Source organism: Aythya fuligula, chromosome 1 (assembly GCF_009819795.1).
Source record: "Aythya fuligula isolate bAytFul2 chromosome 1, bAytFul2.pri, whole genome shotgun sequence".
NCBI lineage: Eukaryota > Metazoa > Chordata > Aves > Anseriformes > Anatidae > Aythya > Aythya fuligula.
The window spans coordinates 42,773,179-42,910,332 of record NC_045559.1 but is presented as its reverse complement, the minus strand read 5'-3'; the positions used below and the strand labels follow the sequence as shown (position 1 = coordinate 42,910,332).

At 48.9% G+C, this 137,154-nt stretch overlaps 5 protein-coding genes across 12 annotated transcripts; 3 read left to right on the top strand and 2 right to left on the bottom strand.

Annotated features, from left to right (window-relative positions):
* The first annotated feature begins 3,807 nt into the window (after positions 1-3,807).
* Positions 3,808-7,795, top strand: TOB2 (transducer of ERBB2, 2). The gene is made up of 2 exons (XM_032208165.1): positions 3,808-4,038; positions 6,620-7,795. The coding sequence occupies exon 2, from the start codon at positions 6,708-6,710 to the stop codon at positions 7,722-7,724; it is 1,017 nt and encodes a 338-aa protein (XP_032064056.1). The 5' UTR covers positions 3,808-4,038; positions 6,620-6,707; the 3' UTR covers positions 7,725-7,795.
* A 17,590-nt stretch (positions 7,796-25,385) lies between these two features.
* On the bottom strand, positions 25,386-42,162 carry TEF (TEF transcription factor, PAR bZIP family member). 2 transcript variants are annotated; one of them, XM_032203410.1, is made up of 5 exons: positions 41,624-42,156; positions 31,652-31,975; positions 29,978-30,198; positions 29,198-29,409; positions 25,386-27,240 (listed from the first exon to the last, which is right to left on the bottom strand). In XM_032203410.1, exons 1-5 carry the CDS (start codon positions 41,724-41,726, stop codon positions 27,219-27,221), a joined length of 882 nt encoding a protein of 293 aa, XP_032059301.1. In that variant the 5' UTR covers positions 41,727-42,156; the 3' UTR covers positions 25,386-27,218. The 2 variants fall into 2 exon arrangements, with proteins under 2 accessions (XP_032059301.1, XP_032059310.1); XM_032203419.1 differs by lacking the exon at positions 25,386-27,240 and having other exon boundaries at positions 29,194-29,409; positions 41,624-42,162.
* An 8,424-nt stretch (positions 42,163-50,586) lies between these two features.
* ZC3H7B (zinc finger CCCH-type containing 7B) lies at positions 50,587-92,767 on the bottom strand. Of its 5 annotated transcripts, none has more exons than XM_032183810.1 (23): positions 92,268-92,767; positions 86,496-86,556; positions 84,870-84,903; positions 84,298-84,495; positions 83,284-83,442; positions 80,182-80,262; positions 78,732-78,791; positions 77,268-77,310; positions 73,303-73,562; positions 72,626-72,974; positions 71,583-71,692; positions 70,624-70,786; positions 70,376-70,537; positions 69,421-69,626; positions 68,580-68,680; positions 67,657-67,838; positions 64,015-64,100; positions 59,173-59,306; positions 57,806-57,911; positions 56,578-56,686; positions 54,909-55,042; positions 54,064-54,227; positions 50,587-53,306 (listed from the first exon to the last, which is right to left on the bottom strand). In XM_032183810.1, exons 2-23 carry the CDS (start codon positions 86,546-86,548, stop codon positions 53,114-53,116), a joined length of 3,087 nt encoding a protein of 1,028 aa, XP_032039701.1. In that variant the 5' UTR covers positions 86,549-86,556; positions 92,268-92,767; the 3' UTR covers positions 50,587-53,113. The 5 variants fall into 5 exon arrangements, with proteins under 5 accessions (XP_032039701.1, XP_032039726.1, XP_032039716.1 ...); XM_032183835.1 differs by having other exon boundaries at positions 71,634-71,692; XM_032183825.1 differs by having other exon boundaries at positions 71,583-71,689.
* A 2,249-nt stretch (positions 92,768-95,016) lies between these two features.
* Positions 95,017-113,721, top strand: RANGAP1 (Ran GTPase activating protein 1). 3 transcript variants are annotated; one of them, XM_032207262.1, is made up of 17 exons: positions 95,017-95,122; positions 95,262-95,300; positions 96,796-96,932; positions 98,160-98,287; positions 99,211-99,270; positions 99,945-100,124; positions 101,138-101,272; positions 102,116-102,274; positions 102,439-102,552; positions 104,028-104,127; positions 104,843-104,927; positions 105,356-105,509; positions 105,977-106,090; positions 106,443-106,545; positions 108,082-108,170; positions 110,001-110,122; positions 113,518-113,721. In XM_032207262.1, the coding sequence occupies exons 3-17, from the start codon at positions 96,821-96,823 to the stop codon at positions 113,585-113,587; spliced, it is 1,725 nt and encodes a 574-aa protein (XP_032063153.1). In that variant the 5' UTR covers positions 95,017-95,122; positions 95,262-95,300; positions 96,796-96,820; the 3' UTR covers positions 113,588-113,721. The 3 variants fall into 3 exon arrangements, with proteins under 3 accessions (XP_032063153.1, XP_032063166.1, XP_032063158.1); XM_032207275.1 differs by lacking the exon at positions 95,262-95,300; XM_032207267.1 differs by lacking the exons at positions 95,017-95,122; positions 95,262-95,300 and adding an exon at positions 95,560-95,666.
* A 3,701-nt stretch (positions 113,722-117,422) lies between these two features.
* CHADL (chondroadherin like) lies at positions 117,423-120,174 on the top strand. The gene is made up of 4 exons (XM_032207569.1): positions 117,423-117,569; positions 117,652-119,316; positions 119,528-119,694; positions 119,964-120,174. Exons 1-4 carry the CDS (start codon positions 117,423-117,425, stop codon positions 120,172-120,174), a joined length of 2,190 nt encoding a protein of 729 aa, XP_032063460.1.
* Positions 120,175-137,154: the final 16,980 nt, after the last annotated feature.

The window sequence follows — 137,154 nt, the reverse complement described above, 5'->3', positions numbered from 1 at the left end:
TTCAGCCAGGAGTGAAAACAAGCAGGCAAGTTGTAATCCTTCCCTTAAAAGCCATTTCTTGCTGCAGCTGGCTGTAGCCATGACAGGTCCTACAGCTATCTCAGCTGCTCCTCTCTCCCCACAGCTATTCAGTGTCAGTTTTTCTCTTTCAAGCTTTTTGCAGTCCTGAGAGCGTCTGTGTGTTTCCTTCTCCACACCTTGGTTCCCTTACACGGTTTCTGGTTAATTTTTACTAACATGGGTGCCATTTGCCAAGATACTCAGTTCTTGGTTCTGTGGTTCCTGGTTCTGTGGTTCCTGCAGACCCCTCCTCTCAAGCTGTTTCAGCCAGAATAAGCGGCAAGCTCTTGCTCCTGGCTTGGAAGCTCGTGTCACGGCCATTCCCAGCTGTGGTAAGTCCCCTGTTTCTTTAAAACCGGCGCATGACATGCAGATTTTGTTGTACCTGGAACTTTATCACTTTGAGCAGGAGTTATCACTCGCCCTCAGTCAGGCCACCCAGATTACCACAGGAGTAACGCAGATGGCTTGTACGTATCTTTTCTGCTTTCTTCTCTTTCCCCGGAGTTTCTAAGCTGAGCGAAGTCATTCGGCAAAGGCGGAGGGCAATGAAGCTTGAATTACTTCTTCTGTCTGTTATCGCCCCTGGTGCAGGGACCCCGAGAAGATCTAATTTTGGAGCAGCCCTTGTTCCTGATCACTTTGCAGGATCAGGCAGCCCGGGGTTGCTATAGAGATCCGCGATTCCCCGTCCCTTCCCCCAGCCCCAGAATGGCTGAGCACACTTTATTTTCTTGGCACTGGCGGTGCCCTCACGCTGCCGGGTGTATCGGCCCGCGTCCTGGCAGCGATGGGAGCGAAGCTGCCATGTCTCGTTGTTCTGAGTCACTGGGCAGGTGGGGAGAGGGAGGGACAGGCTCTTTTCCCTTTGCCTTGTTTGCTCAGACAGCCCTGGGGAGAACGCCAAATGTTGCTCAGCTCAGTGCAGCGCCGCTGCCTTTCTGGGACTTTCAGGGCACGGCCAGGACGTTGCCCTAAAGCTGCTCCTGCAGACGAGGGCAATGGATGCAGTTGGGTAGCTGGAAAAACTCGAGTCTTGCTTGCGTGGTAACGTTTCTGGTCTCCAGTAAATGAAACCGAGGCACGGCCACCAGGAAAGTGCAGTATTTGTTACCTAAACAGATAAACAAAGTGAAACTCGTTGAAACAGCTCTTGCCCGGTACAAGATTTCCTGGTGGTACTGAGGACCAGAGCACGTGCTAAAGGGGAAGCCTCCGTGCTGGGGTGGGGAATGGGGAGCGGGACATGAAATATGGTGGTGGCTCAGCTCCCGCGGTGCTGGCTGCAAATCCTGGATGTGGGGAGCTAAATGCTTTCCCGCTGTTACTTTTCTAGGTAGAGTTACTGCGTTTTTTTTCCTTTTTTTTTTTTCTTTTCTTTTCTTTTAATTCCAAGGATGTTATGTAATAAGTAAAAAATCCTTTTATTTCAGCTGTTTACACTGGGGGGGAGGAGAAACGTGGGAACTCTTGGCCTATTAAGAAATTGGCCTCTGTTGCCAGTACTAACAAGGCATCGCTGCCTTTTGCAATCGGGATGTTCCCTGTGCCGTGCCTCCTCTGACCAAAGACCAGCTATGGTGTCACAACTTCCAGCTGAGCTCAGCAAATAACTCTCGTAACACACCTCCAGCCCATTGAATCACCTAGACCTTGTCTTGACAAAGCCCTTGAGCCTGAAGCACCGCCTTTAATAAAAAAAAAATAAAAAAATTAAAAATGAAGGTAAGCAAATGCCCGGGGTACACTTCGAGCTTTCCCTGGGGGAGCTGCAGAGGTGAGATCCTGCTTCAGAACCCTTATCTGCGCAGGAGCTGTTGTTTTCTCATTACGGGGATCAGCTGGAGTTGTCGTTTTGCCTATGTTGATAGCAGGGGAACAAAAAAAACCCTCAATTTCCTTGGGGTTGTCATGTGAGTCGAATGTGAAGAGGATTCGGGAGCTGTTAATTATGGCTCGAACCCTTCCCAGTGCTCAGCCACCCGGCAGGCCTGGCTCTGCCCCGGCGGCTTGGCGATTCCTGCCCTGTCCCTGTGTGCGTGTGAGCGGGGAGCTTTGCCTTGACGTAACAGCCAAATGGCCGGGAATGCGGCAGCGGATACGGTGACAGGGCTCCTCCGGTGACAGGATTCCTCCGGTGACAGGGCTCCTCCGGTGACAGGGCTCCTCCACCTGCGTGCCTACCAGCGAACAGATAATTAAAGCAGTGTGGTCAAGGCACAGGTATTTTAAAGAGCCCCAACGTGCAACGCCCTCTTAGTAACACCTTAGTAAAACAACAATAGCATTTTAGCAACGTAATTGCCTTTTTTTTTTCCCCTTAATGGTGCTAAAAATAGCGCCGTCATCTTAATTTCCTGGTCGCTGCCTGACGGCAGGATTTGGTTTCCAGCTGAGCGAGGGAGCGTTAGAAAAAATGTGCTCTTTCGCAGCTAAATTCCCCTTAAACCAGAAGCGATGAAAATAAGGCTGCTCGTAATAGCTCTTATAAATCTTCCCCTTCCCCTACAGAAGAAAAATGGTCCAAAGTTGCCTTTTATTTATTTTTTTATCAGTGAGAAAATGAGCGATGGTGGCCGCTGTTGCAGCCTAGAAAGGACGGTGTTGAGAGATTTCTTAACAAATTTCTGAACGTGTGGCGTTGAGCGGCTTCAAAAGCCCTCTTCGGTGGCAAATCACCAAAAATCCCAAAGGCGGGACCCAAAACCCCTCAGGTAAAGGGGTCCTGAGCGAGGGAGGCGAAGCAAATCCCTGAAGGGTGCTGAAGGTTTTGGTGGAAGTGGGGCAGGCGAGGAGCTCGGTATTTGGCGTAATTTGGTGTAATTTGGTATTTCAGCGTTTGGGGGACAGGTGCTGGGGGAATTGCTTAACCAGGGGGACAGGCGCGGCTTTGGGGCGCTCTGCTCGGCCCTTCTGGAAACGGGGAGCTCAGGGCCGAGGCACGGCACGGGCGGGCTTCAGGGGCTCAGCCCCGGGCCCGGCCGCCCCCTGACAGGGACCCGCCATGGGGCGGGAGCAGCCCCCGCGCCCCTCACCCCGCCCGCGCCCGGGAACTACAACTCCCGGCGGCCCCCGCGCCGCGCGCACACCCCCGGCGGCTCATTGGCTGAGGCGGCGCACCAATCCGGAGGCGCGGCCGGGCCGGGCCGGCCAATGGGGACGCTGTTGCTAACACGCCGCAGTTATTTTTAGCACGGGGGCCGCTCGCGCACCTTGCGGCCCCTTCGCCGCCTCCGCCGCGGCCGGGCCGGCCCTACGCTGGGGGGCGGAGGCGCACGGGTGTGAAGAGACAATATAGTCCGCGGCGGGGGGCGGGGGGGGGGGTGTGGGGGCGGTGTGGGGGCACGGGGGCGGCTCCAGCGGCTCGGATGCGTCCCCTGAGGGGGGCTCCGGGAAGGGCAGGGGCCGGGATAAGCTGAGGATCAATCCACCCCCAGGAGAAATAATAAAGAAATGGATAAATAAATGGATAAATGGATAAATAAATAAATAAATAAATGGATAAATAAATGGATAAAGGGATAAATAAATAAATAAACCGATAAATAAATAAATAAGTGGTGGAGGAAAGGGGTAAAAAAAAAAAAAGAGGCAGACGCACAGCCCCCCCCATCCCCAGCCCCCCCTCCGGCCGCTGAGGGGCGGAGGCAGGGCGAAGTAGTCCCGGCCGGTCCCGCCCCGCCCCCCGGGGCCGCATCACGCGGGGCGCAGCGCGGATCCGTGCGCGGGGTTGCTAAGGGTGAAAGTTTGCCGTGAGTTGGCTCACTCGGGGCCAGGGCGCGGGCGGCTCCGGGCCGAGGCGAGGCCAGGCCAGGCCGGCGGCGGCGGCGGCGCAGGGCAGCGGTACCCGCACCTCACCCCCGGGCCTCGGCCCCGCTGCAGGGAGGACCCCGCCCCGCAGAGGAGAAGCACCGCGCGGCGAGGAGGCGAGGGACGGGGCAGGGACCCGCGCGCAGCCCCCCCAGAGCCGAGGACGAAGTGAGTGGGGGCCGGGAGCCCCTCCGCGGGCTGGGCTGGGCTGGGCCGGGCGCTGCTCCCCTCACCACGGGGCTGGGGGGGGGTTGCGAGCTCCTGCTGCTGGGGCTCCCCCCGGCCCCGCGCCCCCTCAGCAACAAAAGCGCCTCAAAGGGGGGGGGGGGGGAGGGACAGCGGCTGGCGCCGTCCTTGGGCTGTGCCCGGCCGGGGGCTCCGGGCCCTGGTGAAGGGAAGGGAGGAGGAGGAGGAGGGGAGCGGGGGGCGGCGGCGGCTGCGGGCGGGGCGCATGTGCCGTGGAAAATTTTGCGCCCTGCCCCGCCGAGGCAGAGCCGGGCCGGCGGGCCGGGCCCCCCGCGCGGGGCACGCCGGGAGCTGTAGTCCGCAGGGGAAGTAGGTCACGGGCGGCGGGGCGGGGCGGGGGCGCCGCGCGGACTACGGGTCCCGGCGTGCCCCGCGGCCGGCGGGGAGGCGCCGCGGCTGGGTCACCGTTAATGGCCGCCGGGCGGCCCCCCTGAGGGGAGGGGAGGGGAGGGGAGGGGAGGGGAGGGGGGGGGGGGGGGCGCGGGGGGTAATTAACCCGCCCTCATCAGCGCTAATTGCACAGCGGGACCCTCCTGGGCGAAAAGGGAAGGGGAGGGGGCAGCCAGCAGGGCGCTCGTCTCCTTGCTGCCTCCCCCAGAAGGTCGTCCCTTAAGGGGCACGGGGTCAGGGTGAGGGTTCGCCACAGAAACGCCCCGCTCGTTACCGCGCAGCCCCCCCCAGGCAGCCCGGGCCCTACAGGCGCCCTCTGACCCCACGGATGGGCTCCTCGGGGTTCGCCCGCTGCCATTTTCTGCAGGAGGGGCTTTGTCTCAGCGCTGACGCTCCTGGAGGCGGCACCTCCCTGCTGCTGGGCCCTGCAGAAAGCCAGGTTGAGCGTTTCTTCTTTAGGGTTCACCCGCTCTCGGTCAGGCCCCAGCGCCCTGGCACAGCTCATTGCACCTCAGGAGATCCTGGGTGCAGGTGTTAAAGGCAAAGCTTCGCTCCCGTGCTTCCATTCTCTCATTCCTGTGTCTTTCCTTGCTGCTGAGTTAAACCCGAGGGGGATTCCTTCCAGACCTGACCTCGTTGGCAGACTCGAGGTGTGGGATCTGCTTTTGGTGGCCGTAGTCCTTACACTAAGCCTCCTTGGACTCAGATTAGTACTGAAAAAAAATCCCACCACACCGTAGAATCCACGCCCTGATTTTTTTTATTTTTTAGTAATAAGGCCTAAAAATACTTGAGGGTTTCCTTAAAATGTGCTGATTTCATTCTTTTCGCCCACTAACCCCGACCAAGCAAACAAGTCTGGTCGGTCCTTCCGCCTCCTGACCGAGGTTGGCCTGGGTACGTGGCCGTGCTGCCGGGGTTCCCAGTCCCTCGGGGACTGCTGACATCCGATGTTTGTGCCCCGTCCCCACCCCCAAATAGTTGGCCCAGGACGTAAACACCGCCGTGCTGCGTGAGAGCCTCCCCGAAGCCCATTTTAGGCAGGCGGTTGAGCGCGGCGTTGTCTGTTTGAGCAAGGTGAGGGCAGCTGAAGGCTGAGCAGCCTCTGACTAAGCCGCCAATTAAAAACTGGATGTGCTGCTCGCCCGTGGAGAGGCGTGTGGGCCGCTGGAAGCGCGCTTCCTCGTAACATAGCTGTGGGATTCGTCTGCTTTGGCTGGGCGGCGGAGCGCGGTGCTGACCTACCTGGGGGCTTCGTGCCCGGGCACACGCTCACAAATCGGTGTGTGATGGGAGAGCTGAGCCGGTTGGCTTCACACCTGGCTCCTGCGGGTTCTCCCAGCTCCAGGGACTTCCTCGGGAGGGAGGGAAGGAAGGAAGGCTTCAGTCATCAGCGAGCAATTTGGGGTTTCATTAAGCAGGTCCCGGGTCCTGGCACAGCTCCTCCTGCTCGGGGATGAGGGATGTGAGCTGTGAGCAGGCTGGCGGCATACAGCCCTGCCCCCATCCGCGTTAAGCTGGGATTTGAGGCTCGTAGGTGGGCAGAGCCTCCACCGGGCACACTTAATCAGATCCCTCTGCGCTTGCCAGCCAAGGGGGAGTAAAGGCAGCCTGGCAGCTGGCGCCTCAGCGCTCCCCTTGCTCCTTCTCCTCCCCTCCCTGCCTGTGCCAGCAGGGCGCAGAGCTCCCTGAGGAGGGGCTGGCCCCGCTGTCACAGTGCCCAGCGAGTCACGAGGCTTTTTGGGGGGTGCTCGTGGGCTCTGGCTGGGCACAGGTGAGCCCTGCTGGGAGCCGCCGCGGCCCTGCCAGAGCAGCCAGGTGGCCGGCCCGGTGTCAGCAGCGCTTGGCAGCGAGGTGAGCGTAACCCACTGCCGAGAGCAGCTCCACCCCTGCCCCTTCTGTGCAGGACCGGCGAGGCTCTTCCCCACCAGCATCTCCGTCTGGGGGCTGGTGGGTTCGGGCAGATCCCCGGCGAGCAGCAGGGCTCGTTGTGCAGCCTTCCCGTCCCGCTTTTGGTGGTGGAACAGCGCGGCCGTTCATCTCGGCAGGTGGAGGACTGGGGAACCGTTCTGTTTTCTCATCTCCATCCTTCTTTTCTCCTCTCTTCTCCTAGGTCTGCTCGGAGCCAAGCCCCGTCTATGTGTGTGTGTCACCCCGGCTCTTTCCATACGCTGCCCTGACTTGCTTGCTGCGAAGGGAGTATGCATCTGGAGATTAAAGTTGCTCTGAACTTCATCATCTCATACCTGTACAACAAGCTGCCTCGGCGGCGGGCGGACCTGTTCGGCGAGGAGCTCGAGCGCCTGCTGAAGAAGAAATATGAGGGGCACTGGTACCCGGAGAAGCCTCTGAAGGGCTCGGGCTATCGCTGCGTCCACATCGGGGAGACGGTGGACCCGGTGGTGGAGCTGGCGGCCAAGCGCAGCGGGCTGGCAGTGGAGGACGTGCGCGCCAACGTGCCCGAGGAGCTGAGCGTCTGGATCGACCCCTTCGAGGTGTCCTACCAGATCGGCGAGAAGGGCTCCGTCAAGGTGCTCTACCTGGACGACAGCGAGGGCTGCCAAGCCGCCGAGCTGGACAAAGAGATCAAGAGCAGCTTCAACCCCGACGCCCAGGTCTTCGTCCCCATCGGCAGCCAGGACAACTCGCTGTCCAACTCCCCGTCCCCGTCCTTCGGCCAGTCGCCCAGCCCCACCTTCATCCCGCGCTCCGCCCAGCCCATCACCTTCACCACCGCCACCTTCGCCGCCACCAAATTCGGCTCCACCAAGATGAAGAAGGGCGGAGGGGCCGGCGGCGGAGGGGGCGGCGCGGCGGGGCCCGCGCCGCAGCCCAGGCTGCTCCGCTCGCCCACCACCAACCTGCTGAAGCACAAGGGCCTCTCCCTCTCCATGCACTCTCTGAACTTCGCCGGCAGCGCGGGGGGCCAGGCCCCGCAGTCGCAGCTCTCCCCCAACGCCAAGGAGTTCGTTTACAGCGGCGGCTCGCCCGGGGCCGCCGGCCTCTTCTTCGAGGGCGAGAGCCAGCCCAGCAGCGTCCCCCCGGCCTCGCAGTTCGGCGCCGGCACGGGCGGCGCCTTCGATGTGGCTCAGGTCTTCGGCGGCAGCAGCAACAGCCTCTTCCTGGAGAAGTCGCCCTTCGTGGAAGGACTCAGCTACAACCTGAACGCCATGCAGTACCCCAGCCAGTCCTTCCAGCCCGTCGTCCTGGCCAACTGAACCCCAGGAAGGAGGAGAGTATTCGGGGCGGGGGGCGGGAGGGGGGAAACAACGACAACACACACACACACACACACACAATAAAAAGAGGGAGAGCAAACTAGAAATATACAGAAAATACTCAAACCTTATAAATATAGCTTCTTGGAAAATGAGAGAGCCCAGTGTTGTTGCGCTGTGCTGGCAACGCTCCTGAAGCACCGACTTGTTTTTTAACTCGGTCCCCGTGCTTTTTTCCTACTCCACTTTTTTTTTTACTCCTCGAAGGAGCCCAGGGTTGTTGGGTCCCCGTTCCCCGGTGCCGCTGGCGGGGCGGGCCCTGCCCTGCTGGTGGGGCGCTGCGGCTGTGCCCGCGGGCTCAGGGCATCGCGTTGCTCCGGGCGAGCAGCCCCGTGGGGCACAAACCCCGGGGCGGTGCTGAGCCTTCGCTCCGAGTTCTCGTTGCAGGCTGTGAATTTTGTCTCTTTTTATCTTGGAGAGGGGGCTCCTTTCTTTTTTAGGTCGGGAGGCGGCACTTGGAGGAGAGGAAGGGCTGCGTTGTGGCTGCCGCTGTCTCGAGCGGTGCTGTAGGAGCCTGTAGGGTCCCGCAGCCCCCGGCACGGGGTGCGCGGTGGGGTCGGGGTCCTGCAGGACGGAGCCCTCCTCGGAGGCTGTGGTGGGAGTATGGAGAGGGCGAAGTGGAGAGAGATGGTGATGAGACTCCAGTCTTTGAGGTTCTGTGTTTTAAAAGAGAAATAAGCTCTCTGCTGCCTCCCAAATCTTGGGTTCGGTTTTCTTTGACCTGTGTCCTTGGAGCACCCTCTGAAACCCACCCCTGTGGCTGCCGAGCTGGCGTGCTCTCCCAGGACGCCCCTGCTCGGGGCAGAGGGGCTCCACCTCGTGCTTCCCCCTCTCCTCGAGCCTCCCCGGAGCCGTGCTGCCAGTGAGCCTCCGCGGAGGCAGCGGGGCTGTCCCGGGGGGGCTGCTGCTCCCCGGGCCCCTTCCAGGAGAGCTTCACCTCGTGGGGTGCCTCGGAGCTATGACCGGCACGGCGGCCTCCCCAAAACGGCCTCCAGAGCTAGGGCAAGGGGCTCGGGGCAGCCGTGCTGTCGGGTTTTCCCTTCTTATTTCCTTTTCCGTCGGGTTTTAACCCCCCGCTTGCGGATGTTACCACTGCCACCCCTCCCTCTCCCCGGGGGCCGCAGCCCCGTGGGACTTGGCTGCCCCCACGTCCCCCCCCCAGCGTCCCCAAAACGGCGAGCCCCTCGCTGGCAGAGGGCGAGAGGGGAGAGGCGAGCTTCCCCGCCTCCTGCTCGCGCGCGTGAAGCTTCGATGCCGCTGCCCCGCCTCTCACACCCACGTTCAAATCCTAAAAACCGTGCTGCGAGTGGAAGGAGGGAGCAGCCCAACCCCTCCGACCCCGAAAGGAAAAAAGCGTGCTTCAGAAACGTTCCTCCAGCCTCAGGCAGCAAGGGAAACTAACGGCCTTTTCGGGTCTTTTCTAGTCTTGGATGTAGGCGTTCAGCTTCAATTTTATTTTTTAAAACCTGCACTAATTTACCTGGTTTCTTAGGAAGAGAAGAGAGAAATTTTTTTTTTTTTTAACTTTTATTTTTTATGGGTTTGTGTTCTTTTTGTTGATGTCCGTTTGTATTGAATAATTTGCTACATTTGTAAAATGTAAGAGGTATATATAATATATGTATATTTCTAACGTAAAAAAAAAAAAAAAATTGTAATTTTTTTCTTTTCGAGATTTTTTCTTAAAAAGAGGAGAGAAAAATATTTTTTCAGGAAAAAAAACTTTAGAAAAAAGCGGTGAAGAGCCCTGTCTCCCCGCTCAGCCTCCCTCCTTTCCCTCCCGCCCCTCTCCCAGGAGCGAGCCGCCGGTTGCCTCGTGGAGAGAGCGGGTGAGGGAGGACCACGGGCCCTGCGCAGGGTTTCCGTGCGCCTGGGTGTCTTTCCGAGAAGGGGGCTACTGAGAGGAGGAGCCAGGGGGTTGTTGTCTTTATTTTTTTTTTTCCTTTTTCTTTTTTTTTTTTTTCCTTTAGCGAAGGAGGAATACAATCAGAGTTTTGTATTCAGAATGTTGTGCAATATTTTGGAACGGGACATTGGTGTGTCTATAGAGATTTAGTTAAAAACAAACAAAAAAAAAACTAAAACAAAAAAAAAAACACAAAAAGGTTGATCAAATCTGTACAGTTTCTATTGTTCCAGATTTTTTTAAGTTTGTATTAAAAGCATGATATAATAACTCTGTGTCGGCTGGTGCTGCTCGGGGGGGTCTGCTGTGCCTGGGGGGTGTGGGCAGGGGGGTGTGGGGTTTCCTCGCAGGCACTGGGTTTGGGGGAGCTCGGTGGGGGCTTTGCTGTGGTAGGAGCAGCCCGGGAGCTGCAGATCGCTTCGGGTTTGCCTCTGGGGTAGGTGCAGAGCGAAGGAAGCCTCCAGCTGCGGGCAGAGCCTGTCCCCTGTTCCAAACATTCATCCGAAGTGACTTAGAGCAGGGTGGGCTCAGATCTGGAACTGAGAACAGTGTTGACTGTATTTTTTTTTTCATTTTTGTTTTTAACCCCTCATTGCTCAGCTTTAATGGGAATTCCTGCACCGGGAACTCCTCCTTTTTAGCAGGAGGACGTGGGACGGCTGCTCCGTGCTGAGGATGATGCCAAAATGCCTTTTTCTCCCCACTTAGCCTGCAGCCACCTTCTGCTGGGGGATGGGGCTCCTCAAAAAACAGCTGAACGTGCCTGAGGAAATGTGGTGCTGGTCCTGGCAGCGGGCGTCCTGCCCTCAGCCCCTCTACCCTGCATTTCTTCCAGGAAGAGCTTTGCCCTGGGATTTGTGAGCCTGAAGAGCTGGGTTCCTGCTCCCGCAGGCTGCGCCCCATGGGACTGCCACACTCTGCTGAGCGACAAAACTCTTTCTCCCTGTTGTGTCTCAACCCCCCTGCAATCATTTACCTGAAGCCTGCAGCACCTCTTGCCCTTGGACACGTTTCTGGAAAGAGGAACCTGCGGCTGTGCCCGCCCCATCCCTGCCCCGTGTTTGCTTGGCTGGGCCGTGGCTCTGGCCGGGAGCTTGACACCGGCCAAAGTCGATTCCCCCTTTCCCCTCGTGGCTTCTCCTGGTCCCGTTTGCCCCTCGTGCCCTCTCTGGCTGCCCACGGCACCTGGTGCAGGAGCCCAATTAGGCACTCAGGTGTTGCCACAGCCACTGGCAGTGGCCCAGGGGCTAATGACAGAGCAGGCGGCAGAGGCGAGGGTTGCAGAAGCGTGGCTGGAGCCGAGGGGAGCTGGCTCCAACGGCTTGTTCAGGCCAGTCCCCGCTGGCCACCTGGGACCGTGGGTTTTGCAAGGTGGATTCCTGCTTCATTGGAAGTCTCCAGAACACCCTGCTGCCTTTGAAGGGTGCCTGCAGCTGCGTTCGGCTCTGCCGCCCCTCCCAGGACGCCCCAAATTACCCCGGGATTCCCGGGGTGACCGTACCCGTGACCACTGGTTTAGAGAAGGAGGAAAACCCATTACGCTCCTGAAGGGTTTAATCAGAAGCAAGGCGGCAATGGGGCATCGCCACATGGCGGGTGCTGATGCAATGTGATGACAGAGGGGCACAAATGGCCTGGCCTGATGAAAGCTGGGTTTGTCCTGCTCAATTCCTGCGCTGCGACTGCTGCAAACGGCCTGAGGCACTTGGAAGCCGCTGACCAGAGGCGAAGCTATGCAGGGGAGCTGGCAGGGAGGAGAGGAGAGGCTGCAGGGTGGCAGCAGAAGCTGCAGAAGCACAGGAAGAGCTCAGCAAGAGGCCTGGAAGATGCCAAGCAGGAAAAGCTTGGCCAGACTCCTGAGCGGGCTGCAGAACTGGTTAAAAAGAGGCGCAGGGCTCCGAGCAGAGCTGCTGGTGCAGCCTGACTCCGGCTGTGCTTACAGAAGCGGGAGGTTGCGTGCTCTTTGTAGGCAAACAGGATTATCTCGAGCCAGCTAACGCCAGCAGTGGGTTCGCTTGCCGATGGAAACGTTGGGCACAGGCGAATTGCTCAAGCCGAAGGGGAGGCAGGTTTCTGGGATCAGCAGGCTGCGTTGGCTGCAGGCACTCAGAGCTCCTGCCGCGCGCTGGGTAAAGCAGGGGCCGGGTGCAGCTCAGTTTGCTTATGCTCAGAGCAGCCGGGATGCTTGAAGCCTCCGAATCTTCTCTGTCCCGAGCTCTTGTCCTTGCTGCCCTTCACCAGGCCTGCGTCTCCCCTTGCACTCAACCTCCACCTGAGTTGCCTTCGGTGGGAGCACCACAGGCCCTCGGGCGCCAGCCCCCACGCAGGCTGCGAAGAAAAGGGGCGAAAGCTCTGCTCCCGGGTCTGTTTCACCACCTGGATGCCTCTTCCTCCAGCGGCTCCAAAAATGTCTTCAGGAGCGCCCCTTGTCACGGCAGTACAGCCCCGGCCTGAAGAAGCTGCGTGGCTGGGGGCGTGAGGGCCGCGGCGCTGCGCTAATAACCATAATTCTGCGCTAATGCCGTGCCGCGGGAGGGAAGGCAGAAATGAGTAATTAACGTGGTGGGGAGATAGGCAAGTCAGGAGAGGATTACTCAGGCGCAATTGAGCCGGGAAGCTGCGATTCACGGCTCCGCTATGACAAAAATACCTCGGGACTGAGCTCACCCGGCTTCGCCGCCGAGGTGCCAGGCTGTCGGCCCACCTGGACACGGGCTGCCCACCACCGGGCTTCGTCTCACGGCCAGGAAACAGCTTCAGGGTGGAGAGGACTTTGGGGTGCTTGTTAGCTTTTTAGTATTTTTTTACTGACAGCTCCGGCACTGCTCTGGCCAGCGGCCGCCACGAGTGGTGAGTGCAGGGCAGAGAGATGAGGCAACGTGGGGAGAGGGGAAAGGACAAGGACAGAGCAAAAGAAATGCTAAGAGCAAAGTCTACCCAGGAGAAAAACTGCACGGAGAAAGCAAAGGAGATGGAAGGAGGGGAAATCCCATAGAGGGAGAGCTGGAGGAGCAACAGCAGCCCTCTGGCACAGTGGGGCAGAAAAGGGGTGCAGGAAGGAGCAGGGCCCGGGAGGGGAACAGCTCCCACACCAGGCACACCTCCCTCCTGCTGTTACTGTCACGTCTTGGAAAAGATGAGCCTGGCTTTTTCTGGAAATGCTTATTGAGCAATTAGCACAGGTATTTTCTCTGGCACCTTTGTGACACTTTCAAATGAGATATTTTATGTTACCAATGAGAAAGGCGGTCCTGTGAGGGCTCGAGGAGGGAGAAAACTCTCCTGGTGGCCTCAAGGGACGAGAAGATCCCCCTGAAGGGGCGAGTGGACCAGGGGAAACCCCTTTTACAGGGAGACACAGCTGAGATCATCCATCTCGCTGCTCCGCAGGTGATCCCCGTGCAAAGCCCTGCTCCTTCAGCTCCTCTCCGCTCCCTGCCGGGCAGGACACCACACTCACCGGTGAGCTGCCTTCTCCATACCCTGGCAATGCCTGCTCTCCCCTCAGCAGGGCAGGACGGTGGTGACGCTCAGCCTAACCCCGGCGCGTCCCCGGGACCTCGAGTACCTGAGGCTTGTGCGGCGCAGCCCTGCCACTGTCAGTGCCAGGGGGAGAGGAATTTCCCCAAGCCTGTGCTCATTCACAGGCCAGGCCCCTTGGCAGGCCGGGCTGAGTGATGCTGAGCCAGGAAGGGCATTCGCTGGGGCTTACTCATTGCTCTGGGATGTCGGTCCTAATGGAAAACATCAGGGAGTAGTTAGAATATGCCATAAATATTTACTAGTGAAGACATCCATTTCCTAACAGTTGCTGGAAGCCTGCAGCTGCCTGAGGTTTCAGGAGGAGGTTCTGGCTCCCGCTCCGGCACCGGGAGAAGCTGAGCACACCCCGGTGCCAGCAGCGGCTGCAGGTGATGCCTCCCCCGCTCTGCCTGACAGACCACGGGGAGCAACACGGGCACCTCCTGGGCAGCACGGTGGGCTCGTGGTTTCGGAAACCATTCGGGTGGCTCGGCCCTCCAGGTGTCAACTCCAGGCCCCGACGGCGCTTTCCGCCTCAGCCCGCGGCGCGCAGGCACGTGGCTGGCACTCGGGAGACACGCTTTAAGCAACCGGCCCGCAGTGACTCACGCGCTACCCAAGGCGGCCTGGCTGCCGGCTCGTGCAGCGTGAAAGCCGGCGATCCTTGGAAGCAGAAGAGGATCCCGCAGCGAGCAGACATACGGCTCAGTTCCTGGCCAGAAGGTGGGAGGGGTGGAGGTGTTTCTGCAGGAGATAGGCTGGGAGGCTGAGGCGCTGCCCTCCTGACCTGCCACCGCACGCACGCACAGCCCTGTTTGCTCTGGAATTGCCCCAAGTCAGCAGTATTCGTGGCTCTGGGCTGCCCCAGAGCTAGGGACAAGGCACGTGGAGCAGCGCCAAGCCCAGACAGGGCCAGCCTGGGGACAAGGCGTGCTATTTTGCCCTCTGACACCCTGGCCCTTCCCACAGCCCACTCCCCTCAAGCAGCACAGCCAGCTCGGCGGCTCCGATCTGCTCCTGGCTTTGGCAGGGCTGGGGGCTGGGATGCTCCAGGTAAATGTCACGTCGCTCCCAGCCTGCAGACATGCCTGCGTGTCTCCTGTTACGTACCTTGCAGTGCAAACAGGAGCTGGGAGGCCTCGGGTCATGTACACATGGAGTATGACAGCTGAAAAATGAGAAGGGGGCTGTTTTTACGTCTCCTCTCCATCCTTTCCCAGCTCTTCCTGCAGCCCCAGCCTCAGTCTAGGCTAGCCACATGGGGGCAACTGGTGCTGGTGGCTCTGCTAAGCCACTCCTGAGCAAGGCCTCCCGCTGCCACAAAGGAATGAGCAGAGGGTTGGTGGTACCTGGCAGAAGCATCCTCCCCCAGCCCTTCTGTACTGCACCCTTCCACCTCCCTCATGCTATGTCCCTTCCTCTCCAGCCCCTCTCCTCACCCATAAATATTCCCCTGCCTTCCCACCTCTCCTTCAGCCCCCATGCTCCTTCTTGCCTCCCCTGCCTTGTTCTCTCCCTGTAACTTTAGAAAGGTCACTCCCTCCTCCTCCAGCTGCCAGGTTATCGCAATCCCTCCAAGCAAAGTGGAGGGGATCTCAAGGGGAAAAAAAAAATTTTGTCATGTGGAAATGTGAGACCCCAGTGCCACCCTTTCCATCAGAGAGAGGGCAAGAGACAGACAGCCTGGAGCAGGGGCGTACGGCGCCTGACACAGCCTTGTGGGTTGTCTCCTGCCGACTGTGGTAGGCAATATTAGTGGGCAATATTGGTGGGAGGTGGATGGTTGGACCAGATGGACAAGAGGTAGAAGCTACTGTGTATGCAACTTGGGCTCCGCATGGAGGTACTAAGTTCAAGGACGTGCCTAGCAAAGAATTTTCTGGTGAGACAAACCACTTCAGACAGTATTGCAGAGGCTGGGCTAACCATCCGTCTTCAGGAAGGGTGGATTTAACCCGTGACAGGTACCGAGCCCAGCCATTAGGGGAAGGGGAATTTGGCAAGCAGCCATTGTGAGTGCGTGGCTTGCTTAGTCTAAAACAGGAAAGGCTGAGATGGGATATGCTCTGTGCATCATAAATACATGCTAGGACAACAGTCTCACCCATACTCCTAGAAGCTCATGTGGATCATAAATACATTGAGACTTAAAATTAGAAAGAAGTTCCTAGCCAGCCACGGTATAAAATCCTGTGACAGCCTGGCAGGCTGGAAGGTGGGCAGAAGCCTAGTTAAGAAACGCGGCTGGCTGGTAGTGACTGCATGGCAGGAGGAGAGAGATTCCTCTTGAGGAATGAGCCATCCACGTCTGAAATTCTGAAATAAAGCCTGCAGTTGTGTCCCCAGGCAGGTCCCCAGAGGGCCAGGTACAGAGCTGAAACCTCGGTGTGTAACATCCTCTTCAGGTGATGTGTCACTCTGCTTCCGTGTCCGCCCGGATCCTCGAGGAGGCAAAGAGGAGGTCACCTCTCTGCCTTTTGGGTTTTTAGGAAACTGTTTCATTTCCTTCACCTCTGTAACCTCCCCGGCCAGGGCTAGCCACAGCGGTTGGGTGAGGCACGGGGAAGGAGCAGGGCTGCTGCCGAGGGCTCTTAGTCACACGCTGGGTGTGTTGGTTTGTTTTGCCCACGGGCTCAAGACAAAGCCAGCTGGAGGGCCAGGAAGGCATTTCCCTCGGGCTTGATGTGCTGGGGCTGCCTGGGGAGCTTGGGCAGTTGCTCACTGCGGGGAGCAGAGCCCTTCTGTGAGCCCTTGGCTGCCTCGTCCCCGCTGCGGGACCAGGGTTGCTGCAGACACCTTTGGTCTCCCCTGCGCCACGTTCGCACCCTGCAGCGCGAAGCGTGACGGTGGGCAGCAAGGGCTGCGTTCAGGACAAGGTGGCCAAGCGTGCCCTGTGCCCGGACACGGGCAGCGAGCCCACAGATGAGGGCAGGGCTCCCAGCAGAGCCGCCCCGAGCTGCGAGCCCCGGCGCTGCCCGCAGCCGCCCGGCTCCCCTCGGCTCCTGACGGGGCCCTGCGCGCTGCCCCATCGCCACCTGCCGGCGGGCCGCCATCATGGCGCCGCCCCGCCGCCATTTGGCAGCGCCCGCTCCCTCACGGCCGGGGTGCTCTAGGGGATCTCTTGCCACCTCTTGTCATGGGAAGGGACACCAGGGGGATGTTAAAATGCGTTAACCTATGGCTCAGGCCTGGCCTTGCTGGATAACAACGCAGGAGATGCCCTGAAAACACGTCTAAGCTCTGGTTCTTCCTCGCTGCCAGTGAAGACGTGGACAGGGGTGAAAACACCACACCTGGGCACATCTCAGGATAGCTGTATTTGACAGCGGAGCTCTGGAAGGGCTGAAGATACCAATTCCCCCTGTCATCAAACAGATGGGCACAGGCAGAGGAAGCGGCTCTGCTTTTTTTGAGCAATTCTGCACTGTCAATGAAGGTGGCAAGCCCACAGCGTGCAGTGGCTGCTGCAGACCATGCTGTGTCCCAGCCCACAGGGCACTCAGAGGCCCTCACCAGGTCTGGCACCCCCACGCCAGGCTCTGATGGACACTTTCTGCCCCCCCAAATGGTGGCACACCACAACAATGTGATATTCATCCATTCCCAGGAACCATTTTGGGTCAGCAGGCCTCAGGAGTACTAAAAGTAGTGAGCTCTCCGTGTGGTGAAGCTACTTGTAGGGCACACGTCCTTGGCTCTGCAAGTTGTCCTGATCTCACAGATTTTGGGGGGACTTGTGCTATGTGAGGCAGCAAGCACATAAGACAGGTCCTAGCCACCTGGAAGGCACATGCAGCAAGGCCAAAAACCTCATGTCCCACAGGAGGCCTGTAGGCTTGTACTTTGACCGAGTCAAGCTTAGCTTCAGCGCGAGATGGCTTTGCAAGTGGTACCTTTTCCTGGGCTGTAGCAGTGTCCCAAAGAGGAGTGTTGCACTGGAGCACCCACTGCTTGCTTAATTGAGGCCGCATATCAGTCTATGAGAATGCCAGGGAAGCTACTTCTCCTCAGTTTAAGCATTTCACATATATATAGATAACATATAATGCTTTAGGAGCAAACAAGCAGCCAGCAGGATAAAATTAACGCGCTGACTACAAAGACTGAAGCTGGCTGAAGCAGCTGCTCCTTGGGAGGAAGCAGCTTTTCACAGGCAGCTTTCTCAAGCACAAGCTGGCTGAGAAGCATAGTGGCATGGGCGTGCACAAAAGTCTGGAGTGGGGCAGTGCAGACATCTGGCCCCTCACTATTGCTGGCTACAAGGCTTCCTGCCACAGCACGCTGCTTCTGTGGGGCTCACTCAAAGGCTTGCTGCTCCAGGGCTCAAGCAGGACTGGGTTGCTGAGCCTGTTTTCTCACAGGCTGGAAGCAAATTTCAGGATTAAGGCATTCAAGAGTCAGCTTTGACCTTATTAAACTTGTGAGCAAGCACAAGAGGGAAAAGGTACATGAACTCACTTCTTGCCACATCTGGAATACCGCCAGTGTGTTTCCTTATACTCTGCATAACAACCCATGTTGCCTTTTTGCTATTATTTCCTGGGACAGCCCTGCTCCACACACCAACATAAACGGCCAACTTCTGGCTTGAATCTCTCCTGACTGGTTCACTCCATTTCCTTCCATTGCCTTTTCATTCCTCAGCCCTGTTCGGGTCTCCCACGCAGCACTGATCTCCCTCCCCACCTCTCTCAACTGCCTTCTCCTCCTGGCATCTTGGGCAGGGCAAACAACAGCCTCCTGCTCTGAGGCCTCTTTCCACAACCGTGTCACCATCCCCTCTGTTTCCCCTTCCAGGACAGGTAGGTGGCTGCACTGTCATACTGCAGGTAGCGCTGGCTGGGGAGCCTGGTATATACACAGGGTCTCCAACAATGTTCCACCTAGCAGCTGGGATGCCCACCCTGCTGCAGGTCCTGCTACTTCTCTGCACAGTGGGCTGCCTCCCAGCTTTGGATATCAGCAGGGAAGGTCTTGGTCAAGCCTGGTCTTGGTTGATTCCATTCTTCTTGTTTGAACAGGGCTACAATGCCATAAAATGACTGAAGGGGAATTCAGGGGCAAGTGGAAGTTGAAATCACTTTTGCCGCCTAGGCACTTTTGCCTCTCACAGCCCAACAGGCATCCCAGCTTTAAGAGTTTTATTATTTGAAAGCCACAGAAGATACTTAAAATGTTTTCTTCGCTGGACACATCTAACCATGTGCCACAACCAAGAGCAAATAGGAGCAGAGCAGGACAGAAGGAACAAAAAGGAACACGGTTTGAGGCCTGAGGTCTGCAGCTCCCCCTCAGCACAGGACAGGAAGGAGGCTAAGTAAGATGTTGCCTTTTTTCCATCTTTCAGATCACTAACAGCTACAAACAAGAGAAAGCACTTTCATTTCCTGAAGGGAACTAGCAATACAATGTGCAGAGTTGGCACATTCATCAACTCACCCCCCACCCACCCTAGAGAACATACAATCTCCCTGAAAAGAAGGCACTGCATAATGCACAACATTCATGCTGCTGCCAGCTGTCCTCATAACAGGGAACAAACACTGAATATCTTCCACTGATTCTAGTATTAAGGCCAAGAAACGCCAGGATACATCCAACACACCCTTGTATCCACTCAGTTTCTGCTGCAATTCCTTGATTTGGCCAGGTCACGTCCTTGACCTTCGGTACACGGTACAGGTCAGGCTCCTCCCTCTAAACAGCTTTTAGCTTTTATGCACAAATGGCCTGAGTCACTAATCATTCCGTGGCTCTGGAAAATAGCCAGAGAGCAGCAACTCATTTACACTTTCTTCCCACTCTGAAATTATATGAACTTATTTGCTGATCCACCACGGTAGGTTGCAGGTAGTCATCTTCACGTATACATTTCAAGATTATCCTGACGAACAAGAGGCCGAACCAGTCTTCATGGACCTTACACAATGCCTTGACTAGATACCTCTTCCCTCCCTCAAATGTCAGAAAATTATCAGTGATGAACATCCATGTGGATTAAATCCCTGCCTGCACGGTTGGATCAGAAATCCCATCTCCCCCTTTTGTCCTTCCTGTTTGAAATACGACTGCCTTCTTACCTGTGCCCCCCATCACTAATCATAAAAAAATACTTTTAACAAAAGCAAAGAACCAAACTATCTTGCTGTATTTTCTCGATACGCTAAAACACTCCAGATGCACTACAATGCCACTGATCTCATCTTCCCTGAGTGCATAAATCTCAGGTAGAATTATTACAGACCATAAGAGGCCAAGGAAACTGAATACATCTTTCTCTGGAAGCTGCCCTTTCCAGTCAGACACCGAGCGTATAGAAGGCATTTCTTACCCCTCCTTTCCACTAGGTTAAAAAGGGAAGGAATGAAAAAAAACTGTCCTCATATTCAAGACTTATTTACTCTAAACTCCGCTTCTTCCCATAAAAGAAAGAAAACTAAGCTCTGATTATTTCAAGGCTGTAGTCAGCCCCAAAGTAACAGACAACACAAGGACAAAGTTTCTGCAGCTAACTACTAGTTGGGATTTCTCCCCCTACCTGTAAGAACTCAACATAGAGTCACTACAGGAGGACAGAAAATGGGGTGGGGGGGGGATAATAATAAACATTGCAGTGTTTTTGAAATCAATTCATTCGGGAAAAAAAAAAAAAAAAAAAAAAAAAAAAAGAGGTGGAATGGTATACCTGTTACTTGTTACTTTCACATCTACTAGTTAACACATGGGAAATAGCAAGAGACTAAACACAGAAAGTGGTAGATATGACACAGCTGATCAATTTTAATGTGAATTGCAGGTGTAATGCTGGCAGGTTGAGGTGTACAGCACACAGTACGCTATCTAGAGAACAAAACTACTGAATCTCAGTGTAGTGGAATATACATTTTATTTCTTAAAAAGGAAGGGTACTAACAGAATTTAATACAGTCAAAATTTTACAATTTTAAACAAAAGCTTTTCTTTTTCTTAAAAACCAGTTATGAGCAGAGAGGTGAGAGGATTTAAACTACTCACAAAATCCAAGCTGAAGACTTTGAGAATTCAAATCTGTGGTTTATACATTTAAAAAAGTGTAATAAATGGAAATATAAAATAATATCAACTCTGCAACAGTGAAATGCCCTTTCCTCATTAGACTGCTGTTTAAGCACCTTTATTTTCACCTATCAGCTGCCAGGAGTGCGTAGGTTTATGTACAAAATAAGCAGTTTGGGACAAGAGATTCATATATAAATTAAAATCACTTACGGCAATACAGTTTTACCCAGCCACTACACAATCTTTATTATCTCTTTCATTCCTATAGAATCTTTCAGTCAGAATGATCTCAAATGCACTTTATGGACTGCTTTGAAGAGCAGCTACATTTGTAGGAATTATTTAGACAACCTCAAGGAGTAAATACCCAAGAGATTAAGCAACTTAACACGCAGTAAAATTAAGATTAGATTTATTATCTTTATATAAATACTGTGCACATTTATCATCCCACTGAATGACTGGGACAGATCAGTGTCACGTCCGAAGCCAAATGCAATATTTCTATCCAAGAGGAAACAGAATTTCAGGCCAAATCTAGCAGGTAGGAGTTCCCTCAGACTATTGAGTTCAAAACTGAATGCCTCTGAAAAAGCTTTACAGGAACAGAATTTTCTGAATAACCTGCATATACGTTTAGCTATTTTATAGCCTAGAAACATGGGTGGGTGGGGGGAAGGAAGATGTCATCATCTGTGCCCACTACAAAAGGTGCTGTAGCTTTGTCATTTATGGAATGCTGCAGAAGCAGCTGACACCAGGTAGGAGACTGCTCCAGTGCAGCATTAGAGACAAAGAAGTTATGTTACGGCTGGAGAAGGCGTTACCACAGGCTGATCTCCTAGCTGAAGGCCATCGGACCAGTCTCCTCGCCACCTCCTCCACAACCAAGCGTTCATACTTCCTAGCAGACTGCTCACGATTCTCACTCCACTGTTGTTTTTTTCTTTTAACACAAGATAGAACAGGTCATGAAAGCTGATGAAAGTTCCAGCTGTGCAGCACCCAGTGAACATGCACTCAGCAAAACCTCAGGTCATTAATCACTTTCTCTCTCCAAACCAAGACAGGATACCTGTGTCAGCTGTGCACATAATACAACTAATGTATGTAAGATGTAGACCATCTAGGCTACAAATGAGCTCCAGTAACAGTCACTCTCACTGTTTCACTGCAACTTGCTGCAGTCTGAAGGATGGAGACAGAGCTGTTTAAGCCAAAAGAGAAAATACTTTAAAAAAAACTTTACTTTTCCTCAATCACTAAGTGTTATGAGTCACTTAATATTGCCACTTTCCAAACGCTACTCACAAACAACAAAATTAATTGGTCAGCTAATGGGGTGGGAAGAATAGTTATCAGTGTCATCAGTGACTACCATTAAAGAAAGACTGGACGAGAATCAGTTCCCTCAAATTCTCAGTTTCTCTGCTTAAGTAGCTCATTTTTTAAAACATGTTTTTCTCAATAGAAAGAATCACAACTAGACTAGAATTCCACAACATCAATCTTGGTTTTGATTTCTGTAGTTCTCTAGGAAAAAAAAGTAATCCCAAATCAAGCTACATGAAGCATTAACAATATTCAGGTATTACAATGGAAGCACTTATTTATTACTTCATAGAACAGATCAGTTTTAAAAGTGTATTTACATGTTCTAAGTTATACAAAATACAGTATTTCAATAATCATGTTAATCACCATATTTTAGACAACTTCACATAAAAGTGCAAGAGGATGCATCCTTCCATGATCCTGGCCAGTAGCAAGCAGCCACCTGCAGTGTTACAGATGAGAGCTGCTCTTGTGCTCCCTCGGGAAAACAAATCCCAGCATACCTTCTCACTGAGACATAGCTGCAGATCTAAGGAAACATTCAGGCAGGTACACAAGCAAAGTTTGTTGAGACCCACAGACCAAAATCACATGCCTTAATTTACTAGATGTATGTGAAGTACATTTTTTTTTTTTTTTTTTTACAGATGTTGTACAGCAAAGGGCTTCTGCTCATGCCTTAGTTGGGAAAATGAAGTAACAAGGGTTTTGGCTATGTAACAGGCACCCAACTTACATTTAATATGAACAGCCTTATAACTACAACTGACAGTGTGTTAAGGACACAATTCTGCAGCTGACTGCCTGGGCAGAGCTTCACGTTCAAGAACAGATCCTGTGAAATCCACATGGCTCTCTACTGATATCGGGCTCATCCCATGCAGAACTGATACCAGAATTGAGGCCTTAAAATATTGGGGCCTCAGATAGCAACTCCCTCATGACACAGCACTATCAGTTCACATGGGCAGCTCAAGTCCCAGTGCAACAGCACACTTTGCTCAAGCAACAGCAATTTTTTTCATGCCTTTCTGCAGTAACTCTCCTCCCTATCTGTATATTCCTTTCACTTTCTTCTGAACTGTGGAAATGAGATCAAGAAAAGGAGATTCCAAAACCTCAGCAAGTACTTCTCTCCTCTATGATGCTAAACTCAGGGGACCCAAATTGCTATAGAACTGTAAACAGCAAGGCTTCCATTTTAGCAATCTGATTCAGGTCAGTATCTTGCAGTACTCTTATTTTCCTGCTTTCATTCTTTGCTGCACTTGCCAGGTATACTTATGGTTATCTCTATGTGTATCTTCCTCAAATGATTCCATTTCCCCTGTGGCTGCTTCAATGTTAAGAAGTCTGCATTCCAAAAGGGACTTACTAGGGGACAGTATACTACCAAACTAAAAATAACATTCTGTATGACAAATCTGCATTATCAAAAATTAAAATATAATTTCTCAGTTAGCATTATATTAGCATCTCCACAGAAGCTTAGTTAAGCTTATTCTTTCTACCCTTTTCCTAGTCTTTTGTTGCACGTTTATCCATCTTCACTGTGTTACAGTGGCAGATATACACGTCAGAGTAATTACCTGAAAATCTAGAAAGCTGGCCAGTATCTTGTAGTAATGCAAAGGCATTAATTACTAGCATTAATTATTTTGCTGCTTATGGATTTAGATGCAATTTACTAAAAAAAGATTTATACATTAAGATTTGCACTTCTCATCTTGTGCTTATTAGCAGAAACAGTAAGGATGAACAAAATCCTATCTGGGTTTTTATAAAGGTCCAAGATGCCTTCACTCTCACTAAAAATGAAGGCATCTGATCACAAGGAAGAAAGCCATGTTATGCTGAAGAGGTTTGCAAGGCTAAGCAGCAATATTGTCTTCTGTGCAAGTCCATTATTTCTACTGTCTTAAAAAAATATATATAGTCCACTATTTCTGCTGTCTTAAAAATATATATATTTCCCCTCCACACACATAAGTAGGCTTTTTTTTTTTTTTTTTTTTTTTTTTACAGTATTCCCAAAGCTGTTGCTGTTAGCCTTCCACTATACCTCGCGACTTGAAATAAATTTGGTAAGATTAGTAGCAAACCTGCAGGTAACACTGGAAGTGATTTCTACAGCTATGATACCTTGGGCTTTCAAAAAGCACAGCAGGTAAGTGGAAAATTGTCCAGAATTACAGAAAGTGTTACCCAAAAAACCTGCAAAAAGCCATACAACGTTCTTAAAAAAATAACAAGCATTCCTTCTCCCAGCACAAGCTTATAATACATTTTTTTTTCCACCCAGTCCACGCAGGAGTGAGGAAACAGATTTCAGATTGTCTGAACACCAAAAACTCTATGAATGAACAAGTGACAGGATCAGTTTACCAACATTACACCTGCAATCTGACGTACATCCATCTGATCCCAGCACAGAATGCTCCAGAGTAAAGCAAAGATATCCATAACTCCAGTGCTTGCTACAACTTCATGTTCACCACAATGGAATAAAGCTTTTTTTTTCCCCCCAGTAGGAGTTAATGAGATCTTTGTTACTAGCTTAAGTAGGAGCAGATCGTGGCAACAGGTAAAAGATTTAACTTTTTGGGAATTTTTAAGTACAAAAATGCATTATTACAAGGAAATCTAACTGTGTAGATTAGAAGACTGTGTATGAAAACAATACTGCATCAAGTGTATTCATCACTTATTCATAGTCAATTTCTTCTGTAAAATAAGACAACACATTGCCAACATCTCATCAATGGTTTATGAATTTTGAAAGCTAGTGCTGTGCAATGGCTGCTTGGTTTGAATGTACACGTGTGAAAACTGCTCCCTTTAATGGCAATCCCTGCAGTGATGCCAAAAGGTGCATTCCCTTTATTCCCTGCCCTTGGAGATGGTCCCTTTGATGGATGGAATGGGGTACACTGGCATCAGGCACACTTGCAGCCTCTACAGAGCACGTCCCAAGGTTAGAGAACTTCAGACTAACGGTGCCAATTCAGCATCTTTTAACACAAACTGAGCTAAAAGAATATTGGTCTTACGATCACTGTGAGAAATGCATCCCAGTTATCACTTACAAACAGGATAGCCATCGTAGTCAAAGAAACATGATTATTAGATAATAATTCTGAAAGGAGCAGCATGCTCTGAAGCAGTAAGCTTGACTTCCTGAGACTGCAAAAACTGAGAAAGGAAATCAGCACTGCACATTATTATTTTTTGTCTGGAAATACCTACACTCCTTTTGTAGTTACTATCTTCTCATCTACCATTGGAGATCCTTCTTAAAAAAATCTCCCACTATAGGAGTTAAACCACACACTGAAGTGTTATTTTCCAGTTTTGCAACTTGTAGAGACAATCACAGAATGTGCAGATTTGTACTGTTCTACAGGGAAGTACAGTAATTTGCTAACAGTCTTCTGTGAAAGAAAAAAAACATCTAATGAACATCCACTGGTGGTTTCCATTGTATAAACTTTTGATACAACAGGAAAAAAACAATAGAATTGCACATACTACTCTCACCAAATATTTTGCTGTTAAAATAGCATAGTATGCTGCAAAGCCAAATCCCGTATACAATATATGTGTTTAAAAGATGTTCCTAAAGCAGTAAGACAGCAAGACCCAACTGAAGGACTAGCAACTCCTTGCCCAGTTACAATATACCTTAACTTTGATTTAAGCAGGAAGCATGACTTTTAAGAATAGCCAAAGCCAACTGAAAATTTAGAAGTGATAAATGGAAAAAGAGTTGCTATATTTACATGCTGTCAGTATTTTTAAAAAAGATTCATGGCATGGCCTTTACCACCAAAATAAAAAAAAACAAAAAAAGTACTACCAGAAGTATCAGTTCAAATTTGCAATATTTGCTACAGGTAGTAATATATGCTGACATTTCAGCAACATGGAGTTAACTATTCACCTGTCTGAGGATGATACTCAAAGATCACCTCAGAACTTTAGAATTGCATGTTATGACTGTACACTTAATATAATTTTGTAACTAACAAAAAAGTTAAAAATACTTTCTTGACGTCAGAACATGGTCCATTAAAAATAATAAGTCAGTAAGTACATTTAACGTACATGCCTTTTACAAAGGTTATACCTTCAAAAAACTAGTTATGAATTCTGGATTTTGATTTTTTTTTTTTCAAATGAAGTTCACAACATTATTTGCTGTTTTCCATCTTTTTCTCGTTGCCTTTCTGCTCTGAAAAGGGTGGAATCTCTTGGGTAAATGCTAATTCAGAATACTTGTTCAATTCGATAGTGTCAAGCTTTGCTGGTAACTAGCTGTGCCTCAGTAGCTTGGGCACTTGTGCTTCTGAAAGCTTTTAGGATTCTTCTTCATGAGATGTATTCTGTTTATCGATCTCCAGGCATAAATACACTGTACTTTCACTCCCATCTTACAAGCTTCATCTTAGCTACGAGCAGGGCCCCATACCATCCCAGAAATGCAAAGTTATTGCTCTTAACCTTCCTAGATATAAATGTAGGTTGTTGTTAGGCTGATGAAGCTCTTAAAAAGGAACTTCCACCTACTTTCTCCATCTTCTACACACAGCAAACATCCCCATCAGCTGCTCAAGCTTTCGTCTACTCCTGCACACCAGCACAAGGGCCCTGATACTTCAGCTGGGCATTGTAACGCTGTGAAATCAGTGGCTGTTTTGGATTTATCAAACAGATGAAGTAGTCTTTCACCATCGCAGTTCTCATGTAGTCAGGAGACGGAAAACTGTAGCATGGCAGCTAATAGCCACTGTTTTGCTGGAGCTAATACTCATTTGGTAGTCTCAGACTGCCAAAAGACATGGGGATCAGCAGCTCAGACTAGCACCTTTTCCGTGATTGCTAAATCATTACAGAGAAATAGATTTTCTTTTAGCAAGAGACTATTAAAGAAATTGAGCCTTGAAAAAAGGGAAAGGCGGGTTACAGCAGTGTTTTTACTGTTACACAGGTCATTAGATATAGGTTAATTACCCCTCTTTGTATGGCACACTGGGGTGCTTTCTGGATTGTTTCAGTACATCTGCTGTATTTTTCTGCACTGGAAGTCTTACACATCACAGACTGCTGTTTTCTTGGTGTCTTTGATTCTGCACTCACAGTACTCCACAAGATGCTACGCTGTACCAGAAGTGAGCTGCAGTATTAGGTACAACTTACTCTACTGCAGAGGAAAAAAAAAAGTCTTAAAATATAGCAGTTCTTAATATATACAGACACTTCCATTTAAAACTCTCTATTTTCTTCCACTCAAGTGCCAAAACAGAGTCACTATTCACATAGGCTGTCAACAGACTTTGAGACATGAACTTTGAGCATCTTGACAAAACCCCAGTAAGCTAGCTTATTGTTGTAGTTCATAGTTACAGTGAGAAAGACAGATAAGAAAGCCATATACAGAATTAAAGAGACTTTGCACTTTTCATCATGCCCAGCCCTGGGTAGTTCAGATGGGGTACTTGCAGGAAAGCAGGCAGGCAGGGTCATCGTCAGTTGTTTGTGTTGGGACACCTCATAGATTTCACTGCTCACTCTGAAGACTGGCGATTCATGTGTGCTTTTTAGTTTCTTTGTTTTTAAAAGTCTTTAAAGTTGCATCACTCGGAATCAGATAAGTCACTTTAAACAAAGCAAAGTGTTAAGTGTGACAATTTATTTATAACATACTTCCCACCATCACCACCACACACCACCCTGTGAAAGAAAAACCCCTGCTGAAAGGGTGACAATTTTTCATATGTTTCAAAGAAATTAGACCAACGCTGCATGAAGAGCCACTCTGGTCAAATTAGAACATAACAGAGGGGGAGACAGATCAAAGCATACATTTACTTTAAGTGTTCTGGATTAGCCTGCTTCTCCACTTCTTTAAGAAGTCAACACACAATTGGTCTAAATTCATAACAATTTCCCCATTACGTTTAAAAGACAAGCTAGGCAAAAAGTCTTTAGAACCAAAAAAACGACCCTCTTTTTTTTTTTCTTAGTATTCTTTTCAGATTTCAAGAAGGGAACTGGAAAACTACCCTCAACATCTTCTACCCCATGTTTACTCCCTAATGCAAGCATCAGCCCAGGAAGCATAGCCTAAAAGTTCTGACACAGCCACTATCTTAAATCTTAAGATAGCTTTCCTTATTAAGAGGACTTCTAGACAAATACTTCTTTTTAAGGCTTCTGGTTCTTGCAGTTGGAGGTCATGGAGAAGGTCTCACCATCACACAACATATTTTTCTTTTAACACCACATACTGTTGAAGCAGCGCTTGGTGCTGAGAATGGATTACTTCCAAGAGGGCAAGTCTTGTATGCTAATTTTGTAACAAGAAGCATGCTGGAGAGAGAACCAGCAGGCATGGAGAGTCCAGATATGTTGCTACACAGGAGATAGTGAGGTAAATTGTTCCTGTTTAGAGTGGGCGTAGCTTGTTCCATAGTGTATTCATGAGGCAAAGGACCAAAACAACAAAAAAACAAAAGCCTTTGTACAACAGGTAAGGTGCAGTAAAGTAACAGTGGCTGGTTTCTGTTTCTTATGCTTTGGAAAAAGATGGTTTAGTCCCTTTTTTAATTTAAAAAGGTACTAGCAATTCCTTAACAGATAGGCCTCAAGGTTCACACCAATGAGCTAGACCTCTTTTTCTAAATGGCATCATCTCTGTTACTCCTCAGCCAGGATGCACATGCTGCTTCATCAGCAGTTCAAGAACGAAGTCCCTCTTCAGGGGAAAAAGAAGGGGTGATGTAGGAACACAGCCTAAAACCTACAGCAAATTATTTTGTCCATATCTGTCAAGTGAGAGATGCCCTACTGTTCTCTATCCTAGGTTTCTGGAATTTATCAAGAATTAGAACCTACAAAGAGGTTTGAGCAGTATTTTATCAACACTGCACTAACTCTGGTCTACATAACACATTCATTACGGTAGAGATATCTCAATTTCCACAAGAGATCAAATATTTCCCTGTCCTAAAGACTCCTCCATCCCTCTTCAACAGGGACGGAGTTCTACACAACAGGTGCTTTCTAGTGCCTCTAAATGGGAGAGGAAACAATTTCATGATGCTGCCCAGCAACATCTATTTGTATCTTAAAATTATATTTTACAATTTGACTGGGGAGAGGGGCACACAGGTAGAAAAGAGCAGGAGGTGTTTTTTTTTTTGATTAAAAAAAAAAAGAAAAAAAAAAAAAGAAGCAAGGACCAGAATCCCTTAGGCTCTTTCTCCATTTAAGAAAAGGAGATTAGAACAGAAAGCAAAAGCCCTGTCCCGTCAGGAGGGATCCACATATATTCCTCCAGACAGGTGAATCTGTTCTCTTGTACGACATCAGAAAGTGCTCTATCAGTGTTAAAAAAAAAAAAAAAAAAAGTTGTAACTATGGACACTAAGATTTTGGGCAACATGATCAGGAAAGGGCCTGAACAAGTTGTGCCAACAGATTTTTTTTTTTTTTTTTTTGTATATATGCAAAATGGCAAAGCCTCCAAAACTTTATTTGAGTCTCTACAGAAAGCAGAGAAGTCTAAGAGGCTAAAACAAGGAGCCCTAACAATGAAAAGGGGTGTGCTTACAAGGGTCCGTATCTGGTCTCGTATTTAGAAACAATGTTCTTGCATCGCCCCACTTCCTTGCGCAGCTCTGCAACCTCCGTCCTCAGGGCTGTATTTTCTTTCTCAAGAAAGGCTGCACGGATTGTTATCTGATTCTCCTTTAATCGCCGAGCATCACGGGAACGCTTTGCTGCCACATTGTTCTTCTTTCGCCTTGTCCAGTATTTTTCATCCTGTAACAAAAATAAAAAAAGGAAAAAGATGCCAACCTGACATTTTATATCAGTTATAAAACCTGACATTACGTATCCGTTTATGTAAGATTTCATCCCCACACAAGTCTTGCTTTAGGACAAACAAAATTAACTCTTAGAACTAGGGAGATTAAGACTTGGCTACTGAGCTGTCCAACTGAAACGCACCCTTTACTTAGTTTCAATTCAGGAATGAGCTTCCATGCAAAGCATATCCTGTTGTCTGGGCTGCTTACAGCTGGATCACGCATAATGCTGGTCAGATACATGCACTGGCCTTCAAAAGTGCAGCTGATGAGTTTGCGACTTGATAGTTCTTCTAACTCCTGTGTACAGCACTTTAAGTTGCTCCTGCCCAGTAATTATCTCACGATATTAAGCCAGCAAAACAGCAAGAACAGCAGCTGACTTGCCAGTTCTATTCTTGGCAATGCTTTTGTCCAATCAGGTAGGTATAGCACATTACCTTTGTATGTCAAAGTGTTTGGTCAAAGAGTGAAAAACTTTGATCAAGCCCTAGAGAAGTCTGCAGTAATAAATCTGTTACCTTTTGCTCATCTGGGACAAAAACCTTCTTTGCTTTTTTAATCATCGGTTGTGGTTTCAGGTCCTCTTCAGTGAACTTGTGCTTGCGAGGATTGAAGAGCTCACCACCAGGCACACTGGACAGCACTAAATCAGCAGGGTCAGGGTTAAAATTCACCTCAACTTCTACACAGTCAGGATCAATGGGGCTGGGTGTATTTCGCTCATTCTGCAGTGGGGATTCTGGCAAAAACAGGAGAAGTTACAACACGTTCAGCAGGGTGAAGAGAATTAACTCAGAAACCAAGTTGGGCATCTACTATTTGCTAGTGTGTAGTGGCATTTAGTAGTATTATTACTCAGTATTTCTCTAACAGGTGCTCTCTTACAGAGAGAAATTACACGGTCCACGTAAGAATAAGCTCCAGGAACATCTGCCAGACTAACAGACATGAGTAGACAGATGTGGGACAAGATCTAAGATTTCCTCAGCATGCTTTGTGTACTTGAGCACACATTAACATTGCTGTGGCAAGCTTTAAGTAAGAAATTTGTATCAGCCCGAGTTTAGTGCCTTAGAAAACATCATGGAAACAAGCTCGCCCGAAACCTGCAGTCCCTCGGACCTTCAAAGGTCAGATAACTGCATTTCTAAAGGACTAAACAAACGTAGGTTTGCTAAAAATGCCATAGTATGCTATTTCCTTGCCGCATGGAAACAGAAACATCCCCAACAAGTTGCCTGACACAGCATTCATATGAACTTTATCATATTTATATATCACTTACAAACTTCGTAAATGTGAACTGCAATTGTCAGTGCAATTTGAAGTAGGGATCAATGAATAAGTCTTTTCATACACCACCTGGAAAAAACCCACACCTTACGTCTTACTGAAGGAGTACCACAGTTTGCTCTTCTCACAGGTTCTGAAGAAGGGGCCCTCAGCAAAATGCTTTCTGTAAACCCTGCTCATGAAGTAGCACTGTGCACATTTACAGGCTATGATGTTTAAACTCCAGGTCTGGAGCAAACTGAGCCGTTAAATTCTTTAATAGGAAAGATCTCCATACTGCTCATGAAAAGTAGAAGTTTCCTAGTACCATTTAAGTACATAGTTTTGTTTCTCCATTCCCTCTTCAAAGCAACACAGAACACCAAACTGCATCATTAACAAACCTTTTCCAAAAGTCAGTTCTCCTGTTTCACAGGCTAGCAAAGAAGAACTGCTTTGTTATTTTTTCTAAGCATTGTTATTTGAAATACATTGTTAGCACAAGTTTACTCAAGCAGACCAAGCCAAAGCAGTACAAATGACCTGTCACAAACTCTCAAGTCTGTTACAACATAACCTGAGCAACTACATTCACCACAGACCCAGCTTCCCACCAAATGAGCAACACCAAAAAAAGTAAATTCCTTATGCTGGCATTCCAGTTCTTCTGATTTCAAAAAGAGAATGAGACTGCAGAATCACAGACACTAATTCACTTTTCCAGGAGGGAGACTGAGGAAGAAGAGAGGCAGCATCTTCATGAATTGACAGACGGACTGAGCTCTAAATTGAGCACATTTTGAGCTACATAACCTGCTACAGCTAACACCGATGGGTTAGCACATCTCTTTGATCCAATGAGGTACCTTTCGATAGCAGAACAACAAATATCCCTCAAAGCCCCATATTATTCCATCTACCTGTGCTGGAGGCTGCTTCAGATTGCTGGTAAACTGCAGTGGAAGAGGATGATGCAGGAGAACCAGTGGAAGCACTGGCAGACTCCTTTCCTTCCAGCTCAGCCACAGGCAAGAGTGGATTCTGGTTCAAATCCAGGTGAGTAGGGCTGGAAGGAATTCCGTTCTCCAGGAGGAACTCATCCAGATCCATGTACTCCAGGTGGAAAGACTCTCCATCATAAGGAATAGTTTTGTCCCAAATGGGCGGCATTAGGGAAGCCGAGACTGCCATAGTGCTGGCAGCTGCTGCCTCATCTTCCTCAAGCTTTATCTTCTTCTCTTTATCTGAAAGATACAAGTAGGTCACTGTACAAGCTGCAACACAGGACAGACCCAAGGTTTAAGAGTCAAACAAAAATCCCAGGAAAGGAAATTCAGTAAACTGTGGGTCACGAGGCAGAAATAATCTGAAAATGCAGATGTTGAAAGGCAACACTCCTTTCTGCTCAGTATGCAGCGCTCTGGCTCCCTGCGATGGCTGGACCACAGATATTTGAGTAGCCTTGCAGATCGATTATCATTGCTGTGATAACTTACCCAAGTGTGATATAACGCTGCATCTAGCTTATTATTCACTAGTCACTGCAAAATAGCTTTTGTTTTTAGAAACAGACTTGTCCTGGAAGATGGGGAAGTGAATGTCTGTAAGTAGGATTACAGTGGAAGCCATTAAGAGGACTCCGAGGAAGCAGAACAGTTTATTCTATACACAAGAGAAAGAAGATGCAGAAGAATAATTTAGATACAAAAAAGAGCAAAATATGGATTTTCAAATTACATTTGAAAATTAGTTCAAATGCCCACAGCACAGCAGAGACCCGGACCACTATTGTTCAGGATTTTAGATGCATTTCTTTCCCAAATGACTCAGCATGTCCACACAAAGTAATAGCTCCAAACGCTGTTCGCTATAGATAGCTCAGAGTACACACAATTTTTACTCTTTGGGGAGATGTCTAATAAGGCATACTCCCACACCCCACCCCCAAGCCACAAAAGACTGATGAAATTCTCCATTTACTATGCTACAGGGCACAAAACACAGAAAAATGGCTGTTTCTACGTTCCCCATAGCTACTGAATCTTAACAATCGTCTGGGACAGCCTCCAAGCAGAAAACTCAAGTTATAGAATAATTACATAATTTAAGAGACAAAAATAAGCTGGCAAAAAAAAAATCCAAGTCGTTTTCCTGATCCAGTTCTTCGTGTAGCCATGCAGTTCTACCAGCACTGCAAGGAGGCACTGCAGCAGCAGCGCCAGGGCTGGGACTACTCGAGCCAGCACTGCCATCAAAAGGAGTGGCCACCAGTTGCACCCATAGCAGCTGGGAATGGTGCCTTATCCCAGAAATGGACAGCTATCCGGTTTGAGGGATCAAGGGCTGCAGGGATGCACAGCGGACCAGTTGGGATCTCCAGTTTTCCTGACAAAACGCATAATCCTTTGGCAATAGGGCAGCGTATTGCAGCCAGCCTAGACCAAAGGAGTATTCTACTTTATCGGGGGTGGGAGAGAGGTGAAACTCTGCTCTAAATCAGAAAATCCTATTTATATAAAACCTGTTCTGATGGAATTGGCATTCCCTCTGCTGTTGCCTTAGCTGGTATAGAACTGAAACTGAAAGAGCTTTTTATGGCTTAAAGAACAGCACTGCCACACAAAGTAAATTATCATGTTAATCTACCATACTCTGAACATTTTATACAATAGAAGATTCATAAATTAAACTAAAGCATCTGAGAAAATACTTACCAGCCACAGGCTTGGGACTAACAGCAAGTGCCTAAAGAGCACGTTAAATTCAGACCAGCAGCTTCTGGATCTGAGCTCTGTTAACATCATGTCCTTGCAGCTGTGGGTCTTCCCCCTTGTAATTCCACACTGCTGCCTCCCAACTTTTACCTCCCAAAGCCTATCCCTGCCATAAACCTCTTTTTATTAACCCTCCTACCTTTTGCTTGTGCACAGCAAATGTGTAGGTTAACGGTCACAATCCAAATCAACTAAATGCTTCTAAATAGCTTCTACTTGAAGCTAGCAAGGAAATGGTGTCTGCTCTGCTTCACGCACAAAGATGATGTCACTTACTAGTGAAGCACACCCCACCAGATCACAATAGCCATTTTACATCAAGCTTCTCATTCTGGGATTGTGCATTTCCATAAGGTTTGCATACTGCCCATCAGAACAACTGAGATTTGCACTGGGAATTGTGGACAGTATCCTAATAAGGGCATCACCAAAAGAAATGCAAGTGACAGTAACTTCTTTGTAAATCACTTTATTTTTTAATCAACGTGATAAACAACTTGTGAATGTTGAGTCAAAATGTCAACTAAAAAAAAAAATCGCTGCTTAGTCTTAAAAACAACAGTACTCCATTATAAACTATGCAAGTTTTAATACAAGCCAGCAGTGCTTTTGTTTTGCAACATCTCTGTTTGAGGCATTGCATTAGAAAAGAAACTTTTGGTAATTAGTAGACACAACATAAAGCTGGTAAGTGTTTTTCGGAAGATGGATGCCCATAGACTATACCGCTGGCATGTGTGGCTCTTAGATCTTTTGGCACGTTTTAGATGTGCACCATCATCCTGCTGTACTTCAGTACCCTGAAAAAAACCCCTGTGGTCCTTCCAACTTCCTCCTGCTATTGTCCCTAGCTCACACCAAATTAGATCCTTTCTTCACATGAGACCATCATTTTTTTTCCCCCTTTTGCTACACATTGAGAACTGGGCAAATACCAGGTCCCCAGTGCTGTCTTTGTTTAGTTGTGCTGACTCTCTCTCCCCCCTCACTTCTAACAGCAATATCTGAAACAAAATTAAAATAGCAGCTGTTAGCAGGTGTATCAAGTGCCCATGTATTTCAAACACAACACACAAAAAGATAAAACTGTCACATCATCTTTTTTACAGTAACATTTTCCCACTGGCTTTCTTTCAATTCATTTAATTTTTATTTCTGCTGCACACCATCCTGCTGGGTACACAATATCTAATGAAACGCTAATTAACTTCTTGCATCTTGAGGGGGAAGTCCCCACCTGCCCCAGCGCAGGGACCTGAAACATTAATTCTCTGAAGATATTTATAGGGTAAACAGGTATTACCTGACAGCAGAGCTGCAGTATCCTAAGAGGCTCCATTTGCAGTGATTCAAGGTCACCCTGGTAAATCTGGACTGTAGTTCTACAGCTGGTAGCTCATGTCCAATTTAGCCCCCTCATTCTGCTACCGTGACCTATTAACTAGCCCATATGTCTGCTGTTAAAAGAGAGGTTACTAGTTTATGTGAAGTCATTTCAGCAACGAAAACTGAAGGTTGCGAACGGTTGGAAATGCTGGTATTTTGGCCAAAAGCAGCAACCTGCAAAGAGCTTTTTTTCCTACATCCTCGATTCTCCTCAAGGAAAGGCATGGCGTTTTGGCCACTACTATCAAGTGCCACCCAGCCACAAACAATACACAAGCTTTTTTGACAAACTTCCCCTTCCTTGACAATATATCGTCCAATTATCCTGCAAACACTGTACAGAGTAAGGCTGCTGCTTCCATAGACCTTCAGCCCCACTTGTGACAGTGCAACAAGCTGGGTTATAGGGTCACGTATTCCTGATGCCCATTATGTGACGGTTGTTGAGGCACTCCTGCCACAGCAGCAGGCAACTGGTGATTAAGGCATCCTTTGGACTGGAGAGCATTCAGCAGCTCGTTATTAACAGGAAAGACCTACACTCCTCCTCCAGAGCATTAATTTCTTCCCTTACCCCACAGATTTTTGTTTTTATTGTTATTACTTTTATTTAACTCGTGCACTACACATGAGAACAATCTGCAGCAAGCACCGTCAGATATACTCGGTGCATGGCAGAGTATTCAAGACGATGGCATTCATTTGGAACTGGATGCCCTCCTCTGTTGCTCAGAAGGATTAGAAAGCCTGCTTGCTTACTGGGTAGTCAAATTACCCAAGGCAGTTGGAAAACCCATAGGTAGCTTGTGCAGACTATAAATGGACACAACTGCAGCTAGTTGATACCGTTTCTCTCAAAATAATATAGAAAAATTGGATTTTGTCAACAGGCATGTCAGGTAAGTGGCACAGGGCCCTTTCTCAGAAAGCCTGCTGAAAACACACCGCTTTTAAGCAAATCATTAAGCCTTTAAAATGTATTGCAAAGGAGCAAAAAACACAAGGAGGATCCTCTGAAGTCAGTAATCCCAGTTCTATTTACAAGGCTCTTATAAAATTAAGAGTGTCTTCCTGCTAACACAGGTGTTTCCCCCTAAGTCTTGCAAATACACAAACAAGAAAAGCACCAAGAGATCAAAAAACCAGAAGGCAACGAGTCTTAAGCGTGAAATGTTATAGTACAAGCTGGACTTAAAGAAGTCCACAGAGAAGTTTTAAGAATGAGCACAGTCTGAACTTCACCACAGCGTGAATGGAAAGGGGTAATCAAAATGCAACAGACCCACTAGCGAACTTGAGAGAGTCACGCTGTGCACCTCCCCAAGCTGGAATGGGGTCATCTGGTAAAAGGAAAAGTATCAGATGTTTCTAACTTCAAAACAATGCAAGACATGAAACTTGTGTTAACATTTTACACCTGCATACGCTAGATGACATGATGCTGGACAAGTCCCCCTGTCCCAGCCAGCTATCGCCACAGCTTCCAGACACTAACTTCAGTTGTTCCTGCTAGCGCTGTCACCTCTGAAAAGGACTGGGTGAAGCCAATAACCTCGGCACCCCCATAATATTGTAGATTCAAGGTTCTGTGCACTGCAGCATCCCATGCCATAGCAACAGGGCCAAGCCTTTACCAGCTGCTGACTATATATATATATGTATATATTAGGCAGAAATGAGAAAAATATTTGATGGAGCCAGAAGATGAGCACATTTACATGGTGCTGGGTAATGTTAGGCATACAGTCAATGGATCTTGGTTGGGATCCTGACTAGGAAAGATCTCACCAACCTTGCTGGCACTAGGGTCTGTGCTGGATGTGATGTGCTGAGGCTCCCCCAAACTACTGCCAGCCCTAAAGCTCCTCACTGCAAGGCCTCATTTTTACGAGACGCCAGCACGCTGGGCCTGACAGCCACGGAGACAGCCCCGACCCCCCCCTCGGGACCGAACCGAGGCTCGGAAAGGCCCCGCCGCTGCCGGGCGAGAAACCACACGGCACCGAGACACGCAGGGCAGCCCCGGGCCCCGCGGCCGGCACTTCCACGGCGGCCGCCCCGGTACCGGCGGGGCCCGCCCCTGAGGCGCGGGGCGGGAAGGGAAGGGAAGGGGGGGGGGGAACCGGGGGGGGGAGGAGGAGGAGGAGGAGGAGGAGGGGAAGGGGGGCGCCGCGCGCTCCCGCCGCCCCCGCGCGCTCACCCAGGCGCGCGTCCCGCGGCGGGTTCTCCATCAGCTTCTTCAGCACCAGCGGGAAGGCCCCGGGCAGGCCCCGCTGCTCCTGCCGCCCGCCGGCCCCCGCGCTGCCCCCGGCTGCCGTGGGCTCCGCTCCCCCCCCAGCCGCCGCCGCCGCCGCCGCCGCTGCCTCCTGGTGCGGGGCGCGGCCGGGCATACTCCCCGTGAGGCGGCGGGCGCCTGCCGGGCTGCCAACGGCTGCCAACGGTCGCCAACGGTCGCGGCGCGCGGCGGCTCCCCGGGCCCCGACGACGAGCGCCGAGCGCCGAGCCGGAGCGGAGACGGCGCGCGAGCCGCGCACTGCGCACGCGCGCCGCCCGCCCGCTTCAATATTCATGAGCGCCGCCACCTCGCCCCGCCGGGATTGGTCCCCCGGCGGCAGGCCCCGCCCACCCCGCCCCTCCGAGGCCGGCGCGGGCACGCGCCCCCCGCCCGCCGGGGCACGTGCGAGGGCAGGCTCCGCGCGGCTCATTTGCATGCGGGGCCCCGCCCCTCGCACCGCCTCCCGGGGCGCTGCGTCACCGCCAGCTGCTCCTCGGGGCGGGGGGGGGAGCGGGGCGGGGGGTGCGCGCGTGGGCGGGGAGCGACGGGGCCGGTGGCGCATGCGCATGAAGCGATCGTGCCCCCCCCGAGGCGACCGTTAACGGCCGGGGGCTGAGGGGAGGGAGGCGGCGGCTCCTCAGCGCTCCCCTCAGCGGCTCCGGGGGCCCTGTCACGGCAGCCGCCCCGCTGCTCCCGGCCGGGGTTTAATCTCCCGCTGCCCTACATAGCGGTGAGAGGCGAGGAGGGGCCGGGCGGGCTCCCAGCTCTCGTGATCCGCCGGTTCTCCTCAGCACCTCAGCGCTGGGCGTTCAACCCCCCCCCCCCAGCCGCGCTGGGATTTAAGCTGCACACACGCAGTAAATTTGGCCGAGTCCAGCCCCGAGAGCTCAGGCAGATGCAGAGGAGCTCCTGCAGAAGGAACGAGCTGACAGAAGTGGCTGGCACCGCAGCTGCAAGGCTTCTCCCGGTGGCAGCCGCTGCCTCTTGCCGCAGCAGGGCTGGCCACAGCAAGCCTGCTGCAGAGCGGTGCGTGAGGCCAGAGGAAAGGGTGCGCAGCCTCCCTCTGAAAGCCCAGCAGGGCCACGCATGCCAAGGCAGGGACGTGCTCCTCATGCGGTGGCAGAAAGGGGCCCGCTTCCTCCCGCGAGACGCTCCGATGTTGGCTTGGTTCAGCTGCCCCTCCGCAAACCTCCCTGGCAAAGGCTCCAGAAATAACTCGGGACATTTTGTTTCAGTTGCACGGTACAATGTGATCTGCCCCTTGCTAATAAACCCCACTGGTCGCTGAGCCACAAAATCAGGACTGAATTCCTCTTCGCGTGCCCCAGAGAAAGAAACCGCTTGGAAGTTGCGTGTGGTAGGTGCTTCCCCCGTCACCTTTTTGCAGCGAGGATCAGGGGATGCCTCCATCCAACCTGGGCAGACAAGGAGCCCGTGCTATTTGTGTGGACGAGGCAGAATTTGCTGCCTCCTTGGCAGGGAATGGGTGACGCAATGCCTGGGCACATGCTGCTTGGAAAGAGCCACCTTGCCAATGTAGGAGGCTGGAACAGCACAGGTTAACGCATCATTGCAAGGGGGTTTGGATGATAAATCCAGCTGCAAGCAGCACGCCAAACAGGTCATGCTCCACTGCCCGGTGTGCTCCGGGGCTGCCACGTGCCTTCAACAAGCTCCTTCTGCCTTGCCAAGCTCAGCTGGCAGAAGGAACGAGCACATGCGTGGGGGAGAGATGCCACTTCACACGGGGCAATGAAAGGCAGATGTCAGACCACACATAGAGGCAGCGCACACAGCTCGGCGAGGGGCTCGCAGCGAAGCTTTTATCCAGCGAGCAGCTAAATGGTAGGTGGTAACGAGGACGCGACCTAGCCAGGCTGGGAGGGAGCAGCTTCTAGGAACAGGGTGAGGGGACTTGGCCAGAGCAGGGCGGGCTGTGGGCTCCCCACTCAGCTGCAGCTCTCTTGGTTGCTTTGTTCCATTGTTGTTGATGCTGGAGGCCCCCGGGGGTGGTTGGGGCTGTGCCTCAGTGCTTTACAGAGCTCCTTCAAGGAACAGGCTCCGTGTGCATCCCCCTTGCACATGGCAATGGCTTTGCTGGGTAATGTCCATGTGAATGGAGGTTGTTACCACGCTCAGCGGCCTCTCCTCCAGGGCTTTTCCCTTCAGACCGACCGTGTTCTTTCTCCAGCCTGTTTCCACCCCGTCTCAGTAGGTGCTGAACGCTGAGTTCACGCCACACCGCCCCTGCCTTGTGACTCTGCCTGGCGAGGGTTTGGCCTGCAGAGTGTTAGCTGCTCGGCCTGAAGGCAGGAGTTCCTGGGGTGCATTCCTGTGGGTTTCCTCTCACAGCACCCTGCCCGGGCACCATCTGCCCCGCCAGCAAGGAGGGAGGCTGCTCGAAGAGCTTTTCCTCGCTGCCTCAGGCTGGGACTAGGGATTTGAGTCACTGCCAGCACAAAGTGGACGTTGCACCATCAGCTAATACCTTCTTGAGTTGGGATCTGCCTGGGTTTTTACACTTTTTATTGTGCTCTGCAGCTGAGAAGGAAGAGAGGAGGACAATGTGAGGAGAGGAATGCAGCAGCCGTGGCTGTTGCTGCTGTTTTTGTTTTCTTTTTGGGAGGGTTGGGACAGATGATGCAGAACAGCCCAGCTTTGATGCAGCAGGGAGGCAAGCAAGAAGCAGCCCAGCACTAGGCATGAGGGGAGGGGGGAGGGACACGTACAGCAAGCCCCGCTGGGAGGTTTGAATAGCAGAACGCATTTCTGGGAGCCAGCAAGCCCAGAAGAGGGGTGTGTAGGTACGGAGACCCAGGAGGTGAGCGCTCAGCTCTGCGGGAGGAGGGCCACAACGGGAACACCGGCCTCGGCAGGGAGGCGGCATCATAAGGACAATGCCGAGGGTTACGGGAGGTGATGCTAAGAGGCAGGGTGGTCCTGGAACCGAGGAAGAAAGCTGCCACAAAACAGCAGCCTCAGCTGCCAAACAAGCCACATTCAGCTAAAACTAAATCATTCCTTCTGCAAATCATTGATCCCCCCAGCCCCCACGCCAGCTCGCCAGACAGATCAATCTCGCCAGCGCTCCTCCCTTGGATTAATTCAAGCCACTTGGCTGTGGAGACCAGAGGTCCCGGAGAGCCAGCCAAACTTCAGCTCAGCCACAGCAAGGCTCTGCGCCACGTGAGCCTCCCTTGGCCATCACCACCTCCTCCCCGCCAGGTCCGCTTTCCACCTGGGCACCAGTGAGCCCTGAAATCATGCCCTGGTCCCAACACCGGTCACAATGAGCGATCCGCAAGCACGGCGGGTAACGGGCAAATTCTCGGCGAAGGGGGGAGCCAGCTCGCAGGTGGCAGCAGCAGAGCGACGGGACAAAATAAGCCTCTGGGAGGCGTGGGTATTTCCCCTTCCCCTTTCCCACTGGGAGCCGTGTGGGCACCACGGGGCTTGCTGTGTTCCAGCAGGTGTTGGCAGCTCCTTCACCACCACAGCAGCATCCTCCTCTCCCATTGGCGCCCCGGGGGAAAAGCAGGGCTCCCCTCCGCACCGCGGGTCTGGCTCTCTGCTCCCACCCTGGGTCACGCTGTGCCTCGAGACTGCCGAGCTGGCCACGTGTCCTGCCGGCACTTCCCTACCCACCAGCCAGCTCGGCGCGTGTTCGTTTCTCTGAGTCCGACTCGCTCATGCCTAGACATGAGCTTGTTGTGCCAAGGTGTTCCCACACACCGCACGACAGCCAAAAAGCAGCTTGCCAAGGGCATGTGGCATCCTATCCAAAACCGGCGAGTTACGTGATGGGCGCCTGGAGCGCGCCCAGCAAGAGAGAATCGGTCAGCCCAGCCTGAAAAACCTCCTGGGTCATTTCCACTTGTTTTCTCAGCGGCTGCACGGAGAGCGGGAGTGCCTAGGAGCACAGAAGTGCTCCTGCAAAGCAAACACAACATTCACTTTGTTTTGTTCCCCAGCTTCCCACGGAGAACCAACTGCAGCATCGAGCACAAGGTCTGCACGCAATCAGCCTGCTCCACGCCAGCCGGGCTCCCTGGGCAGCCCACGTCTGGGGAGCTGCAGCGTCTGCGGGCTGAGCCATTGGGCAGCGTGGATGGAAATCCTGGAAGTTGCTCCTAGGCGAGCGCAGAGGTCTGTGCCCAAGCCTGCTCTGCACACAACGCTCTGAGGGTTTCCAAGAAGTAGCTGAGCGGAGAGATTTAGAGGATCAGGAGCTCAGCACTCCCGCCTGATCTGTAATCAATCCATCGCTGCTGCTTTTCCTCCTAGCTGCACCACACGCTCCGTGCCAGCGCTCCCCGACTCACTCGGGCTCTCGGAGGAAACACACCCTTGAAAAACTTGCAGCAAACGAGCTCTTCTGCCCCCTCCTCGCCCCGCAACTTGACGAGGGGAAGCAGAAAGCAAAGCAGACACGCGAGCACGTGTTCCTTCCATCCTACCTGTCATTTTGTTGGTCCAGGGTAAGGAGTACTCCAGCAGGGACTTCAGGACTTCCAGAAAGTCCAGGGCAGCGGGGCCCCCAGCGCTGTTGCAGCTTGACATGTCCTGTCCCGGGACTGATTTGCGCGGGTGAGGGAGGGCCGGGAGCGGGGCCGCCAACGCCGCAACCCGCTCGCCTGGGCGTTGCAAGAGGGGTTCGGAGGCGCCCGGAGCGGGCTTGCCAAACAACTCCTCCTGAGAAAACCCAAGGAGGAAGGGAAGCAGCCTGGCAGAGATGCAGTTTGCCCAGCTGTCTTCACCTCCCCCACTCCCGCTCTGAAGTGGCCAATTGTGGAAATAGCTTGCAGCCTAGCAGGGCTGGGCCGGGCTGCTGGCCAGCATGGTTTTACAGGGCCCCTCGCAGCCAATCCGACTGCGAAGAACTGGGCCAGTTATCTAACTTTGCAAAGGCAGCACCCTTTTCCTTCCCAAGGTGTTATAACAAATACACACGTTGTGGAAAGGGGAAAAAAAAAGAAGCGAGCGCACAGTCAGGGGTATGCACATCGGCTGCGAATGCAGCAGCGAACCGATCCTCTCCCCCAAAAGGGCTCTCGGGAGGCTCCGAGGAGCTCCGAGCTGTGCAGACCGCCTCCCAGAGACGCACACGCAGTGCCTGCATCTGCCTGCTAACTTTCCAGCTCTCTGAGAGGCAGCCAGCGAGCGTGTTTGTATGATGTAGCACTTACTGCGTGCCCCCGCTAAGTCCCTGCTGATTAGTAGCTTAACGCATCTTTCTTAAGCCTGCGGCAGCCCCAAAATGCAGGATTTCTCCTCAGAAGCGACAGGGTCTTTTTCAGAAATCCAGCAGCCTCCTCTCGGAGCGGTGATGTAACGCCGGCGAGTTCATGCACCCCGCAAACACTCCGATAACAGCTGGTTAAGTAAGATCTTGAGCGTGGAAAGCCCCTCCTCTTAGCGAGGGGTTTTAGCGGGGAGGGATGGACTGAAGACAGGATAACAAAGGTCTGCTCTTCCTTCTAGGGGTCTGCCTTGGGAAAGAGCATTTTACGCGTGCTGGGGTTTTCTCTTTTCCCGATAATTAGAACAGAAGTGCCTTCATTTCTCGCCTCGCAGTGGTCTGAGTCGCAGCCATCGGGCACAGTCCAGCAAAACGCTGCAAAGCTAAGCATGGAGGTAGCCTGAGCGAAGTCACTGGGCTTTTTCTCAGTGCTTAAAATGAAGCATTTCACTGGTCCAACATTTGGAGTGCTAAAAAGCGATAGGGTTTTCAAACTCTCAACAGCCCAGTGTTTCTGTTTTGTCCCATAGTGAAGTGCGTTTGATTTAACTCAATAGAAACCAAAAAGAATCGCCTAGCCAGGCCGGGTGGCTGGGAATTTCAAATTAGCTGGGGAGGTTTCATGATCCAGATCCCAATCTAACCAGGCTCAGAAATTACAAGGTAGACTCTTTGCTAGAATTCTTAATTACGATACAATTACATTATAACCTCTTGGGATTTTCTCCGTGGTCTGCTCTTCCCACTTCCACAAAAGAATGGAAGAAACCAGCCAGACAGCGATAACCACTGGTGATGAAGCCAGGGAGCATATTCCCCTTCCAGCCCACACCCATCACAGTGTCCTCTACCCACCCAAAGCAGGAGCCAGCAGACAGCCCCTGCAGATGTTTTCGAAGGTCAGTGGATTCTGGCTGCAGGGAGCAAGAGAAATGATCGCAGCTCTTCCTCCTGGAGCACAGCCTGGCAGTCAGGAGGTCTGTGTCCTGTCCTGGAGCCTTCTGGCTCATTCTGGCTGCTCCAGGCAAAGTGAGAGGGGTCACTTGATACCGCCAGGCATTGCTAACATTTAGGAGAGCTACTGCCATATCTGCCTGGGCCTGCTCCTCATCACAAGGTGGCAAGGTCACGTAGCTGCCCAGTGCCAGGGGCAGCTGGACCTCCTCGTTTTGCCCCAGGCTCAGGCTTGTCTTTAAAGCTGGACAGACGTCTGACCATGTGTCTGGAGGCACCCGTAAACTTCACATCAGCTGCGACTGACTGACGGTTATTGCTTCGGCAAATGAGGTTTGTTGGGAGGAAATTGTCACTTAGGATTTTGAGTTATTAGTGGCTATTTACAAGTTATTGTGCGCAGAGCTGCGAACATACATCTCATATATCTTGTGTTTGCCATATCCACAAACTCTTCTTGATTCATAGTCTCCAGAAACTGAGCTCTCACCCGGGAGAAGAACTGGGGCAGCATCACCAGCAGGATGCATCAACACTGCCCTGCCCTCCAGCCTTGGGGAAGCAGAAACTACGCTGGGGAGCAGAGGCAGAGGAGGGGAGCATCCATCTGCCCTTGTGTCCCCACCACGGAGAGTCCTTGGGCTGCGTTAGTGAATGGAGTTGGAATGTTGGCTCTGTGTCACCACGGAAAGCTGCAGGCACGGCCATAGATTGCATCATTTGTGCTGGCTGCACTGTTATCAGATCACCGAGTTATTTATTTTCATCGTAATGCCATGTCAGCAAAAGTCTCAGCAGCTCTGCTCCATCACTCAGAAGCCCGGGCAGCCCCTAACAGCACATTTTTCTCACAGACTTGACCAGCCACTGTCAGCTTGCTTTGGCCCTAAATGGGTGGCACACAGAAGGGTACACTGAGGTGGGCCAAACTCCAGGAACACCTATTTAAATTGTGGTCCTTCAGAGCCACCTGCAGCCCCAAAACACGAGACGGTGACACACCTGGGTGCTTTCTTGGGCAGAAACTCCTGCAAATTGTCACTGTGGGTCTTTTACTAGGTGGTGGCACCTGGCTGCAGACTGATTTCTGGGGCTGATGCTTCCTAAGGAAGCTTAGCTGTGTGTTACACGTAGCTGAAAGCACAGCTCGTGGGGAGCCCACCCGCAGTGGGGACGCTCAACCGAAGAAAGGCATTTGAGGTTATTACTACTAATTGCTATCTCAGCTTCTTCAGATGAGATGAAAGCGTGGCTCAATAATCCAGTGGAACGTTTCCTTTTAGAAAGTAAAAAAAAAAACACATTTTTGTCTGATTTTCCAAGGACACAAAGCTTACACAACAGTATTATCTACCCATCCATCTATCCACCCCTCCCTTACCCAGAACACACTACCCACTTTGACAAAGGGATAAATAGGTTTAAATATATTTTTCTACCTGGCAGCTAAGCTAGGAAGAAGAGAGAGTCAAATTAATGGCTCCTCAGTGAGAAAAACCTGCTGGTTTTTGTTCTGTTTGATCTGGGGCACGTGCATTGGTAGCTGAGACCCCAAAGCACGTGCTGCTCCTGGCAGGCAATAGTGAGGAGAAGCCAGCAGAACTGAGGGGACTTTGAAGGGACAGACAAGGTAGGCTACTCCCCTGAGGAAATAAGGACAAAAATTGGTGGAAACCTTTAGAAGCTTTACAAACCACACTGCTCTCAAAACAGCTTTCTTTCTTTTTTTATTTCAGTCACCTGAGACCATTCACTTCAGCAGCACAGCCATTGTTTGGAAATTTCCTTACAACCTCACATGGGGATGTCTTCTGCTGGAGGTCCTACAGATCAAACCTGCCCCTCACGGTCTGGGTGGTCCCAGTTCTTGCACCAACCATAGCTTGGTGGGTGGGTTCCTCTTTCTTCTTTTGTCCAAGCAAAACCTTTGCCAGAGGTCACATGATTTTATTTTTTCTTTTCCTAGCTCCTAGGACAAATAAACACCACACTCCAGTGACAGCTTCCACTGTGGGAACCTACCTATTTATTTGCATAATGTGTAGGGCTTAGTAGCATTTTTCTTTTCACCTTGGCAGAGGCTGGCAGGTTGAATTTCACCAGGACCTTTCCGAAAGAACACCTGGCCACTTCCTGGCACCTCTTCTATGGGGTTGAGATGCTGCTGGAGGTGACGGGCATCTGCGGAGCTGCGAGGACACCCAGAATGCCAGCAGCAAGGAAGGCTGCGGCCAAACCAGGTGGGGCTGCATCCACAACAGAATACTTTGAAAGGAAAGGAGGTGGGAAAAGGCATGAAGAAGCCAGCACAGGAAACAGGATAGCTGAGGGTGGTAAAAGCAGCACTGGGGCTCTGCATTGGCCAAGGTGCTAAAGACAACCTGGTGCCTGAAATATGGCCGTGACCCTTTGTCATGGCAGCACTGAGGCACGGACACGCTGTTACGCTGAGCCCCCTTCCCACCTCCAGACGGGCTGCCTCCTCCCCAGGCAGGGCATCACACGCGAACACACCTAGGCATACGTGCACATGATGCCTCTGTCCCTGCGTGGAGGAGGGCAGCGAGCTCCTCCGTCCTCACTCCTCACTGCTGGCCCTGGCGTGGCCTTTGGCACCCACATCTCCCCGTTGCAGGGATACGGCCCTTGGAGAGAGGCAGTCAGTGGCTTTGCTTGCTCTGTGGGCCAGGGCTGGCAGCAGGACAGGTGCCTCCCGCAGCCCCGTTGGCACTGCTGGGATCCCCCAAGTGACTGGCACGGCTCAGCAGAAGGACCCACCTGCACCTCCTGCCTGAGGCGAAAGGATTTCTAAAAACTAATTCCCCCCCCCAAACGAGTGCCAAAAGCTAATGAGCTTTTCCTTCCCACCTCGCTGCCAAGACATGCCTCCCTCCTGGCGTGCTCACATGGCAGCCAGCTTCATGGCAGCTCTGCTGTTCGGCACGTGGCCTTCCCTGTGAGGTGTCTTTTTGCCAGAAAATGAGGTGTTTAGGCAGGCAGATAACGTGAGAAAGATGGGATCACCAGAAGTTGTGCCGCCCTGGGCAGGAAGGAAACCTACAGCTCTTTCTGCATTTCCCTGCTCCGGAAATGCTCTGGGAGCCTGGGCAGAGCCGGCTTTGGGAGCTCTCCGTGCAAGCCTTTGCTTTATCAGACCCTTGGCAGCAGGCAGAGCCCCCGAGATGCCAAGAGCAGCAATAAACCGAGGTGTTTAAAGCAGGCTGGGGAAACCCAAGGACAGCAATTGCTGGCCCTCTGCCAGGGAAAAGGGCTGTGTGGAGCAGCAAGAAGATGGCTCCTGCAGCCATTTCCTTCTCAAAACGAAGAGACTGCCACCAAAATGAGCTCAGCCAGCCCTCAGCGAGCCCTTCCCAGGCTCACTCACCTGCCCCAGGAACAATGTGGCCCCTGGGCAGGAGCAGGGACCTTGCAGCACTGAGGTCGAAGAGGTCAGAGCCCCATGGACTGACAGAAGAATCAACAGCATGGGGAAAGGATGGGAGCTGAAAGAAAACAAGCGAGAAGCCTGGGCAGGCTGGCTGCAGCCGATCCCCAAAAGCCAAGATAGGAATGTTGGGGTTTTAAACAGGAGACAGTCCAGGCTGCTGAAAGTCTCTTTCAAAGAGGCTGCTTCTGTATTGAAAATCCAGCTCAGCTCTCCAGGGCAGTGTCCAGTGCAGTTATCCTCAAGCCGTTTGGCTGAGGAAAATTGAGGCCATCTCCCTCCCGTGGAACCAGGACTCTCCCTCTCTGTTGCTGAACTTTGCTGGGGTACAAACAGGGGAGCGTGCCTTGGTGTTCATTTAGAGAAACTATGCAGCTTTTTTCATCCTTCCTGAGCGTCTGCCTCGAGGGCCCCAGCACTACTGAAGGCCCACAACTAAAGCAGACAGAAGAAATCCACAGAGAAATGCACTAAAAAGCACCTCCAGCGCTGAGTATTTTTCCGGTTCCCAGCAAGCCAAATCCACTCTGGCATCTGGGTTTAGAGATTTCCATCTCAGCCCTGGGTAAATGTCGTTTTTGGGAGGATTAAGCCAGATGGTAACAAATAACCCGCTTTCCTGGGACTCTCAGCTATGTCCGTACTTCCCAAGGCTCTCGGGGGAAAAGAAAGAAAAAAAAAAAAGTTTTCTGGGACGCTGCCATCCCTAAGCTAAACTGCAGAGAGGAGCATCCGTGAAAGGGGCAGTCTCAGGAGCTGCTGCAGTGGAGAACGAGTCAATCAGAGCTGTCTGTTCCCTGCTCTCGTCCTTGCTGCACCTGGATCTGCTTTCAGGAAACAACACCCCTGCCCTGGGGGCACCAGGACCTGCTGCTCCTGCCTCCAGCGGGCTGCAGAGAAGCAGGGGGTGGGCCCTGGCCCTTCCCCTGCCATCCTGGGGAGAAAGAGGTGAGGCTGGACAAGACAGGACAGAGCTGCTGAGCAGCATCCACAGCTTTTCAGGAAGCCCCAAGAAGCCCCATGCCCAGAGCCACCCCATAGGTGCCCTGCCGTCTGTTCAGCACCTTCCTCTGCTCTGCACGAACTGTTCGCTGCTCTCCTCGCACACAGCATGATGCAACACAGCCCTGCTCTGAGCGCAACGGCTGCAGCAAACAATTAGCAGCGATGACCACGCTTGCCTCACCTGCTGTCACTGCCCAGAAATGTTTCTCTGCGGTGTGGGAAGGCAGACTCAGCCACAAAACTGCTTAGGAATCCCAGCTGCAGCTTACAGGCTTGGCGAGGCAAACTGCCTCCACTGAGCTGCTGCAGGGTGGCATTAAAGGCCTTCAGTGTGCAGCCTTCCTCCTGCCTTGCAGCCTTCCTCCCATCTCTCAGGGGGCTCTTCCTCTGCTCCTTTCATTCTTCCCCAGGACCCGAATCCTTCCTGGCTGACCTTGTGCTCTGCCCCTTGCCTTAATGTCTGCCTGGGTTCCCAGGAGGGTGTGAATACTGAGCTCACCACTCCTCTCCCTCTCTCTTCAAAATATGAGATTCTTTTCTTCAGTGGAGAAACAGTGGTGAGTGTGCCAGGAAACCACTGCCACGTTCGTGTTGTTTTTCTCCCCATGCTTTGTCTGCCCTGCAGTTTGACAGTTTTGGTCTCCATTGGACGGGGAAAGCTACACTTGCTCTTGTCAGCAGGGTCTCAATAACCCGTGGAGGGTAAAACTGATGCCTCTTGTGTTGCACGTACTCAGTTTAGCACCTTAGAAGTGCACCCATCTCATTCCCTCTGCACTACAAGCTCGTGTTCAGGCCTCTCCTCCTTTGACCAGAAGGACACGAGTTGTGTTTGCATCCAGGCGCATCGGGAAGATACCCATCAAGCCTCCCCAAATCAGATCTCACTGGGTATGACCTTCTGGTCTGATTGTACAGCAGTACTGGGGTGTCTCCATGGCACCCCCCTGTCTTTGCCACATCTTCAGCTTTGGCTTGATCAAGAATCCCAGACTGAATCTGCATCGTGATGGATTGGCAAAGGAAGACAAACAGAAAGGTTTTTATTAGTAACTGTTTTCACACTGACATCGTCCCCCAGGTGCGATCTTCACCGCACGGCACCGTGCCAGGGGGAATCTGCGCAGATGCTTCTCATGGCTCGAGCTGCACGCGACTCGGGGGTGGGAGTAAGGGCATTTTCCCTGGCAGGGCGCTCACTGGCAGGCAAGAGAACTGGCTGACCCAGTTGAACAGAGCAGTCTACAGAGCAGAACAACTTCCAGATTATTGAGGCGATTAGGAGACCTGGATACTGGAGGTTTCAAAACACAGGTTATCCCAAACATCTGAAAGTACGTGGCAATGCAGAGCATGTACATTCTTGGGGCTTAGGGGAAAGGACAAAAACACAACAACAACAACAAAGCATTTTAAACACATCTAAAGTTCACAAGAACTGAGTGTCTGATGAAAAACTGCAGAATCTGTTAATATGTATGTATGTTAATATGTATATGTGCAATTTTCCACTCAGCAAGAAGAGCAGCAGATTATACTGAAGGATGGCAGAAAGCACAAACAACCCAGTGCCTGAAGTCCTCCCTTTGCTTCCCCCGATACGGTAAGGAAAAAAGGCTTTGTGGGCTATTTGAAAAAACGCACACACACACTGTGTCAGGAGAGGGTTTAAAGTGCACACTTTTATTTTCTATTACAAAGGCTAAAAGAAGCAAGTTTGTTTGTTTGTTTTTTTATTTAAGAACAAAACCAAAAATGTTGTTAAAACATCTACATTATTATCCTGATACTATACCTTATGAAAGATACTAAGTTCTTTTTTAATAGTAAAGCGTGGTATTCTTAAATTATATTAATACAAAGACATATTAAAGGACTCGAAATCATTACTACCCAGCTCAGAACTGCAGCATCCCCTTGCTATCTTTTCCTTTCACTTGCTAAAACCCATCCGTTTTTGACATACAGTTTCATACAAGCTAAGTAGGGTATTTTATTTGTTTTATTTTTCTTCCCCCTGCAAAGGTCAGGTTCACTCCAACAGCAGCGTGACTTAAATCCCTGCCCTTACCAAAGGATTTGGGCAAAGATTTTCACCAAGTCCTTCAGCATTTAACAAGCTGATCTAAATGAAAGCCTCTGCTCTGTGCGTATGTGTGGTTATTGTACAGGATATGAGATTTTCTTCTAATGTTATGAAGTTAAAGCATCACTTCTGTTAATAACCCTTGGACTTGGTTCTGTGCTTCAAAATTTTCTTCTTCCCTCACGTGGATTATTGAACAAAAGAGGGAGCTATCAAAAGGTCTTGTGAATGCACCACTAAAGCAGCCCTACAACTTGTGGTTTAACTGCTGCAGAGCCATGAGCGCTGAGCATTTCTGCTGAGAGTACGTAACATGCTGAAGAAAACCCTCTTGATGTGATAAAGTGAGCCTGGGAAGCCAAGTGTGAAGCTTCCTGCCTTTTACAATGTCCCCTTAAATAATATAAGCAAAGCCTTATTATTAAAACTTTACTCGCTAGTTAGCACTATAATACTCTTTCACTGAGATGGGACTGCAAGGACATCATAGGGGGTTTTAAAAGCATCACCAGGGAAACCTGTCCCATCTCAGAATTTATACCTATCTATATAAAACCCTCCCCTCTGCTATTTCCCTTTCCCAAACCCAAATAAAAGTCTTCATATTTAAAACTGGAGATGCTGCGTTTCCTGGCCCGAGTCCTTTTTCCTTTACCCTCATTAAAAAGATTCTTTCGATACCACACACATATAATATTATATAGAGCGATATATTTAATACCTGTGTATATATGCTTCATGGGAGGGGTCACATATATACACACTAAAACAAGTCTGGTGACAAAGTACTGCAACACCACAGACCAGGTTATCATATCAGGGAAAACAAAAAGAGATACTCAACGCAACACCCGTGACCGTGGGCCTCCCTCCCCTCACGCATGCTTGCCCTCTCCCCGCCTCGGCCCTGCCAAGTAGCTCAGCTCTCCTCGCAGAGGCAGGGAGAGGGGACAGCGACCCACTCTGTAACCTAAAACAAGTTATTGTATGAGAAATCATGGCGCAGCGAACACTTGAGTCACACAGAGATGCAGGTTTGCTTTAAAAACAAAAACATTTGCCAACATTCCCCAATCCAGATTCGCTCCTTGGCATCTCAGCCCAGGAACAGCAGAACGAGATAACCCAGGAGCCTGTGCCTACCTCCTCCCCGGGCTCTGTTTATCAGGTTGACCAGTTTGACACAAGGAGCACCAGCAGCAAGTACGATCCGGACAGCTACAGCAAAGAGCAGAGGAGAAAACACAGCACCTGACCACTCAAACACGGCCGTGCGTGACATTGCATAGGCCACTCTTCTTCTCCATAGCACAGATCCTTCTGCCTCTCCTTCTCCCCTCACAGGGGCAGAGCTGGAAATTATCACTTCCCTCTTCTCCCAGATCTACCATAAGCCACCCGGCTGTCCTCAGGTGCTACAATCCTGGCCCCTTCCAGGCCAGATCTCAAGGTGCTGTACGGCCAGGAAGGGAAGCTCATATGAAACCGCTGATCGCCATCCCCATTTTACAGGCAAGGAAAGAAGCTCAGAGGCACGTTTGGCTTATTTGGGGCACATCATACCACCGGGAAGACCCAAGGCCAGCATGCAGCACATGCTCCTGGGCCACAACTGCCTCAGTGTTGCTGACGCAGCTACCTGGAGGCTGGTTTGGAAAGGTGCCAGCTGTCCCTACAGCATCTCCTGCATATTTCCATCTCTCCTGAAGCTGGGAGCCCCAAGGATATGGGAACAGGCAGGGAAAAGAGGGACCCTACAGTGCCAAAGCACCCTGTGGTACATGGCTAGATTGTATTTACCGGGGATACCGTGCTGCCTGCCAGCCCTGAGGGCCCTGAGCCTGCTGTCCTGGGAGATTCTGTACAAAAAAGACCTCGCCCTTAAAGGCAGGGAGGGAGATGCATTGGTGTTTGAGAGGATGGTGCATATAAAACTGCAGAGTGCAGCTGGACTGTGAGAGGAGCAGGGAGCTCCAGGCAGGATGTGTTTACTGCTTGCAGGATGAGACCTGTGCTCGTAGCGTGCTTCCAGCTGGATTCCCAGCAGCAACACGCCACCAGAACCAGGCCTGCTGCATTGGACCCACGCTGCACGATAATGTCCTCTGAATTCAGTCCCCACCCGATTCCTCTGGTGGTGCAGGAATAAACAGCTCTAAGTAACGACTGACATACATCAGTTAAAGAGCAAGAAGGGAACCCCATTACCTCTCTCTCTTCAGGACACAAGTGGACAGAGGAATCCAGGCTCCTTTTGGTTACAGCCTTCTGGCCACCTGACCCTGCTGCGTGGAGTGCAGTGATAGATGGTGTGTCACCGTCCCCACTACACCTTCTAGATAGCTTCAGTCCTACCTGTACCAGTTGCACCAGCCAAAAAAAAAAAAAAAAAACAAACCAAAACTTCCCACCCCAAAAACCTGTTGCACACTTGAGAAAGATGTCTAATGAGGCGTCACCAAGTTGCTTCCTGGGTGCTGTCAGTCAAAACAGTCTAAAGTCACACAGTTCAGTTCCCAATACTGCAAGCAGTTTTGTTACATTGCTGCTTTCAGCTACGCTGTTAATACCAAAGGGCTGTTCTCCTCTTCAACTCCAGCTGATGCCTCAGGGGCATACACTCACCAGGGGTCTAAGCCCGGATGTTTAAGTCAGATCTAGTGGTTTTCCTTCTTTGCATCTCAGTTCCCAATTCTTCTGGTACTGAACTCCCAGAAAAGCAGGCCAACTGCAGCAGTGTAAGCCGGGCTTGCTCTTGCAGCACTGAGAAAAGGAGCACGTGAACTTCACGGTCCCCTTTTCACCAGACGTCTAGCTCTTTCTCTCAGCTTCGTCTTCCTGATCTCTGCAACCACACTCCCAACTGAAGGGCAAGGGAATGACAAGGGGAAATTCTCCGATTTGCCTCCCGGTACAGACTAGGTTCGTTCATTTAAACAATGGACAGCAAAAACAAGAAGATGGAGAGGAAGGAGAATTTGGGGGAAAGAACAGAGAGAAGACAGATCACAAACTTAGTGAGCATGGCGTTCGCTGGCCAAGGAGAATCAAATTCACGTTTTCATTCACCACTAATAAATCATCGTCTCAAAATCTTAAAACGAAAAGAAAAGAAAGAGTTCTCTTTGCGAGACACGGATCTCGCTTGCCCTGCTACTGCCGCTCTCGGAAAACCCACCCCGCGTTTCTCCAGCCGACAGGCTCCCCCCGGCCCCTTACTATACGCCGTCCCGCAATAGGAAGTTGTATTTCCCGAAGTCGTCGTCCCGGGGGCAGAGCAGCATGTCCTTGCGGGCTTTGGCCAGTTTCTGTTTCAGCACCTCCCTCCGGTCTAGCCACTCCGTCAGCTCGTCCTGGCCGTGGGCATAGCGACACTCCTCTCCTTCGGGGCAGGCCTTGTTCTTCTGGAACCTGCCAGCGCAAGGAGCACCATCAGCGGGGTCCCCCCACCGGGGCAGGGTTTTGAGCTCCCCACCTGCGAGACTCCATGGGGGCCCAGCAAAACTTGCCGCAAGCTCTCCCTTCTGAGGGCGAGATGATTCCCCTACAAGCCGCGTGCAGCCAAGGGGAGGCAACACGCAGGCTGGGCACAGACATGGAGCAGAGCCTGTGAGGGGGTTTAGGCCACAGAATGAAACGGTTTGAGCTAGAACTGGACCAGGGGTGAGCAGAAATAACCACATGAGAGAGGAAATGCCAGGTACCTCTGGACAGCCACAGAGGCACAGCCTTCTCTCTACCCAAAACAGCATTTCTAACCATCACAGGCCTTCTGAAGACACCTCAAGGCGCTGATTCAGAGGGCGTGAGACATTCAAACCATTTAATAAAGCACCTGGGATTCCCCCCAGAACTGGGCCAAGCAGCCTGAGAGCTGAGCACAGCCTGGCCACACAGGGCACGGGTGCAGACACGAAGCTCGCTCTCGTTTTCTGAAGTCACATGCCCGGGAATGTGTTTTTACCACTAAATTGTGTGGTTGAACACCCCTGGGATCCAACACAGCCCCACCATCACCCAGAACTGTCAGCTCCTTCCACTTCCCCTCCAAGTGGAAGCCCTTGGGGACTCCGGGCGAGGAAGAGGAGGAGGAGGATGGATGACGGGGTCCCTGGACCCATCCCCACTGCAGCGGGGCACGAGGGAGACGAGGCCGTGCGCACGGTACCTTTCGCAGAGCTGGAACTCGCCCATGGGGAAGCGGTAGCTCCAGCAGCTGGAGTCGCTGTCCGAGGTGAAGACCTTCTCCTTGTGCTTCTCCGACTGGATGTGCTGCTGCCACTGCTTCTTGCTGTTGCTGTTCTTCCCGCAGAGCCAGCAGTGGTAGCCCATCTAATCGGTGCAGAGAGAGGGCAAAGGGCCGGTCAGGGCGTGAATATCCACAGCCACCGGCCTTCCCTGCACCGGCAGTGCTTCTCCCCATGTCACTGCACAACCTCCCACACTTCCCTGCCACGTCATCTTCAGGGCACCACACTGCCACGACGGGGGAGCAGAGGAGATGCTCTGCCTGGGTGTCAACCTACAGCTCAAAGTCGGGCTCAAAGTGAGGCACTCAGGCAGTGCAGGACCCCTCAGGACACGAATCCTTCCTCTAGATGCCATCCCTGGGCTAAGGTGGCACATCTGCCTCTGTTTTTTTTTCTGTGCCTTTGTGCTCCAGACCCAGCTCCTCTCCAAGCTTCTCCCTCTTCTCCTCCAGGCCAGCAGCAGCTTGCCCAGGAGCAGGCAGGAACCCTGGGGAGAGGCTGAGCCCACGTGAGCGGCAGCCTGAGGCAGACTCCTACTGACTTGGCGATTAACAGAAAAGCCCTCGCTGACCCTGGGTCGATCCCCTCCCACCTGATCTGTGCTGCTCTTGCTGCGCTGCTCCAAGCCGTCCACTTAACCTACATCAGCACGGCTCTTTCCAACGAGAGCAATTCAGCCCCTGCTAGCTCACACCCGGAGCAGAGGAGAGGCTGCCAGTGCTGAGGAGGGAGAGGGACGAAGAACAAGAGGGTGGCTGCTTACCATGATGTCAGCGTAGTCAGTGGGCATCTGGATCTGTTTCTCCCCTTCTCGCGAGGTGAGCGGTGTCCCCTCTCCAGGCTTCCCAGGATTGTGTTTCTTTAGCCACATGTCGTAGGTCTGCTGCATATCTAGTACTGCACAAAGGCCACCCGGGAAGTCACTCAGACAACCTCCCGCACCCTGCACAGACTACGAGAAAAGGACGAGCGCTGGGGCAGCCCTTCCCTCCCCTCCCCACTGCAGCACCTGCCGTCAGCGTGAAGGCCAGCGCTCGGCCAGGCCCGAGGTCACCTCCCTGGGTGAGAGACAGCCCTGGGGAGAGCAGCCAAATCCACCTCCCCCCTGCCTGGCAAGGGGCACACCACCACCGACTGTCCTGCTGTTGAGGGACAACCGGGACAGCAGCTCCAGGAAGTATTCAGGAAGGAGGGAAGCTGCCCTGAGATCTCCACGGACTTCACCCCACAAGGAGATTCTTCTCCCACCAGGAGGGGAGGAAGACCTAATGATGGCCTGTCCCGAGTTCAAAACCTGCCCAGAGGAGTGCAGTTACTGTCTCTTGGTGCTTTTGGTTTAAAACCCAGTTGGGACGCTAGTGGGAAGGGAAATTTTGGCTGGAAGCTTTGACGGCACCCCTGCCTTTCCAAGATCAACTCGGGAGAGAGGAAACATAAACGTTGCACGCAGCAACGTGACGCTCCACGTGCGGTGCGTTAGTGATTTACTGCTCGCTAAGTGGGTAATTGAGGAGTTCGAGGCAGTGGGGGATAATTAATGTAAATTCCCCCAAACTGAAACAACACTGTCATTTGAAGATTTACCTTCATGCTTGAGCAAACACACCCAGACTGGTCTGATGCGCTTTCAAAGGCCCCAGCAACAAAAGGACCTGAGCTGTAGCAAACAGCAGTGCGCGGCACGGCACAGAAAGACCCTCCATCCAAGCACAAAGACTGAACGACCTCCAAGCTTTCCAGCATCTCCCACCAGAGCTAGGTGAGCACCTGGACAACTGGGCATTGCAAAGACAGCCTGAGTAAGCAATGATTGCTGCCAGAGGGCTGGTGGTCCCTCCGGCAGCCCCATCACTGTCCCCGTGGGCACAGAACCGTGCAGGGCTCAGCTGGTGTCGGCCCAGCTGAAGCAATTTCAGGGAGCTGCCAGGGGAACAGCTTGCAGCCCTGCTGATGCTGAGGAGGGTGACTGCTGAAGGACTGACGGGTGAGCTGTGCATCCCTCCAAGGTTTCCCCCAGAAAGTAAACTGGGAGCCCATGTAATTAATTCCAGACCGGCTCCTCTGCAAAGGCACCACCCGGTGATGTTCTCATTCGGGAGCTCAGTTCCACTCCTTTGCGTACAATGCTATGAACAGGGAGTGCCGCAGCCCAGGAGCACGGGGGATGAGCAGAACCGGGCAAGAAAGCCAAGGCAGATGCAAGACAGACAAGAAAGATACGGGAGCAGCTACAGGTCAGGACTGGTGCTCTGGCAGAGCTCCATACAGGGCCAGGCCTGGGACAGCACAGGCACCTGGAGGGACACCGTAGGTAAATCTACCCCATAACCCCAGCTAGGCTCGTGGTACCAGGAGCTTTGTCTGCTCCACCTCTGGTGCCAGGAGCGTGCCTTAACAGACCTGCATCCACTGCCCGCATTTCCCCCACTCACTTTTATTTTCCTTCATGAAGGTCCACATGTCTCTCTCCTCAGGGCTGTGGGCGAAGGAGCAGTTGCCCACATACTGGCATTTCCTGCCGTTTTGTGCATGGATACACAACTGTTAAGAGACAGAGAGCAAAATGTAGCATCTGCACAAACACTCCTTGCTAGAGGGGAAAGCGGGTTCAAAAAAACCGACAAGGGCATTAAATCGCACACGGGAAAGGTCACAGAACAGGACACATCACACATGGTTAACTCACGCTCCTTTTCCTCAAGCCCTTGATGACACGAAAGGTAAGATTTCCCTACAAACACACAGGCAGCTCAGCTCAGCACCTGCCTTCTCTCTCCCATTCCCATATGCAACTGGTCAAGGGGTAAGGCAGCAGGGAGCGGCCCGGACTGACCCGACAGTGTCTCCTGCTGGTCACACTGCTGGGCCCCAAAGGTGATGCATTCTCCAGCCAAAGAGTGGCGTTAGGGGCAACCTGCCTCTATTCCATGACCCCCGACTCACCTGCTGGCCTCATCTCCTACTGGCACAGCCATAAATAACTTATCCCCCACAGCTTCTAGCAACAGGCCTGCAACTGGAAAGCGCCCAAGACCTCACAGATGGCCTTGCACCTGCCCATGGATTAAGGGGCAGCAGATCCCATGAGGCAGGAGGGAGAGGAGCTTTCTAATTCGGGGATAAGAGAGGGAGAGAGAGATTATCAATTGCCATATTCAGGGCTGGAGATGGAGGCTGGGTATCTGTAGTTTTCCTCACAACACATGGCTTTCTAGCCGAGTTCCTAGTTTTGCTTCCAAAACACATCTTGGGCAAGTTTCACAACAGACAGCAGTCCAGCCACAGCAAAGACAGGGACAGGCTTCTCCCAAATACTCCTTCTCACCCACATTGAGAAACCCTGACCTAAGGGGAGACTTAAATCTCATCTCCAAACCCCATGCCAGCCAGTCCTTGAGACGCTGACTGCATTAAGAGCAGCGTTAGAGCCTTGCATACGTGTGTAATAGCGTGGTTTAAATGAGTGCCTCTCCTTTTTCTGCTCCACCCTTCTGCTGGACGTGTCTGAGATCTCTCCGCTCTCAGTTTGTGCCGCCCTCCCACCTCATCCAACACGTGACTGCTTCCCTGCCAGCTCTGCAACGGGCCAGGCCTCAAAGCACTGCACAAACCGGGAGGGAAGGGGAAGGGGCACCTGGCTGAGCCAGCTGTGGGGCTTACATCGTATTGCTGTGGGAAGTTGCGGATGGAAGGCAGTGGTCGGACAGACACCCACTTCTTCTTTGCTTTGGACATCACCAGCAGAACACGACGTTCCTTTGTCCAACTAAGGAAGAGAGAATAAATCAACAGAGGCAAAAGGAAGAACAGAACAAGGTTTTGTTTTCCTCAGAAATCCTCGAATATTGACAGATGACCAGACCCTACAGTCCAGCTCATCCCTGCCACTATCTGGCTGCTCCTAGATATGCGCATCTGTGGCAGAGAAGGCAGAAGAAGGGTGTTTAGGATTTCTCCCTGTATTTCTTACATGTTTTCTGGCATGTATCCTTTCGTAAAGCCACAAAAGTCTCCCCCAAGTCTTGCGTGGCATCACCATGGATTACTAAACATCTGCGTTCCACCCTTTGACACAGCCAATTCTTGTGCAATCAGATCCATGAAAAACATTTGGGAATATTTTCTGCTTGAAAGGTGCAGCGTAAATGCAAGTCATTACAAGCACTCTCTTACAAACAGGTGCCAGTAGGTACTAAGTCTCCTGCAGCACCAGGAGGTACCCTGAGCAAAAGCCCCCGCTCTGTTCAGCAGCTGCACAGAGGTGTTATCCTCCCATGCCAGGGAGCGATCCTCTCCTGCTCACTTCCTCCAGCAATGCTGCTTCTGTGTCTTCTTCATCTAAGGTCTTATATTTATAATAGGATGCTGGACTGTGCCTTCGTGGTTTGTGTTTGGGGAACTGATGTGCTATAAACCGCTCCATCCTATGCTGCTAGGTTGCCTGGGTGAGAGAGGCCACAATTTCCATGTCCCAGTGGCTCCCTCCCTGCTGATACTCGCTTTCTATCAAAACAAACATCCTTATGGGCCCCGAGGAACTTGGAGGTGCAAACAGACAAGACATGCATCGGAGGAGAGCAACAAAAACAATGAAAGGGCCAAGGAAACTAATTTAAAAGGAAGTAGAACTCCTTGAATCATTGCTAACAGTGACCTGGCAGGCATCTTCAAACAGCACAGAGCACAAACAAGTGCAGAGGAGAACTGTCTTAGTGACCTCATTAAGGGGAAATAATAACAACTGGAGAAGGGAATTGCAAAAACTGGACTGCAAGCACCAGGATTATGAGCCTGGCTGTGATGCACCAAGCACAGTGCTGGCTGCAAGTCCTAACAGTAGCGAAGAGAGCTGGAAACTGGGAAACAGTTACCTGCAAAGCTCACTATAAAACACCCCGAGGAGCAAGAGGCTGCTAGGAAGCCTCGTAGGCTCTTCCAGCAAAGCCAAATGAAGCCCTTGAGGAGGTAAGGGGAGAAATTCTTGCCCTTCAGGAGGGGTGGGGGAAAGAGAAGGTTGCATTGCTCACCAGTGGCGGGCTTTGGCACTACAGTACTTGAGGTCTTTATCTGGCTCCACCAGCTGCCCGTTCCTCCAGCACTGGCCACACACAAATTTCATCTGGAGGTCAAAGGTGCTCGACGTGGGAGCCCGGGGAGAAGCCTGGGGAAGAGAACCAGCACCTCAGGCAAACAGAGCCGGACGCACCCCCCTTGCAATGCCGCAGAGGCGCTGGCAGCTCCCTGCACGCCTGCGTGCCAGTGACAAGCTGGATTAAATCAGAGACAGCCCAACTCTCCTTTGCCAGTGCTAGCTGGTGGCCTGTCGAGATACCAGACAGGAGCAAAACCGCTGCTTGCTTCAGCACGATTCCCTGGGTTTTGACGTCTGGCCAAGAGCGCAGCCAGCCTGGCAGCCTCCAGCGCTGACCAGGCCTGGCTGCCAAAGCCCCGCGGCGTATCGCCGTGTACAGACAAGCTCTGCAGGACCTGCCCCAGCGCTTAATCCCCGCTTCCCCGCAGGGAAGGCAATCCGTGTGTCCCTTGCTATCCACGGAGGGAGCTCGGTCATGCAGCTGGAGGAGCCCCTGGGGGGAAGCCAGAGCGTGACACAAGACAGGACCTGCTTTTGGACCAAGAGGCTCGTGTTACATCCAGCATTCGGCACACTGAAGTCAGAACTGGATCCTCTTGTTAATACCCTTCAAAGCCATTTCTGGGCAGGTTTCCATCCCTCACAGTTCCTTTGCTCTGGGCTTCGCAGGCAGTGAAGCGCGATCTCTGGTCAGAGGTACAGCGGTTAACACACGTACTTACATCCTCTCAGCCACTTCACTTCGTTGGCCTCCTACCTGCGAGGCAGCTGCTTTGGCATTATGACCAACAGGTTGTGTGTGTGGGGGAGAAATGGAGCGAATCCCATATCACCATTGCCTCGTATTTTCTGAGCAAATCTCTAAAAAGTCATTTAAATTGTATACCACCACTGGAAGACTTGAGGCTGGTGTCTCCAGCTCACTTGCAAACCAAAGAGCAAACCTGACTGCACGCCAGGAGCTCTGGGCACGGGCACGTGTGAGGGTACAAGCAAGAACCTCCAAGAACAGCCCGGCGATGGAGCCGCCCGTGAAGCACAAAGGTCACGTAGCAGTGAGCAGCTCACTGCCTGCCCACCGCAGCCCTGACTTCTAACTCTGAGCATCTCACAAGGAGCAGACAGGCAGGCCATGTCCCTGAGGAGCCAGCAAGAGCAGGAGCGTGGATCCGATCTGCATCACCTCTCAAAGGGAAAATAGCAAGCACAGGATGGTGCGGAATCAAAGCATCTCCCAGGAACACTACATCAGCTATTGACTACTGCTCTGCACCCTCCAGACCCAGTCTTTTGAAGCAGATCTGACAGACAAAGATCCTCCAGCACCGTGACAAGCTAACGAGAGAGCTGACCTTTGCCTGTGCTGACTACAAGAGGCTCTCACTGCTGCCGACGTCCCAGAAAATGGACTCTTCTGGAGAACCCCCATCTCTCTTGAAAAGCGGCGGTGTTTCTGGCCTGCTTGCCTGCAAGGCAGCCTTCCTGGCGGCACTGGGCACGAGGCCTTTTCATCTGTCAGCCCTCACAAACGCTGCTGACCATCAAATCACGTCAAAGTGGCCTGCTGTGGAATGCCCAGGGCTGAGACCCAGGCTATCACAGAAGGCAGTGTTGTACCTCTCTCTCAAACGAGGCCTTTGATCAGTAGTTTTTATCTCCACCTGGTGTCCAAAGAGAATCACTTTACGGCTTGCCGATGACCCACCAAAACTACAGAGCTGAAATAACAAATTAGCCCCGAGGGGATGCTCCCTTTTACCAGCCCAGCGCTGCCTGCCATGTAACCCAACAGGAGACAGATTCCACAGCGCAGTCAGGAAGCTTGGCTCAAATCCACTGACCCAACAAAAAGAAAAACCTGAGTGGTTCCAGAAGGCACGAAACATCAGAAATAGAGAACACGTTTCTCAGGTAATTCCGGTGCTCTGGGCTGCTTTTTCAGAAATTCTTGACCAAAAGAAGTCCCACGCCTTTCTTCTCGAGAATCACACAAGCTGCTGGTCAATGCAGCGGGCATGTGTGCTCCCGGGGGATTAGGAGGAAAGCGAAAATCAAAGCTGCTGGTGCTGTTGCTACATGACTGTGTTTGTAAAGGCAAGACACATACCTGGCAGGCTGCTGATAACCAACAGTGTGGAAATTAGTATCACATGAGGCTCCAGCAGACCAAGCCAGGCAAAAGTGCCTTCGGCTGTGGCACCACCCCTTGTTACGAAGCCAGACAATATAGTGTTAGCTCTGCACCATGGCAACCAAATAAATAAAAGTCTTTGGCACGACAGCTCCCCTCTTCAGGCTCTGCAGAAAGCAAAGGCCCAGCACGGCCACTCATGTCTCCCAGCTCCAGGAACTCCTTTTGGCCATCCTGAAATGCTCCCTGGAGGATCCGTGTGCCCCTTGGGGGATTATTCAGGGGGTCTGGGTTACTCAGCCACCTGAATGAGCTGTACTTAGGTGCAAGTACTCCTTCTGAGACAGGGAAGGATGTTCCTTTCCTCTCCCTAAGCTGCTAATTTATGGTGGTTCTGCAGCTGGCTGGTGGGGTAAAACAGAAAAGCCCCCAAGAAACAGAAGAACTGAGGGCTAAACCCCTTAGTTCCCAAGGATGCCGTGGGAGTTGAGGGCACCCAGCTACCTACAGCTCTCACTCCCGTCGACTGCCTCTTCCATCTGCAGCCCCAGGGTTTACTCCTACGTCAGCCTGTGTGGGATCGAACACGTGGGCCCACGTACCAGATCCCTGGCAGGTGTTGAGCAAGTGGTGTATCGTCATCTTCCATTTCTTGCTAAGTCTCCTGACCTGTGTCACCACGGCTGCCAGGTGTCTGCGTGCTGCCTGCTTCTCTTCTCCGCAACTGCATGGCCCCAGCTGCTAACGTCAGCCCAGCTGGCAGCTGGGACCAAACTGCAGCAAAATCCCTGGGAACAACTTTGCTTCCGCTGACCAGAGGGCGCCGGGGCAAGCACAGATCACGCTGGGCGGTGAGATGGACGGTTCTGCTTTTACAGCACTCCTGGGAAGTTGTCTTTGCCAGGCAGCCAACTTTGAAAGCTGGGAGGAAGCTGAGCAAACTCTGAGTCACGATAGGCTGCTTGGACTGAGGAGCATAATGGCAAAAGTAAACAGCTCTCAACAGATACATTAGTCCTGCCCCCAGGGTCTTCAGCAGCAAGCCCACATCTCATCACAGACACTTTCTGACTGTACCAACAAGGCTCCTGCTTTGCCGCTGCACAAACCGAGGCCCTGGGAGGGCTGAGCTGCAAACCAGCTTTGTGCCAGGCATTTCTGGGGTGCAAACAGACTTTGCCATTGGCCATCAGCCACGAACATTGCCCAGCGGACCCTGAAATTATAGCTCTCTGCCCATCTCCTGATGGCTGATGTAGCAGGCACTGGCATTTTTCATCCTCATCCTCTGTCCCCTGCAAGCTGTAACAGCTGGAAATGAAACCCCTGCTCAGCATCCAGATCCCACGTGCTTCCACGGACATCTCTGACCGTGCCTGACAAGCAGCTCAGTCTTCTAACAGCAGCACCTCCAGGCAAGGCGAACTCGAAGCTGCAAGGCTCACAAGAACACAGCCATCCATCTATCTTGTTTTATCCCCACGTTATGCACAGAGAACAAGACAGAGCTTTCTGGAAAACGCAGGCAGATCTATCGCAGGCAGGACAGAACCAGTCACGACTTCAGTCTCCGTGGGGCAGGGACTGTTGGTATAAATCCAACCACTGTCACAAACTGCTGCAGATTCACAGTTAGTTTCCTCCCCTGCGGAGATGCAGGTAGCTGTCTCTGCCCCCGTGGCAGGCTAGAAGGAGAGCCTAGCCAGCTCTGTCTGAAGGGACCATCCAGATCATCTGGGCTCACTTCTTGTGCAATACAGGCTATAAAAACTTGTCCCATACCTTCGGGACCAAACCTATAGCTTCCTGAGAGGTTAAAACAAATTGCTGAGACAACTCAGACAGCTTTGGGAACTAGAGACCTCGGTTACTCTGGACCTTTCCTTCCCATTCCTCAGCCAGCACCCTCTCCCCAACCACTTCTTCCCACCACAGCAGAACACGCGCATACACGTATGTTGCTGAGCATTTCCTCCAAGATGACTCCACCTCATGCACCATAACCAGCAAACTGCTGGGCACAGCCCACTGAGAGCATCAGTGAAAGTCACCTGAGCCTGTCCTGGTGGGCTAACCCATGGTGATCACACCTGCTTTTCCCAGCAGCAGCACCCTACTGCCTCCAGAATATTGCCTTACTGCTGGAGCAAGGGCACTTCACCTTCGTTTGGGAGCTCTCATCCAGGAGACCTCAACCTCAGCAACACCTGAGCTGCCAGTTCCACCCACTCTGGTGTTCAGAGTAGTCCCACGGGTCATGAGTCGTTTCTTGAGTCCTTCCAACTTGCCATATCATCCGTCGGCCACTAAAGGGCAGCAGGACCCCTTTGATCCCTACCCCGTGTGGCCAGGATCCTCCAGGTCTCCTGGTTTCACCAGCAAGGTGTTGCTGGAAGCACCAGCAGGATTGCCCTCCCTGCTATGAAGGCTTCTCCCCACCACTGAACTGAGCAGATACAACGCTGCAAAACAAGGTGCAAACATCATCACTGGCACTGCAAACAGGAAAGCTCTCAGTTGCCCTCCTCCTCAGTGGCCAGCCTGGTCTGCCTGGGACCTGTGAGGCACAGCAGGGGGGAGGAGAAGAGAAAATGTGCTGGAGCAGCCAGAGGCAAACCCAGGCTGTGAGCCCGAGATGCACCTTACCATGCTGTTGGCTGGTTTGCTGGCATGTGCCTCCATCTGTTGCCAGTACTTCTTGGATTCCTGCACGATATCTTCGTGGGTCATTCCTGGGAACAAGAAGGAGGAGATGGGACTGAGCTACCCCTCTATGACCAACAGAAGAGAGGGAGGGAGGGTTTGCAGCTCTTCCCACACTGTGGCTTAGGAATCCCCGTGTGACTGATGTCCCACCAGGAACATCAGAACATGGGCTGTGAGGGGACCCAACGCCACCCCAGAACTTGTTCAGGCGCAGGCTAAGGAGGTAACTCTCCAGTGCTCCTGCTCAAGCCAGATGAAAGGGGAAGAGTTTGGTCTCCTGGGCTCATTCAGACCTGGTGTTCTGCTGAGGGTGTGCGCAGAGGACCCTGATGCTGACTCCAAGACTGACCCTGATTCCTGACCAGGCATTGAGACCTTGACCAAGGCTCTCCCCCAACACCTTATCAACAGATCCTACTCAAGGCCCCGAAGACAATGTTTCGTTATTGGAGTTTTTCCGCTAGCCTGGAAGATTTGAGCTATCTCACTGTCTCAGACATCTAGCATCTCCAAAAACCCAGAAGTCTCATCTAATCCCTGCTGTTACACTCCTCAAGTTGTTGGAGGTGCTCATCAATCAACAGATGAAAAAGAAAGTTGAATTTCAACACAAACACAAAGTCCACCCGAGGCAGCAAGACCAGAAGTGCTGTACCAACCAAGGAACAGCTGCTTCTATGTAACCAGCAAAGAAAGATCTGCAAGGTTTCAGGAATCAGAAACACATCAGTCAGCGAGAAAAAAAGGTTGGTCAGAGCTTATCTAAGGAATTATCTCCTGACCAACTCAAGTGGTGAAGGAACAGCCGCTGCCAGCACCAAGCAGCCAGATGGGTGCTGCAATTCTGAGTACTAGGTGTCAAGAGAAAGGTATGTAAGAGTAGGAATTGGTCAGTGTGAGGACTGACTCTGTTAGAGACAAGCCAAAGTTTTTTTTTTTAAGTCCTATAAAGACCTGAGATACTTGCCAAAACAAGCAAAAGAAGCATCTTACAACTGCCAGTTGACAGGAGAAAGTGGGGTGCTGAGGATGGCCTTGGTGCAGCATGCCCAGCACAAAGAGGTCACAACATTCCTTGTTTTGCTTTTGCCAGTGGTCTTTATCATTGAAGTGTGGTGTTCCCCAGGCATGCCGCCTCTCTGGTCTGGGAGCCAGCACGTTCCTGAACATGAGGGCCAGCAAACACAAGTTTTCCTCTCAGTTTAGGCTGCGTGCAACTTCAGTAAGCCACAGCATTCCTGACCTCAGTTTCCCCATTTGTGATTTCAGCTGTCCAAGTGCCTGCCAGACAACAATACTGCTGTTTGTACGGGGCTTGGACAGGATGAAAAGAATTTCTTCAAGAAGTTTTGCTTAGGTTTCCAAAATGGCAGCTGCTGCCTAGCCAGTACTCCCAAATCAGAGCTCTTTGCAGATTTTCTTCTTCTTGACAATTAATCCCAGAGGACACTGTGCAGAGTTAGGAAAACTGCAATTCCCTCTCCCAGGTTCAAGTATTCCAGGGCTGGACACAGCCCTGATCCATTCTTTGGGGGCAAGTCCTAAAAAGCTGGGAAAATCGCAGCAGAGAGTTAATGCACTGCACTGGATCTGGCAGAACAAATGCAAAATGACCAAAAATGACCAAAGCAATCTCCATCTTCACCATTCTGCACACCTGCACTGTGAGGCTGGGCATGCAAGGCTCTTGTCAGAAGACTGAATTTCAAATGAAGTCCTTAGCAAGCGACTGCCTTCTCCCACTCCCAGAAATCTGAACTAACTCAATAATATGCTCTAGAAATGTAGTGGTCAGAAAAAAACCCTCCCAGATATGAAAGGATGTTTTCCGATATGCCAGCTCTACAAAGCAGGAACTGTCCCAAACACACTCTGGGAAGCAAAAGGCCGATATGCTGGTCACTTTGTAACACTTCAGCATCTTTTGCAACATCACTAGTGAGGACAAAGACCCTGCGATTTCCACCCATGGAAGAAGGTAGCAAGATGTCTGTGAATAGCCACGGTGAGGAAGGAAACAGTCCTGCCCGCACTGGTTTCACATGCAAGCTACTATGAATGATGGATGCCCCCTTCCTATTTTTGCAGAGCAAACGGTACCTAAATCAAGCTCTCTGCTCCAAAGCTAAAGCCTTCCCAGAGACTGGCGACAGCTACCTTTCATCTCTGTTTCCTTAACAAGGGCTACACCTAAGAGAGGTGATAATCTACCACTCCAGAAAAGAAAGCTCAAAAGGAGACCAGGCTCATATATACAACAGCCTTGCAGAAAAATCAAAAAGATGATGGCTCTCCCATTGTTGGAAAAGACGGGAATAAGCAGAAGATGTACCGACCACTTTTGCAGCTAAATTCATGGCTTGTTTCAGCTCCTGGTTTTCCCTTTGGAAGACACTCCTTCAGGGAAAGAAGCCATGAAGCAAAAATCAGTTTACCCATTTCATCTACAGGCAGAAAAGGAAGGAAGAAGGAGAGAAAAGAAACTTTTCCTAAAAATAAAAAAACAAACAAACATGGAGTGGGGAAAAGAACAAGCTGCCTGAATACTAGAGTGCCCAGAGTACTACAGGCAGTATTGTTAACATTTAGGGCAGCAATCGTTGCCCTAAATGTTGCCCTCACAAGCAACATGTTATCTAAGAAGCTCCAGTGCTGTAATTTTTTGATTTCCTGTGGCCGCAAGTGAGTGAGGCCAACTGAGAAGAATACAAATGGCATCTGCCATCTTGTTCATCGCTGTCCCTTGTCAGCCGAGCCAAGCCAAGGCTCAGGACTGCATGAGCTACACTGACAGGCACTTGAATAGTAAATTAAATTTGTTGCTCCCAATTACATCAAAGAATGGTAAGAAAAATCTAAACCATATTTTCTCTCTGAAGTACTCCCATTAACCAGGCTGGGTCCTGCGCTAAACAAGACCCCGTGGTGAAAAACCATCCTGGCAACGTTTTGGGGGGACCACCATCCATGCAGTTAACAGGAGAGCAGCAAGACAAACCCTCCAGTGCTGTCAGAGGGAGAAAGGAGTGCAAGGCCAGATGTGGCAGTGTTGTTGTATGAGTGACCCGAATGTAATTCCTGTAATAGCCTCTTCAGCTGCACGCCATCAAAGCCTTTTTGGAAAACACCAAGTATCTTGTCATTTCCCACTGTTGCTGAATTTGTTCGGAGAAAATGAAGACACACGGTCTTTCTTTTTATAACTGCTTTGTCACCTGCGTGTGCTGCTATTCTCACTGCATCAGCTGTTCATTCAGGGACCCAATTGCTATTTAGGGTCTTCCACAGGATTTAAGCATCAAAACACGTCCGGGGATTCAGCCCTACCTAACAATTATTTCAGCTTATGCAGCTGCTCCCAAAGGAAAAGCTTCCTGGTCTGCAATTTACAGTAGCACCTGTAAAGGGACAAGATCCGAATCACCTCACAGAACACCTTGGCGCTATTTTCTGTGTCTCCAAGGAGAGAGATCAAGTGAGCAACAACTTCTCAGCTCTCCCAGATCACCCCCTTTCCCTCCCAGCTGGCCCCAGGCATGTGCTGGAGGAAACTTGGGTGCATGCATTGCCAGCCACGCTCACCTGAATATTGCTGCAGCAGCCAGACCTTGAGCTCGATGAAACTGTGAGCGAAGTGGCAGCTGTCCTCGCGCAGGCAGCCGTAGCGCACCTCGTGCCGGCACACGTCAAACTGAAAGTGCTCCTGGAACTGGCGGATCTTGGAGTACTTCAGGGAGGTGGAACGCACGATGTGGACCAGACACCTGCAGCCAGGCCAGGGACATTTTAATCACCGGAGGACCAAATCTTCAGCCCTCCTCCTTACATCTTTGATTGATTTTCATACAATTGACTGGGAAGGCAGATGATTAGCTTTGAGAGAGGCAAACTCCCACTGGGAAAACCAACCACCCGTCCTCCCACTCTGCATAAACTCTAGGTGGGTGTTTGCAGTCTCTTCAGCCCATGGGTGATGCCCTGCTCAAGATCAGAGGTCAGACACATTTTAAAACATGCAGCAAATACAACAACTCCTCTGGCTCAGCAAGTCTCTAAGTCTCAGGCTGCCAAGAGCCAGAAGGGGTTGTATTACCGTGTACTTGACATGTTTCTTACACTTGTTTTCCTAAACATTCATTATCAGCCAGTCAGAGGCAGGATCCCGAGCTAAAGGATCTTTGGATTGACCTTTACATAAAGGCCAAACTCAAAGGCAAATTAAGTCAATGGAAAACTTAAGGTGATTCCAAAAGGGCTTTGCTTATGCCTGAAATCCCTCAGCACCAGAAGCAAACACGCAGAGAGAAGCATACAGCACTACTGATCATGTCTTTAAGCTACCCTATGATTGGAACCCACGGGAGGGAGAGAGGAAAAGAGAGAGGGAGAGGGAGAAAGAGACGGAGAAAGAGAGAGAGAGGGAAAGAGAGAGACCAGGGGCTTGGAGTTAAACTGGCTGGACGTGTGAGAGACTGCTCCTATCAGCACAACCAACATTCACTCACTTGTTGTCATGGAAACTGTGTTTGGCAGAAAGGTTGGAGCAGACAGCTGGTGTGTCCTTGGTCCCTTTGCTGATAATACGGGGTTTGCTGTCAAAGCAAATCTGAGAAGAGAAGAATTAGCATGCTGGGAAAATCTTAGACAGAAGTGAACCAGAGCCATTTCGCTTGGAAAGAGAAGAAGAAGCTGAGCCAGCCTATTCTAATGTTCAAAGTTAGAACAAGCTTGGTGAAAACTTTGTGGTAGGGCTTTAAAATAAAGTAAGTGAACTTTTGGAAAGGCTTCAGGACAACATTTTTGGCTCATTCTCAACAGTATTTTCCACTGCGGTTGGAAAAATTTTGGTCAGAGCCACATATTCTTTCCCAGTTGGGCAACAGAGCAAGAACAAGGGGGAAACGATGGGGAAAAATAAAAAGAAAAGCCAGTTCACAGCTAAGAACATCTCTCTTCGCTTGTAACACTGCCAACCTGGGGAACTCTCTGCTGCAGTGCGTCAAGAGGGTAGGAGCTAATCCTTAAGTGGCTGAGTCAGTGGTTCAGCACGGGCAGCAGGCGGGAAGCTGCTTCCTTACGGGATTGTGATTTTTAAAGCAGCTGGAGCCAAATTACACTTCAAAACAACACCTCAAGGCAGAAGAAGAGGAGGGTGGTCCCCTGTGGCTGTGTGCACCTCATGCAGCTGGAGGAGCGAGGAGAACTACCTCGCCTTCCTCCTGCGTGGCTGCATCCATCGCTCGCTGTCCTTCTGGGCACAGGGCACTGGCTGGGGCACAACGTCCCAGCAGAGGCACGCGGAGGAGATGCTGAAGGCTCCCACTCCCCCCCCCACAAGTCCTGTACCTCACAGAGGAAGGTGAAGATGCCCTGATGTTCCTTCAGGAGCTTGGCAATGGTGAGGCTGCTCTGCTTGATGCCACCTAACGGGTCAAAGAGGAGGTCGCGGTTGAGGGTCCCCTTCCTCTCCTCAGTCCACACGTCGATCTCTTCCTGGTGGTACGCGAAGGTGCAGTTATCCCCGTACTTACAGTCCTGCTTGTTAAGCATATCTACAAAGCAACAAACAGCACACACCACCACACAGGGAGGGCGGCCCAGTCAGAAACTAAGCTCTCTTTCGTCTCCTCCCACTGCCCACACCTCACAAGGAGCTGAAAGCAAGAAAACACAGAGTCAAAGAAAAAGAAGAGACATCTCCCCCCCAGGTTTGAGTACGCCAGGGCATTCAGCGAGGTTAATGCAAACCACTAAGTGGTGACAACCTGATGTAGATGCCATCTGTTGGGGAAACTGCTTCACTACGGAGGCCTGCTTTAATGCAGTGCTCAGCCAGGGACAGGCTGCCACTTAACCACCCCCTTTTAAAGCCAATCTGGATTAAGTTCTCCTGGCAGCTCAGCACTAAGCTGGGACCGTTACCTTGGCTATTCCTCCCTCCCCACCTCAGCAGGAGCTTTGCAGTGACACTGCCTCAGGGACCTGTCTGGTCACGTTGCACGTACGAGCAAAGGAGCAGGCCTTGAGAGGTTTACCCCAGACAGAGCCACAGACCTGCTGCGTGGCTGCTGGGTGGAGCAGGGCTAACGCAGGCATGTGTACAGCAGGCAGATGCTCAGCAAAGCATTTATCAACTGCCTTGGCTATAATTGCACCAGGCGTCACAGCCCACAGGCTGTTGTTGGGACAGGAAGACCCCAAAGACAGGAAGCAAGACCAACAGAAGACCTCTCCCAGCCGCCCCGGCACACAACTTACAACCCCTTCCCAGCCACCCGCAGCCCTATCCCCTCCAGATCACCTTTGCACAGGTAATACGATCCTACAAAGTTGGTTTTCGTTGGGCGAGGACGGATCCTCTTCCAGGTCTTGTCTTCCGAGTTCTTCAGCCTGCCCAGCAGGATATCTCGCTTGCATTTGTGCTCCAAGCCTTCCCGATAGGTGTAATCACCAGCCTTGGGCCCTGCAGCAGGGAAGAACCCCATCAGCCAGGGGAGAGGCAAACCCTAGCGCGAGCCAACGCTCCAGGTGGCAGAACAAATGCATCACCTGTTTTGGGGTAGCAGATGTGACAGGCTTGTTTGAAGACATGAGTGGACGCCAGGGGGTTCTTCACCAGCAGGGCTGTGTTGGGCATTACTGGTTCCGGCTGGGACAGCAGGTGCTCGGTGACTTTGGGCACAGCTGGGTGACTCACTCCGCCGAGGCTGACCTGCGCAAAACCCCACGGACATCACTTCTGAGCTCTGCAACCGCGCGGGGAAGAAAACTCCGCAACCCCACATCCCGCTCCAGTCTCCCCCAAAACTTCCTCATTTTCTCCCTCATGGAAGCATTCAAATCTGCAATGACATTGCCAAAAAAGCTGCATGCATCTTTTAAAAAAATAACCAAGTGTTGTAGGTTCACTTCAAGGACAGGTCTCCTTCACTCGTGGTAAGGAGACGCCAATTTTCTATCATGAGACACAGAACAAAACGCCCCCCTCACTCCTTCCCGTTCCTTCCATCACAACCAACTCTCAAATCAACCCCACTGCTACCCGGGAGGACAAACAACCGCTTATCAGTCTTCAGGCAGCAGATTAATCTGAGGATAGAGACTTTCCGCTGCAGTGACGTAACAGGGACAGCGGGACAACAGGAACTTGAGAAGAACAATTTGTGTTCCAGACTTGCTGGCCAGAGACAACCCTACCCCGTTCCCCCACCACTGGAGACACGGGACAGGAGCAGAACACTTCATCTGGAAAAGCCTCCTGAGAGGGGCAGGGAGGAGCAAAGAACTTCACTAGTCTTAAGACAAACCCGGCTTACTCTGCCCCACCCTTCAGTGTTATGTGGCTGCTAGATACAGTGGCCACCTTGGATAAAAATGATGGAACAAATGTCTTCCTGCTGACTCTGGGGAAACCTTTACCTGCCTCACCAAAAGGCTGGGGAGAGCGCTGACCGGGGCAGGTTAAGAAGAGGGGCCCAAATTACCTACAGCACCCAAGTCACCACTACCTTGGCTCCAGAGCACCTTGGGGCATCAGCATGGGGGAGCGGCTCACTCACCACGGGGGATGGTTTTTGGCTGCCAGGTGGGTGTCGCAGTTCCTGAGGGCTGGTTTCTTCTGGGCAAAAGAAAGGGGAAAAACACAAAACAAAACGATCATCTCACATTCAGAAGTGGTTCTGCTCACAAAAAGACAAATAAGTGCTTGTGAAATCCATTTGCTTTATTTATTTCATACCATTTTAGTACTTTTTACTTAAACCACCCATCTAAGTCTTGGGAAGACTCTAGGAAAGGCCTTCTTGTCCCCAAAATCACACTGAACCCATGTATGCCACTGAGTTCTGGCATTCCCAAGGTGGCAGCGCTGAGGCAGCCCAATGCTGAGGTGAATCTGAGTGCTGATGTGCTGACTGGTCAGCCTCTGTTCTTCTCAAAATATTTTTGCTGCCTACATACTGCAATCCAGGGGACAACCTATCCCAGAAGAAGCCTGCCTTCACTCATGGGACAGGTGGGAACCAGCTTTTTGCACACCAACCTCCACAATCTGGCTCCCTGTGACATAAGAGCTCAGTGCCCATGCCCCAGGATGCTTACTGCCCTGAATTCAGACGGGAGGGACCCACCTTGGCCTTTACCATGCAATGACGTCCTATTTCATTTAAAACAGCCACCAAGATTTTACTCATTTGGTCTAAAACATCAGACACTGGGGAAGGTGAAGGAATTACTTCATGGTCTAGTAGATTGTGCCAAATGAGGCGTCTTGGATACGAAGCCATGATCAGGCCTCACTGCTCCTCATCACACACCTTGGTGTTCCTTTCTCCTGAGATTTCACACCATGCACATACTGGTTATCTGGGATTGCTCACCTACAGCCCTTCGTATTACTCATGAGCAAGACATATTCATCTGCTCAGCCCTCTCCAACATTTGTATTCCTGTTCTGAGCGGGGAGAGCTATTGGACAGACCTCTTCAGCCCTGAAGGAAACAGCCTTGGGTTTCCCAGGTAAAAGCACAAAACCCCGTCACCCCACACCTACCAATGGCAAAGGAATCCAAGGCATCCAGTGACCCTCTGCTTGTCCCGAAGGAGTCCAGGGCATCGAGCCGTGAGTCTGTGTAGGGGAGCAGATCCAGGGAATCCAACGAATCCAAGGTGGAGCCACCACTTCCCCCCGGCGGGGGCTCGAAGGCGTCCAGCACGGAGGAGGAGGAGAGCTGCTTGGTGGGATCCATCACCAGGCCAAAGGAGGCAGGCGGCAGCGGGGTGGAGACGGGGATGCTGGCCGTCACGACCGGGGGCAGCAGCGGAGTTCCCCCCGGGAACACGGGGATCAGCTGGGGCATCTCCGTCGGCAGGTTGGTGGGAATGGTGCCCTGGACCAGAGACTTTGGGGAGTTGGGCAAGAGGAAGAGAAGCAGCACGTTAGAAACAAGGAGCAGGGAGCGAGTGAAGGCAAAGAGAGCCACAGGCTTCCAGCCAGGTGTGTGCTGAATTATCTGAACGGAAGGGACACCTGGCAGCCCCATACACCGGCAGGCTTCCCCCAGACCTTCCCATCCCATCCGTCTGCACCACACACAGCCCGGAATGAATGAGTTCTGCCAGAGGAAGAGCTAGGACGAAAGACTGACAGAAGGAGAGAGGCAGCACGCATACCCTTCAGCTCCAAAAACCGATTTGGAACAAGAAGCAGGGGACCCGTGCAGCTCTTACTAGAGGGTAGGGTGACCCCTCAGCGAGGGAGTCCAGGAGGGAGTCCAGTTCTTCCCCGATGATGTCCCCATCTGTGAAGTCCTCCACGCTCTCAGGCACTAGCAGGGGCACGCAGTCCGGAGACGGGAGCAAGCTGGCAGCAGGGAGCGAGGTAGGCAGGCCCTTTGCATCCGAGTCTGAGGGCAAAGGGGCCAGCCCCTCGCTCCCAGGGATGGAGGTGGCCACGGGAGCCGGGAGGCACTGCAGGTCCATAGAGCAGTCTGTGACGGGGGAGAAACAGAGCCAGTCACCCAGGAGAGCCTCTTGCAAGGGGCAAGCAGAGCACAGCCTGGAAGAAAACAGCACTGTACAGCTCCATCAAATCACAAACACCGAGTACATCGAGTTTCCAGAGGAGGGCTCTGGTCTGAAGAGTTCTTGCCCTTTGATATTTGTTCCCGATCTCCAGTGGCTCACTGATAGCTGAAGCATGCTCTAAAGGCCAGCGCACAGACCGACTGTCCGGATCTGGCAAGCAGGAACCAGAACAATACCAAGCCTGTGGCTGATCCCTTACTGAATTTGCTGCGGCCAGGACTGAGGGCCAGGGGCACGTAATCCCATTTCTATACAACCCACTGCCTGGTGTTTTCTTTAATGTTTCTCATTAATGCACTTGGCAGAGATCGCTGCCTCCTCTGCTCCTTGGAGCTTCGATATCCCAGCTGAAAGCTTGCTTACTCGCACCCCCTCTCTAAGCCCTCAGGCATTCTGGATGGCAAAAGATAAAAACACATGGCCCTGCTGGGAAGAGTCAGAGATGAGGGGCTCAGACCAGGCTGTGCTAACAACGTGTCCCCAAAAAACCCCATCAGACTCACTCAGCTGTTTTTACCCAAGAAAATTTCCTGCTCGAGCGCTTCCTGATGTCTGCAGGTGGGAGGATGCTCCCCATGTTCCCCCTCAACACTTCAGCACCAAACATCCCCTTAGAAACTTCTGTGAGCAAGGGTTGGGGCATGAGAGGAGCAGGGATTTTTCCTAAGGCTTCCTTACCCTTCCGGTACACTACAGAAAAGCTAAGATGTTCCCATCATGCAAAATAAACCTCTGTTAAGTGAAGTTAAGGTTACAAGCACAGATTCCTCACAAAAGAGCATTTTATTCTCAAAAAAAAAATTAAAGGTTAAAAAAAAAGTTAGAAATTCAGGAAATGCAGCATTACATTTGCAGTTCTCAAACCAAGCACCCAAACTACCTTAATTCTGCCCCTGTGAAGATGTCCTGGAATGAAAGAAAAGAAATCAGAAAAAAAGGTGCTACTTTCTCCGTCCACACAGCAGTGGCTGCACTGTACCTGTGGCAGGCTAAGGCTGTAAGCAAGGCTCAGTTTGGAGGGAGAGGCAACAGCTTTTATTAGAAGGACTGATAATGGAAAGAGACTAGACAAGCTTCTGAGATGCAAATCTTCACCCAAGGAGAGAAACTGCTTCTTGTCTGTACGAGCCCTGTGCACCCAGCCTCCACGAGACCTCAGCCGTCCCTTTCTGTGTGGGGCTGTAACGCCACGTCGCTGCCCGGGGACCGTGTGGACGCCTTCCTCACAGCCAGCTCAGCAAACCAGCAATTCCTGCAACCCCCCGAGTCCCGAACAGAACAACAGCAGAGCTGACACACACACACACAGGCCCCTTTATCTCCGGCCACCGCCCCCTGCAACCTTTCCTCCTGCATTTTTGTCGGGAGCAGGACGGCCGCCGAGGTCGCTGTGCAAAGTGCTGGAGGCCAAGCCATGGCAGAAGGCAAGGGAAAGAAGGGAAACAGCAAGGAACAGACACCGCTTCCCCTTCACAACCTTACACATCCTTCCAAAGCCGTCCCTCAGATCAGGCCCAGCCCTAACCCCATGTCCCCTTTGCACGGGCTTCTCTCAGCTCACCTCCCTCCGTCGCGGACCCTCCAGCCAGCCATTCAGCTTCCCCTCGGTGCTGGCCTCACCACTGGTAGCTCAGCCAGATTTCCCTCAGTACAAAGGGACTGCTTGTCCCTTCCCATTTTTTCAGATGTTTAAATCTGGAGTACTGTCAAGATCCCTCTGAGGGCCAACGAGGAGTTCAGGACACGCTGGAGGGGCCGGGGACACGTGCAGGGGGGAGCAGAAGGGTTCCCAACGATACGGCCTCGAGGGATCCAGAAGCACAAACCTCTGAGGAATGAGTGAGGCCTCCCGTTCCCAGTCGGACTGTGAAGCAGGGAAATGTCCTCAAATGCCCTAAGAGGCCCAAACCCCTGCAAAGCTGAAGGCAGAGAAAGAGAAGGGATGCCCCACAGCTCAGTGCAAGAGAAGGGCGAGGAGAAGACAAGGGAACCATGAGATCCCGCTGCCTGCACACAGAAGAAACCCTGCTCCCCTCCCCCTGGCCCCCCAAACCTTGCCCTCCTTCCAGCCACCCGCTCCCCTTCCCCTCTATCCTTTCTCCTCCCCTACCTCTACTTTCCCAATCCTGCTTTCCCCAGGATGCCCCCGTCTGCTGAGCCTGACCATCAGCCACCGTGCCCAGCGAGGTGAATGCAGTGCCCTTAAAAGCCCCGCTTCTCGCTCCGAGTCCCCAAAAAACGGTTGTTCCCCCTGTGTGTTTGCTGGCCAAAGGCCATACTGAGCCCTGTCTGAGCCATGATCTGTGCGGGGCAGGGTTGAATTAATCAGATGACTTCAAGCAAAGCATGAAGGAAGCGGCTGCAGGAGTTTGCATCTCAAAACAAAACCAAAAACCACCACCAAAAGCCCACAACAACCTTACTGAAAAAGCTTTTAAGCTGAAATGCTCAAGGTAGCTGGCACCCAGAGCTCGCCTCACGGCGTGCCAGTCTCAGGGCAAGGGGTAACTTATCATTTCAGGGGCTTTGAAAAGGGCTAGCAGAAAATGTTCTCTCTGCCTGAACTGCAGCAAAGCTGGCGTGCTGCTCTGACAACAAATCCTGACTAGACAAAGAGCCTCCTGGATGCAGGCGCTCTTCGCGCTGCAGTCAGAGTCCGGTTCATCTCAGCGCAGCAAGGTAAGAAGAAAAACTCTCTTTGTTTTGTGGAAGTGGGTCTCATGATTGCATGCAGCATTCGGTTATCCCACTGGCATTCAACGGAGAATGAACATGTTTTCCAAAGCAGACACCAAATTATCATCACAGATCATGAAATTAGTGTCTTTCTATAAAAAGAGCAATGGCCAACTGCAGCAGCAAGCCATCACGCTTAGCACTGCAGCTACCTATCGAAGGAGCAGAGACTGACACACTCAGAGGCATGACTTCAATGCTCCAGCACACGACGGAGGGCAAAGCACCCAGCTAGCCTTTCCACAGGGGCAGAGTTAAGGTCACTTGATTCCCAGCATGAGAAAAGCAACCCTGTGGCCCTCACTCTGCTCCTCCCAGGTGCCTAACACAGAGCGAGGCTCTCCTGGGGCCCTCCCAGCTCCTTTTGTTTTCAACTCCTCCATCTCAGCGGCCTGGAGGACCACACATGCTCAAGGCACAGACAGTTGCCTACAACCTTAACTTCACTTTATCTAGGCTGTTTTGTCTGGGAGCTTACAGAAGAATTTCAGCAGCTTTGCCAAGCCCAACTTTAAGAAAGCACAACTGGAGGAGGTTGTGAACCTCAGCAGATCCTTTTAATTCCCAGAGATGTCCCTCACTGGGCCCGGACAAAAAGCTTTTCTGTAGGAGGTACTAGCAGGTAAGCACCTGCTCTGCCTCATTTTCCCCTCAGCCAGTGCCTCAGTAGCTGACTGCAAATCTCAAGGTGCAAGGAGAAACCAGTTAAGGTAATAATCTCACACACTCCTGCTTCCCACCATCTTTTCCTCCTCCTAGTCATCAAAGTACGCAGAAGAGCCACAAATGAAGATGATGAACCTCTCAGGCCCACCAGCCTGGTCAGATACCTTGCTGACAACACAAAAATCAGAGAAGAGAAATGTCTTTACCTGTGTCAATGTCATCAATCGAACCCAAACCATTGGAAGTGGTCTGCGAAGAGGGCATAGGAAAGAGGAGAGAAATTATCACCACAAATTCATCTCTAAAAAGATATTCACACTTCACAGATGAGACCCTTTACTACTCCTAAGTGTATGTGGCCCTTTCTTTTCCTTTATTGCCTCTTTCAGTGCCAGAGCAGTAAAACCACTGAACTTTAAGAGGCCATTCATCCAAAGAGCCTCTTCATTTTCACCTTCAGCACTGGACTAATCCTGTTTCTGCAGAGGGTACCAGCTCTGCATCACGCCCAACCATGTGAGCGAATCTGTACACAGACAGGGCTTTTTCCTGTGTGGATGAGAATGCCGTGTCCCACGTCTCAGTCGGTCAGCCCCGTGCAGCACGAGATCTGATTAGCCCGATCTTACACAACTTTCCTTTTCGGAGTTCACATATTTTGCAATCTAATAACCGCAAACTTTTACAGCAAACTCAAAACAGGAAAAGGTTTCCGCCAAGACAACTGCTGACTTGGAGCTTCAGGCAAGGAATAAAAAAAGCCCATATTTTACAGAAACATAAACAGAGGCAAGTATGTGCGCTCTCAGCTTAAACTTATAAAGGTACTAGGAGAGCATTACATTGGAGATACTGCATCTACTGCAATAGTTTTTGCAACTTCTACTGTTTGCAGTACTATAATTTCTTGCAAAATGGAAGATTTTCAAATCAAAAACTAGATACCACTATAAAAGACAGCTGACTTGCCCCCCTAGAAAGATGTGAAGGCAAGTCACTGAGCAGTGGCAGGTAAACTGATTCTTTAGTAACCCCTCTTGCCACACCAAATGTCAATTTTCATGGTTTTACGGTTTGCTTGCTTTAAGGAGTCGTGTGAAGTACCAAACAGCCTGTAAAAGCATCAGGGCTTTTTTTTCTTTTTTCTTCCCCTTGGTAGCCAGTGGTGGCACACAGAAATTGGCAATTTCAGATGTTTTGCTTTATTATTTGTACAGAGCCCTGCCTGAGATGGACCTTCCAGTTCAAAGAACAACACAAAGAATACGTAAACCGTGTATGTACCTTGCTCAATTCTGGACAATGAAACTACGTTGCATGATTTAATTTCTAATGTTTTTTCAGCAGTTGCATTTTCCGATTTTCACTTACTGTTGTCCTAACCACGTAAAAACTTGAAAACTGAAACATCTTTAAAATGCACAGGAAAACAAACATTCACAGTAACCACAAAAAGCAATCACCTTCAGTGGTCTGTTGATAGCAAAAGTGCTTTCACCAGAAATATTTTCAAAGAAATGAATTTCCTTGACAATATTTCTTAAAAGGGGAACACGCTAATTAGAACATTTAAATCCTAGGAGACAGCTATAATTGTGCATGTAAATAAAGCTCATAAGCATTCCAGTTGCAATCCACGAACAGTAACAACCACAGGGTGCAAACTATACCTGATTTGACAAATTGATTGATGTGCCATTACTGAGTAGAGAGAACGTTTCCAATTCCTGCTGCAAGGAAGAGAGATGTCTTAGAACAAAGGCAACTCATGAATGCTTATAAAGAAGGTAGGTAAAGCTGGGTACAATACAGTTTTCCTTTCAGGCACTGTCCATAAATAAAAGGTACCCCAAAAGGCATACCTCTGTGTACGAGGGTACAGTTTTCTGAACGCTGGCAGTGCCAGGTATTTATCATGGACACCTTACTGCAGAACACCCAACAACCCAATGCACAATCAAGAAGTGAAAATGGTCCCTAAGTAACAGAAGATTTTGCCTTTTCTTTAAAACATTACTGCTCTGGGAGGGCTTTACAACACTGGAATGAAAGCTGGAAGTCAACACGAGAGACAGCAAGGCATTACCAAAATATCGATCAACACATTTCAAGTAGTAAAATCATTTTGGATTTTCTGATCTTTGTTTTTCTAACTTTTCTAAAAAAAAAAAAAAAATCAGAGTAAAACTTCCCTTCGAGACAGAACTGTCTCAGAGTGCTGAGAGTTGCTACAACATCAGGGGCTTTTGGGGAGGGCCTATCACACGTGAGGCTTGTTGCGGAGAGGAATATGATGCCTGAGCAACATTTTCCCAAAAAGCTCTCTGCAGACAGACTGGATGCCCAGGGATCACATCACCAAATACTGCAAAGGTGCTCCCCTGGCGGTGCTCCACACACTACTGTGCACGGGGCTGAGGCTGCAGCTGGGCAGAGCTGGCTCAGAGAGGCGCTGTCAGTCGTTCAGTGAACACGCAGTGAACACTGGCTGATGCTGCTTACTCCTGAAAACGCACCCTGGGATTTTACACGAGCGAGGCAGGTTTATCCACGAGGGCCAGCAGTGGCTTAACGCCCTCTAGCTCCATCCCGGAGTATAGATTTCCATACCAACAGAGCACGCCAGTTACTGCAGCACTTTCTTTTAGAGACAGGTTATGGATACAGCCACTGGGGTCAATTAACTGGACCCACGGCTTGCTTTTGGCTGCCTTCTTACCTAGCATCTGCCCAGCTGTGCACCTGCCATGTTCCCCTAAGAAGGAAAGGACTGTGAGGCAAAATCTCCTTTGGGATCAGGCCACATGTTCCCCTCCTCATGGAGGCACAAGCTCCCAAATACATCAGAAGCTTCTCCTGTGGCACCAGGTGGATTAGCTGGAGGCACGGGAAATATCCCAGCAGTAGACCCAGGGCAGCAGTGGGGTTAGAAATGGATTAAGGCGAAGGTGAGTCAGAGGGTTAGGGCAAGCAGGGTAGCCAGCGGCCCGCTGGAGGGACTGCAGGGCAGTCTGTGTGTGCCTACAGCTGCAGAGCAGCACCTACCACTTCTGCAGAAGTAAACCTGAAAGAGTCGAAGGACGTTCTTTAGGAAAACAAAACGAAACAAAAAAGTCATACCTGAGGCCTTTTGTACGCTTTCCGAACCCTCAGTCCCAGCTTCTGGGCAAGCTCCTGTCCCAGCTGCGTGACACTCTCATCCTGGGGACAGAAGCATTGCAAGGACACTTTCAGTTCAGCGTCTTTGTGGCAGACAAAACAAACCAAACAGGAATGCAGCGCTTCACACGGGGCTGTGCCAAGAAGCCTCACTCGGAGACAGCAGGAGGTGGACAATTGCCAGAGCGGCCCTAGGAGAGAGCCCACGCGGACCAGAGTGTTCTTGCTCCTGCTGAGACACTGGGGTTGCACCAGGACCTCACCCCACGCTCTTTTGATGCTGCTGAAAATGGGAAGCAGTTATCTGCTCGCAGGAAAGCACCCGCTCTCTGAAGGCAGGGTTCCTGACTGCCATCGACAATACGGCTGAGGGGGCTGCCACAGGTGGCTGGGGGCTGCTCCAGCTTCCGCAAGGTCCCCATGGCTGGGAAGAAGGAGCCTGCAGGCCTTCCTGCATGCACAGGCTGCGTGCCTTCCCTTTCTGCCAGCCACAGAGCTAACAAACAGTTCTGATACGCAGACAATATTTACTAGCCTGGTTGGTTTGTTTGTACAGCTGAAAGCAAGTCTCAGTTTCCAACTTAGTAGCTACCAGGCCCTTTCACCAACTCCACCTCTGGTTAAACAGCCTCAACTTAGCCAAGAGATCCTTCTGCTTCCCGCCCTGCATGCCATTAACCACCCCCCCTCTCTACTTACTATGTAACTCTGTTTTTTTTTTTTCCAGCTTCCTTCTCTCTGAAGATTGATCCTTTCTCTTTCAGCCCCTCACTAGCCTCTGGGTCTTCTATCCCCCAGTCTCAGCAACTTTTCCCTTCAATTTGGAGTGCTACATTTTGATTATACTTGCTCCCCCACATCCTCAACATTGATCAGGTCTTTGAACTCAGTGAAGAAAAAATCTAGTCTGCCCATGTTCTCTTCTCTCTCCATCTTACATCTCTTCAGTATGTACCTTCCTCTCCTGAAACTGTTCCCATACACTCCAGAAACCTACTCCTGGTCAAATCTTATGGTTGCTTGTCCCTCCTCACTTTCTTCCAACTCTCTGATCTTTCTGACACTGCCATCGCTCTGTCTTTATTAACACTGGACCCCAACCACATTTTCAGTTCTCTGTTTGCCTCTGGTTCTTCTGCCTTTCCAAGCACTCTCTCAGGTGTTTTCTGAAGTCTGCTCCGTGTGGAAAATTCACCAGGAAGACCTCCAGCATAATCACTTTTCATTGATCTGACGCTGATACCTACCAGGTTCACCCTACCCAACTCCACATTCCATCGTCACTCTGACGTGTTCTCTCTGATGCTTGGCTAAGATCAAGAATGTGTTTTTCTCTGGACTACCTCCACCTCCCAGCAGCATGTAGTTAATTGTGGTCCTTTTTGTCAAGAAAGCCTGAGGGCTTACTTTCTCTTTGTCATCTTCTAGATCTTTCTTTAGCCTTCTCAGCCAAATACCACCATCAGGCGCTTCCTACCTCCCTCCTAAACAAGGGGATGCTCAACAAGGGCATGCAAAATGCTCTCCTCCAACATCCTAAAGAAATAAAACATAAATAAAAACATGCTGCTGCCTCCCTTTGTGCCACACAAAAAGCAGACCACAGAGGAGTATCAGCCTCACCACGCTGGGAACCTCTGCAAACGATCAGTGCTGAATATCTGCACCCGGTTAACTCTGCTAGACAATGAGTCAACTGCGTGGCAGTGCCTTCATCACTGCATGCTTTAATACTTCCTCTGCTTTGACCACAACAAAGTTCCCAACTGTTACAGCAACGCAAGCTGGAAGCACCTGGTTGCTCCAGAGGCCTAGCAACTGGTGTAATGGCAGGAGAATGGAGATGATGGATAGCATGACTTGCCTTTGATGCAGAGAAGGTGTGTGATTTCTGTCAAACTGGCAATAAGGCAATGGGGTACTTTAATTTACAAGACTGAACTGTTTAGAGCCAGGAATGCAGATGTCTTGATATAGAATTCATAAGGTTGAGTTATCCTGACCCAGAAAAGTTTGATAAAATGTTTGTAGACCACCATGACCGTAGTGTTTTAACCATACACTGAAGTGGCTCAATTGCATTGTGAGATATAGCCACATGGAGCTTTACATGAACAGATCTATGAGATGCCTTTGTTTATAAAACTATTTAAGAACTAACAGAATACCTCCAGTGGTTTTGGTCACCTTGTTCTGCCAAGTCAAGGAAACCATGAATACAAAAGGAGCAACTAACTGCTAACGTGGCTTTGCTTTCAAAGATTGCTTCTGTAATTCTAATAAAAAGGAAAAATTAACTTCTGCTGAAACAATTGCATTTTTCTTGTAATAGCATTACTATGATGAATCAGAATCAAATTTAGCAAAGACAACCAGTACCCAGTAGTATCTAATCACAGTCTATTTATCTGTTCAATTATCTGGCCTAAAAGAAGGCTCAATAAAACCATTATTAGGAAAATATCTAGGGCCTAATACATGGAGATAGTCCCCTCTGAAGGCAAAAAAAAATTACACACCTGTGAACCTACCAATAATAATCTAGGACTCCTTCACATGTCTCTCAAGAAATAATGAAAAAAAAAAAAAACACCTTTTTCAGCTTGCCTTAGTAATTATTAACTAAAACGTCAGACATTTTTATTCCAAACAGGAAAAGAATACATGTTTTCCTTACAGAGCTCCAGTTCCTACTTGTGCCATTCTCATAGTATTCTCATCAGGCATATAAAACCAGCTGTTTAAAATAACCTCATGGCCCTAGATTCTATTCTGCTAGGGCAAGTTCTTGCTCCTCACAGATAGGCCAGCTAACCTGCTGGAACTGACCAGTGTCTCTGGCTGGCATTGTGTAGATGGTGACTTGGACTGAAGAAATTTATGAATTCAGACATCCTCTCCAAGTGAGAGAGAGGGAGAAAAGCTTCCTGGGCATAAGCACATCACCAGGAATAGACAACTTTCCCCTTCCTCTATCCTCAGGTGTCACACTAAACGCTATGTGATGGAAGAGCAAGGTGGTGAGCCACAGAAATTGAGAAGAGGTATGAGACAAAAACTTACATGGGGGAGGGACAGCAAGCACCGGCTATTACACTCATATGCTTCTTTGTGTCTTCCAAGTTCATTTAGAGAGCGGGCTTTCCGGAAGAGCGCTCGGATGTTCTCCTTGTCGAGACCTAAAGCCTTCTCGCTGTCTTCCAGTGCCTTCTCATACTTCCCCTGCACGGAAGAAACCACCTCGAGTCAGCACAGCAAACTAACCCCTCTCTGTCTGAATCCAAGTGTTGTATCTCTCAGCAGAAATATAAAAGCATGTAAAAGGCAGTTGGAAATACGGACATTACATCACATGCAAACAGAAAAACTTCAGTAATAGAAGGTTTTGTTAAGTCTTCAAACCAAAAAGCACTTCAAAGTTTGTGAATGCTAGAATTTAGGCTGCTTGAGCAACCTTATCTTACTTCCCCCTCTACCTTGGGCATGTTACATTTGACAGTCTTTAATTACTTGACTGCCTGCTAACTTTGAGTCCCATGAAAAAATCTCATTATGAACAGGATGGACCTGCTTTGGGGTTGTGCCATAAAGGAAAGCTGTTGCATTCCTGAGGAAGATGGGAGAACACAGCCTGAGTATTTCAGAATCATTTTCCGTATGTGTACTGAAAGCTCTGCCACGACCCAAAGCCTTCTTTCTCACCGTGTTCCAGTACCTCATAGATTTGAAGAGGCAAACTTCCAGAACAACACTCGAAGACTCAATACGGGAAGGCACTGGCTCTTTACAATCTGATCTCCAGACTGTGAAGAACTCCAGAACTCCTCACCAACACAGACCTGAACTGCTTTCTCAGTACCTTAAGCCTGACAAAAAACAAAAGCAGGCCCCCTCTCCTTCACAGCCTTCCTCTGGTCTTGCAGTGTACAATGAGGAGGTATCAAAGTTCTCAACGTGTCACCATCTCCTCCAGTGCTGGGGTTGAATCCCCTCCTGACACCTTTTCCAATCGCATGGCACCCAAAGCACTCCAGATGTCCACCCTGGCTCTTGGGGGTGACCTGGGAAGGCGCTCACCATGGCGAAGTAGCAGGCAGCTCGGTTGACATGCAGCTTGCACAGGAGTTCCTTTGGGATGGTCACCTCGTCAGAGGCTGCGTAATCTGCCACATTCAGCCCTTCCACATACTGCACCAGTGAAAGCTTGAAATCCTTCTCTCGAAACAAATCATTGCCCTCTGCAAACAGGTTTCTCACCAACTTCTGCAAAAAGGCCTGGGTAGTAGGGAGAGAACAAACAGACTGAAACGGATACCCAGAGACAGGCACAGTTTCCCAATTTCCCATTTCCTTCCGTATGTTTTAGCAACCTTCCTGCCCACTAAGACTTTCCTGCCTCCCTACTCTCCTCTAATAAACATCAGTCTTTTGGTAGACATGAATAATTCAGTCAAATGTCCTTCCTTCTTGAACACTCAAGCACCTTCTTCTTTCCCTGAAAGTTGTCCTTGTCAGAATCCTTAAAACTTTAAGTTTTATACAGACCACTCCATGCTCTCCACTTCTGGTATGTAAACTAATAGCTGTGCAATACAACAAATTTTATTAACCAAAGGCTTGCTAACATCAGGAAACAAACTTTTAATTACCTCATAATCTTCTTGGCTTAAGGGTAATGTGGACCTGAAAAAAAAAAGAGGAAAAAAGCTTATGACACAGGCATCCATGCAAACACTTTTGTTTAGTGAAGAAATTGTCCTTCCAGTCCTGTTTTGATGATCTCAGTGAGTCACCAAACATTTTATCACTTCAAAGGCAGCTGGGGTGAAGAGAACACAATTATGGAGCATTATGTTCAGTGATGGCCACTGTGGTACCAAGAGAGGGTCAGGTACCAGAAGATTTGAGACTAGGGAATCTTATTCTCAGCTTTCTGTGCATATATGATCCTTGGTAATGTTGCCTTCAGACAGCCACCTATAAAAAACATCTTTAAGGAAGTCCCATGAAAGATTGTCATGGAGAATATGAGAATATTTTAAGAGAGGCAACAGACTCCAAGAACTCCTCAAATCCTCTGTGTGATTACAGAAAAGCCACACAGTGGTAAATGCAATCACTTTGCTCTGTGTTACCTCAGCCACATGCCTTTAGGCTTACACCACAAACAGAAGGAAAGGAGAAAATGGTCCAAGTGCAGGAGGTCAGTGACTTCTGGCTGTCTTGGCCAAGACTGCCAGGCTGTGCCACAAAACTGGCAGTGCTTGTGCAGACAACACCCATCCCACAACAGCACTGAGACCTAGGCAAAAGGTTCCATTCCTCAAGTCAGACCCCCTAGGTCATCCAGGTTTGGTCTACACATAATTTTTTCTCTTCAAATGGATAACATTAAGCTCTATAGAAATCCTTAGCAACTTTTATGTCCCTCCTGACCTTTGAAATACAGCGCTGTATACATGACCTTACTGGTCAGAGACTAAACATTTTTAGATTTCATCAGTACCAAAAGGAAATGCTATGGCATTCTAAGAAACATTCATGCTGCATATAAAGTTGGACTACTCCTCTTTCAAATCAAAATAAGCCAATAAGCAACACTTGCCCTGGTTCAAAGTTCAAGATGCATTCCAGAGGCACAGTCAACATCCCGTATTTCTAAACGGCTTTATTTCTGGGAACCTTATGCATTTACATAAATGGTATCAGAATAAACCTCACAACTGCCTGTCTGAAACTGCATTATCAGCCAGGTTTAGTCTCTGACTGGGGTAAAAATAGGATTGTCATGCCACAGGACGTAAGTATGTAACACGGGAAACTGCAGGACTCAAAGCAAATCGTAAGAAAACAAAATGAAACAAAAACCTGATTGCTGTCTCACTGCTTCCCTACTCACTATGCAACTTGGACCTTAGTGCTTTTGCTAGCTCAGCCACTGTAGGGACAGCAGTCCTGTACTTCATCAGGAAGTACTTGGTCTCATACTTAGCACGCAAGTAATCCCCAAGCTCTAGAAGGCCACAGATATTCAGAGAAGAGTGACAGGAGGCAACAACCACACTGGCAACTGTAAAAGACCCAGGCCATCTCTTCCTGCTACCGGCAGCACGTGGGGCACCTGGCAATTCCTTTGCCCTGCTTCCCCTACCTACAAAGTGGGAACGCTATGTTCCTCCCTGCAAAAGGTGAACAGGAAGAACTCGGTTCCTACAGCCCGCGATCTAACGACAGCCAACTCCAAAGCCACAGAAACAATGAAGCTGTCCACTTACTGAATGAACTGAAGTCCTTTCTCTATTTCTTGTTTTCTCTTCTGTCTCTCCATTATAGTTGCTGCAGAGGAAGAAGAAAAAAACAACAAAATGAGTCATTACAGGTCTCACTGGCAATTAAGCAGCACGGTATTTTGTGTGTGCCTGAATTCACCACTAACAAAATGTTCCAGACCAGATGCCCAGAACACCGAAGTCCACGATTTATCCACACAGCAGACAAAGGACAGCCAGCAGCTCACTTCCCTGTATCTGCTTTTTCTCACATGCCATTGCCAGGATACACAGGCAAAGAGGAATCGCTTCAATTTGAGCTCTAAACTTCAGACTCCCGGTAAATAAAGCAATGGGAACCAACTGTAATCATGCCTGCCTTCTAGGAAAGGAGGAAAAAAAACAATCAGCTTTTTCCCTGCACCGGCAGTGATATCAGGAATTTGTGCAGGGGCCCTCCCACGATAAACAATTTTGACTGCTAGACCAGACTTAAGCTGGTTTACATCATGGAATACAAAACAAGTAATTTCTGTAAGGTGTCTGGAAACACAGAGCAAAGAGGGACGCTAGGAAGGTGACGGAATTGCTTGCTGTGGTACATGCAAAAGGACAAGAATGGATCTCAGCAACAGAAATTTCATGCTGAAAATCAGCTGGCAAGAGCAGCAGAGACTTGGGAAAGTTCCTTGGGATTGAGGCTTCCCTCTCCCCAGATGCTCCAGGTCAGAGTGCAGACAAGCAAGGAGTATGTTGGAACCATTTTGGAGTAATGTCGCTTTTCTCAGTTCAAATGGGTTTGAAGCATATCATTAGATACCTAAGTTTCATCCCCTGCAGTCTGGGGGCAAATATGGGAATAGCTCCTGCCTGACCTTGCCCCCAGGTCTGCCACACAAGAGAATAAAAAGGGGGAGAAGAGATGGCACATTTTGTGGCCAAAAAAAAGAGTTGCTGATGACCACAAATTTCCCTGCCTTGACATCAACCAGCTGTGATTACAAATGATGTTCAGCATTTGAGGGACAAAGCCAGCAAGCACGGAAACACTGAGCTGAGATGGAGCTGAAGACAACATGCTCTCAGCCTGGGATTGCCTCTGAAGAGATCAGGAGAAAAACAGAAGTCATTTCTCAACACTGCAACAGCTTGAAGAGCATTATCACGTGGCTTCCTTTTATCTTAAGGCCATCCTTACCATTCTAAGGTATCTTATGGTACCTAGGGCACATCCAGTCCAGAACAGCTTGAAGGAACCTTTAAGGTACGTGAAAATCAATCCTGACAACTCAGCAAGCCCTTATTGATTGTGCTGTGCACTATGCAAAATGTAAAACTGATAGCTGCCCTTCACCAAGCAGGGCAGCTGGGGGAAAAAAATAAAGATAGGGTGAGATAAAGACCGGGAAGAAAAGGTAGCAGCAGTAAGCAAGGGCTTGAAAGAGATACAGTGCAGTTTGCAAGTCATCAGACATTAAATTTGAAAGCAATCTGGTCCAAACAGCAGGTAGGAGATTTTAAGCAGCTGCATGTGGAACAGGATGAGCAGCACAGCAAGGAGAGGAAAGCCAGAATGCCAGCAGACAAGGTGAGTGATAATCAGCGTCTCTGGAAAGGTTTTTAACAGAAGCGATGGAGAAGAGCAGGTAGACTTCAGCACAACACCACCAGAAGGCCTGCAATGATTTATAAATAACCTGGATAATGAGCAATCAGTTAGAATAACAAGGAGACTGTGAGGTTAATATTATCGCTGAAGCTACAAGCAGACAGGCTTGAGGGGCAGAAAAAGACACAGTCACTTCATTTCACATTTCTTCTCACATGAAACTCTGAAAAGACAGAAGTAAGAGAGAAAAGACGAAGAGAAGCAGAAGGAGCTATTTGCACACAAACAGCAGTGAAGGCCGAGGAAGAGGACAGAGCAACCCCAGAGGAACATAGGAGAGAACTGTGAGGGACATCAGAGACGCAGATGGGGAAAAGGCCACCACGGGAAATGACAAGAGAGAAATTTGGAGCCGGAAGGGGAAGAGTAAAAGAGCCAAGGGACCCTTAAAAAAGCTCATGAGGGAAAGTACAGGAAGGAAGGGAGAATTTCTAGCTGCCCATGCTCTGAGCTTTAAATGCCCCGTTCGGCCTCACCCAGCCACGCGCACGCTCTGCCTGCTCTGTGCAGATGCGGTGGGGCTGTGCCCTGGTTAGCGAGGTCACTGCTGGTGGCTGCCATCACTTCGTGCTCCTAGCCTGTCCTCCCTGGGGGAGCAGCCTTGCTCTCGCCGGTCCCTGACAGGAGCCAGGCTGGAGGGAACAAAAGGAACAGAAGCGAAGTGGTGCCCCACGGGTCTGATGGAAAGGGAGATTATTGGCGACTGCGGGGAGAGCCGCTGAACACTGGCTGTTCCTCACAAAGTCAGTGGCTGCACTCCAGAAACGCTGTGGCACACCTTCACAATTGTGTTTATCCACACAACGGATGCATCACCTTGAAAAACTTCTGATATGCACAGCCTGCTTCAACCACTGCTACCGAGCTCAGCTCTTTTCTTAAAATACTACTGCAAGGAGCGAGGAAGAGAAGACCCGTACGTGTTCTCATGGCTACTCTGATCCCACTGCTAAACACCCTCCACAACAGGATGTGGGCACGTGTTATAACCCAAGCTGTTTGCTGCTGCTTGCCCGCAGGGAATGGCATTCAAATTATTACTGACCAAAAGCTGGAGTGGAGCCAAAGGACTACAGGGAAGGGCTCCAAAACATCTCCTTCCCACAGTTATCCAACTCCTCTTGCATCCTGCAGCTCCCCTTCTGTTTTGTCTCTCCTCACCACCACTGCCACCACATCCAACGTGCCCATCTCCATCCTCACTTCATTTAGATGGCTTGATCATCTTCAAATCCCACAATACCCAGCTACAGTTTTGATCCTTGCTACAAAACCCTTGTAAAAAAAAAAAACTCTGGGCTTTGCATGCTGTTTCCTCTCTGCAGCCCCAGCCTCATCTTCCACAGCAAGTGCTCCCCAACACAAGACCCCACACTGCTTCCTTTAGACACAAACCGCAGGCCTGACCTCCCCTCCACACCGCTGCACCCTGGGGCTGCCCCACATTCCCCTCTCCTTCCAAGTGGGTGACCAGCCTCCTCTGCTAGCTCTCCACCCCACCTTCACACTTCTGTCACGACTTTACACATAAGACTCATCTTCTCGTGGCAACACCCTCAAAATGCACACCACATGTTGCTGCCCTAACAGCCTATTTTATACTTCTTGGAAACAACCCCCCTTCCCGTTCGATCCGGCTTCACACCAGCACCTTCTTCCATGTGTTCTCCTCCTCTGTTATGCCTGCCTCACTGCCCCTGGAGGCTACCACTCAGATTCCTTGTGCCCCTTTTGCTCTTCACACCTCCCCTGCCGCTTTCCAGGCAAACGCGGTCACTTCTGTCTCCCCTTGTCACTCCAGGCTCTTCATCGTGTTTCATTCTAGCTTTGGACCAAGCCACACACCCGTTACACCCGCAAACCCAACGCGCAGTCAGCCACCAACACGTGCAACATTTTGGTTCTGCTGCAACCACATCGTGGTTGATGCATAACTAATTTTAAGCACAGAGCTTGCTTAGCTTTTTTTTTCTCGGTCTTGTAAATATTTTTAGAAACACAGTGGAAAACATTTCATCAAGCAATGTGCCTAAATGTCTTTGTTTCCCCCTAAATCTGTCTGTCCAGACTTGTCTGCTCAAATCGCTAGCAGGATTCGAATCCAGGATATTTATATCCCCACCACAAAGCTCTTATCGTTTCAGTCCAGAGATGTTTATCCTCTCTGGTCCAGCATCTAGAGAGGACTTTATGCATGTTTTGTCAATGAGTTACAAACTATTTGCCAGACAGAAATAAAATATTGCAGATCGGCAAAACGGTTTTCTTGCCTTCAAAAGGAAGCATGAGCCAGTAAACAGGGTGACTCAATCACAAACCGGGTAGATTCACTCTACCAGACAACACAAGATGAACAGGAATACTTTAATTTACCTTATCAAGGACCCTGCCAGAGCTGAATGTGGGCAAAGTTTTTCATAATGCATTTCTGGGATGGCAATGAGTTCACACTTGTCTGACTTCCAGGCTTCAACCATAACATTTCAGCCAGAAACAAGCACACTGAGATGCAACTGACAGGTTGTAAAGCCGAGACAGGAGCTCAGCCCCAGGCTCTGTGCTCTCTCCTCCCTGCAAAAGGCTCCACAATTTGCTAACCTGCAAACAGGGAGCCTTTGGCTGCAGACTGGCCACCTCAGTGGTGCAGCAAAACAGGTCAAGCCCTGCAGACCACCGCAAACAAGGTCTCCTGCCCACTCCTGGGGCCAATCCCTGGGTTTGAACGCTTCTTACAGCCACCAACTTTTGGAGTCCCCAGACCCACCAGGTCTAACAACCCCATCCCCTCATCCCCTGGTCCCAGTGAATGTGGGGCAAGTCTGCGATGACACCCCAGCCCCAAAAGAAAATAACAGCAGCCATCCAACATATCCCTTGGAGGGCAGGCAAATCCTCAGGAGATCATTCTGGCCCTCCTCACCCCCTTTTCGTCTTCCTCCAGCCTCACACTAACACCCCATTTACTGCAGGTCACCTTCCTCCTGCCCCCAGCTGGGACAGCAGGGTGACATTGCCATCCCTTGCCCACTTGCTCCGGGGTCTCCTGCCCACCCAGCTCGCCCTCCCCTGCCTCATTTTAAAAATTCAGTGCGGGAGCTAGCTCACACACGGGCAAAGCGACAGCACCCCCATCCCCAGCACTAGGCCGCCGATCCCCGGCCTCGCCTAGCGGCCACCGCGGGCGGAAGCGCCACCTTGGCCGGCCGGGGCGGAGAGGGGCCGGCGGTGCCTCCCGTGCCCCGCTCGGCTCTGCCGGGCCCCGGCACCCCGGCATGATGTCCCCCCCACCCCAGGTCCTGCCGGGAGGAGTCTCCCCCGGCAGGAGCTGGCTAGGTTTCCAGGAAAACGGCAAACAAACCCAAACATACTCTTCATCCTTCCCCACCCCCCATCCGCTTAAATAAAAATCACGGATCGCCGGGAGTCTGGGAGGCGACTCTATGAAGAGAAAAAAATATATATATAAAAAAAAAAATAAAAAAGATAACCTTCCCTGTTACCCGGAAACTGTCTAAAGCATCAATATTTTTAAAAAATAAAAATACAAAAACACAACCTTCTGATTTGATAAACTTTACAAGCCCCTAAGGAAGGTACATCTGAAAAGCTATTCCAGCTGGGCTCCTCTGCTCCTTCGCGGGGTTTATACCAAACAAGAAGGGGAAGCTGCAGCCAAAATACAGACCCGAACACGGCTCTCAAAGCTACAAACCACAAACACAACTAATCCTAAGTTTTTCATATAAACGCAGGGGCTTTTTCCCTAGCTATTCAATTTTAGACTACTACCACATTTTTTCCAGGGGGTGGGATTAGGATCTCTGACAATTATTTTTTTTTTTACAAGCCCCACATTTTTGGCAGAAGGGGGGGTTAGCTTCGAAATCTCGCCAATATTATTTTTCTCCACTTTTTTTTTTTTTTTAATTGCAATTACACAACGTTTCATCTATGCAGTTCGTATTTGAAACCTTCACTTTTTAATGAACCAACATCGAGATTTTCTTGTTTCTCAAGTCCACCCCTTTCTACATACATAAACACACACACATATACATTAGGATTAAGGAAAAAATATCCCCCCAAAATAATAATAATAAAGGACTCACCTCTTCTTGGGTTCTCCCCCCCACGCTATGTATAACTTTCCTTGATAAATGGTATTATATTACTAGAGGTATTATTAATGTATTATTACTATAAGTAATAATAATAGTAAGTGCTATTTAATTATAGAAGGGAGCATTCTGCTTCTGGATCGGCTGCCCCTGCAGCTCCCTCCATGTGCCTCCTGAGCTCTTTACTTTCATTTCCAGGTCTCTCGCTCGCCGCTCGTTCTCAGCCGCACCAGCAAGAGAAAATGCCTCCCGCATATCCTCTGGGCCCTAGAGGCTACCGCTTCCCACGGCAAACACACACGCATCTTTCCCTCCCGGCCAGTTTTGAGATTCTTTAAGGTGAAACGGGCTTAAAAAGAAATACTAATAGTAAAAAATAAAGCTCTGGAATGTTCGAAGCTCCGATCTTATTTTAATACATTTTTTTTTTTCCTTTCCGGTTGTCTTTAGCAATATATCGAATATACCCCAGAAGAAAGCCAAGCTGCCTCTGCAGAGTGCCTGTCTGCACGTGAAGTGCAGCAATGAACTAAACTGCAAGACCCCCCCCCGGGGGGAGGGAAGGGGTATCACATGCATGAAGCGACCCTTTTGCTCAAACACATATGTTTGCTGGGAGGGGGGGCATCGCAATTACGTATTCTGAGAAATTATTTATTCTGGCCAGAAAACGCTTATTCCATCCCATACTGCTGAGCAGCTTCCCTGTAAATAAGATCTAAAAACACCAACCTTCCTGTGCAGAAAGGAAGATACTGTGTGTATATATAAAATGATATTGTTATTATATGCCATTCTATGTTATATAATATAAATATGTTATATATAATATACATACACATACATACATATTTATATTTATACATATGAGCTTAGGCACTTCCTGGGAATGAGATGTTGGCTTATTCTCATTTCAAATCTTTCAGTATTTCCAGAAAGTGGATTGTACCGCCACAATACCCCACGCTGGAGAACCCCAGCAGGTGAGTTATCGGGGGAAGCAGGAGATGGGCACCACAAGTTATGTTGTCACGGGAAAAGGCTGTGAACACAGAGGTACACAGATCACCTTAAAAAAAGGTTTCATGCATCCCTGCCCAGCTGCAATGCCATCAACTTCAAATATCCCTCTGAAATGAGCTTTATGCTCAGCTCCCAACGCAGACTCCCTTGATAGGATAGGTTCTCCTCTCCCTGAAGGCTTCTGTCTCCTGTCAGATCATAGTTTCCAGACTGACACACGTTTAAATTATCCCCTCTTTTTAAATGTAACCAAGATCCTGTTTACTCTTCAGCCTCTCAATCCTCTATTTACCATGACCCAAAACAGTGTCACTTATGATTTGCAGCTAAGCAACTCAGACAATATTCAGATGCAGGTAGAAGGTATCATCTAAAATGTATTAAAAATCCTTAGTACTTAAAACATTGTAATTGGAAAAGGAAAGACTTGATTATACCGAGTAGGATTGGCTTCTGGCAGCCCTGTCAACACAATAAACTGATAATTCATGACATATAGGCTGTAAATTGTATAATGTACCATATGACATTGGAGAATATTGTCCTACTTATTTTCACAATATTTAATCACAATAATATACTTTTTTTTAAAATATTTTTTTTATTTTTTTTTTAAGGTATTCATTATGCTCTCTGGTACGATACAAAGATTACTGTTATTTGTGGATACAGCTGTGTTCATTTTTGTTACCTGTTCAGTGAATTTGTTACTACTTATTTTTAGATATTGACACCATGACAATGGGTAGAGTCCAAGCAAGCTGGGCCTCCACTGTAGAAGCTGCTGGGCAAAATGTTCATTAAATGACAATCCCAGTTGAGGGGTGGCTTTGGGCAGAAGAAAGGTGGTGCTAGCCTGGTGGGAAAAGTAAACCCAGAGAGACCTGATGTTGGATCACACAGGGCTGGCAGCATCACGGAGCCATGAAGCATCAAGTGAGTCAGAGAGCCCAAGAAGCCTCCAACCCTGCTCTTGGAGTTCAACATCTGAAAGACTAGAAAAGCACTGCAGCTGGATGAGAACAAGAAGGCTTAGGAGAAGCCATGGAGAAAGAGGAACAAAACCAAACCCTATACACAATCAGGAGCTATACTGGAATAAGCACTATTTTTTTAATTCAAGAACATTAATTTTCAAGACTGAATTTCCCCATGGAATGTCACATTATACTTCCCCCTGCCCCAATTTCCTTTGCCTGTTGTACTGAGGGCTGACCTGTAAGGTCATAACCCAGCAGATGTTGCCCCGCTCATAAAATGACACCTTTCCTCTGTGGCTAACATGAAGATTCTCATAATTTGGAAGCACAGATATCTAGGTCTTGGGTGTACATATTCAGCAGAGTCAAAATGCCAAAAATCTATATTATAAAATATCTGCAGTGTCATAAAATTGACTTTAATTTCTAAAGCTATTCTTTTAGGGAGAATTAATGTATCAATCTATGCTGTAATGGCAAAGTACACTTTCATTCCAGTACAGCTGCATCTACAATTAAAGGCTTTATTCTTGCCCCTTTGGCTCAGCTGATATTTGGGAGAAAGACAGAGAAGGGAATTGGATATATTTGATATGATCCTGTTTATTTCTCCAAAGAGATGGAGCAATGTCCCCCCCCCCGAACTACACATCCCAGCGTGCCCCGCGGCCTCGCGCAGGCGCCGGGCGAGGGGCGGGCCGTTGCGACGCGGCGGCGCGGGCGGCCAACGGCGGCGGCGGGGCCCCAACTGCCGGCTTTCAAATCCTCCGCCTCCCCCCGCCCCCGCCCTCTCCGGCAACGGCAGCGGCGGCGCGAGGGGGCCTGGGCCGGCGGCGCGCGGAGGTGACGGGGCGGGGGGGGGGGGGCGGCCGTTAACGGAGGGGGGGGGCCGTGAGGGGAGATGGGGCTCCTCGGGTCGTGTTTGTAGCTCCCGGTGTGCTAATTGGCTTTTTGTCTATTTTTTTTTTTTTCTTTTTTCAAGGCTTTTCTCGTGGGAGAGGCGGCGGCGGGCCGGGCGCTGGTAGGTTCGCCTGGTTGGGGCCGGCGGGGTGCGGTAACGCGCGCCTCAGGATGTGGCGGCGAGCCGGTGTGGTGAAATGAGGACGGGAAAGAGGCAGAGCCTAAGGGGAAAGTGCGCGGGGGTTTAAGGGAAGGAGGAGCCGAGGGTGTGAGCGCACCTGCAGGGCGCCCAGGATCCTCACAGGAGGGCGATGAGCTGCTCTGAGGTTGAGAAATGAACCGGGTGAACGGATCTCTGGACCTTATCCATCGTTTATTCCCATAACGTAAGGACTTCGTGGACAGGAGGGCATCCTTTCCTCCTTGATGGACTATCGGGGGTCAGGAGTGTCCATCAGCACGGTGTCTGTGACCTAGAAGAAGAGCAGTAAGTTACTGGAGCATCTTCTGGTTGGTAGCACCTACCTGAGAGAGCAGCCAACCTAAAAAGATGGCGTTGGCGGTCCGTGGAGATGGCTTTTACTGTGTCCAGAAGCAATACGAGGGTTAATGAAAGCTGAAGAGAAGCTCTACCCTGGGGGAACTGAAGGCAAATTCTTCACAGCTAGGTAGCAGGAGTAACGGGTGGATGTACAGCTTTCATTTAGGGGGTGTTTTAAAACCAGTGCTGTTGAGCGTAAAGAGCTGCGTAATTATGGGTCCGCTTTGAAGTCTGACAAGAATGGAAGGGTCCAGTTTTGTGTTGTTGTAGGAAAAGGATTTTCATCCCTTTCTGACACATGAAGTCTGTTTTTATGTCGCTTCTAAGCACTAGTTGCATGTAGGCTCTTATCCCACTGGAGGCGCAACCAAAAACCATGCTCTGTTTGTCCTGCTGGGTGAATGGAGGCCAGACACTTCACACAGTGGATGGTGTTCATTAAATAATGGTGCAACTAGGTATGGGTGGCCTCAAAGTGAAACATTCAGTAATCTGTTGTCAGTGTAGGATCATCCTGCATGTGATAAAACTGTGGGACATCTGCAGAGAAAGAGAACCCATAAGAGAGCTTTGTGTACAACGCTCGTGATTTTTCAGCAGCTAAGTGGTTGTGGAACTGCTGATGTGGGCACTGCGGGATTTATCGCTGAAAAGGAAAAACTGTTGTGTTTGCTCTAGCTTGGTTTAGAGAACAGGAGAAACGTGCAGCATGTATAATTAAGGGATGTGGTTTGGGGAGAGAGAGGAATGTTACATTTTAATTGTGGAAGTGTTGCACGCAAGACTCGCGTCTTAATGTGGTCATAGTCAGTGGTTTTAGCTACTTGTTATTTATGAAGTGTAACAACTCCAACAAAACCCAAGTCACTTCAGTATTGGAAGAATCAACACTGTCTGGTGGGCTTTGAAATGCTAATCTAGCCTGGCTGTTGAGAGCTTTGGGGAAAACACTAACGATGCTGAAAGCTCACTTAGATATCTCGGGAACAAAAAACACATTAATGTTTAAATAAGGATGATTATTAATGCAGATTATGTTTTCTAGTTTGTGTTGACAGTTTCTTTTAATTGACAGCTCTTAACATTGGGAAAGCAGAAAAATGGCATCAGAAGACATCACCAAGCTAGCGGAGTCACTTGCCAAAACCAAAGTGGGTGGCGGACAGTTGAGCTTCAAAGGCCAGAGCCTTAAACTGAATACAGCTGAAGATGGTAAGAGAAAATATCTTTGTGTTTGGGAAGTGTCTCCCTGCCATTCTAAAGTCTTGTGGTAAACCTCCCACTTGTCCTGTGTGGCCAAGTTGTCATAATATTAGGTGTGATACAAGGGTTATGTGGCTACAGCTGCTTCTGATAGAGACATTTCCTTCCCTTCTTGTACCCTGCTTTGACCTGGTACCCTGGCAGCGCTACAGCTGAGGGAATTGGGGTTTGGCTTTTTCACGTGTAGTTATTTTCTTGATGCTCTCTCCCAGTGCTTTTGACAATCACTGTGCATTAAGAGTTAGTGCTCCTTTTACACACAGGAAGCAGGTTCATGATCGCACTCAGAGCAAGTAGATGTTTCAAAGACCTGCATCAAGGAATGGGCTGATACACTAGTCTTCTGCTGTAGTCCCTTTTCTTTCCAAATTCTGATCTGTTAGGCTTGTTATTGTGGTGTTGTCATGTTTGTTTTATTTTTCCTGGGATGTTTCTCTAGCTGGTGTGTATGTTTCCCAGTTAAAAATGTCTTACAGTGACAGGCAGTGTGGTAAATATCAGTAGAATAAGTGTATATATTTAGAGCAGCGTTTCTGCCACGTGAAGAAACAGCATGTTCTTCAGAGATATTATTCGTTGTGCCGTGTACCTCTGCTATCGACTCCGAAGGTGGTGCTTTTTATATGCCATTTTAATAGTGCGAAGCCACTGAGCTGTGGGGAAAGGATTTGGAGTTTGAGAATGACAACAAGTGCCAGTGACAGGGGAGAACCTTCTCCCTTGTCTTGCATAGGAAGACTTTAGTCAAATTGTTCTGCCTTGCAATGTTTGCTGACCAGACATGTATTTTTCCAGTCAGTGCGAACCTGATCCTGTTGATGGGGTGCTGATTGCTGTTAGCTTTTAGCTTAGTCCTTGTGCCTTAGTTTGGGAGTGCATACATCTATAATGTGCTGAATGGCAGAGGAATCAAACTTACTTTTGCAAATATGAGAATGGCTTTGTGATAATAGAACTAGTAATAAATTATGAAAAAGGATGGTGAATGGAGAACTGTCTCTCTAGTGACCTGACACTTTAGTTCAGTTCTCCGTTGCTGTCTCGGGATTCTTTCAGATAGCGTTGCTCAGCTCTTTTTGCTAAGGGTAGAACTGACCAAGTATTGCTGCATCAGTGTGTTACTGCGGCACCTAAGATGGTAGTTAAAAAGCCAACAAGACTTTGTGCTCTTTCTAGCCGAAGAAGTGATCAAACAAATTGAGGAATTTGATGGCCTGGAAGCACTGCGTCTGGAAGGCAACACGGTGGGTGTGGAGGCAGCAAAGGTTATTGCCAAAGCCCTGGAGAAGAAATCAGAGCTCAAGGTGAGACCCTCACGTGGGTGGTGGTGGAAGGGGAAGAAGTGCTGTAGAAATACCAAAGGCCTATCTGTACTCTTGCCATAGCCTGCCTTGAGTTAACCCAAAAGCTTGCTTCGTTCTTCCAGTGTTAGGAACAACCATATGGAAATGGCAGAACTTGAAGACTTTAGGATAGTGGGAGCACTTCCTGCATTCCTAACGCTTCCTGTTCAGAAGGCTTCCAATCTTAAAGCTGGGAAGCTGTGCAAGGAAGAGTCTCTTTGCAGAGGCAGCATCTACAGATCTTATTTACAAACAAAGACCTGTGGCAACAAAACTTAAGTTCTAATGGAAAAGCTGGCTCAGATATTTTGGACAACAAGGCTTCATATAATGCCTGAATAATGAAGAAATAATGGAGGAAATGCACCAGGAGGTTTTTTGGTGTTAAAGCTATGTTTCCCCACTACTGTCCCAGCCTAAAGTTAGGAGGATGCTGTGCTGCTAGAGGCACTGTTCTTTGTAGGAGAGGAATATGAAACACTGATTCACGTTAATCACCCAAGTGTGGCTTTTCAAGTAAGTCCAGCTTGTTGAGCCACGTACCTTAGTAAACTCTACGTTCCTAATGTATCCTTCAGTTTCCTGCTGTTTTTTCCTTTGGTAATTTTCTCAGCGGAAAAGAATTCCAGCTCAAATGCAAGCAACAATCCTTGTATAATGTTATTTACAGTATGCATTTTGGTGGCTTTACGTCCTTCTAAGAGAAGTAATTGTAACATCAGTTCTCATAGCTCCTTAGCACAACCAAATGACAAGCTCAGAGGAAGGCAGACAAAATTAAGGTGTTCACGGTGATGTAATGCAGCTTGTATGTGTAAACCTCTGTACAACTGTGTTGTCCTACATATTTTTAATGGTTTCCATCTGTATGTTTCTTATTTTAGAGGTGTCATTGGAGTGACATGTTCACTGGGAGGCTAAGATCTGAGATCCCTCCTGCTTTGGTAAGTAAAAACTAGATCTGAGACTTCTGACTAATATAACTTTTCTCACCTGTCATGTTTTTTGTGGGAGTATGCTTTTGAGACTTTGTTAGCACAGAGTTTTTCCTCTATCCTGTTAACACTAAGTGTCTCAGAATACATAAGCGATTTTTTTCTCTGCTTCTGTATAAGGTGGGGAAGAGCTGATAAAAGGCCAAATGCAGTTCTCTATCAGTGAAGAAGCTTGTCCCTGGGGAAGATATCTTCATGATCTGATAGGCAGTATGGGAGCTAAGCTTTCTAAATAAAACCATATGGCTGTTTCTTCCAAGAGCATTACAGAGCTCAACCCCCGAGCCTTGAGCTCTGTGGAGCAAGAACATGAGGCACTTAACAGAATGAGAAAATACTTCTTTAAGCAGCGTAGAGGGGAAACTCGCTTTGAAAATTGTGTATTTGACCTGAAGAGATGGGATACTTCTTGATGACTGCCTTGCAGTTATCTTCAGCTTCATTTGCAGAGCTTCTGCTCTGGCTTTAGCTGTGAAGTTCTATTTCCCCATGCAGCTTTGCAGAATGTCTTCAAAGTGGATTTTTTTTGCAGCATCACTGGCTCACCTTACTGCTGCAGTGCTGCTGTCAGGAAGAGTCAATCCGCTCCCTCCCTTCCACCCCTGCCATCTGTTTCCTTGCAGATCTCTTTGGGGGACGCGCTCATCACTGCTGGAGCCCAGCTGGTGGAGCTTGACCTGAGTGACAATGCCTTTGGGCCAGACGGTGTGCGTGGCTTCGAGGCGCTGCTGAAGAGCCCTGCGTGTTACACCCTGCAGGAACTCAAGCTCAATAACTGTGGCATGGGCATTGGTGGTGGCAAGGTGAGGGCTGTCTTCTTATTGGGAATGAGGTCAGAGCCAGGACTTGGCTGCAGACTTGTCTACACAGAATCACAGGATGGTTGAGGCTGAAAGGGATCTTTGGTGATTGTCTAGTCCAGCTCTCCTGTCCCAAGCAATCGGAACAGGTTGCTCAGGGCTGTGTCTAGTCAGGATTTGAACATCTCAAATGAAGGAGACTTTGCAGACTCTCTGGATAACCTAACCCAGTGTTTAACAACCCTCAAAATAAAAAGGGGTTGTGTGCATTTATCTGTGTTTAAGTGGAATTTCCTCTGCATCTATCTGATATGTTTGTGTCTGACAGTCTTCTTTACACCACCTTCTCCCAAAGCCTGCCAGTAGGCTTTCTTGGCTGCAAGTACATATTGCTAGCTCATGGTCAACTCCTCTCCCACCAGGACTCCCAGGTTTTTCTCTGCCAAGCTATTTTGCCACCATTTGGCCCCCAGCATATACTGTTGCATAGTGCTATTCCTCCCTAGGACGTGGCATTTCCCTTTCAAGTTGGTGAGATTCTTGTGGGCTCGCTTCTCCAGTCCGTCAAGATCCCTTCCCTCTGTGTTTATATTGATAAATTCCTGAAATGGAAAAACAGATGAGCTTATTCTAGGATAGGAAAACAGGTCTATCCTAAACCTTAGATTTCATGTCAAGAGATCTAATGTCCTTGGATGTGAGAGAGCAGTATTGCGAAGCCTAGCACTGAAGGATGCCTGTTGGATGAAGCAGGAAAACCAGGACTGACTGTCATTGTCATTATCACTAAGACCCTCTATGTTTACCTATTCGCAAATTGAATGTTAATAGATATAGCTCAATGCGTTACCTGTTCATGAATCAAGTGTTGTAGTAAGTTTTATTGTATACCCTACTGTAGAAGCAAGTTTATTTCAGCATGTATGAAGTATTGCGTGAGAGCTGGATATAGAAAACATTTGGATTCCTTCAGAATGAGATGCTGAGGTAGGATAAACTACTTGTGCTTCCTGTAGATACTGGCAGCTGCTCTGAAAGAGTGTCACAGGAAATCGAGTGCCCAGGGCAAGCCTCTTGCTTTGAAAATATTTGTGGCTGGCAGAAATCGTCTGGAGAATGATGGTGCCACTGCCCTGGCTGAAGCTTTTGGGGTAAGTACCAAACCAGAGCTTTGTGACAGCAAGTTGGAGCAAGGTGTGCTTAAGTGCTAATGTCAAAGAGAACGTGCACAGTGCTTGCAGCAACTTGGAGGCAGTGGCAGGCTGTCTGTTCACTGACTTTGACTGTCAATCACAATGCTTTTTGCTGCAGAAACTGCAGTCTTTGAGTGTGATTAGAATTGATCACTGAATGTTTCTGTGACCTAAGTTTCCAAACACACAACTAGCTGCTGTGTAAAGTTGAGGGAGGAATACATATCTCATGAGTAATTTACCGTTGGTCCTGTTGCTTCTCCTTCTGTGCTGATGGAGGTTATCTGGCACTGTGGTAGGAATAACAGGTGATCAGGTACCAGTTGTTTTTCTGGCTAGTTGTTCAGTCATCTGGCAGAAGAAACCTGTTTATTTTGCCAGGATCATCCTGAGAGGGCTCTAAATGGTGTTTAGCTTTCTCTAGATGACACTGTCGACTTACATTTTTGTCTCAGGGGAAAGTGTAGGTCTTAATGAGGTAAGTATCATATCTAGTGATGTTTCTTGGTCTGTCTGAGGGTTGTTACACCACAGATAGGGAACTCTTTGAGGTACCTAGAGCAGATATGCTAGCAGGACTCTTGGAATCACAGCTTTGTATTAATCTGACACTTGCTGTGAGCCTGCAGTTTCACTTAAACTTGTGGTATAATTGCTGATAAATAATTCTGTGCAGAAGAGCTAATGGACTTTTACGTTGCAAGAAAACAATTCTGAGCAAATCCTAAAGAGTGGAGCACTGTACTCTTGAGCTGGGGTATGTCTCCTAACAGTCTTTTATTCATCTTCATCCTTTCCCAGATCATTGGGACTCTGGAAGAGGTCCATATGCCACAGAATGGAATCAACCATCCTGGCATCACAGCACTGGCCCAGGCCTTTGCTATCAACTCACTGCTTAAGGTTATAAATTTGAATGACAACACCTTCACGGAGAAAGGAGCTGTGGCCATGGCAGAGGTGGGTTGTTACGAACAATTAATTTGTTTGTCACTTATCTCCTGGTCTCTTCAGATACAGTTAGTTAGCATCTACATGTGGGTTGGTGGGGAAGTTGGCCTTCCAGGAGTGATATGACACTTGATTACTTGCATGTCTATACCTTCAAATTTGTGCTGTTGCAGACTTTGAAGTCGCTACGGCAGATTGAAGTGATCAACTTTGGAGACTGCCTGGTGCGTTCGAAGGGTGCTGTTGCTATTGCGGATGCTGTTAAAGAAGGGCTTCATAAATTAAAGGTACTGCCTTCTGCTGTTCAGCTTTGAATCTCTTGAAAATGCTGTGTTTCCAGTTCCCTGGTTTTCTGTCCATTCTCCTACTGATTATTTTAAGGTGGGATTCAACTCAGTGCCGCTCTGTGCTCATAACCAAAGCAATAACCTGTAGGTCAGAGGCATTAGCACACCCAGCTAAGACTATTCTACACAGAGGCATACCAGGGATCTGCTTAGGCTCCACCTGATGGTTTTGAAGCCAGTGCTGTTCAAGAAGTCTGATAATACAAATAATATCTGCTTTGAGAATCTCAGAGGGGCACGAGAACACACTGAAACGTCCCTCCTCATAAACACCTTGTAATCTCTTAATCATTTCATTATTTATACATTTGTTGCCTTTCTATGTTAGGGTATGTATCAAAGATCCAAATGTTTTCAGTTTTTTTGGCAGTACCATAGCCTTCCCTATCAGTATTTGCACATTACTGGCATTTGACAACATTCTAGACAGGCCTAAGTCCAGTCAGTAGTATAAGTAAACTAGAATCTCTAGAAACACCTCTCACAGGTCACCACTGCCCTGGGACAGATGCTGAACACAATTCCTTCTCTTAAAAGCTTACAGTCAGAAACAAAAATCTAGCTGAGTGCTAACATTTATCTACGTATGTGAATCTGGTACAGAAAGTCGTAGGTACTTTGTGGTGTGAGATCCTTTGCTCAGGCCTCTTCTGGTTCCACTGGAATTTATTTCTGAATCTCCCAGGAAAACTAAAGATTTCTAATGGGAGTGTTTATGTGAACAGTCACAAATTAAATCCTTTTTTTTTTTTTTTTTCCAGAGCAGAAGTGGTTAAGGGAGAGTAGTATGAGGCAATAGTAGCTGATTCATTCTGTTCAAGGACTACTTCCCTTTTGTTAATATTAAATCTCATCTCAGGAAAGGATTGATGGAACTCAGTGTGGAATGGTGGGGGATGGTGCTTGGCAGTTGATTAACTGTGCTCTTACTCATCTGTCCACACTGTTTCTATGCTGTCTGTCTTTATCAGATGTAGTACCAGTTGTAGCTTCTTTTGAAGGTCTTAATGTGCACTGTAAGTGTTGAAAGGCAAATGTGCAGTTCATTTAGTGCAGTAGCTACCCTTCTTCAGCAAGACTTGCTGGTGTGTAAATGCTGACTTAGTCATGTGACTGGCAGCAGGGCTTTGCTGGTGTAGTGTACTCATAACGGCACGGTCTTCGTGACTTTTTTTAGTTAAACACTTAACTTCAGTAGTGCTGCTTTTAATGATGGTATGTCTCAAAACACTACTCTTAAGAGGCAGAGATACCTATTGTTTTATTTCCAATGAAAAATCTTTTTTTTTTTTTTTTTCTTTTTCTGAGAACCTCTTCAAATGAGAATCTTTCCAGAAAGCTTGTGAGCATGTGAAACTTACGGGGATAATAGGTATTACAGGAATCTGGTAAACAAAGGTTATCTTGCTTCTTAGGAGCTGAATTTGTCCTTCTGTGAGATCAAACGAGATGCGGCTCTGACTGTTGCTGAAGCTATTGAAGATAAGGCAGAGCTGGAGAAGCTGGATCTCAATGGTAAGTAAATTTGCTAGGTAAAAGCACGTCTAGTCTGATCCCAACTAGAAACCACTAGGAAGAATGTTGACAGTATCACCTATGCTAGTCTTGCAATTTTCAGCATTTAAAAAATGAAACGTGAGAGTAGCTGAACTTGGATGACGCAGGGACAGGAAGCGATTAGATCCTGGAAGCTTTGTTATGCCATGAACTCAGTCAGTTATTAAAGGTAAAAAGTTTCAGTATGTCTTGTAAGGGAGAGACTGAATTGATACCCATAACTCTTTTCAATAAAATGTTAAATTGTTCAATGTGATCTCAGATATTTCAGAAATGTAATTAAAAACCTCGGTGTGCATCTCTGCGGAAGAATAGGAGACTTTGATCACTGTTGGCTTTTTGCCATTCATACCTTAGGTCTCTGCATTTCAGTGGTGCTGGGCCATGGATTGCTGAGACCTAGAACTGTTTATAGACCTAGAAGGAAGTTTCTCAAAGACATACTGAGTAATTAAGGCTTTTGCCTGTCTCCAAACATTGTGTAATGCCTCTGAAATCTGTTTAACAGCTGTTTGATAATGACCTCTGCATTGCTGCCTCCAAGGGGTTGTGTAGAAATGACTGATAACTGTTCAATTTCAGAAATAAGATAGACAAGAATCAATAACAACTTCCCCAAGAACAAAATTGTGTGCATCTCTTAAGTCTACTCCCTTTCCCCCCACAAATCTAGGTAACTGCCTGGGAGAAGAGGGATGTGAGCAACTGCAGGAGATCCTTGAAGGCTTTAATATGGCATCTGTGCTGGGATCTTTGAGGTAAGCAGGGCACCAGTGTTTAAATTAGAAGTGTTCCATTAATTTTCATTAGTATTTTCATTCACCTTCCTAGTTTACAGTAAGAACTGTAACATTGCACATGGATGTTGGCTTGAGTGCAGTGTCGAGTACCGTTAAGGGATTCCCGAAGCAGGATAAGTGTCATACCCCATTTTCATCAATGGAATTATCTCGGTGTTGGTTATTGACTGCGTTCTTGGCTCTTTGCTCATCATTGTCAAGTGGGTGACTGAAGCCTGAGGTGGCCTCATAATCTGTTGTAGGTGGAGATGTACTTCTTGCAGCAAGACTTGAGTGGGGGGAGGCTGCTTTTTAGTACTTTAAGGAAAAAAAAAAAAAAGATGGGTTCTAGTGTATAGGCATTGCAAGTATGTAATTGATGTAACATGTAAACTCTCAAACCTTAGTGATGATGAAGGGGAAGAGGAGGATGATGAAGAGGAGGAAGAAGAGGAAGAAGAAGAAGAGGAGGAAGAGGAGGAGGAAGAACAGCAACAGCTTAAGGAGAGAGGACAGGGAGAACAGGACTCACTGACTCCTAAGAAGATAATTGAATCACAGGTAAGCTATCTTCAGTCTCCTTGCCTGGTGGAGAACGAAGGAGGAAATGAGATCTAGAGTGAGTTTGAACTTGAAGTGCTGGCAGGAGTTTGCATGCCTGCCTGCGTGGACTGGCTCTGTGGTAACAAGCAGGAGGATAACATACAGGAAATAAAGAAAATGGGTGACTTGGAAACTTGTTTAATTAAACTGTCCATGTGCACATGTGTGGAGGGAAGGGCTGAGCAGCCATTGTGACAAACATGGGCAGAGTCTCCCCATCTCCAGAAAATGGTGGGAACCTTGTATATGCAATGCCATACAGTCATGATAGCATATTGTGGCTGTTGCAACTAGACTCATTCCAGCTTCAACTAGTTCTCAAATTTAGACCTGATGTGCCTTTGTGAGTCAGACATGTACCTTTGGTACTGTACCAATTTATTTGCTTCTAAGAGTAAGCTTGAGATGGATTCTGCCTGTTTCAGGATTCAACTCCAGTGCCATCTCCCCCTGTGGATGTTGCCACGTTCCTTGCTTTCCCGTCACCGGAGAAGCTGCTGCGACTGGGACCAAAGTGTTCTGTGCTGATAGCTCAGCAGGTTGGTGAGACAGTGCTTTGCTCTACTTGATTCTTGGCGTCATTTAATTCCCAGAGGTGATAACCTTCTCCTGAGTCCTAGCTTTGCATTTTCTTGCCAGTGATCCTGAAGAGCATTAAGGAAGCTGTTGATGTGGTTAATGCTTATACTGGCACCAGAGGTTCTACACAGTAACTTTGTTTCATAGTTTCATAGTGTTGCTTATGCTTTGTAGTATGGCCAAGAAAAAAACAACTGATATCGGTCAGCTGGAAGCCATAATTCTTGTCACTGCCTTGCAGAGACCTATCTTCTGTATCTGGCTAGCAGCTAACTTAATGGCTCCTGACTTATTTCTATTTTTCTTTTTCAGACAGATACATCTGATGTAGAGAAAGTAGTTACAGCTCTCTTAAGGATATCTTCAGTCTTCAAAGATGAAGCCCCAGTAAAAACAGCTGTGCATGAAACAACAGGTGACTGGGCCTTTCTCTACTTCAAGATGCAATGCAAGGGAAGGCCTCTGGGGGCCAGGCCACTTGATTTTTGTGACTCTGGCAGCAAGAAAGCCCAGATAACACAGTACCAAGTTGTGCCATGCTATTGTACAGAGTGAAAGTAGAAGCTCATTCTGACCTTAGCAGCTTTTGTGCTTCCAAAGCCTAGTGAAGAGTGTCTCTTGTAGTTGCTGTCTTATTGGACCTTTGCTGCCCTTACCTGCATCTTCTTGATGCTGTCCTGTCAATAGCCATTAGCTTTGTGTCCCATGGTCAGCATTTTTTCAGGACTGTTCATTGAAAAAGTATTTTGCAGGAAATAGCTTTCCAGTTTCTTATTAAGATAGTATAAAGAGAGGCCTCTTATTTAGTGTCATTTCTTATCAGTCTGAAATCTCTTTAATCTCTTCAGGAAGCAAAGATTTGCATTACAACATGGGACAAGGCACAGAGGTTGACATATACAGCAAGGGACTGTTCCTCACTGTATATTACAACCCAGTTAGGTCTGATTTTTTGCATGGACTAATAATATCCCTTCATGTTCTCACTTAGAAATGGAAATTCTTAACAACTCCTGGGCAAGTTACCACTGTCTTTCATCTTTTTTTAAATCCCCCCAGTAGTACGGTTTTCCTGTACATGAGTTACCTATCAGTACTGTGCAAAAGAACTGGATCAATTATCTTTAAGGCCATTTAGCCTGAATTATTGCAAAAGAATAAAGTGCTTAATTAGCAATTTATTCATTTGGAATACATAAACATGGTGAAACTGTATTGTCTATACAACAGTAATATAATAGAGTTCCCTGGAGTTGCGTGTGGGTCCAACCAGCCAAAACTAATCAGTTAGCATTTCACTGAGCGAGTGCTGGCCTTGTCTGATGCCTGTTATGAGTTGTTTCCAACAAAAAATAGAGCACAGGATGTACACCTTGTCTGAAGTCTGCTGCAGTGGGTTCTGTCATTCCAAGACACCAGAACAGTCAGAAGTCAAGATGTGTGCCTTGTCTACCTTGTAGACAAGAGAGGATAGAGCACTGGTTTGCCCATAGCTAACAGCAGAATATAGGCCCAAGAGAGCCCATAAAGGAACTGAACAACTTCTCTCATTCCTTTTGATTCCTAGTGAGAGGTGAAATCTTGCTGGCCTTAAAATTTCAAGGCTTTAGCTCTTGCTGCTCTATTTCAGCTAATTGTTTGTGTATGTATGCACATGTGCATGCAAGTTCAAAGGCACTGAGAGTGTTTTGTGGTGCATGAGACTGAGGTCGCATTGCATTAGAAACTTAACAGTGTGGGGTTTATTTTTTTTCTGTGTAGGCCTTTGTATCAGGCCTTATATTAATTATATTAAAGCACTGGGTTTTATCTGTCTGAATTTCAAAGGTTCTACCTAGTCCCTGTAGAGACAACTAGGTTCTTAAGGCAGGTTACCTCCCAAAAGTCCTTCAACAGCTTGTATTCCCTGAGGTCCCATATGTTTACCACAATGCATTTGTTTCTCCTTCAGATGCCTTGATGAGGAAAGCCTTCACTTCTGCCACATTTAATTCGGATGCGTTTGTCACAAGACTCTTGATCCACATGGGACTCCTTAAGGTGAGGAAGCAGGAAAGAGTTAAGTTATGGTCTGCTTGGGCTGTTGAGGACCAGACTGGCTGGGTGTGGGTAATTATGTTGCCATGGAAGCAGCTGGGTGCCTGTGCATGCTTGATGCCCAGGGACAATAGAAAGTCTGCAGGACCAGCAAAAATTGCAAATTGCAAGATCACATTAGGATGAAGGTGGTGTCAGCTCGTTTTACCTCTTCTGCTTAATGTGCTCTGCAATCTCAATCATCCCCTGGAGGTAGGGAGGGTCATGTGAGAGTCTGTGCTGCTGGACTGTGGATTCTTACAGATGTCTGTAATAATATTGCACATTAGACTCCTAGACATATTTCTAATTAGCATGGTTCTTTAGAGTATCTTCTGGTAGCATGACTGAAAACCAAATACCCAGCTACTCATGTTTGATCGGTGGCATTAAATTTTATCCTTTGGAGTGTCTTTGCTCCTCACCAGTGTCAAATACATCTTCGTATGGAATAAACTTCCTCATGAGAAAGGGTGGAAGGGTCAGTAGAAAACCTGCAAACTGTGTCAGACTGCCTGTAGCTTTAATTTCACTGGGATGACTTGGGGAGAGGTTCTGTCTGCAGATTTAAGAAGTACTTTTACCAACTTGTCCTATGAGGTCAATGTTTCTGAAGTCCTAGAAACTGAGAATGGAAGTTTGGACCAAGACACTTTTAAACAGCAGAATATCTATAACTTATGTTATAGCAGCCTACTCTTAATTAGGTTATGGATTTCCTTCCAGTAATATTCAGTTTAGGGAGCAGAAAGTTGTTGACATGCTGGATACATGTGTTCCAGTTCTCACGTCTACAGAACCCAAGATGGCTTTCTGCTCTGCAGAATGCTTGTTTTGGGGCCTACCATCTACCTCTTACCCTGTATGGAAAATAACATGAAGCACAAAACACAGACTTGTGTTCCAGAATTTGCAGACCAGGAAGTGATATTGATAGTAATGCCCTTGAGGATCAGCCAACCAGTTATTTGTCCTCTGTGGTACTGAGAACTGTTGATAAGTTAGGCATATTTGGAGCAGGAGCAGCTTCCAGGACTTCATCCCACATAGGTGGAAGCACATGAGCAACAGCTGTTATTAGCACCGTGAAATATAAGGTCATATGCCTAGGAATTCAGGTCTAGATCCTGTCTACGGAGTGGAGGGCTTTAGTGGGATGGTACTGCAGAAATAAATGAAAACAACTTCAGAAGTAGGGCATGTAGGTTAGCATCATGTTAGGAGCAAGAAGAGCTTGCTTATCATGTAAGCAGGGGAACAGCAATAGGAATGACAATAACTTAGCCTTATTCATAATTGTGAAACCAGTTCTGGGGATACTGCATCAAGTTCTGGAGGCAGACTGACAAAGAACTGGAAGTGGTATAAAAAAAAATGAACTATGGAATAATGCAGGAGAAAAATAGTGTAATTAAGGCAACTCAATTCTTGATGAAGTCAAATTCCACAGAAGAACATTTTGATAGAGCCTCTGAGACTTGTCTGTTTCACTTGTGAATGTGTTACTTCCTTTTCCCCATTGCTGATGCTATTAATGATTAATATCTAATTGAGATATACTAGAATATTCTGGATCATGCTGTATTTCAGATGCTGTTGCTGGGAGGTTATAGAGTTGGTTACCTTTTGTCTTGAGGAACACTGTACAATTTTATTTCCTACAAAGTATGGGAGCACTTTATTCTACAGAGGATTCTCAGCCTTTCTCAGCTATAGTGAATTAGATAAAATAGTGATTATCTGATGCTTGATTTGTCTTCTTATCCTTTTTTTTTTTTTTTTTTTTTTTCCCAGAGTGAAGAGAAGATCAAAACTGTCCCAAGCCTCTATGGTATTCTTATGACTTTGAACCATATGGTCCAGCAAGATTATTTCCCCAAATCCCTGGCTCCAGTTCTCACAGCTTTCGTCACAAAGTGAGTATCATACCTGTCAATGCAGTCTTCTCCATGGGAGTTAGTGGGAATTAATAGTTAGTTTACAGGTCAACTGTTCTGTTAGAACCTAGGAAATATCTATTCTGAAAAAAAGGGTTAATTTTTTCATAGGTTTCTACTTTTGTCTTGCTTACTGAAGTTTGCAAGGTTTAGAGCAACGCATCTTGATGGAATGAGCCAGGCAAGCTACCTGACTATGAAGCAGTAAGAGGGCAAGTAGAGCTCTACCTGCCTGGTCACACTGTAACACTAGCACATCAGAACAGTACAAAACACAAAGACCAAGTATGTTACTAGAAGAAAATGTTGCTACTGTGACAGCAACAGGGTTAGTGATTTTTTTTTTTTTTTTTTTGAAAGCTAATTTGAGAGTGTAGGTATTGAAGAAACTGCTTTAACTGTCTGCTTCTGTTTAATATTACTTCTAGTACAGGTATAGAATCACACCGTTTTAGTTTCTTTAATGTTGTAAAGCATAGCAAGTCCAACAGCTGTGGGAACCATCCATCATCTTGATTAAATCAGTGTGAACTTCAGCATTTGAATTAGAAGAAACACCCCAAATAATACTTTTCTTGAGAGAGGAAAAAATAAATACTTCTATTCAGCAGTCAAGGGGAGGAACAGTCCAGAACTGTCAAATTAGCCAAAAAAAAAAAAGCAGACATCTGAAATCCATTTGGAATCTGGTGGCAATTTGGTTCATCATGGACAATGTGCCATATGGGGCCAGGACAGCTTTTTAAGGTGTTATAGGACAAGGCTCAAGCCTTCCTGATTTTCATGGTGTGGGAGTATGCAGAAGCTTGAGAGTTTGTGCTGCTGAAGGGCAGGGACATCAAATAAATACTTTGTGGTTGGTACAAAAGATGGACAAGAAGGATGCAGTCAAATATTGGCAGTCAGTCCTTTCTTAACTCTGCTAGGATTGGAAGCAGGCTGCTGTGAAAGGGAAGAAGAATTTTTGCAGACGGTAGTACGGCTGAAGCTGTGGTAGCTGATGCATGGTAGTGGCGTGTGTCTAGCAGTCAGCTGCTCTGAGTTTTGGAGAACAAAACTATGCAACTAGCTTGCTGACATGTGTAAATGCCACCCTACAGGCACCTGGGGTGGAACAGTTCATCTCATGTCCCCTCTTGGCTTGAGCAGATTAGCAATTAGGCATTGTACCTGCCCGTGGTCCTGTGCTTTAGCAACTGAACAAATACACCTCCAGCTTGATCTTTGTACGCTTAAGCAAGAAGCGTCAGGAGTTGCCACGTGGAGTTGTCCAGCTAACAGGATTTCTGCTGTTTCCTTTGCTGCTAATAGCGGCATTGCTGATCAAATGTATACCTACAGCATAAGGATCCAATACCAGCCTTAAAATAAAAAGGCTGAGGAAGGCAATGGCTTACTTCTTTATCAAGTGCTAATTATGCAGAGCCAGCTTGATCAAAACTAGTTCTGCTTACTGTCTATCAGACCTAACCACTTCAAACAGGATTTAAATCACCTTGAAGTGGAGAATACACTAAAGGGGGCTCTGCTTCACTGCTTTTGGCCCTTCTAATGCTTATGTCAGACTGCAGTGCCTGGAGTAGCCTTGTAGCTCAGCTTATGCAACCTTTGGGAAAAAAAATCTGCACGCAATGGACACTGTCCCCCTGTGTTTGTGTGTGTAAACTGGTCCAAGGCTCCAGGCCTGCAAAATACCAATAAATGTTTTTCATCTGTATGTGGAGGAGTAAAGTAAGTGAGTTGGACAGGGTGTGATGATACCACAAGGAAACTTACGTCCTGTGCAGTGTAATGAAGCTAACAGTAGGTGTATACAAGCAATATACCTTTTGTGTTTTATAAATTCTTAAAATGCTTTCCCTGAGGGAACAAGGAGAAGAGCTGTTAAATCCTTTGCACTTGCCTGCTCAGGATCGCCAAAGTCCAATTAAAATAGCTTCTTGATTAACCTGTGCCCTCTTGTTGTTGATTGGAATTGAATCAGAACAAATGACATCTGAACTGTAAATGAGACCTCTGGTTAATCTAGTAATCTGCTGAGCTCCCGTGAGCTCCATTCCTACAGCAAATCTACATCCACACTGTCAAACCCATGAGTCAGTTGGCTGCAGTTAGCCGGTATGCATTCCTGTGATATTTTCTAGGTATTTCCTTTAGGGTTGCCATTAGATCTTGTGAACTTGTTGAGCTGGGAGGTTCTCACAGATGCCAAGGCTAGAGCGCTCCTGCTTTTTGCTGCAAGTGGCTTACTTCTGGAGTAGTTGTTCTCTTCCTTTCTTTTGCAGAAGTTTGTGGTGGTGGTGGTGTTCTCTACACACAAAATAACAAGGTCATGGGTACAGGCTGTAAGCAGTATCCATCTTCTCTGCTGTCTGTCCTCCTTTTCTTTTTTCGGACACAAGCTGTGAATCCACGTGTGCCTTCCTACAGTTCTTTAGGAGGAAATGCTGAATGTATGTGCACTTCTGTTCTCATGTGACAGAGGTTGCGTTGGTTTGAGGGGAGTTTTTTTTTTTTTTTTTTTTTTTTAATTCTCAGAGCAGTGGAAGACATTGGATTACGATTCTTTAGTGGAAACTCCCTGATGGGTGGGTGCTGATGGTTAGAAGTTTGTGCTGCTCATGGAAACAGGAGCTGGTGGGAATGCTGGGGAGATTTAACCCCACCTTTACCCCCATGTGACCGTGTAGCTCCCTCGTCTAGTTTCAAGGATCAGTTTATTCTCTCTGAGGTGGACCCCACTACTGCACGCTCCGTGCCAGGCGCTTTCTGCCCATGGGCTGCAGTTTCTGGCAGCTGTTTCTAAGGTGCTGTGAGAGGCAGCCCAGTCAAGTTTCTTGGCTTAAGGGGCAGGGACAGCAGGAGGTTACACTGCCTCTTTGTGAAGACTTAAAAAATTCCGGAGACTGAGTTGCTGTCGGATCAAAGGTAGCAGAGGACTTGGTGAGTAAATATTCAAATATAAGCAGGCACGTCTTGTGTGTTTTGGGGGCCCTAAATGATTAATGTGTATGGAAAGTTCCATCGCAAGGAGGGAAGGCGGGGGTTCCTTTCCCAGCCACTTCCTGCTACCAAACACGAGACACTGGGCTGCACAGATGAGCAGACTGCTGCCTATTTTTGTACCCGTGGAAATAAATTCTGGTTCTTGGACGCTGTCTTCCTGACTCTGCAACAGGAGAGAGAATTTTCTACACCATGCTCTGAATGGGAGGCAGTGATCTGTGTAGAGGTCAGGGAGTGGTTTAAGAAGAGAGAACTGAGGGGAAAAGATGTAGCTTTTGGAGCGTGCAAGCCCAATGCATTTGAAATTGTGTCTGATACAAAACAATTTCTAAACTTTGCTGTTTTAAATAATTCTCTTCTTTCCACAGACCAAACCGTGCTCTTGACTCCTGTTCGTTTGCTCGCCACATGCTTTTGCAAACCCTCCACCAGCTGTGAGAGGCAAGAGATGCTGCTGTGCCCTTCCCTCCTCATAGGACTGTCATCAGCAGAGAACTTGGAGCTGCATAGTGGGAGAAGATCCTGGAGCCCATGCAGACATGCTGTCCTTTTTTTTTTTTTTTTTTTTATTCTCCCTGTAGGAGGTGTGTCCTTCCTTCTGCTTTCATAAACTTGGACAAATCCTGCTGAATTTTTTTTTTTTTATTCCACTCCTTGTGAAGTGACTCCCTGCTCTGCAGGGCAGATGCTTACGCTAGACTAAGTCAGTGCTGCTCTGAGCTCGGCATGAATTGAAAAGAAGAATCCTTTTCCACTTCCGTAGCATTGGCAAGGGTGTGCCAAGCCTAACAAAGAGCCCAGGAGCGCTCTCATCAGGATCAACCCCGTTGTCCATTTAATTTTATTAGACTGTGACTCCTGCCTGACAGCATCCAGCACTGTGCAGGGGGGAGGCTACGCTGCTACTGCTGCCCTTGCTTCTCCAGGCCAGGGGAGTGCTTGACCCCCTTCTGCTGCTGCCAGGTCACAGAGGGGCAAGGTGTGCTCCCCTTTGCTTCTTCTTCCGAGTCCATTTCTTGAAGGCACCGTGTGGCCGACGCGTATTTCAATATCCTACTCCCCTGCTGCCGTGGCTTGGAATGTCTGTGTCGTGTGGCTGACCCTGGTGGCCATTGCTTAAGGGAGCAAGCATATTTTTATTGTAGCTTTTCTGTCACTGCCTGTGTAGTTTCCCTCTTTCCCTGTCCCTTTCCCTTCTCTTCCTAGTCAAATAGGCTGGGTTTGGAAATGAATACAATCCATGAAGTCTCCGTGGAATATGTGTTCCCTTTCTCCTCCCTCCTCTCCTCCCTTTGGTAAAACAGTGCACTGTTCACGTGTTTGAAGGCTGTGCACATGTATGAGCACAAACAATTGGGGCTGTGCTGAATTCTTGCCATGGAGGGGTAGCAGCAGGTGCCCCTAAACCTCTCTGTGGGGGACTGTTCATCTGTGTGCATGCTTGTGGCACCTACCTGCGCTGCTTCTGAGGACAGAAGCTGGTTCTGCTCCTTCTTTCAAGCCTTTGAGAATCAACACATCTCTTTTTAGGTCATAAAAAAGAAAAAAAAAAAAAAAAAAAAAAGTTTTCCTTCTACTAAGGCTGATCATTCCCTACGTGCTCTTAGCTGAAGGAGACTTCATCATTCATCCTTCCTCACCAGACCTCACACTTGACTACACCATAAATAGTGCCAGTGTCAGGAGAAGTTAATGATGTGGAGTTAGTCTAATACTAATTAATTAATTGGGGGGGGGGGGGGGGGAGCAATCTGCCACAGCTGGCAGAGGTCTTCATGGTTGCCATAAATGCAGGAAAAGCTGGTGTTTACTTGCAGGATTTGCAGGCAGCGTTGATGGAAAAGAAAGGGTGTGGGGCACTGGATGAAATAAACTGTGGTATGTGCAAGACCAATGTGCCTGTGCTCTCTGCTTAAATTCCTCCAGGTTCTGGGCCTAGGTGAGATAACGGTGAGTGGAGAGAAGGGGGGGGTTGGGGGAGGTGGTGTGGCTGGCTCCGGCAGCCTCAGGAAAGCAGCTCTCTGCAGTGCTCTGGGGGGAGAGGTGCTGGCCTTTGGGTAAAAGCTGTTCATGTATGTAGGTATGTTTATTCAGCACTGGGCAGCATGGGGGAGGGAGGGGAGTCCTGGTGAAGTTGTGTGCAGCTGATGCGGCAACCTGCCTTGGTTTTATGCAGTAATGAGTTACATATTGAAGTTTCACAATTTGCCTATACATACATGTATTCATAACCTGTCCCTGCTTTGTATTAAGATTAATTCCAAGGAGTCATTTCCATAAACTCCTCCCACGGGGTCATGGGGATGAAGATTGACTCTTCCTCGTCACTGCTAGTTGACCTCTTGTCTTTGCACAGACTCAGTTGCTCCTTGGCTCTTGTCCATCCCTAGGACCAGTTTCTGCCTGGTTCTTAAGATAGGCTCACACTCTTATTAGGAGACTAACCTTGGTAAAGGGGCCCAAGGCTTCTTACTTTAACTAATTTGTTCATGCTGTCAGCACTCTCTCTACTTCCCTCTAACTCCCCCTTTCAGTTTCCCCTTTTCTAGAAGTTAGCAAATTGTTTTCTAAAAGGTTAGTGAGTTATTGTATTCTCCTAACTCCCTCTCTTGGCTGGCCTGCTGGAGGGTGAGGACAAGCTCAGAAGCATGCTGAGACTCACGGGGCTGCTTACGTGGGTGCTGTGGGGCTCCTTGGTGCAGGGGATGGAGAGCCTTCAGCTGCCCATGTAGCTGTGGTGATCATCGTCCTCTGTGCTGGGCAGCCAGTTGCTCAGCCTCGTCCATCCCCCAGGGGCAAACTGCTCCAGCACGGGTCCCCCACGGGCAGCAGCTCCCCCCAGACCCCTGCTCCTGCGTGAGCTCCTCTCCACGGGCTGCAGCTCCAGCCTGGGGCCTGCTCCTGCGGTGGCTCTCCATGGGCCGCAGCCTCCTCCAGGCCACATCCACCTGCTCCAACGGGGGCTCCTCCACGGGCTGCAGCGTGGAGATCTGCTCCATGTGGGACCTGTGGGCTGCAGGGTCAAATGCATAGCCAAATGAAATAATGAGTCATACAGGAAAATGAAAGCCCTCCCCATAGCCGCATGCAAGCAAATGACACTTCACACAGGCACTGTCGCCCCTGGCCTCTTCAAAAACAGAAAAAATAAATAGAATTGGGGATGGCAAATGTGGCAGCTTTCCTTTCTCTCGGCCTCACTGCTGTGCCCACACCAGTGGCTGGATGTCACCTTTTGGCACCACGCACCCACATTTATGGTGCTGTAAGCAGACGGCGACAGAAAATGGCAAGTTCAAATTTCCCACTCGCTTCAGCTGCTCAACATTGGTCGTCCTGCGACAGAGGTGATGCAATGCCTGGATGGCTTCCCTTCTCCAGCGATATTTTCCCATTCCTCCCCCTCCTCCTCCTGTACTTCTGGCATTCAGCCAGCCCTGAGGGGAAAAAGTGCCACAAAGGGGCCCAGTGCTTACTCTTGGAGCGCTCGCTCCTATAAATACCGGTGCAGGCACAGGGAAGGCGCAGAAACTGGGCAGCCACTGGACCGAGCAGCAGCTTTCCCTCCTCCTTTGCCATCTCCTGAGGACCAGGAACCCACAGTGGGACCCCCCCAAGGTGCGTGGGACTGGGACATGCCAGGCAGCAGCAACTTTCCAGCTGCGGGCAGCGCTGGGGACATCGTCTTGGTCAGAGGTGATCCCGGTGTGAGCTGGAGGGGGGGGGGGGGAACAAGTGGACAGGCACCCATGCGTTTGAGTCTTGCTAGACCCCGCTGCTGCTGCTCCCCAGACCGTGGGGGTGCTAGGACACCGCTGCCTCCCCCTGTGCTCACCCCAGCCTCGGCCCCTCTCCGGTACCCCCTCCCCTAGGGGCTCGCTCCCTCCTGGCCAAAATCAACCAGCTCCTTCCTGCAGCTTAACAGTGGCGAGCATTGTCCCACAAAACGCCAGGAACTGCTAGCTCCAGGCACGGCGTGGCAGCTCAGGGAGCCGTGGGTAGCTAAACCTGTGTGCCTTATGAGACCTGAGCTTTGGATGTGGAAGGACTGAGATCGACAGGGATTGAGACGATTCAATGCTAGCAGTAAGGGGGGGGTGCCTGCTCAAAGCCAATTCCCCGTGAGTGCTAGAAGAAGAGGCTATCCCGGCTTGTGGCTACGGTCCCTATACCCCAGTGTCACCAGCAGATGCCATCAGGGAGAGCGCAGGAGCCTGGCCCCTCACCATGGCCCCTCACTGCTGCCTCTCCCCAGCTGCAGGTGCCCCCCGCCATGGGGCTGTTCCTGCTCGCCGTGGCCTTGGTGCTGGGGGGGGCGGCTGCCACCCGCTGTCCTGCAGCCTGTGTCTGCGACAACCTCCGTGCCCACGTCCTGTGCCTCAACAGGAACCTCACGGCTGTGCCTGGCAGCGTCCCTGAGGTGGGTGAGGAGCCAGGGGAGGACAGGGATGGGGAGGGGTTGCAGCCCCTGAGGTTAATGTGGTGCTTTGCGTGACCTGCAGCTCACCAAGAAACTGGACCTTCGGGGCAACAGCTTCACGGTGGTCCCGGTGGGAGCCTTCCTCCCCACCCCATACCTCACGCACTTGGACCTGCAGCGCTGCAAGGTGGAGAGGTTGGAGGAAGGGGCTTTCCGGGGGCTGGGGCGGCTGCTCTACCTCAACCTGGCCTCCAACAGCATCACCGTCCTCTACCAGGAGTCCCTGGACGGGCTGTCCTCCCTCCAGCAGCTCATTCTGAAGAAGAACCACATTGAGGAGATCCAGCCGGGTGCTTTCAGCCGGCTGGGGTCCCTCACTCTCCTCGACCTGAGGGAGAATGCCCTGGTTTACCTCCCAGACATGGTCTTCCAGGGCTTGCAGGTCCTCAGGTGGCTCCGGCTGTCCCATAACACCCTCCACGTCCTGGGCAGTGAGGCCTTCACCGCCCTGCCCGCCCTGCACCGGCTGAGCCTGGACCACAACGAGCTGCAGGCGCTGCCCGGCGAAGCCCTGGCGCGGCTGAGCGAGGCCACCCGGCTGGACCTGGGCCACAACCCCATCACCTACCTGTCCGAGGAGGCCGTGGCCATGGCCTCCCTGAAGCACCTCTTCCTGGACCACGCAGCCCTCCAGGATGTGGCGCCCGATGCCTTCACCCGCAGCCCCCAGCTGCGGGCGCTGGATCTGTCCCACAACCAGCTGCGGGGCTTACCCGCCTTGGCTGGGGTCAAGCAGCTGGCGAAGGTCAACCTGGCTGGGAACCCCTTGCTCTGCTCCTGCCTCCTGCTCCCCTTCCACCGCTGGTTGGGGCGAGCATGGGTGCAGGCAGAGGGGACCTGCACCGAGCCCCCTGCCCTCCGTGGCCGGTCCCTTGACTCCCTGCGGCCCCCCGAGATGAGGTGTGGCCTCCCCCAGCCACCTTCCCCCAGTCCCACCATGCCCTCAGTGAGGCTGGGGGTACCTCGGAGCATGCAGTGCCCCCTGGGCTGCTCCTGCTCCCCTGACTTCCACCACGCCAACTGCGAGAACCAAGCCCTGCGGGAAATCCCCCGTGGCTTCCCCGGGGACACCCGTCTCCTTGACCTGCGCCGAAATGCCTTCAGGACGGTGCCCCCGGGCGCCTTCCCCGGCCTGGAAGAGCTGGTGTCCCTCCACCTGCAGCACTGTGGCATCGAGGAGCTGCGCCCCAGGGCACTGCTGGGGCTGAAGAACTTAGTCTACCTCTACCTCTCCGACAACCGCCTCTCCGCCCTGGCGCCTGCTGCCTTCCAGGGGGCCCCACGGCTTGCCTACCTGCACCTGGACCACAACGCCTTCACACGGGTGCCCCCAGGAGCCTTCCGGCTCCTGCCCAACCTCTTCTCCCTCTACCTGCAGCACAACACCATCAGGGAGCTGGCTGAGGGTGACCTGGCCGGCCTGGTGGGGCTGCGTGAGCTCTACCTTGCTGGGAACACCATCAGGAGCATTGCCCCCGGTGCCCTGGCTCCCACCAAGATGCTGGAGAAGCTGCACCTGGAGAGGAACCTTCTGGCAGAGGTGCCCACAGCCTCCCTGAGGGGCCTGCCTGCCCTGAGCGAGCTGAAGCTGTCCCAGAACCCCATCAGGCACATAGGGGACAGTGCCTTCTTGCCCGTGGCCAGCACCCTGCAGCACCTCTACCTGGACAACATGGGTCTGAAGCAGGTATGTGTGACCGTGGCCCAGGCCCCAGTAGGGACGTTTGTCCCCTGGGTGTCCCTCAGCTTCCAAAGCTTCGGGAGATGCTCCACAGCCCGAGTGGGACCAGAAAGTTCCTCAGGCTTGGCTGGAGCTTGCTCCAAGCTGTCCCCAGTTCCCAGCAGTGGTTTGCTCCCCTCCACAAGGACCCTCTTGACTCGCCCTTGCTTCGTTGCAGGTCTCCCCTGGTGCCTTTGCTGGCCTTGGAGCCAAGATCAAAAGCCTCCACCTGGAGAACAACACCATGAGCAACATCCCCGCCATGAGCAACTTCACGGGGCTGGAAATCCTCAACCTGAGGGACGTGCCTTTCCACTGCGACTGCCAGCTCCTTCCCCTGCGCCGGTGAGTGTTGCAGGGGGACAGCCAGCCCTGCCACACTGGGGACACAGGGACATTAGAGGCATTAAGAGGGAAATAGAGGTGCAAAGAGGAAAATAGCCTGGGCCTGCTTGGCATAAGGAAAGCAGTGAGGAGCTGGGGTGGGCAGGTATTCAAAGCCCACTCATGTGAAGCCCTGAGCAACCTGGCTGGGCTTTAAAGCAAACCACACCCACATGGTTTTGCCTTTTCCCTCACCCCTTCCCTTCTCTGGCCTTCTGCTTCTTTTCCAGGTGGATTGAGAAGCTCAACCTGCGTGTAGGAGCCACCTGTGGGTCCCCTCCAGAAGCCCAGGGTCAGAAAGTGAAATTTTCCACTGCTTTCCAAAGCTGCCCTGGCTGGGGAGCCAGAAGAGCCAGTCCTGACCAAGCCAAGGCTTCAGGGAAGCCCAGCAAGAAAAAGAGGTCAGGAAAACTGGTGCTCAGAGGCTCCATAGAATCATAGAATCTCCTGAGCTGGAAGGGACCTATAAGGATCATCGAGTCCACTTCCTGGCACCACACAAGTCTACCCAAAAATTCAAACCATGTGACTAAGTGCACAGTCCAATCGCTTATTAAACTCTGACAGGCTTGGTGCAGTGACTGCTTCCCTGGGTAGCCTGTTCCAGTGTGTGACAACCTTCTCAGTGAAGAACCTCTTCCTGATGTCTAGCCTGAACCTCTCCTGCCTCAGTTTAACACCATTCCCGTGGGTCCTATCACTGGTGATTAAAGAGAATAGATCAGCACCTTCCCCTCCGCTCCCCATCGTGAGGAAGCTGTAGACTGCAATGAGGTCTCCCCTCAGCCTCCTCTTTTCCAGGCTGAACAGGCCAAGTGACCTCAGCCACTCCTCGTACATCTTCTCCTCTAGGCCCTTCATCTTTGTAGCCCGTCTCTGGACACTCTCCAATAGTTTCATGTCCTTTTTGTACTGTGGTGTCCAGAACTACACACAGTGCTTGAAGTGAGGCTGCACAGAGGCGCAGAGCAGGACAATCACCTCCCTCGACCGATTAGCAATGCCGTGCTTGATGTACCCCAGGATACAGTTGGCCCTCCTGGCTGCCAGGGCACACTGCTGGCTCATATTCAACTTGCTGTCAACCACAACCCCCAGATCCCTCTCTGCGGGGCTACTCTCCAGCATCTTGTCACCCAGTCTGCACATTTAGCCAGGGTTGCACCATCCCAGGTGCAGGGCCTGGCACTTGTTAAACTTCATGTGGTTGGTGATTGCCAAGCTCTCCAATCTGTCCAGATCTCTCGGCAAGGCCTTTCTACCCTCAAAGAGTCCATGACTCCTCCAAGTTTAGTGTCATCGGCAAATTTGCTCAGAACACCTTCTAGTCCTACAGCCAAATCATTTATAAAACATTGAAGAGAGCTAGCCCTAAAATGGAGCCTTGGGAGACCACACTGGTAATCATCTGTTAGCCTGATGTGGCTCCATTTACCAAAACTCTTTGAGCTCTGCCCTTCAGCCAATTGGTCACCCATCCTGTAATGTTTTTGTTCAGCTGTGTGCTGGAAATTTTGTCCACTTGAATCCTATGGGAAACTGTGTCAAAAGTTCTACTGAAGTCCAAAAAACAACAAAAAAAGTCAGCTGTTTTCCCTTGACACCTCCCCCCCAACAAGCTTGCTATATAGCAAAGGTCAAATGATCCCCACCTGGCAGATTTCACTTCACAAGGGTGGAGCCAAGAGACCTTGTGGAATAGGCTCATCTACCTGGCTTCAATGTTTTAAGGTCAATTGCTCCTTATCACTAATAGAAATAACCTGACAAGGGGCTTAGTGGTTAGAGTTGACCTAATGAATTAATTACAAAAGGCGCATAAGGGTCATATTTCTGGTAGTCATTCTGTGAGGAAAATTAGTACAGAGCCTGTTAAAATAAGATAAATAAACATAAATAAAAGAAAAAGACCTAAAAGGCAAAATTGCTGTCATAGATTTTCATCTGTCTAGTCACAACAGATAGAGAATATACCGATCAGAAAGACTTTTCTTGACATTGATGTTGTTTAAATTTGCTTTTCTGAGATCTCTTCTTTATGCCGGACTTTTCAAACTCTAGCGCCATGACCTCTGACTGCACAGGCTACTTTTCAGCCTTCAGCAGACTATAGGTATATCATACCTATATCATATATCAAGGTATCATAGCAGGAAACGTAGAAGCCTGCCTGTTGCTTCTCAGGTTTAAAGTTTTTCCTTAAAAGGTGCATGAAAAGGTGTAATCAGCTGTTTGAGTACAATCCTCACATATACACGAACATTTTCCTCTCCCCTTTCCAACTTGGAGCACAACATTTTTCATCATACTGTTATAAATTCTGACTCAACTTAGGTTTATGAGATTTATTTATGGGGTTCATAAAAGGCAAGTAAAGAGCACTGGGCTCCTCCAACATGTGCACACGTTACATCAGGCAGCTGCTTTTTATGCTCCTAGGCTAATACATGTTCATTACTACTTCTAGAAAAGGCAGGGTTATTATAATTAGTTCCCGGATTCTGAACCCTCCCACTGGCGTATGTGTATCAGTCACCGGTGGTCCCTCTGGGGGTCTCTTGAGCTGAAGGCTCATAAGTCTTCCTCTCAGGCTTTGTCCTTCTCCTTTGTCCATCTTGGCCGGATATCAGAGACTTGCCTGGTGTCCCATGCAATAGTCACAATAGTTAGCAGTTCTTCGGAGACCCCTTTGTTCTATTATCCCCACATATCAGAGACTCAGGGTTTACCCTTCAAGCCCTCTATTGACAGTGTTATAAATGAAGTCTCAACTCAGTCTGAATTTAGTAATATTTATAAAAGAAATATTCATAAAAAGTATAACAGCTATAAAGGGTATAAAAGGCAAGTAAACAGCGCTGGGTGTGAGGGGAGTCTACGCTCCACCAACACACACACGAACATTGCTTTACATACTAAACCCAAGTGTGCCTATACATACGTACAATCAGGAGAGGTAACAAACAATCCTCTAAGTACCATAACTTACTAAAATTGAGTACGCCTATACATATTCACGATCAGAAAAGGTAACAAACAATCCTTTAAGTTCCATGACTTAACAGTCTCCATTTTCCACTCCTTTTCTTGATTACTAACAAATCTCCATTTTCCATTCCTTTTGAACAATATGTCTCGCTTTATGTTGTCAAGCAACTTGGTCTTCAGGCCTTATGTATCCCATTCCTCCCGGGTCGAAGAAAAGCACATCCATCTCCTTTCCAAGGCCAATGAGGCCTGGGTCAAAAGGCACGTCCAGGTCAGCACAGGGGCGGAACAGCAAAAGCCTTCGATGGCTGTAGCAGCAGAGGGGCCCATGGCATAGCAGTTGGATCAGTAAAGGAGCCCACAGCTCCCTCACTATCTGGCAAGCCACACGTTCGTGATTGTGGTCCCACAAGGCTCTTTAAGGCCTCAGAGATTGCTCTCCAGGTGCCGAGCAATCCCACTGCAGCCTTGTCGTATCTAGTTGCAGAGTCCCACACCTTGACCTCAGTTTGGTCCCATATTTCAGGCTCATGAATTGTCCAATAGTTAATAAGGAGAATTAGCTGTAAGGCTACCAGGACAGTCTTAGTTCCTAAGGATGTATGATTCCCCACAATGCGCAACTGCTTACCAGCGAGAGGCAGTTGTGTGCACAGGTCTGCTTCTCTCAGCTTGAGCTTCTCTCCAGCTCCAGTGCGCCTGTTTCCAGCAAATTTCTGTACGAGCTTCTCTGAGCGGTTTGCTGAGTCTGGCCGAACCTGTCTTCGTGAGGCAATCAATGCGCCTGCTCCCGTCCTGGTCTCCATTCTGCCAGCCTGTTCCTCTTCACTTCTTTTTCCTGCTTCTTTATTGATGTAATTTCATCGTGTTGCCTTTTTATATATTTATTTATTTTTTACCTTGAGGGCAGGCTCCCCTCTTATACACTTATCTCCACAGCAGTTATTTTCAAAAGAAATTTTCATTGGTCAAGCCATGACCAGCTTCCCCTGACCTAAGCCTCTCTCAAGCCACAAACAGCTCCCCTGAGCTGAGCCTCTCTCAAGCCACGACCAGCTTCCCCTGAGCTCAGCCTGCCTCAAGCCACGACCAGCTTCCCCTGAGCTCAGCCTGCCTCAAGCCACGACCAGCTTTCCCTGAGTTCAGCCTGCCTCAAGCCATGACCAGCTTCCCCTGAGCTCAGCCTGCCTCAAGCCACGACCAGCTTCCCCTGAGCTCAGCCTGCCTCAAGCCACGACCAGCTTTCCCTGAGTTCAGCCTGCCTCAAGCCATGACCAGCTTCCCCTGAGCTCAGCCTGCCTCAAGCCACGACCAGCTTCCCCTGATCTCATCCTGCCCCTAAGGCACTAACCGTTTCCCCTAAGCTGAACCTGCCCCTATGCCACGATCCGCTTCCCCTGAGCTGTGGCTGCCTCAAGCTATGAACCGTTTCCTCTGAGCTGAACCTGCCCCTAAGCCACGATCGGCTTCCCCTAAGCTGAGCCTGCCTTTAAGCCAAGACCTGTCTTCCCCTGAGCTGAGCCTGCCTCTAAACCACGACCCGCTTCCCCTGAGCTGAACCTGCCCCTATGCTGCGACTCGCTTCCCCTGAGCTGAGCCTGCCTCTAAGCCACGATCGGCTCCCCTTGAGCTTAGCCTGCCCCTAAGGCACAATCGGCTTCTGCTGAGCTGAGCCTGCTTCTATGCCATGATCGGCTTCCCCTGAGCTGAGCCTGCCCGTATGCCACGATCGGCTTCCCCTGAGCTGAGCCTGCCCCTAAGCCATGACCGGCTTCCCCTGAGCTGAGCCTGCCCCTATGCCACGACCCTCTTCAGCTGGGCTGAACCTGCCCCTAAGCCACAACTTTCTTCCCCTGAATTCAGCCTGCCTCAAGCCACGACCCGCTTTCCCTGAGCTGATCCTGCCGCTATGACACGACACGCTTCCCCTGATCTGGGTCTGCCCCTTAGTCACAATCCGCTTCCCCTGAGCTGAACCTGCCTCAAGCCACGAACCGTTTCCCCTGAGCTGAGCCTGCCCCTAAGCCACGATCAGCTTCCCCTGAGCTGAGCCTGCCTTTAAGCCACGACCCGGATTCCCCTGAGCTGAGCCTGTCTCTAAGCCACGACCGGCTTCCCCTGAGCTGAGCCTGCCCCTAAGCCACGATCAGCTTCCCCTGAGCTGAGCCTGCCTTTAAGCCACGACCCGGATTCCCCTGAGCTGAGCCTGTCTTTAAGCCACGACCGGCTTCCCCTGAGCTGAGCCTGCACCTAAGGCACAATTGGCTTCCCCTGAGCTGAGCCTGCCGCTATGCCACGATCCGCTTTTCCTGAGCAGAGCCTGACCCTAAGCCACGACTGGCTTCTCCTGAGCTGAGCCTGACCCTATGCCACGACCTACTTCCCCTGAGCTGAGCCTGCCCCTAAGTCACGACCCGCTTCAGCTGAACTGAACCTGCCCCTAAGCCACGACTGTCTTCCCCTGAGCTCAGCCTTCCTCAAGGCATGACCCTCTTCCTCTGAGCAGAGCCTGCCCCAAATCCATAAACCGTTTACCCTGAGCTTAGCCTGCCTCGAAGCCACGATCAGCTTCCCCTGATCTGAGCCTGCCCCTAAGCCACGATCGGCTTTTTCTGAGCTTAGCCTGTCCCTATACCACGACCCGCTTCCCCTGAGCTGAGCCTGCCCCTAAGCCACGATCGGCTTCCCCTGAGCTGAGCCTGCCTTTAAGCCACGATGTGGCTTCCCCTGAGCTGAGCCTGCCCCTAAGCCATGACCGGCTTCCCCTGAGCTTGGCTTGCCCCTATGACATGACCCGCTTCCCCTGAGCTGAGACTGCCCCTAAGGCACGATTGTCTTCTCCTGAGCTCAGCCTGCCCCTAAGCCACGAACTGTTTCACCTGAGCTGAGCCTGCCTCTAAGCCACGACCGGCTTCTCCTGAGCCGAGCCTGCCTTTAAGCCACGAACCGTTTCCCCTGAGCTGAGCCTGCCCCTAAGCCACGGTCGGCTTCCCCTGATCTGAGCCTGCCCCTAAGCCACGACCCGCTTCCCCTGAGCTGAGCCTGCCGCTATGCCACGATCCGCTTCCCCTGAGCTGAGCCTCACCCTATGCCACGACCGGGTTCTCCTGAGCAGAGGTTGCCCCTAAGCCGCGACTGTCTTCCCCTGAGTTCAGCCTGCCTCAAGCCACGACCCACTTCCCCTGAGCTGAGCATGCCCCTAAAGCACGATCGGCTTCCCCTGAGCTGAGCCTGCCTTTAAGCCATGATTGGCTTCCCCTGTGCTAAGCCTGGCCGTAAGCCACTAACCATTTCCACTGAGCTGAGCCTGCCCCTATGCCACGACCCACTTCCCCTGAGCTGAGCCTGCCTCAGAAGCTATTAGCACTGACACCTGTCACACTTTGTAGTCAGGGAGCCCAGCTATGGCGGTGTCAGGGGGAGATGGCCAATCATGTTTTTTTTTTCCTCTCACATCATGTTCTTAAACTCTAACTTTTAGAGTTTAAATGCTTTTGACTTGCATATGGTGAAAACAGCATTTATTTTACATACAGCACATTTTCACCATTGACACTTTGCAAAAGCAACAAGAACACCATCAGGATCTACCTGAATCTGTTTCTTCTTACCACAAAGCAAGATTTGAATTCACAGTAAGTCACCTTTTTCATACAGCCTGTTGTTCAATCTTAACAAATATTTGAAAACATTCTTCAAAGTCACCTGAATGAGCTTGAGCTTCTGAGATAGTTTTTTTTTTTTTAAAAAAAAAAAAAGAAAATATTTTTTTCTTTTAGGGCTGGGAAGGAAGCTTAGAATCCATGTAAGTAACGTAAATGAAAACAGACAACATGAAGGAAGCAATCAAACTCCTCAACACAAAACAACTGTAGAACCCAGCAACACTTGCCTTCCAGCTTCTGAAATTGAGTCACTGCTAAACTGCTTTACAGGGAAGTAGCACCACCAGGATTTTTCTGTACTGAGAAGGCACCACCAATGTAATTAGGTCATAGAGTCTCTAAAACTATTTCACAGAGACGGTAGGAAACATGAAGAAAAAGCAGCCTACTGGGGAAATACTGAGTCCATTTCACCAGTACAGTAGAAAAGCACCCTAGGTAACCTGAACCTCAAACTCCCCTAGAGAGGCAATTCTTCCCATAAGTCCTCATGCTTCCTATATAGCAAAGGTCAAATGATCCCCACCTAGTAGATTTCACTTCACAAGGGTGGAGCCAAGAGACCTTGTGGAATAGGCTCATCTACCTGGCTTCAATGTTTTAAGGTCAATTGCTCTTTATCACTAATAGAAATAACCTGACAAGGGGCTTAGTGGTTAGAGTTGACCTAATGAATTAATTACAAAAGGCGCATAAGGGTCATATTTCTGGTAGTCATTCTGTGAGGAAAATTAGTATAGAGCCTGTTAAAATAAGATAAACAAACATAAATAAAAGAAATAAATAAAAGAAAAAAGAAAATGACCTAAAAGACAAAATTGCCGTCATAGATTTTCATCTGTGTAGTCACAACAGATAGAGAATATAGCGATCAGAAAGACTTTTCTTGACATTGATGTTGTTTAAGTTTGCTTTTTTGAGATCTCTTCTTTATGCAGGACTTCTCAAACTCTAGTGCCATGACCTCTAACTGCAGTATTTACTTAGGCTGCATATAAACTATCACGTATAAATGGATAAGCTATGCTAGGAAAAGCTAGATAAACTTTAGTAAAGCTGTCAAGCATTTGTAATATTACATATTACTACAGCAGCAACGTAGAAACTAAAGCAGCTGTCTTTGTATTAATACACAGAATGAGGGATTTAAACACGTATGCAGAAATGCTATTTGAGTTCCATGTTTTACTGAAGCTAAATCTCTCTCTGGTCCCTTGGCAGTGCAAAAATCCCCAAAGCAGTACTCCTTATGAGTAAGATCACTCCATCGCTTTTATTTGCTGTGGTTTTGTAATACATATACTGGAAAGGCTGCTAATGCAGTGAAGAATTGCCAAGGGATAATTGAACCACAAAGACTGTAGTAATAAAGGAGGAAGGAGCAAAACTGAAGCTGTAATTCCAAGATTTCCTTGTTGTGTGGGAATGTAAGCAAATTTTAATATTCCATTAGCATTGTCCCTATGTAATTTCATTTACACTACCGCTTGTTGCCGAGAGCATTCTTTTGTGTTTCACTCAGTAGAAGGCTGCAGAACCTATGTTGTTTAATATCAGGAAAAAAAAAAAGACTCTTGAAGGACTGCTTTTTCTATGCCACCACCACAGATGAGACTTTAGTCATGTTACAAAATTCAACAAAAAAAGGCAACATGAGGAAGTTACGTCATCAATAAAGAAGCAGGAAAAAGAAGTGAAGAGGAACAGGCTGGCAGAATGGAGACCAGGACGGGAGCAGGCGCATTGATTGCCTCACGAAGACAGGTTCGGCCAGACTCAGCAAACCGCTCAGAGAAGCTCGTACAGAAAGTCGCTGGAAACAGACGCACTGGAGCTGGAGAAAAGCACAAGCTGAGAGAAGCGGACCTGTGCACACAACTGCCTCTCGCTGGTAAGCAGTTGCACATTGTGGGGAATCATTCGTCCTTAGGAACTAAGACTGTCCTGGTAGCCTTACAGCTAATTCTCCTTATTAACTATTGGACAATTCATGAGCCTGAAATATGGGACCAAACTGAGGTCAAGGTGTGGGACTCTGCAACTAGATACGACAAGGCTGCAGTGGGATTGCTCGGCACCTGGAGAGCAATCTCTGAGGCCTTAAAGAGCCTTGTGGGACCACAATCACGAACGTGTGGCTTGCCAGATAGTGAGGGAGCTGTGGGCTCCTTTACTGATCCAACTGCTACGCCGTGGGCCCCTCTGCTGCTACAGCCATCAAAGGCTTTTGCTGTTCCGCCCCTGTGCTGACCTGGACATGCCTTTTGACCCAGGCCTCATTGGCCTTGAAAAGGAGATGGATATGCTTTTCTTCGACCCGGGAGGAATGGGATACATAAGGCCTGAAGACCAAGTTGCCTGACAATTTAAAGTGAAACATATTGTTCAAAAGGAATGGAAAATGGAGACTGTTAAGTCATGGAACTTAAAGGATTGTTTGTTACCTTTTCTGATTGTATAGGCATACTTGGGTTTAGTATGTAAAAGCAATGTTCTGTATATTTAGAATGTTTGATGTTCGTGTGTGCGTGTTGGTGGAGCATAGACTCCCCGCACACCCAGTGATTTTTACTTGCCTTTTATACCTTTTATACTTTTTAAGTATAAATATTACTAAATTCAGATTGAGTTGAGATTTCATTTATAACACCTAACAAGCAGCAAACATATCAATCTATTTCTGCAAGGTGAATAACTCCCAATGTTTATGCTTTCCTGCTTTTCAAGTGCATGTATGAAAAAAATATATCAAATTTATTGTGAATATTAAATACATTTGCATAGTTTCCATATGGGGCTTTGATTAAGCACAGCTGGATGTAATCTATGTAATTTTTGTTTTAATTTTTTGACTTTCTAGAAACTTTGTATTTCATTGCAGTTAGTTGGGATTAGAGCATATTTTTCAGGCTCAGACTTGCATTGGATGGGGTGCAGTTGCTCATCCATCAGCGGAAAGGGCTTTTCGAGACGTGATACAGTCATTCCTCAAGCTTACTGATATATCAGAAGAGTCAGTAGCCTGTCTGAGCTCTTTTGAAATCTGACATTCCACTCTGTTTTCTCTGTCATAAAAGTGATCTAATAGCTGTCTTTTAAGTACATGTTTCCCAGGTAAGTTGTAGATTTGTTATCAGCCACACAGTACTTCAGTGCAGTTAGAAATTAAACACAGTGCTGCTGCTGACCTAGGCTACTAAGTCTAACATAAGAAAAAAACCTTCAAGTGGCAAGTACATATCTTCTGTAGCTGTGTTCACACTTTGCTGTGACTTCTTATCAATATTTCCAGCAGCAGTGTGACACCATATCAGCCGAGCCCAGTCCTCACCAGGTTATCCACACTGTGCTTGGAAAAAATGAGCTGAGAAGGGTAAGATTGTGCCCACAAGTACACCTTAAAGCCATTTTAGTAGAAAAGGGGAAAAATTACTTAATAAATTCTTATTAGATTGTTTTCCGTATACGATAAGACTATCAAGCTGCCAGTAATACTGACTTGTGCCACGATTTGCTTGTAAAAGGCACAGGAAAGGAGTAGCCCAGGTGATGGAGAAACAGCTGTAAAAATAATCCAAAGCAACCCTTACATTCTGGCTTATAATAAAATCAACAAAAAGAGTTCATGTGAAGCCATGGCAATGGTTCTAAAACAATTTAATTTTAATAAAAAGTATTACTGTTATACTAATTTATGTGTATTACCATGCTTATTCAGGCTGACAGATAAATGATAGATTTTTTGACAGAAATTAAGCTCTGCCTTGAACAAATGTGTACTTTATCTCAACAGCTCTGGCTAGGAATGCCAGCTTGGTATACTGCTGCCTGCCATGCCAATGTGAAATGAGGAGCTATTATGTCTGCTTTGTCTGATACAGAGATTCAAAGAGAAATTGGAATCAGCAATCCCCTTCATCGCTTAAAACTCTGATCAGCAATCCAGGAGATGGTATCACCCACAAGTCCATCAGCACCTCCAACATCCAGAACAGTGAGTCCTGTTCAGCTAGCTTCTTCTTTCCCACTTCACTCTGCAGGCGTCTGCAGAAAGGCTTTTGCATTTAGAGAGTGACTCTGGTAACATACAATTCACAATCAGTGGGAACAGTCCTCTAAAGAGCTGGAAGTACTTGTTCATCATTCACTCAATTGTTGATCGCTGATATTTTTCCTTCAGTGGATACTTTTTTTAAAGATGTGCTTTTGAATAACCTTGATGTTATTTAAATTATCAGTAATGAGCACTTTATTTGTAATTTTACCTGTCTTTCTCTTCCTTCAGGATAAATCTCCCAACCAAATAAGACTGTGTTTCTCTTTTGTTGTTTATCAAATTTTTGTTTGAGGGGTGGGCTAAGGCAGGAGAGGAAAGAGGTTATTTAGGAATACAACTATTACGAATCTTGTTCATTTTACCCCTTTTGGATCCTTTCAAACGTTTTCCAGTCTGAGTTGGCTGCTTTTAGGTTCTTCATGCTTTTAAGAGAAGCAGTGATAGGAAGTGTGAGGGCAGAGCACGGAAGGGAGAAGTGGGGCATGTGTGTTTGGTGGAGAAAGAGGAGAGAGTGGAGCAGACAGGAAAGACGCAAGTAGAGAAGAAACAGGTTTTAAATGAAAGAGGGGAGTGTATAAAAAAAGCATGAAAGTACACTGGGGCAGAGCAAGAATCTCCTAATGGAAAGCAAAGAAAAACAGGCCAAACTGATGAGGGAAAAAATAAAAAAGATAACAAGAGGGGAGTTTCATGCTGAGAGGCTGATGATGACGGCTATGAAAGAAGCAACAAAGACTGAAACAAAACAAAACAACAAGAAGTTAAAAAATGAGGCTTGATTATTGGAAAACATGTTGCAGAAGTGAAGGACAAAGACTACTACTGAAGTAGTGCAGCCCAGACTTATAAATAATAATAATATGATAAGTAATGATGTTAAAACAACGTTAATACTACTACTAATAATAATATTTATATTTTGTAATCTCTAATCTTCATGGAATTCATCAAGAATCTTTTGGTTGAATTGAGAATTGAGATACATTTGAGGGGTTTAACAATTGACCCAGAACCACTGAGCTATTTAAGCAGTAGAGAAACTGGGCAAAAGGATACAAATGTTCTCATTGACAGGCCTTTCATCTTAACGCTGCTAAGAACCTTTAAAAATTATAGTTCCCCATCTAATTCTTTCTCTGCACAGAACAGCTATACATGTCCTAACCATGCTAATATCATGAATTGTAATGCAGATGTATATAATAGACTCAACAAAGTGTTGAATTACTAAAAAATCAAAAAATGGATTTTGACTAAAGTCCATTTTGACTTCATGTTATTTCAAAGCATAAGAGAATTGTCACTTATTTCATAAGAATACAGAACATTTGAGCTAGAAGCACTGGGAATAATTTTGCTTTGCTCTTGACTTCTCATTAAGTAATTGGCAGCATGATGCTGCACTGCCCTGGACTGTGCATTTCTGAATCCCAAGTCTTTCAGCCTCTCTTCTTTCTCAGGAAAGGAGTTACTTTACTACAGCTCTCAAGAAAGCGCAGCACATTTCACCTTATGCACAGCAGGCTTCCGCACCCCCTCCCTGCCTCATGTCATTGCCCTAGTAATGATCTGACTGAAAACAATACTATGAGGAAAAACAGTCTAACAAATGTATTCTCTTGATGCTTTTGATTCACCAAAATGTGGGGGAAGCAATCATTATCTAGATTACAATACGAGCATGTGATGTGTGCAGAATATTTAGGCTGGAAAATCTTTGAGAAATGAAGCTTATCTCCAGACAGCTATGACCTAAAGGTTGTATTTGCCCCTTGTACATGAAATGCAGCTTTAATTCCTCTTTCCCTTGGGACTGCATTCATCCATCAGTCCTAGCTGAAATATTCCATCATGTCTGTTCAGGCTCAGGTGTGTTCTCTAACAAAGACGCAAAACAAATTGTCTAAAGTTGTCTCTAGTTGCAGCTTGGTAGAGGCAAGATCATGGTTGTGCTGCTGGTGATGCTATACGCTGTTAACTTACAGTGGTGCTGCCTTTCTTCTTTACCACTGCTTACCTAATGTGGATCCCTCCTGCTTACCTAATGTGGATCCCTCCTGCTTCCCTGTGGGCCTTGTTCATAGCCCTTAGGCAATGTTTGGGTAACCCATGAAGAAATGGGAAATCTTGCTGCTCCAGGTAAAACTGTTAGTCTTTCCATTCACATTTATTTGTTGTTTCAGTGCTCAGAAAAGAACTAGGATGCATCTGCTTTAACACAGATGCCATAGCCTCTGTAGGTCACTTCCCAAGCATGACATGAGAAAGAACAATCCCACCATTTCTCAGAAAAAGAAATTACAAACTGTGTTACAATCACAAATGTTGTTTGAAGGTAAAAACAGCTTTGGAGTTTTACATTGCTTTTTCCTGCCAATGTGAAACCTCATTTAGTGAAATGAAATCATCACAGTTTCAGGTGCAACATTTCCCTGGTACCCCTTCTAAACATAATTTTGTATCCGATGAACCAGAACAAATAAGAAAAGTCTTGAGAAAGGTGCATAACACAACTTGGAGTTTTCATGAACGCCAAGTCTTTCACGTCCATACTACTATAGTTGTGGTCTTTTATTTAGGGTGCATGGAGTGTGTCATTTCTTTATTTAGTTTTATCAAACATCTCCCTGCTTCAGGGGACACACAAATATGAATACATTTTATTTGATTTTTCTTTTTTCTTTTCCTTGAAATATACGTTATTTTAGGTCTCATTTTTAGCAGTCCATTAGTCCATAACAACTACATAATAGTGTTTATAAAACATGATGCAATGTAATCCAAAAAAGAGCTGTTTGAAAAAAATCTTTAATTTGGAAAACTTGACAGTCAACCTAACCCATAAACAGTGAGAGAGGTACTAACGCTAAATTCTGCTGCAGTAAAGACTACTTTGTAGAAATGTATGCTTGCTGTATTTTCTTTTTCCTTCTGTATTTTCTCATGAACATTCATGAAATAGATATTCTTTTTTTCTTTTTTTCTTTTTTTTTTTTTTTTACAGCCAAGGTACTTTTCAGTTTTATTGTTGCTGGTATAAAACAAATATAACAACACTCAGTCAGCCGGGAGTAGAGTTGATCCTGTTTAACTGGTCAGCCAGAGCAATTTAGGAATAGCTCCTAACAGAACTGACCTTATTGGAAAATCTAGCAGCTGGTTTAAAAGTATGTTCTGTGCAAAGCTCCCTAAAGCAGTTGCAGCCTCACTGCACTGTTCATTTTTAATGTAGCAATTAGGGTTGTTTTCTCCCACTGTCAGAAACAAATCCTTTGATTCCTTTAAGCATTTCCGGCTCTTGAGACTGACAGTTAACACCTTTCAGGCACAATGATGGTTAGAAGAGCTTAAAAAAAAAAAAAAAAAAAAAGAGAGAAAATAGAAGGGTGAATGGGTGAATGGCTGCAGGAGCAGGCAGGGCTGGAGGCTCCTGTGGGGATTTGGTTATTGGTCTCGGGTCCTGGTGGTGCCTCAGTTGCTTCAGGAGAAGGGTAATAACCCCCAACTAGTCCACCCTGCCAGGCATCAGTCAGCTAGACATGGTCCCAAACAAGATTTGTTCTCGCTGGTCCCTGGCTGCCACACTGTGTTTCAGCACATCCTGACCCCAAAGTTTGGGATGCTCTTGGCCAAGCGATGGAGAATGCTGCTCCCAGGAAATGCTACCTTAGCTGTACTTCTGCAAAGGGTTCAGGAACAATCCCCATCACTTACCAACACAAAACACAGCACTGCATTTCCCACTCACCAGTAGAGAGATAGTGTGAGTGATTTTCTTTCAATCTAACAAACAGGGTGTCCTGGTTTCATTTTTTTTTTTTTTTTTTTTAAGAGAAAAATCCTCAAAAATTATTTCCAAGCTCATTTTGTTGCCTTAGCTTTATAATTGGCATGGACCTGAACAGCTCTACCAGCTTTCAGAACTAAAAAGAGTTTTAGTCTCTAAAATTGTGAACTCCTCGTTTGCTTTCTGGCAAGTTATAAAATGGAAGGTGCTGACCTAACTCTCAAAAAGTTTAATACAAAACTTTCAGGTGAAGCCTTGAGGAATTGTTATTTCTCCAGTGCCCTTGCACTGTTAAACTGTAAAATCTTACCTAAGAATTGAAAAGAGTTTGGGGGGTGTTAATTTCACCACTGTCAATTCTCAGGCTTCTTACTTTCTGTTACTCTTTTGCCTTAAGTTCATCTGTCTGAAAGTAGGGTGCTTTTCTCAGCAAGTGACAGAGGCTATCTTACACCTGATAAACAAACGGAGACGAAGTATCTATAAGAGGTGGGAGGAATTGTGTTCTTCAGATGCCCTCTGGTGGCACCTTGGAACCAATTCAGAATAAACGTTCAACATGAAGGTAGCTAAAACCACAGTTACTCCCACTCTTGGGAAGTCATTAAAACTATATGAATAGTTTCCTGGTATTCCTCATATTAAGTTAAAGCAGTAAGAATGCGTGCACGTGTACAGTTTGGACGCTGTCAGTGACCAGGAGACCAGTGACCAGTGTTGTGTCCTTTCAGATGTGCTGGCGTGGAGCAACGATTGAGTTATACGCTGGGTACAAGCTACTGGCCTGTGAGAATATACAAATAATATTCTAGAAAGTGGTGTACACTGCTTCATGAGAGAGTTTAGGTCTATGAATAAATTTATATTACAGTAATGTAATGCACAGTAGTGATTACATTTTGTAATTTGTTAACAAACTTGGCAGAAAAATACAACCATCTAAATTCCATTAAAGTATCCAGCCTTTTAAAAAATATTAATTTACAATTGCAGATACAGATTGAATAATTTACTATATTTACTACATCACTATATTCCATTGACTCCACTGCTCATGTGCACACTTTGCTTTTAATCCTGCACTTTTTGGCAGTTTTGAAGTCATAAGACAAGAACCCATTCCAAGGCAGAATCCATGCACAAATAAAGGTGCAATCTTCCTTGGCATTTCCATGGCCCACATTACTGTAGTAGCTAAGAACATTACAAACATTTATAGACTTCATCTTTTAGCCTTACTATAAAGTAGAAAGTACTATTCCCATTCTACAGATGGGGAACTAAGGTGCAGATGAGATTTAGTGATTTACTGCAGATCTTCCAGACAGTTTATTATTGAGCTGCGTCCAGTACTCAGTAGACTTAAAAGTAGGTAGCTTTGAAGACATACATCTTCATCCAGAATTTGGCTTCCTATCTTCCAGTGATGAGAACACTGTGGTATTTAAACATCATGACAAGTACATTGTTAGGACTTCTGATAAAATAAATGTTTAAACTGTACTTAAGGAAGGCAGATTCAATAGTAGACTAGACATGAAGAGTCTGAATGAAGAGACTGAATTTATCTGAAATTGGTGAAGGACCACAGAAGCCTTTTCAGAATTTGTAATCACATTTCCTGAGCAACAGTTTCTTCAGGGAAGGAACTGATTAATACGTGTAGAAAAGAGATCATTCATTACAGCATCTCCTGAAATTTTTCAGATCCAGGTCAGAGTGAGAAGCAGGTTTGCAATATCTCACCTAAAATACATCAGTAGGCCTGTTACTACTGTGTCCAAAGTATTTGCATGTGGGACTGATTCTAACCAGGCAGCAGAGGAGATGGCTAGTGTGATGAGCTGTTGCACAATAGCAATATAAAGGAATGCTTAGAATATTAAAAATAAACCATGCATGTGTAGAGAAGATTAAAAAGAGAGCTGCAAATAGGTTGCATGTAAAACAAATGAGATCATCTATGATGACAGGCTGCAGAATTCTTATATTTTGCTACTCACATTTCTTGCAGAAAATGTCAAAGCTTCATATTTCAAAATAGCTTATTCCAACAATACCAACCAGGTACAATCTTACAGTGTCTCGGGATGTTTCTTCACAACAACTGGTTTCAATCCACATGCTTTAAGGTCATATTTCATGTATTTTTTAAACATCTGTTGAAACCACCCTGATGAGTTTACATAAAACATGAACTGACATTTTCAGAACAGTTATATGAACATAGTCCACGCAGCCCAGTTTGAGTATACTCTCAAGATCATAAATATAAGAACACTCAATATCATTGTTGCCTAGCCATTTAATTTTGCAAAGAAGTTTAAGACAGCACACATTGGATGGTCCAGCTTTCTGTTGCAGTGGCTTCTTACTTCTCACTTCTGTCTTACGAAATACTTGTCACCAACACATCAGAAGGCTCAACCAGGACAGTTTCATTGCCATGGGCTGGTGCAACAGCACATGCTACAGTTTCACATTTCTTCTAATGAAATGTCAAGGGAGATTTGGTAAACCAACTGTGTACTTCATCAATGAAGGATTCCAAAGAGGATTTGTAAAGACAGATGGGGAAGAAGTGTTTCAAAAAGATGTGAATGGTAATCTGGAAACAGCTAGTCCACAGCAAAGAAATCATCAGGGTAAAAAAGGTAAATGCTGTCAAGCTGCAGTGAACAAGGAGAATCACAGAATATATCAATACAGTCTATACACTTAAAATGTGTGTTTGACCTTGTGCCAAAGAGGCAAAGGTCTAAAGATGCAGGAAAATCTAACCACCAATACAGAATCAACAAAAAACATAAAGAAAACAAAATCAAAACATAAAGAAAACAGCTGTAAAATGAACATATACAAGAGTTTGTTTTGACTAATAATTAGTATACATTACTAAAAAATCAAGATGCATAACTAATAGA

Bases quoted from the DNA above. Each gene is read 5' to 3' on its own strand.
- TEF (XM_032203410.1), bottom strand. From the start codon at position 41,726: ATGTCAAGCTGCAACAGCGCTGGGGGCCCCGCTGCCCTGGACTTTCTG. The intron at 31,976-41,623 runs GTAGGATGGAAG...TGTATCTTTCAG, and splicing joins CTGGACCAACAAAATGACAG to ATAAAGAGAAGAAGATAAAG. The intron at 27,241-29,197 runs GTAAGCACACCC...CTTTGTTTAAAG, and splicing joins GAGACCAGATACGGACCCTT to TGACTTATCTGATTCCGAGT.
- RANGAP1 (XM_032207275.1), top strand. From the start codon at position 96,821: ATGGCATCAGAAGACATCACCAAGCTAGCGGAGTCACTTGCCAAAACC. The intron at 100,125-101,137 runs GTGAGGGCTGTC...TGCTTCCTGTAG, and splicing joins TGGGCATTGGTGGTGGCAAG to ATACTGGCAGCTGCTCTGAA. The intron at 101,273-102,115 runs GTAAGTACCAAA...ATCCTTTCCCAG, and splicing joins CCCTGGCTGAAGCTTTTGGG to ATCATTGGGACTCTGGAAGA.
- CHADL (XM_032207569.1), top strand. From the start codon at position 117,423: ATGGGGCTGTTCCTGCTCGCCGTGGCCTTGGTGCTGGGGGGGGCGGCT. The intron at 117,570-117,651 runs GTGGGTGAGGAG...CGTGACCTGCAG, and splicing joins TGCCTGGCAGCGTCCCTGAG to CTCACCAAGAAACTGGACCT. The intron at 119,695-119,963 runs GTGAGTGTTGCA...CTTCTTTTCCAG, and splicing joins CAGCTCCTTCCCCTGCGCCG to GTGGATTGAGAAGCTCAACC.
- ZC3H7B (XM_032183810.1), bottom strand. From the start codon at position 86,548: ATGGAGAGACAGAAGAGAAAACAAGAAATAGAGAAAGGACTTCAGTTC. The intron at 83,443-84,297 runs GTGAGCGCCTTC...TCTTCCGTGCAG, and splicing joins CTGCCTGCTACTTCGCCATG to GGGAAGTATGAGAAGGCACT. The intron at 57,912-59,172 runs GTGAGCAATGCA...TCTCTTCCTTAG, and splicing joins AGTGCCAAAGCCCGCCACTG to TTGGACAAAGGAACGTCGTG.
- TOB2 (XM_032208165.1), top strand. From the start codon at position 6,708: ATGCATCTGGAGATTAAAGTTGCTCTGAACTTCATCATCTCATACCTG.